The 129,669-nt window shown below is 29.9% G+C and overlaps 12 protein-coding genes, 1 long non-coding RNA gene and 4 pseudogenes across 18 annotated transcripts; 8 read left to right on the plus strand and 9 right to left on the minus strand.

Annotated features, from left to right (window-relative positions):
* Positions 1–2,698: 2,698 nt before the first annotated feature.
* LOC149893693 (uncharacterized) lies at positions 2,699–8,696 on the plus strand. 5 transcript variants are annotated; one of them, XM_090097904.1, is made up of 9 exons: positions 2,726–2,835; positions 3,251–3,356; positions 4,299–4,380; positions 4,753–4,865; positions 5,009–5,110; positions 6,981–7,071; positions 7,322–7,396; positions 8,109–8,272; positions 8,508–8,696. In XM_090097904.1, the coding sequence occupies exons 2-9, from the start codon at positions 3,342–3,344 to the stop codon at positions 8,595–8,597; spliced, it is 732 nt and encodes a 243-aa protein (XP_089954030.1). In that variant the 5' UTR covers positions 2,726–2,835; positions 3,251–3,341; the 3' UTR covers positions 8,598–8,696. The 5 variants fall into 5 exon arrangements, with proteins under 5 accessions (XP_089954042.1, XP_089954035.1, XP_089954030.1 ...); XM_090097916.1 differs by lacking the exon at positions 3,251–3,356 and having other exon boundaries at positions 2,699–2,835; positions 4,734–4,865; XM_090097909.1 differs by lacking the exon at positions 3,251–3,356 and having other exon boundaries at positions 2,699–2,835.
* A 4,307-nt stretch (positions 8,697–13,003) lies between these two features.
* On the plus strand, positions 13,004–16,970 carry LOC149893694 (uncharacterized; annotated as a pseudogene).
* Positions 16,971–26,874: 9,904 nt separating this feature from the next.
* On the plus strand, positions 26,875–29,568 carry LOC149893695 (uncharacterized). Its single transcript, XM_090070000.1, has 5 exons — positions 26,875–26,944; positions 27,200–27,526; positions 27,773–27,853; positions 27,986–28,066; positions 28,273–29,568. The coding sequence occupies exons 1-2, from the start codon at positions 26,875–26,877 to the stop codon at positions 27,367–27,369; spliced, it is 240 nt and encodes a 79-aa protein (XP_089926126.1). The 3' UTR covers positions 27,370–27,526; positions 27,773–27,853; positions 27,986–28,066; positions 28,273–29,568.
* Positions 29,046–30,493, minus strand: LOC149893696 (uncharacterized). The gene is made up of 2 exons (XR_016446119.1): positions 29,706–30,493; positions 29,046–29,252 (listed from the first exon to the last, which is right to left on the minus strand). It is a non-coding gene; the product is annotated as an uncharacterized LOC149893696 (long non-coding RNA).
* Positions 30,494–30,822: 329 nt separating this feature from the next.
* Positions 30,823–33,179, minus strand: LOC149893697 (uncharacterized; annotated as a pseudogene). The gene is made up of 8 exons (XR_016446117.1): positions 32,955–33,179; positions 32,643–32,739; positions 32,458–32,523; positions 32,168–32,310; positions 31,917–31,976; positions 31,559–31,760; positions 31,164–31,329; positions 30,823–31,093 (listed from the first exon to the last, which is right to left on the minus strand). The product of XR_016446117.1 is annotated as an uncharacterized LOC149893697 (transcript).
* Positions 33,180–33,375: 196 nt separating this feature from the next.
* LOC149893698 (uncharacterized) lies at positions 33,376–35,588 on the minus strand. The gene has a single exon (XM_090069986.1). The coding sequence runs from the start codon at positions 35,586–35,588 to the stop codon at positions 34,302–34,304; it is 1,287 nt and encodes a 428-aa protein (XP_089926112.1). The 3' UTR covers positions 33,376–34,301.
* A 162-nt stretch (positions 35,589–35,750) lies between these two features.
* On the minus strand, positions 35,751–36,392 carry LOC149893699 (uncharacterized). The gene has a single exon (XM_090069995.1). It carries the CDS (start codon positions 36,390–36,392, stop codon positions 35,751–35,753), a length of 642 nt encoding a protein of 213 aa, XP_089926121.1.
* Positions 36,393–44,528: 8,136 nt separating this feature from the next.
* LOC149893700 (E3 SUMO-protein ligase ZBED1-like) lies at positions 44,529–46,028 on the plus strand. Its single transcript, XM_090073106.1, has one exon. The coding sequence runs from the start codon at positions 44,529–44,531 to the stop codon at positions 46,026–46,028; it is 1,500 nt and encodes a 499-aa protein (XP_089929232.1).
* A 1,361-nt stretch (positions 46,029–47,389) lies between these two features.
* Positions 47,390–50,620, plus strand: LOC149893701 (uncharacterized). Its single transcript, XM_090094777.1, has one exon. The coding sequence runs from the start codon at positions 47,488–47,490 to the stop codon at positions 50,437–50,439; it is 2,952 nt and encodes a 983-aa protein (XP_089950903.1). The 5' UTR covers positions 47,390–47,487; the 3' UTR covers positions 50,440–50,620.
* Positions 50,621–50,655: 35 nt separating this feature from the next.
* Positions 50,656–57,696, plus strand: LOC149893702 (uncharacterized). Its single transcript, XM_090094763.1, has one exon. The coding sequence runs from the start codon at positions 50,656–50,658 to the stop codon at positions 56,968–56,970; it is 6,315 nt and encodes a 2,104-aa protein (XP_089950889.1). The 3' UTR covers positions 56,971–57,696.
* A 1,216-nt stretch (positions 57,697–58,912) lies between these two features.
* On the minus strand, positions 58,913–59,993 carry LOC149893703 (uncharacterized; annotated as a pseudogene).
* A 114-nt stretch (positions 59,994–60,107) lies between these two features.
* LOC149893704 (uncharacterized) lies at positions 60,108–61,519 on the minus strand (annotated as a pseudogene).
* Positions 61,520–62,711: 1,192 nt separating this feature from the next.
* LOC149893705 (uncharacterized) lies at positions 62,712–65,481 on the minus strand. The gene is made up of 5 exons (XM_090076741.1): positions 65,359–65,481; positions 64,325–65,209; positions 63,834–64,063; positions 63,604–63,763; positions 62,712–63,090 (listed from the first exon to the last, which is right to left on the minus strand). Exons 2-5 carry the CDS (start codon positions 64,881–64,883, stop codon positions 62,945–62,947), a joined length of 1,095 nt encoding a protein of 364 aa, XP_089932867.1. The 5' UTR covers positions 64,884–65,209; positions 65,359–65,481; the 3' UTR covers positions 62,712–62,944.
* An 8,217-nt stretch (positions 65,482–73,698) lies between these two features.
* On the minus strand, positions 73,699–93,664 carry LOC149893706 (uncharacterized). The gene is made up of 3 exons (XM_090068070.1): positions 93,445–93,664; positions 81,788–82,953; positions 73,699–73,998 (listed from the first exon to the last, which is right to left on the minus strand). Exons 2-3 carry the CDS (start codon positions 82,947–82,949, stop codon positions 73,925–73,927), a joined length of 1,236 nt encoding a protein of 411 aa, XP_089924196.1. The 5' UTR covers positions 82,950–82,953; positions 93,445–93,664; the 3' UTR covers positions 73,699–73,924.
* Positions 74,293–76,856, plus strand: LOC149893707 (uncharacterized). Its single transcript, XM_090066432.1, has 4 exons — positions 74,293–75,307; positions 75,633–75,867; positions 76,114–76,242; positions 76,501–76,856. The coding sequence occupies exons 2-4, from the start codon at positions 75,648–75,650 to the stop codon at positions 76,854–76,856; spliced, it is 705 nt and encodes a 234-aa protein (XP_089922558.1). The 5' UTR covers positions 74,293–75,307; positions 75,633–75,647.
* A 10,091-nt stretch (positions 93,665–103,755) lies between the features above and the next one.
* On the plus strand, positions 103,756–110,639 carry LOC149893708 (uncharacterized). The gene is made up of 3 exons (XM_090073412.1): positions 103,756–104,789; positions 105,020–105,746; positions 110,533–110,639. Exons 1-3 carry the CDS (start codon positions 103,929–103,931, stop codon positions 110,637–110,639), a joined length of 1,695 nt encoding a protein of 564 aa, XP_089929538.1. The 5' UTR covers positions 103,756–103,928.
* A 3,331-nt stretch (positions 110,640–113,970) lies between these two features.
* On the minus strand, positions 113,971–119,933 carry LOC149893709 (uncharacterized). The gene is made up of 8 exons (XM_090076904.1): positions 119,900–119,933; positions 118,262–118,343; positions 117,783–117,914; positions 117,537–117,638; positions 115,616–115,706; positions 115,288–115,362; positions 114,367–114,530; positions 113,971–114,151 (listed from the first exon to the last, which is right to left on the minus strand). Exons 2-8 carry the CDS (start codon positions 118,301–118,303, stop codon positions 114,062–114,064), a joined length of 696 nt encoding a protein of 231 aa, XP_089933030.1. The 5' UTR covers positions 118,304–118,343; positions 119,900–119,933; the 3' UTR covers positions 113,971–114,061.
* Positions 119,934–129,669: the final 9,736 nt, after the last annotated feature.

The raw sequence follows: 129,669 nt of genomic DNA on the forward strand, positions 1-129,669 counted from the left end.
CTCATAGATAGTATTGCAATACTGTGTAACTGCGGCTAAATGAATGGAGATATTTTTCTCAAGTGGCTGGAGAAATATTAGAAATATGTTCAAGTATCTCAAAATGATCCTGCTCTATTGATTTTAGATGAGCATGCATTACATAAAGAGTTACAGTTATTAAATATGCTAAAACTTGTTACATTCCTATGTTAAGCTGTCCTCCCCACACAACCAACAAATTATAACCACTTGACAGATCTTTTTTAAACTCTACTTTTAATGAAGCATTAGTTAAATGGATGCAAACGAATCCTGGAGCCAAAATAATGTATTAAAATATTGCTTTCTAGTTTCCAGTGCATATACAAAAGTTGCGCAATAGGAAATAGTTGAATATGGATAAAAAATGCACAGGCATATTTCTATTAGTTTGAAGCATTCTTACTGACCTTTGATTATTTACCATCTTTGACATCCAATACTCCAATGGAATTTAAGCCACCAGCAAAGAATGATCCATCAACAACACTCCTACTTGTATCAGTCAATAACATCTAATAACCTTCATGGCAATAATTTCTAACACCATAGCTGCTGCTATTACACCTACCTCAGCAATCTCAAAAAAGTATTGTTTTCAAAAGCATTAGTATTTTTTTTCAAAAACGTATTTATAATAGATCAAGAAAAGCTCAAAGGAAAAAATGACAAAAAATACAACTAAATTGAAAAAACAGACAAAACATGCTCCCTGTTTAAAATGTCAGAAAAGAAAACTAAATGTATTATGTGTGGAGAAAACTAATTGTAAAGATTATGCACAGAAAATTTGTGTAGAAACAGATTTCACATCAAATTTCTATTACATGACTACACAAATGTCAGTGCAGTGAAAAAGAAATTTTTAATGTAATGAGACATGTTTTGATTTATGTGTATGTCTGGGGCTACATTCAACTTTTAGTTGTTTTTGATTAATTGATGGATATTTTTTTTCTCTGTGTTCTTGTAAGGTATGTTGTTTTTCAAAAATGTTGTTTGTGCTTTGAGTGAAATATTTTAAAATTTATTTTCAATTAGTATATGGCAATGATATATTATATATACTAGATGTCTAACTTGCGGGATTTATTGGACAAAAAGTGAAGCCACTTTTGTGTTTACAGATTGAATCCGCCATTTGTAATAAGGGCAAAAGCTCTATCCGTCGTGCGAAATAAAAGTTAAAAATGAATGTTTTTGCCCGAATTAAAAATGGCTTGCACGGCTTCACTTTTCGGATCGAAGTTAGACATCTAGTATATATAATATATCATTGGTACATGACTAATATCTATAATTCTAAATGATGGAGGTTTCAAAATGGATGCATACCCAAATGATACCCTAACCTCCTAAAGCAAAGAACAGAATGGGAATTATTTGAAATGATAGAAAAAAGTTTAAGAACTGTTAAAAAAACATTTTTCTTTTAATTTTAGACAGATTAAATTGCCTTTGACAGAAATTAAACTTACTACCCGCCTCTTCTTAACCATGTATTTGTTTCAATGAAATGAAACATATTTTCGTTCATCAAGCACACATTGCTACATATTTGAGCAATTATTAAAACTTTTAAAAAAAATGTTGATCTTATATTGAAATTTAAGTTTTGCACTTCAATAAATTTTGACATTTTTTTTAGCTTTACAACTGATGTTTTGCTTGTTAAAATGTTCTTGTCAGTCTATGGTAATGCCATTTAAAAACACATTTACAACTCAAGCGCATGTCATTATGGTGTTTTTAACCCTAAATAAATGATTATTTTGTTGAAAGTTTAAGTTCAGAAAACTTTATCCGTTTGTATCTATCACTGTTGGCTGTATATTATGCAACAAACCACAAATAACCATATTTACCTTCTAAACTGACCTAATACTTAGGGAAAAATCTTTTCAGAAAAAGACTAACAATAAATTTCTTATGACAAATAGCTATTATCCTTTGACAATAAACACAATTTTTTTTATGTTAATGCGAAGTACTTATTTCTTTTAAAAACAAAAATATAATATAACCACAATAACTTTATATCTAAAAAAAAGAGAAATTAAAGTAATTGGAATGCACCGGGTTAACAAAAATTGTAACAAAACAAATGCAATGTCATAAGTTATTTTACGTACCTGGTGCTTTTTTTTTTAAATATATAAATTTATTGCTCTATTCATATTCATTTATTGGCTCATCCTCTACTATAGGCACAGGTATATGTGTACTGGTATAGGTCTCAAGCCGTTGAGTGATTTTCCACTTTTCAGCAGACTCAAAGTTGTAGCAAGAGAACCAATCATTGAATTTCTGCATGCTTTTCTCTTTTGGACCTCATGATCTTTTTTTTTATCTTTAAAACAAGATCACTACTTTTACTGATAGTAGCAAATATAATATCAACATCAAAATTTTCATGTCACACACCCCTTTCTTCGGAAACCCAAAACTATTGAATTCATAATTGATTATATCTCTATAGCTCTTTTCCACTTAGCTCTTCATATATTCCTTAATTTCAAAACCTAAAACTTTAATTCAAGTTTTTAATCATTAAAAAAAACTGTCTGATGAAAGAAAACGTGACAAATGCAACAATTAAAATTCAAACAAAAGTTACCATAATTTTTATTAACTTAAATTATGATAATTTTGGTCGCCACCGTAATAAAATCTTCAAGAGGTTCCATATAAGTCGGCAATTTCGATAGGAATTTTTTTTTACTCATTTTAGTCTTTCATATTCATGAAATTTCAAAAATCTCTTTAAATTTGACAATGAGAACAAAAACTAAATAATAGTTTGACTGAAAAATGGTAAGTCTAACATCAGTTTATATTTGTGTTTGATAAATAACTGATAGTTTAATTTAATTTAATGAATATTTAGTATAATTTATTTTTAAAACATTTTAAAAACTTTATGTTAGACATGTTGAAATCATTTTCGATCATATTTATCTGAAAAAGGGTGGTAAAGCAAAATATTACTTTACAGTATTCTATTTTTTTAAAAAACCTATTTTTCTTAAACAAAAGTAATATATGCATACAATATATGCATATTAAGATTGAAAATAGATGCATATATTACAGATTGCAATCCTGAAAAATCAGTTCAGTTAAAGTTTAATTATTACTTATAAATTTCTATTTATGCTGTTGATTTGAAGGTGATGGTGTTGATGATGATATTGATATATCTTCCTTTTGACATATTTAATCTTGTTAGGCGTATAGCTGTAACAACATTTTACTCAATGAGAGGTTGAAATATCCGATGCAAGGAACGGAACTCTATGATAATCTAATTCAGCATACACATGTTTTGCAAACAGGTTTATAAAATAAAGTTACTTCAATTTGGTGTTTATATAATTGTTCAAAAACTGCACAAAAATAATTTAAAATATTTTAAAATTTATATAAGTATATTTGTATGTGGGTCATTGCCTGCCAATTATCCATGGACTATTTCAGATTTTAGTAAATCCTGCTGCAATAATGGGTCTTTTGCATCAGAGACAATTTTTAGATATCTTCACAGGACACTTTTTCATGGTTTAAAACTTTTGTATAAATAACTCTAATCTGAATCTAAAACTCAATTTAAATACCTGTCCATGAGTTTATCAACATTCAATTTAATTGGTAGCACTTCAAAATCTTGTTTTTAAGAATGAGTTCATTGAAATCACAAAAGTTTTCAAATTAGCAAAAAAATAAAAAAATCAACTGCCCTCATGGAAATATGTAAAAAGTCAGGTTTTCAATATTTTGCTCTTCTGAAAATATTTACAGAGTATCAAAAGCTATTTTTTTGTGAATGAATGAGTTCTTGCTTAAAGGAGTACATCTCTTGCAAGATATAATGTCTATATTCTAGTTCTTTTAGTTATATTTTTAGTTGTTTTAGTGGTTTCTCAATAATGACATCATCTATTAGGGTAAAATGTTCAAAGTTTTTTTATCCCCAAGAGGTTTTATGATGTACTCTACCTTAAAAAATTTTATTTGGCCCTGAAGTGGTTCATGTTGAGCCTTGTATAAATTTGCTCAATTTGATACGGATTGATTCATATTTATATTTGCATTTAAAAATATTTGTTTTAAAATGGATAAATTTTCTACTTATTAAATTTTGCTTTTATTTTTATTTCAGGTTGTAAAAGGCAAGTATTCTAGTTTTTAGAAATCTGATTTAAATATTAAATAGTTATGAATAGTTTTCTTTTTTTTTAAATTTTTTTTCTCCTTTAAATAATGGATTTTAAATTTAGTTTGGACAGTTTATTAGATGGCGGAATATTTACTGGAGAAATGATAGAACTGTTTGGACCTCCTGCAGTTGGGAAAACTCAAGTATGTTAGTTGAGTTTTTCTTCTTGTACTGAAACTTTTAAATATGTTTTCTGCATCTTGCAAATCTCAACTCTCAATAACATTTTTTCCCACCTTTTTTAATACATCAAAGTTTGCTAATCAAAAACTTTTTATAGATCTGAGGCAATTGCTTATAAATTATCTATGTATTATTTTTAATTTTTTAGTTTTCTCATTAGAACTCTCAACCTGATTATTTACTCTAACAAATATAGTTAAATGTTTCAATGAGTGATAAAAAGTAAATATCCCTTCTTATATTCAGTTGAAAGACTGAATTCAAGTTTTTAGCAAAGAATTTATATAAAAAATTATCAACTTAATTCTTACAGTTTGCGCTTACTTTGACAGCTGCAACAATTGAGAACCAGCAAAATGTTATATACTTTGACTCAACATCCTCATTTGTTGCTGAAAGACTGCTGCAAATTTTGAGTTTGAGATCAAATTTACTAAGTAAACAGGTTACTTAATGATTTTTCTAAAAGTATTATTTTTTTTTCAATTATGAAAAAAGTTTTTTAATTTTCAGATATTATTTATAACTTGATAGATATCTTTAAAATTTAAATTTTATAACTTAAATATTTTTTAATGAACCTTTTAGGTAACCAGGCTTCTACTTTCAAATGTGCATTGCATACCAGTAGTTTTTGCTTGTGAATTAATTGATCAGTTAAAAAGTATAAAACATAAGTTAGAGCAAGAGGTAAATGCTTTTTTGTGCTTAATAGTTAAAGTTAGAAGTATATAACCTTTTTTTTGCTTGGGTTGCATTCAAAACATTTATAAGTCTCATTGGCCTCATTATTTAGATGTTTTAGACATTGGATGGGGCTGATAGTTGCACCTTTATAATAAAAAGTTAAAATTGTTCAGAATTAAAATTTTCTATATAAACAATATTAGGAGAAGTTGAGTAAACATTTTGACAGTTTTGTATTTTTCAGAGATTTCTAAAACTCAACTTATTCCTTTTCCTCTCTTTATGCATTAAAAATAACTTCCATGTATATAATATGTGTTTAGTTTTTCTTCAAAAGCAAATACTGTAGTTGCCTTCTGTGGAATAATTTTATTTTCACTGAGCTTATAAGTGTTTTGGTGATGTTGCTTAGAAAAACTGTAAGACCCCACCATCCAACATTTTCAAGCTCATTATAGTTTTTATTGTTTTGTTGTAAAAGTAAAAACAATTACATGCCTAAAAAACCAATCATTATGGCACTTTTTCTCTTTTTAAATGTTGTGCTGATGTATATAAAAAAACATCACTATAGTTATGTCATCTTAAAGACTTTTAAATTGGCTATGACTCAGTTCTCATGCTTAGACATAGTTAAGTATATAACATAGTTTTCATTACATTGTATATTACAGCAATTGATATACATGCTGCTAAGATTTCTTAACAAGTGATTCGCTAAAATGATGAGAGATTTTTAAAATTCTATTCCTTTTTTAATAGAGAAATGAAGCCCACCCATCATACACATTTCCTTTTCCTTTTAAATCAATTCTTTTTTAGATCATTTAAGTACACCCATCATACACAAAGCAATATTTTGATTTTATTTACTTCCTGAAAAGCAATATATAGAGATAGTCCTGGCCTCTGGTTTGATTTTTCATAGGAAGTTTTAAAGAATTGTTATGAATAGAATTCTCTTCAGTACATCTACAAAAGTAAATTTTCTGAAGAGAATTCAATACATCTAACACAGGTAGAATCGGAGAGCTGGATGTTTTTTTATTTGTGATATTGATTTTTAAAATAACATTTAAAGCACTGATGAAATATTCCTTCACTGCATCAGTAAATGGCTGCATATGTTTACCAAGGATATAACAAACTTCATATGATGTTGTTTCTTGTGAAATTGCCACTGAGATTTTGCTGTTTTTGCAATAACATTTGTAAGAAATTTAACTTTTCACATCTGAGTAAAGAACCATTCGGAAAAGTGTCATTAAGTGATTTGTCTTTAACAATGTCAAACAATAAACTACTTTTTTCAATATAGCATTTTCATATCAAATCACACATGTTGCCAAATTAAGTTTATTTGTAACAACAAAGTAATCTTCCCAATTGTCTTGAAAAAGTCTTTTTACATCAGATATTTTACATTTACATCACAAAAACCTCCTGCCATTTTTAAGTTCTCACATTCTAAATGCCTACTTATCTAGTGTTTTATGATTTTCAGTAAAATGCAGAACTAAAAACTGCAAACTGGTAAAGTACAATCTTTTTTTTGGACCAAAATATTACACTTTAAAAGTCATTCCAATTTACCAACAACTTTTTGATTTACTAAAAAGTGCTTTACTGTTGATAAATGTCTCCTGGGCCTAAAAAAAGCTTGGCAGGCTACATTTTGCCTGCAGGCAACAGGTTGTGCACCATTAATTTATGCATGTAATATTGTTTTGTGTGTGATTTTTTTATAATTTTGATAAAATTGTGAAAAGTGTAGTAAAATGATGTACTAATAATTTTGGTGACATCAAAATAGGAAGTTTCAATTTATTTGCCTTATATTCAAAATATTTTTGTCATCATCTGCTTTTTTTAGTATGATTCTTTCTATATCCAATTGAAACTGATCATTATTGACTCAATTGCATCTCTTATCACTCCAATCCTTGGAGGGCAGCAATTTCAGGGTATTTTTGAAATTCTCTTTATGTCTCTAATCAGTACAATTTAATGACTCTAGAACTTAAAATTTAATATATACTTTTTTAAAAAGTAAGAAAAAAGCAAAATTTTTAAATAAGATTTGTATTTCTTATTTTTCTAATAATAAATCTTAATCATAACTATTATTTGCACAATTTTATTACCATTATTTAAATGCATTACTTTTTTAAAGGTTTTTTTTTAACACAAGTTTGTTTTAATGGTCACTTATAGGTCATGCAATTATGTCAAAGATTGGTTTGTTGTTAAAACAAATATCGCACGAGTTTGGGATCGCTGTACTTCTGAGTAAGTTTGAAATTTATCATTAAAATCATTTTGTTTGTTTTTTATAATTGTTTTACATCAGTTCATACACTTTGGCTTTTATATTTGATTAACATCACAAAAGGAATCATTAAATTTAATGACTACTAGGTCATCAGCATTTTACTTAGACCTTAGTTTTGTATGGTAAAGTTTTTATAATATCTAAATTTTATTACTTTATATATTATTTGACTCTTTGTGAGTTAGGATTCTTTCTAGATTATAGAGATCAGTTCCATTCCTTTGTGAATACTTTTGGTTAGCCAAAGATTATTGTTTCAGTTTCTAAATTCAATGATGATAGTTAAATAAAATTTAAATGATATTTTTTTGAATATACTATTTAAACATTATAATTAAAGTCCATGCAGCATTTTTTTTGGTGATCTGGACCGGTCCAGATCACCAAATAGGGTCGACCCCATTAAGTTCTTAATTAGTATATTTTGCCATGATTAAAAATACTTTAAACGATTAGTTTCATTGTCTAAAATTTGTGCATAGTTCTCTTTTTTACTTCTTTTCATATGTAAAGTTGTCAGTCATCATGCTTACACTCAAAAGTTTACATTAAGTTTAAATTTTAAACTTAATGTAAATTTTTACTACTGTAACTTTGTTGTTAATATTCTTTGTTAAAGTCGTTTGTGTGTTTGTTTTTTTTATAGACTTTCACATTAACTTTTTATAGTAAACAACTCTGTCATGAATTACAACCAAGATTGTATAAATAGTCAATACCAGCCGGCACTTGGTCAAAGTTGGTCTTGCATACCTTCAATTCGATTACTATTAGATCATAGAAAAGAAAACAGCTCTCAGAAAACATGCTCCATTCAAAAACATACCAGACTGGTATGTTATATTTTCTTCTTGAGAGTTTTTTGTGTGCATCATTTTCTGTTGAGGTTACTTGGCTCGCATTTAGAAACAGGTTAAAAAATTGCAACGACAACTGCTGACATGAATTTTTTTGAACATATGAAGAAGAAACCGTGTGATAAAGTGCCTCTTAAAATTAAATCTGCTTCTTGTTTCTTAAAGAAAGTTCTTTTTTTGTACTTTAACTTCATGTTTTTATTTCTTTCAGCCGAGCAATCTATCGACTTGCGTAATAATTCAAACGGACGGTTTATGTAATTCACCGGACCTTCCCGTAGTGAATGCGAACGAAAATTAACGACTTAAAGGAATGTTCTTTTCATACTCGCACTATTTGTAATATTTGTGCTTGTTTTTTGTAAACGCTTTGCAATATTAAAAAATCTCTCATGACTCATCGAACGACTAAAATTTTGCTTTGATCTTCAAGTTTTTATATCTTGACTTAAAGTTATAAAACATTTTTCAATTTCCCTAAAAAAACATAAGTTTTTTTAGGGAAATTGAAAAAGGTTTTAAGGCAACTTATCTTTTAGGGGGTTCGTCTCAAATATTACAAACTCATGCTCACCCCATGTGTTTAGAGTTTCTGAAATGTTTGTATATTTTCAGAAATAGATTTGTCAATTTTACTTGTAAAATACTTTTAATAGTTTAATTTTGAAATTAAAAGTTAAAGGCGCGTTATTTTTTATTAGCTAATTTTTATTGAAATATAAATAAAGCCACATTTTAAAGCAACTTTCAAAGCAACCAACTTTTAAAACAACTTCAAAGCTTCCTTTAGACGCCACCTTTAATAAATTGAAATAGCTCCTCACACGCGTTGACATGCGAACTAAACACGTATTTTCAGTGATAGTTGCTTTTGATTTATATGGCCGATGTTTCTTGCCAATATTATCAATCCATTTCAAAAGTTTTTATTTTAAGTATTCATTTATGATATCGCATTACGCGAAAGAAGATGCTGTTTTTGCTTTTGCCGCTTTAGGATTTAAAACTATTGAATAATCGTTTTCAATATTTAAAGTAAAATTACAATTTTTTCAAAGTTTTCTTGAGGAAGTTTTATAAGGACAAGACTGTTTTATTCACTTAAAATTTTTTAATCAGAGGTGAAAACCCAAAAATGTTAAAAATAAAATGAGACCGAAAATATTGATAAGGTTATTTGGAAAGAAATAACTTCGTTTTTCCTGTAATAATTTGCTTCTTTCAGTATTGCAATATCAAGACCTACTTATGTAATTTCTAAAATATAAGATATAAGATTATCGTCACAATTATTACTGCTATTATTAACATCATTTTTATTGCTATTATTATTGTTATTGTTATTGTGGTTATTATTATTATTATTATTATTATTATTATTATTATTATTATTATTATTATTAATCGTAAAGCGATTTATTTAAACCTAAATAAAAAAGAAGACTACTGCAACCTTTTCAAAATTCTGAAAAAAGTATATTAAACGGATTAAATTGTTAAATTATTATATATATATATATATATATATATATATATATATATATATATATATATATATATATATATATATATATGTATATATGTACTAGTTAAAATGCATAGCATTTTCTCTAATTTTGTTTTAGTATTCATTGTCACATAAAAACTTAAAGTTTTTTTGATTATTAAACTTGCTTATTTTTAGTTCTTTCCTTTTTAAACGGATAAATTATTAATATTAAACCCTGACCTTGGGAGCGGTGGGACTGATCTTTACCTCATTACGCGACTACTACGAAAGTAATTCTAAATATATGCTAACATATGATGAACAGCAGATGAATAATGTGAGTTTTAGATTGGACAGGGAGTTTTGGGGTTAGACTCTGAGGGAGCCCAAACTCAGCACAGAGCCCTCGGCCAGGGTTTTTAGATCATCTGAGGTAGGTCTAGCCCACTGAGGTAGCTCTATGAGGTTATTCCAACCATGTGAGATTGTTATCAGGCGTCGACTCATCAAAATTTATTTTGAATTTCTATAGACTTCAAGACATTGTCTATAGAAACTTTATAGAGCTCAATTATTTTTATAGAACTTTAATTGAAATGAAATAGCTTTATAGAAAATTTATAAAAGTTTTTGTCCTGGATTCTAGAAATTTAGATCATGGAGATATTTTACAAAAGTACATGTGTCTTGAGAAAATAAAGACTATTAATTTTTATATTGTTAACTTTTATATAAAACACTTTTGTAACAATGTTACAATAATGTTTTATATAAATGATATTTTAATATATATACAAAAATAGGCTGATTTTATCTTTTCAAATAAATGATAGTGCAGCTGTATAATCCAAAATTTAGGAACATTTTCTTTTGATTTTTAGTTGTTCAGTCCCTATGGCCACTACATATAAATTATGTATGGCCATGGGGAGTATGTATGTATGTATGTATGTATGTATGTATGTATGTATGTATGTATGTATGTATGTATGTATGTATGTATGTATGTATGTATGTATGTATGTATGTATGTATGTATGTATGTATGTATGTATGTATGTATGTATGTATGTATGTATGTATGTATGTATGTATGTATGTATGTATGTATGTATGTATGTATGTATGTATGTATGTATGTATGTATGTATGTATGTATGTATGTATGTATGTATGTATGTATGTATGTATGTATGTATGTATGTATGTATGTATGTATGTAGTTAGGTAGGTAGGTAGGTAGTTAGGTAGGTAGGTATGTATGCATGGATGTACCTCCAACATATACCAAGTATATTACATAGAAAATGAATCATAAAAGTTAGAAAAGATTAAGTGAAACATTAAATTCATTTTCAAGTAAAAACCAAAAACAAAAAGATAAACATAGCAACAAGACAACTGGTTTAACATATTTTCTTGTAAAATTTTCAAACCAGAAAATGAATTTTGTTTTGCTTGAAACAGCTGCAAAATATTTAAAAATCTAAAATTTCATGTCAAATAAAATGTAAATTTGATCGCATGCTTTCTCCCGACAAAAAAAATCTTAATTACGCTTATCGACTTTATTGCTCTAAATGCCGTTAACAATGATTGCTCCTTTTATTCGAGTTAAGGGCAACGCCGGAAGTTTATAAAAAGCGTCAAATTTTCTAATCGTACCACAAATCGCTAGCTGTACAAGTGAATAATAACAATTATCGAAGTGTACTAGACTGAACATTACTGGAAAAGTTGTGCATAGAGGTCATTTTGTTTATTTTTAAAGATATTCTTCTTTTTCAGAAAAGAAAAAATCTGTCATAACCCACAACGTCGTAAAAAAATATTATTTTAATTTTTAACAACTTTTGCCTCGTAACGTTCATTTTAGTGATATGTTTGCCAAAAAAAGTTATGCTCAAAAGAAATGTTTAGTGGTGCAACCAAATACTCATAAAAGCAAGACATGCCTTAAATCACCCGAGAACAGGACCTTTAATCCAGTTCGTTCGACCAATTCACCAATTCAAATGAATCTAGTTATATTTTAGAAGATCCTTTTATTAAAATTTATGCATACATACATACATACATACATACATACATACATACATACATACATACATACATACATACATACATACATACATACATACATACATACATACATACATACATACATACATACATACATACATACATACATACATACATACATACATACATACATACATACATACACACATACATACATACATACATACATACATACATACATACATACATACATACACACATACATACATACATACATACATACATACATACATACATACATACATACATACATACATACACACATACATACATACATACATACATACACACATACATACATACATACATACATACATACATACATACATACATACATACATACATACATACATACATACATACATACATACATACATACATACATACATACATACATACATACATACATACATACATACATACATACATACATACATACATACATACATACATACATACATACATACATACATACATACATACATACATACATACATACATACATACATAGGTAGGTAGGTAGGTATGTATGCATGGATGTACCTCCAAAGGTTCCCCACCACCACTTTGTGCAATTTTTATGGTCCATGAGGTGAGGCTTCTTTTGAAGAAAAGACTGCTGAAGAAATCTGTTTACTGACTTTACGGTCTTTTGAAGCTAATGTCTCAATATTTTGTCTTAACCTAAACTTATTGGATTGATGAGATACCCCCTTCCAATTGAGGAGAGGCAATTTTAGCACCTCCTTTGGTCCTTAGATGGCATAAACTATTTTGAAAAATTAATTGGATACGTATGCAATCCTTTCGGGTGTCCAATTTTACAGATAAGGTAGTCACAGAGCTGCCCTCTTGTCTCTGGCCGAGGCATGACGGTTGAGAAATCAAAAATTGATAGCGACAGAGAATTTCTCGCCATTTTTCTTTTTTCTCAGAAGCAGTCTGCAAGAATTACTTAAAGAAATACTTTATTTTACAAAATATTTGAAAAGTAAACTTGCTCAATTTTTTAGCAAAAGCATATTTTTAAAATTGAAATTTCTTGCTCGGACGGTCATGAAGGATTTCAATTTTTTGATTTTTCCTATTAGGAATATACGTAGATTAATCTCTCAAAAAGGTTTTTTCAGGAAGCTATGGAAAAATTATTTCCAATTGTGGACAGGTTTGCATCTGTAGGTGAAAGTGTCGTCAATCTCGACTCAATGATTGAGATCATGGATGGTGCGGATGGTGCGGATGGTGCTATGGAAGGTACGCTCAAGATGGTTGGCAACTATAGTATAACCTCTCTCTGGACCTTTACTGCCAGATTCATTTTATGGATGTGATTCTTTTTCAATTAGATCAGTGATGTGTAAGGTTATCTCATTAGACCCATGAGGAGCCACAAAATACTTACCGTCTATATTTCTACAATCAGTCAGACTAGTTTCACTTGTACGCTAGTCTCACCAATAATGACCTCACAGTGCTTGCGGATACAACTATCGAAACATATATTACAGGCTTCCGGGCTTATGATGTCGGAAGCCTTTCTAATGTTCAAAATATGCGACCTTTAGGACGGTGCGTTTCGATGGACAAAAAAGTTTTTGCTGACTCAATTCGCGCTGTAACAAACAGATAGACCTAGTAAGGCAGCCACCGAATCGCCCATAATTAAAGCGTTGAGTTCTGCCTGAGGTACTTTTGATGACATGCCTGTGAGTCTCTCAACATCAGGCTTTTAACACTGGTACCGGTCTTTTTGTCGCCTGTGTCGGTCTTGATCGGTTTTTTATTCCCGTTGTCAGGTGTTTTCAGATCTATAGACCATTTTTACACCCCGTTGATGCCCGTCGTATAACCGAAAGCAGAGGGTGGTGCTTGGAGTAGCTTATTATTGTTTTCTCGCATTAAATCGGTTTTTAATTCCAGGTTGCTCGGAATCAGATAAAGTCTTCATCAATTGATTTATTCAACTCAATAACAATTTTATTCAAGTCTTTTAGTATGCCAGGGGTCAAGTATGGATATTTATCTTTAGTCGCTTCAATCCCAAGGGCGGTTTCTCACTATTTTTAATGACATTCCACTCATAGAATCAAATTTTTTCCTCACTTTATAAGGATCAACAAAGATTGAAGGGAAGTTCTCATATGCCTTTTTCTCAGCCTTAGAGAATTTATCATTATACTTTGATACTTCCAAGTTCCTCCATAATTCAATTATTCTATCATCTACCTTCGTGGCTGTAATTGTTGGTTCTGAAGGAACATCCTGCATTATGACAATAGCTTTGTCAACTTCTGTCTCTAGAGTATCAAGACCAGATTCATTCGCTAGTCTATCTAGATACTCTTATCCCCATTCAGTTATTTTAGATATGAGAGGGATTACCTCACCCCAATAGGGTTGAGCTTTTACCGAAAATTTACCGGTAAATCGGTAACATTGTTTTACCGATTTACCGGTAAAATGATGTCGGTAAATTTCGGCAAGTATTGTTTTTTTAATAACGTTGAAGGATGCTTGAAAATGTTTTAGAATGCTTGAAATGGCTCAACCAATAAATTAAAAATTTAATTAAAAATTTAATTTTCATTTTCCTGTCAACAAAGCTGTTGTTTCTTATGCTTGAAAAGTGATTTTGTTGGTTTAGTTTTGTCTAAACACTTTAAGAAAAACGTTTTTACTTTCTTGTGACATTTATCAATCAATGTATTTTGGAAAACGATATTACATCCACGGTCATTTACAAATAGTTATAAAACATAAAAATAGGGACAAAATCACAGAAAAAATAAAATTACACAACATTTAAACATAGAAATATATTTTAAAAAGTATATATTTTTGTTACATCTTCGACTTTTCGAATTTATAAAAACGTTTCATGTTTTTCTTAACTTTGTTTAGCGTTTAACTTCTTTTTTTTTTTTCATACATTTTAATTTAAAGATATCTTTTTGTTGTATTTAATTGACTTTTTTTTTTCTTTTTTTTTCTTTTGGCTTAATTTTGTTAATGCTTTCATTTATTCTTTAATATTTATATATATTTTTCTTTTTTACTTTTGATAGTTTTTGTTTTTTTCTAGATGATTTTTTTTTTCTTACTTTTTCACCGTTACAAAAAAGCGACCGCCATTTGCTATGTCATTGCAATGTCTTCATCATTCATATTTATTGTGGTCTTTATCACTAAATTTGATTTGCGTTTTGGCAAAATGTCGGACGCTTGGAAACACTACACCTTAAACAAAGGAAAAACATTTACTTGCAAAATTTGTGGAAATACAAGTCAATACACAAGTTCCACAACTGGAATGTGGTATCACTTAGACAAGAAACATGGAATCAAAAAGGAAACACAGGAAAAAGTGACACCAAAGCTGCATCACAATCAAAAAGGCCTAAGATTTCAACTTTTTTTCAAAAGCAATCAATTGAAGAAGTGATTTCAAGACTTACAGCACTGGATGGATTTAGTTTCAATGCCATTATTAACAGCTCTTTCATTCGATCTGCTATGTCTGAAAAAGGTTATGATTTCCCAAAAAATCACAAACAAGCAATTCAGTCAGTTAAAAAGTTTGCAACTGGCGTAAGGAATGACCTTAAAACACTTTCAATTCTTTAGTGACAATGGGAAAACGCTTTTCAATTACACTGGATGAGTACACTTCTTTGAAAAACCGAAGGTACATGAATATTAATATTCATCAAAAAAACCATCACTGGAATCTGGGCTTGACTCGAATTTCCGGATCTCTGCCGGCTGAAAAAGCTGCAGCTGTTGTCACTGAAAAAGTGGCAGAATTTGGGTTGAAACTAGGCGACAGCATTGTCTGCTCAGTTACTGACGGAGCTTCCATGATGGTTAAGTTCGGAAAACTGGTTCCAACCGAACATCAAACTTGTTATACCCACGGAATGCACTTGGCCGTTCAAGAAGTGCTGTACGAGAAGCCTTCTCAACAAATCCAACAAAACTCATTTGAAGAAACAAGCGACGACGACGAAGTCAGCAGTGACGAATCTGAATCTGACATCAAAGTCAGTTTTCTTGGTGCCGCCATGGATGAAAACATTCCCATTCTGAAAGTGAAAGTTCACTTGCAATCTGTCATCACGAAAGTCAGAAAAATTGTCAAGTTATTTCGAAAATCGCCCGTCAAAAATGACGTCCTTCAAGAAGAAATTAAGAAAGAGCACGGAAAAGAGGTTTCACTTATCCTTGACTGCAGAACAAAATGGAACAGTCTGCTATCAATGATTCAATAGTTCCTCAAAGTCAAACATTCAATCAGAAAAGTATTGAAGGAAATTTCTCCACATTTGATTTGCAGTGATGATGAAGAAGACATTTTATCCGACATTGTTGCTGCTCTTGAACCAGTGAAATTAGCAGCAGAAGCACTTTGCCGACAAAATGCAACTCTTCTTACTGCTGAAGGAGTTTTCAAGTTTCTTGTGAACAGGCTGAAACAACAAGATTCACCTCTTTGCATTGCAATGAAGAGTGCAATTTTGAGACGTTTTGAAGAGAGAAGGCAGAGCAATCATGTAAGCTTGTACAGATATCTTTCCAATCCGGAATGCTTGTCCGACATTGAAAAGCATAAAATTTTCAGTATGCCTCCGAAGTCTGTACTTCAAAAGACCGCCAAAAACTTGTTGTCTAGGCTTTTTCCAACAAATCCAGAAGACCTGGAGTTTATTCAAGAAGTGCATGGCTCAGAAACACTTGACGAAAATCCACTTTATCTTGAAGAGGAACTCGAGGAAGCAATTCAGCATTCGGCCAAAAACAGCGACACAATTCAAACGACGAATTCAAGGCCATTTCAAAAGAAATGTTGGTCTATGAAGCGACCGGAAAGAGAACTGCAAACCTTGAACTTTTGTTCAATGCACTAGAAACCATCCTACCAACAAGTGTCGAATCTGAGCGAGCCTTTTCTGCCGCTGGATTATTTGTGACAAAAATTCGATGCAGAATGAGTGACGACTTACTTGATACACTTTGTTTTCTCAAAGCTCATTTTTTATCCAAAAATAAATCTCAAACCTAACATTAATGTGTTTTATTTACTTATTACTGCATTTTATGGTCTTCTGTTTATGCCTTTTTATTTTTTACCGATTTTACCGATTTTACCGGTAAATTTTGATTTTTTTTACCGTTTAAGCGGTAAATTTAAAAGTCGATAAAAGCTCAACCTTAGTAGCAAATTACCGTTTACTAAAAACTATTGAAACAAAGAGGCCATATATAAAAACGGTCTGTGTTAAACAGACTTAACAAGACCCGGGTGCGGTCAGCTTGGTTTACAAATATGAAATTATGTCACGTTAAAAACTATGAACGTAACGTAATCTTTAAAAGCCAATTTAAAACGTTTTTGGTAGGTAAATGTGATAGAATATTAAAAAACCTATTTTAAGATTTTTTGGCTTATAAAATGGATTTAAGACTTTATTGAATGTGGGTTTCCTGTCAAACCGCAATAAATAACGATAAGAAGGCCAAATGGCCCAGACGGAATATGCGACATAAATATCAAATTTGTATTTTACTCATTCACAAAAAATGGAGTTAAGACAAGTTGGCTCTTATATCCAGATATGTCTACTTATCTATTACAATTTTTATTTTAGGTTTGCTATATGACTCATTAATGCAATATAAAAGATCAAAGTTTACATATTTTTTTAAATTTGTTATACACATGTTTGATTGTAAATTAACTTTTCTTTTTGTTTGAAACGTATTTGTACTCAATTGGTTACTTATTTTTAATAAATTTATTTAGTTGTGTGCATTTAACGCTTTAAAGACAATTTCCTTTTTTAAAGAAACATGTATCAAGGGGATACCAAAAAGTAATTAACTCATGTATAATTTACATTCGCTTATTAATTGAAGTTCATGTTATAAAAAATATAACAAGAATTTAGCTTTACTTTTTCGTCAATTTAAAGCATGATGAAATATTATTTTGTGTCAGTAACTAAAAACGTATTGCGTCCAACTTAGTAATGTCGAGGAAAATGGTTCTGACTTACACTGATATGACCTATGTCAGTTGTAAATTACTCATATAATGTTAAATAACTGGTAAATTATTTTACCTCCGCATACTTTTTATCTTAATTTTACAGATGGTTTAATTTTTTCAATTTAAAGGCGTTTTTCTAAAAGGGTATTAGTTAAGGTTTCGCAAATATAAATTGTGGAAAACAGCCACTATAAATTAACAGACCGACCGTAACACAGTGGGCCAGTAGGTGGACAAAATGGGAAAAATTTTAGTTGTCTAATCTTGAAAACCTATTTAATTTTAGTATCTACATATATTAGGAGATATTTATTGATAATTTATTTATATTAAATCCCTTAGTTACCAGGACTCTAAGCATTTGAATATTGAGATAAAAAAAAAAAAAAAAAAATTATAAATAAGTAATTAACGGTAACATCAACGTTATGTTATATTTCAATTACATCTACGTTTTTGAAACAAAAAATTAGTACATGTTATTCTAGAGTATTTAGAGATAAGAAAAACCAATGTGTGAGATAAAATTGTCATAGCATGTTATCTCAGTTATACTTTGAAAATCACAGATTAAAAAAAAAAATTCTTAAGAAACTTATTTTTTGCCGCACAATAACTAATAATTACCACAATTTGCCATGTGCTGTCTTATATTTATTTGAGCTATATGAAGCTTCAATCGAGTTTTAATTGATTGCTCGTCCCCTTAAATCCCCGTTCAGATTTTATGTATGTTTTAACTTGGTTGCTATGGTACTAAATTTTGCATAGCAACATCTCACTTTTGCATTAACGTTGTTTTAACAGTATTTTAATTGCGCTAAGTACAAAATATTGGGGGTATGTATTAAAATGAGATTCATAATTCTTATGAGGTTAATTTAACAGAGATTAAATTAACCTCTTAAGAGGTTAATTTAACAGAGTTCAAATATGGTTTTTATGGTCTTTCCAGTCTTCATGCATGGATTCGATTTTTTGAGATGGTATTGCACATTGCATATAAAAAAGAAACAAGAAAGTGGCAAGCCAGATCTAAAGAACACTGTTGCGCTAATCAAATCGTAAAACGTATCGTGTTTGGATTGGTTTATATTATAAACAATTATTTTCCCCTTATGAATATGTATAAATAGCGTGATCTTCGAAACCTCGCTCTCTTGAAGTAACAACAACGGACTCGAGCAACTCTTCTATCACTAGCTGTGATATACAAGCTCTTCTTTGTGTTTATCACATATTTGTATAACATTATTCTTATGATATTAATAAATTGAACTCGTTTTACAATACCACTCTTACGTAAAACAACAAACACAAAGAAAAGGCATCTGTAAACGAAAGATTCAGACTGATTTTATGAACAAAATGGGACTTAATGTTGGTTTCCCTAAAAGTGGTGGTTCTGGAACAAGCGATGATGTCAATAGCTCAAGGCGTGCTTTTGCAGCATATGAACAAACAGCTGAAATTCTGGGTATTGATCAAAACCTTATATTTAGATTTTGTATTATCTTAGTAACGCTCTCTTCAGGATATGAAATAGACTGTTTAAAATTCAAGGATTATTGTTTTGACACTTTTAGACTATATGTATCCCTTTATCCATGGTATTACATGGCTCAACCAGTTAACAAAGTATTGATACATGGACATGACATAATTAAAAGCCTTACATTACCCATCGGACTTATATCAGAGGAAGCTCAAGAGGCTAGAAATAAAGACTTCAAATCTTATCGCGAAAATTTCAGCCGAAAAACATCCAGAAAAGCAACAAATACTGATCTTATCAATAGACTCCTAGCTTCCAGTGATCCTGTTATTTCATCACTGCGTAAATCAACATCACACCAAACAAATCATAAAGCATTTCCTTCAGATGTTTTACAATTACTTAAACAATCTTCAAACGATATTATTGTTTTATAATTTTTTGATGTAATTTAAAATTGATAATGTTTTCTTGCACTATTTTTTGCTTTTATTATTCCTAAAACATTATTTACCTAAATACTCAATTGTTATTCAATATAGGTAGGTCAAAAATCCGATAAAATATTCAAATATCAATTTACCACTTTGTAACTAAGGAAAGTATCCGGTAACTAAGCAATATAAGTATCCATAACCACTAAATTAAGAAAATTATCACTTTTGTAAGAAGTGTGTTCTCATATTGGTACTCATGCCAAATTTAGTAAAGATATCACTTATAAAATATCTGCAGATAACAAAAGTAGGTTGTTGCTAAGCAAAATAAAGGTATCCATAGCAACGAAATAAAAAAATATTACCTTCATAAAAAGCGCAGACATCATATTAGTACTCATACTAATTTTAGTGAATATAGCTCTAATATTAAATTAGTTACGAATTTCGTCCAGTAAAACTGCATTCTGGCCCACTGTGCGTAACCCGTATTTCGGGTTGCTTTTTGCTAGTCATAATATAATTCCTACAGAAATGTTTAATGTTTAACGTCGTTTTGTCATTAGTTACTAGGCTTTGAATTAGTTACTAGGCTTTGAAATAGCGCGTTCTCTAAATGCACGCGGCCATTGAAGAAAGATCTCTTAAGCGAGTAAAACTTTTTTCCTTTTGGAATTTAATTATTAGTTTAGATATATTACATAAAGAATCATATTAAGATAAATAATCATCGTTAAGATCATATTATAATTGAAGTAAGTATATTAAATAGTTATACAATTTTATTAGATAAAGTAGAAAGTATTTAATTTTTTATTAGATAAAGTAGAAAGGATTTAAAGTAGAAAGGATTTTAATTTTTGAAATCGTTTTATTTTTATCGCTTTTGAAATCGTTTTATTTATATCGCTTATATTTTGTTTGTTTTATTTTTTTTTAGCAGTTTTCTTTTTATTGTTTTATTTTTTAGAAGGAAAATAGGGGTATGGATGTTATTCAAAGTTATACTAATGCAATTTCCATAAAATGGTTATTAATACATTGAAGTTTCTGTGATGCTATTAACTATTTTTGTTATTTTTTAGAAAATTTAGAAAAATAAATTAAAATTTTGTGCCAAGACTGACAACGCATGTCACATGTTATTGTATGTAAAGGTTAAATTTTGTTATGAGGATTACAGTTCTTATGAAAAAAAAAAAAAGAAGGTAAAGAGTATTGTTTGTAAATATATAATTTGTTTACTTTGAATCTTTTTGAATTTTCTTGCGTCATTTTTAAAATTTTTGTTTGCACACATTGTTTGCATATATGCTTTTTTGATATGTATGTGTATGTGGTAATAAGTGCTTTATAGTTGTTTTATCAATGTGTTTTTATAATAATGTAAAGTGTTTTTTTGTTGTTTGTGTATGTGTTAATATGTGTTATATAATTGTTTTAAAAATGTGTTTAAATATGTATATAAGGTATATATTTAACCTTACATACATATTTCAACACATTTATTGTGTTTTTACCCTGTGTTAAAGCCGATATCGGGCCGAGCTCGGGCCGAGCTAGTTACATCGGTTCAACATCGGCTACACTGTTTTCAACAAAACAAGATCGGCTGAACGTCGGTTATATGTCTGTTCGCCGACGATAGCCTAACAGACATTCAGCCGACGTTCAGCCGACGTTCAGCCGATGTCCAGCCAATTGGGTTCTATTTTTTATTTCAATGATACATTTTAATAAAAAACCGAACATGTTTCAATTAAATTTTAAAAATGGCAGCTTCAATGAATGGCGAAGTTCTGAATGGCAAAATTCTGAAATAACAACATTTTTTAATGCATAAAAAAGTTGATACTTTTACTTTGTAAATTAATTTTATTTAATAATATTAGTTAGTATTTAAAAGTAATAAATTTTTTTCTTTATTTATAAATAAATATTTAAATCAAAATTTATATACTATTAATTTAATGGTATATAAATCAAGATTATTATTAACACTCAAGATTATTGATAAATATTAATAATCTTGATTTTATTAACACTGTTAATCAGTGATATTTTCATTAACGTGAAGTAAAATTAGAAGTAAAAATAATTGATTTCGTTAATGTGAATAAAAATTTAAAATTAGGAATTATCTGAAGAACGAAAACTGAAATAGAATTGAATACAAGCATCAAAAAACGAAAATAGGAATAGAATTAGGAATTATTACCGAACGAAAATTATTGAATATTAAAAAAATTTTGATACACTAATTAGTTTTTTTTGACAATTAATTTACAAATTTTACATACTTGCTTTAAAATTGGCGCACATGTTTGACCATAACGATGATATTTGGAATGATTATAGAATGTATAAATGGACCACAAAACTGGTCACATGCTTGTCTACCGTTAAGTATAAATTCAATGCGTTCAATCTTTTGTTGTAAAATAAAATAAACATCTAAAGATTCTTAAGAGTTGCAAATCAATCAATAACAGAATAATGAGTTTATCAAGGTTGTTGGCTGGTAGGAAGCGTGACAGTCCTGTATGGAAATTCTTCGTTTACGATAAAAAAAACTGACAAATCCACGTGTCTAGTACAGGACATAAATAATGAGAGCGCGTGTGGTGCATCTCTTGCCGGAAAAAATTCCAGTAACTTGGTGGCGCACATTCAGAGATTACATAAAGACACACACAAATGTTACACGGATGAAAAGAAAAAACGAAATGCAGAAAAAATACTTTTGAAACGTAAAATTGATGACATCAATTCTACATCTTCCCGATATAGTGGAAAGACAAAAACTCAGACAATAAGAGAGTGATTTGAACACCGAATCACCACGTGGGCAACGGAATCAAGTGAATATCAAGTGCGTCAGGATAGCGTGATTGAAATGATTGTTAATACCAGCTATCCAATGGTATTGCTAGATCAGCCGTCGTTTCAAAAGATGATAAAAACGCTTGATCCAAAATTTAAATTGCCAGGTAATAATTAACACAATTAAATTTTTAAATTATTGTTTTAAATTCATTCAATGCTAAACAATTTTTAAATGTTTACCTGTAATTATAGTATCATTAATGTAACACTATAGAAACTAACAACACAAACTGATGTGCTTTAAATTTTAACTGATTTAAATTTTATATTGCAGGGTCTGCAACACTGAACAAGCGGACAAACTAGCGTTTTCTTCTACAATCTGCACAACTGAAAGACTTGATGAATCGTACACGCAAAGTAACAATTTGTCTTGATGGTTGGACGAAGAAGGGTCTCACAGCATCGTTCCTTAGAATATCTGCTTGTTTCTATGAGACCACCATTGATAAAACACAACATGCTTTCCTAAATTTGATGGAGCTCCAACATCCCCACACGGGTGAGATGCTTGCTGAATGTTTAAAGAAATGTCTTGACCAATGGGGTATTAAAGAATATCAAGTTATGTTGATTGTTTCAGACAACAGGTCTAATATGGTTAAAGCCATCAGGCTCTTACAGGAAGTGCATGCAGCTAAGAAATCTGACGAATCTGACTCTTGTGAGTTTGAATCTGACGAGTCTGAACATGAATGATGAGGAAGAGATCCAGTGTCTGTCAGAACAAACGTATTTATTTCTGCCAGATCATATTCCATATCATCGAATGCCCTGTATGGCTCACACATTCCAGCTTCTCATAAAACCAGTTTATGAACATTATAGTGCAACCATCTTAGAAACGAGACAAGTTGTATCAAGAATTAGGAAATCAAGTGTAGCAACTGAGAAACTTATTGACAAGTGTGGGAAGTCTGTGATAACTGACTGCACCTCAAGATGGAACAGTACATATCAGATGATTGACCGGCTGTTGAAAATAAAGACATCGGTGAATGAAGTTCTTACAGAAATTGGTACATATTATTTTATTATTTATGTTATTAGTGTATGTAAATTATTTTCTGAATTTTATTAAATCTACAAAGTTGTGTCTTACATTATTTAAACTAAAAAAAACGAAAATGGTAATAAATTGTAAGAAGTTCATTAGTCATTATCATTTAAAAACAAGACAGGGTATATAGTCTTTAAATTAGATTTACTAATTACACGGAAATACTTTATCCTCTTCCGCCTGTTGCATGTTTGTTAGATCCAACCGTTGCTGTCTTTATCCTCACACCGGAAATGGGCACCTTGCTCCATGCAGCAAAGATGTATATAATAAAAGTTTGTGGAGTAGAACAAGAATTACAAGCTGCTGCTGAGTCAAATGGATCTGAATGTGAATTTGCTGCCACAAAGCGCTTTAAGTTCTTGTCAAATAAAATTTTTACAAAAGAAGGAAAAATTTATAACCAAGACACTGTTGCAAGTCAGCTGTCAAGGTATTTGCTAGACATAAGCGGTGATGTAGCGCTGCCAAGTAAGGGCCTGCTCTTTTGGAAACAAAACAAAAGCAAGTATAGCAAGATTGCAATCTTGGCTGAAGAGTTACTGTCCGCCCCAGCATCACAGGCGTTTGAAGAAAGGATATTTTCACTTTGTGGAATTTTAACTGTTGGTCGCCGCAATCGAATGAAAAAATCATTAGAGATGAGAATTTTTATGAAACTGAACATTAATTTGTAATTATAATTCAACCAGATATTTTCTTTCAATTTCGAAAAAAAAATCTTATTATAACTCAATTGAATGACTATTTTATGACTATTTGTATGGTTATTTAGATGTTTATTACTAAGTCAAAAAATTGTTTAAATATTTTTCTTGAAACTTATGTATTACATTTCTTGAAATAATGATAGGGGAGACCGGGGATAGTTGTCAGCAAGGGTTAGTTGACGAATTGCGTTTATCTGCAGAGCTTTTTTATCAAAAAGTATTAGAAATCTCAGGGAACTTTCCTAATTGACCATTTCATCTTGGGTCCTATGAATAAAACTACTATAAATATTCCAGTCACAATTGATTTACTATTATCAGTCAGGTTGTTTTAGTAGTTGTCGTTTTTCAGGATCTTTAGGCAGCTTATTGAAAGGTTTTTGGGATTTATTGAAAGGCTTTTGGGGTTTGTAGGCAAAATTTTCACAGGGGGAAGCTGGAAAACAAAAATATCTTTATAAAATTAATTTTTTTTTTTTAATTTTTATTTCTAACAATATTTAAAAAATTTATTTTTACAAAAAAAATATTTTTGAACTTATTTTTTACAAAAATATTTTTTTAGGGGATTTTGTTACCAGGAACAATGGTGGGGTGTTGTTTTGGCTTCATATTCGAACTACTAACTGCTACTAACGGGTGATGCGGAAGTTATCGGACAAATCCTAATTTCATTATTTGAGCATAATAATTAGTTTTTGTGGTTTTATGCGAAGGCATAAACGTTCTATAAAATATAAACTTTATTATTTGAAACACAATTATTTAAAATGAGGTTAAATGCAGCTGAACGAGAATCTTTTCAAAAGCGACTAAAAATGTTTTTTGTAAATAAACCTAATATAAAAAAAAAAAAAAATGGTAAATCATTTTGAAAAGGAAGGATTTGCTCGAAGTACAATATATGATAACCTAAAAAGACTTGAAACTGTTCAATCGTTTTCTGATAGAAAGCACCTTGGTCGTCCGACATCCTGGACTAGAGAAAAGAAAGCTGAATTAACGAGACTTGTCAACAATCGAATAGGGGTCAGTTAGAGAAAAATAGGTATTAAATTTGGTGTAAATCAATTGACAATTGGTCGTCAGTTAAAAAAAAAAGAATATTAAATATAGAAAACGTGAAAAGACTCCAAAATACACTATAGAACAACAAATAAAGGCAAAGAAAAGAAGCAGGAAACTAGTTAACCAACTCTATAACACAAAATCGCTTCTAGTCATTGATGACGAAAAATACTTTTGTTTTGCAGGGGACAACATACCTGGAAATTCTGGATACTACACAAACAACAAAAAGACATGCCCAGAAAGTGTTCGTTTTATAGGAAAAGAGAAATTTCCAAAAAAATTATTAATGTGGATAGCAATATCTGACCGCGGTATGTCCAAGCCATTGTTTCGCACTTCCAAGGCTGTAGCGATCAATTCATAAACTTTTTACAGTCGCATATGAAAGGCGTCAGAGCAAAATTGAGATCAATTGCAGATGGTGGTGTTTTTTCATATAAAAAATAATATATTTTTTATTAAAAGATAAATGCTTTATTTTAAAAAAATATAATACTAGTTTGTTTTTTTATTTATAAATAAGTTATTGACGCTTTTATTTTGTCCGATAACTTCCGCATCACCCGTTAGCTCATAGAAATATTAAATGATTTTTATAAATTTTTACTCACTAATGCGTTAATAATCTTTTTTATAGTTTGTGCTAACTTACCCCGGGGTGGGGTAAGTTTTTTTTTTTTAAGGCCCCGGAAGGAGCCATAAGATTTTTTTTTTCAAAATGAATGCAACTAGTACAAGTTACCAATTCATACACTTTAAGACTACGCTTTAATTTTTTCAAAAAAATGTGCCGTTAGGACTACTAATTGCTGTAAAATTTGATAGAAGTAAAATATGAACTGATTTAGTAACTGAAATAAAAACTAAAATGATTAAAATCATAAGAACTGAACTGAAATTAATTTCATCAGAACTGATTCAAAAGAAGTAAAATTAAAATTAGAAATTAAATCAATGCTACATGAACGAAGTAAAAATGGAAATTGAAATTACATTTAGAACTTAAATATCACTGCTGTTAATATGTAGAATTGTTGTCAAAATAAATCTAAATATATTGATTTTATTATTTAATACTGTTAAATTTAAATGGTATTATTAAGTACCATTAAAATTTAACAGTATTAAATAATAATCTTGCTTAATATTCTTAAAGAACAGAGCGATAATAAATTAGTGAAACCACTTTTTTTTTCTTCGACAGTTTGTTTTGTAGCATTTTAATTTTAGCATAAGTTATTATATTTCTTAATTTGTACTTATTATATTTATATTTATATAAACTGGCTCTATGTTTTATTAATGGCATCAAATCGTTCTGATAGCCAAAGGGCAAGTTCGAAATTGTCATTGTTTTTTAGAACAATTCTTGGTAAATAATATTAAATAATTATTTAATAATATCAATAAAAATGGTAATAAAAATATAAATAATTTATCTATAAATAATCTGACACTTTGGTATAAAGATACAGAAAATCTAAGTTTTATATCGTTATAAGAAAGTTTGATATCATTTAAGGTTGATGATATAAAAGTATAATGTTGTAGCTTATCTAATCTTTTTGTAATTGTAACAGTTTACTTTATACTATATAGCTATAGTGTAATTTAGTATTTCATTTAGACAAAAATTGTAGTACACAAGTTGACAGTGATAACCTATTCCCTATCGATTTCTCTATATCTGATGTTTGTTTTGATAACAATGAAAATAATTTAAATCATTCAGATAGTGATTTGCATTTAAATGAAGAAGATTGCATGGATTCAGAAGTGGAAAAAATGGAAAGTTAAAAACTTCCAGTGAAGTTGGAGAAATTTCTAAAGGACTGTATTTGGACTAAATTTCTAAATGAAACTCGAAATGTTGTTGAGTTGCGCATCATACAATTTTTGCATAATGCTAAGGATGGTGGCAGAGCTGCTAGGTGAAATCTTAAAGATCCTAAAAGTATAAATATTTATGATATATTATTTTTACAATTGTTATTTAAAACCATTACTTCAAAAAAAAAAAAAGAAGCTATATAAACAGAGGGGGGTCTCTAAAAATAGCCCCGGGCTCTGAAAAGTCTTAATCTGCAACTTTCTCTGTATTTATGTATGTATGTATGAATCCTTGGTTAGAGTATTTCCAATGTTTTCTATAAATTGTGATGGGATGGGATTTAAAGATATATAAAACCAATTTATTTAGGTGCTTTTGAATGTGGTGGATCAAAACACACAACCATTGATAAAAAAGAGGCTACGCAACCTGATCCAAAACATTTAAAAAGTAATTCTTTTTTAGATAAATAATATTATTGATTTATATGTGTGTGTGTGTGTGTGTGTCTATATATATATATATATATATATGTATATATATATATATATATATATATATATATATATATAATTTTTATAGGGTCTGTTAAATGCAAGGAGTTAAGCAATGCCAAGGATGCAAGTGCTTATGACAGTGCACATTCTGATCCAAAATGCCAAGGTAACTTTATTTAATTAGTGATACATCTCTGTCTCTGTCTCTGTCTCTGTCTCTGTCTCTCTGTCTCTCTGTCTCTCTCTCTCTGTATATATATATATATATATATATATATATATATATATATATATATATATATATATATATATATATATATATATATATATATATATATATATATATATATATATATAAACAAATTTTTATAGGGGCTGTTGGATACAAGAAATTGAATAATGCTATGGATACAAATGATTGTGACAGTGCACATCCTGATCCAAAATGCTAAAGTAACTTTTTATTCAATTAGTAATTATATAAAAAGGTATACTCTTCCAGCTGGAAGTCTATATCGGCTGGAAGTGCATACACTTCATTAATTGCACCATCAACAACAATGTCACCTTTAATAAAAGTTGTTTATCAGTAACTTAACTACCCTATATCAGTAACTTAACTACCCTATATATACTGTATTGTAACCCAGCAAACTCGCCATGCTTGCTCCATGCGTGGCCCACCATCGGTGCCATGACTGGCCCACCATTGGCCGACAAGCATGGCCCAAGCCAAGTGTTGCTCACCGTTTAATGCATGGTCCATGCATGGCAGCCGTTTTTCGACCAGCGTTTAGCCGTTGCTTTACCAATGCTTATTTTGTTATTTTTAGTTCGTTTTTTTTAAAATTACTTTAAACCGGCGTTTATACGTTGCTTTGTCATTGCTCATTTTTATGTTATTTTTGCTTTATTATTATTAATTTGTTACTTTATTTTAAAACTAATACTTATCACATAAGAGAATTTAAATTAAGAGGAATTCCTCGTTCTTCCTTTGTTCTAAGACGTAAATAAATTGCCGGAGGAAAAATATGAAAATAACTCAATGTTTACTTGACTCAAAAAAGGTATACGCGAAAACATATAATTGATGAGATATTTCAAAATATTATAAAATGGAATGTAGAAAATTAAGTCCACCGTTTTTGCAATACGCTTTATATTGATAAATATTTTACATTTCAATAAAAGTTAGTTAAAATGCAATTCAAATTCATATAAAGGTTTAAGATTAGCAAAAGCTTAGCCATCATTTCTTCGGCCGCCATTTATTCGACCATATGGTGTTAACTATCGCTACTCTTCGACTTCACATTTTACTGCAATCTTTCTCGCATGTCAAACTGCTCCTGATAAATCAAAAATAATATAATTGATCGTTCGTAATATAAGACATTTATACTTAAAAAATTACATCTACACTTATTACTTTTTATACTACGTTACTTAACAAATCACTCGCTGACAATTTTACATCGTTGTCAACAATTAATCCAAACAAGTTTTTATTTATTTTTATAGACATAAAAACTCATATGTATATAAAAATAGATTAAAAAAAAAAAAAGATAAAAAACGATGACGATACACTTTGTTTTACATATGATTACAACCAAAAGCTGCTAAACAGCTGAAAGTGAAAAAAATGTTAAATAAGCTTCAAAACTGAAATAAAATGTAAGAAATGTAATCTCTAAGTAAAAAAAGTTTAAAATAACACATAAAACAAACTATAATAAAAATAACAAATAAAACAAATTCAATCAAATTCAAGACAAAAACAACAAGTTTTGTAAAACTACCATCTGTCAAGAGTTTGCGTTAACCAGCGTTTGATGCGCCATTCGACATCTGCTTCATATCCACCTTTCTCATGCTTTCAAAATGTGACTGTTAAATTGATAAAAAATTTATTTAAAAGCTATTCACTTAATTGTCACCAAAAAAATTGTACTTAGTGTCGATGATGACTGGAACTTTGAACTTTCCAAATAAAGGTTTAGTTTTATACATGTCATGCCACATTTATTTTTTTCAGTTGATCATCAACATCATTATTATCAAAAACTTGACTAGTTTCTAAAAAATAATTTGCGTCATTATGTAAATGAAAATAACTTCCAGTTGAATAAGTTGCCATATCTAAATTATTTATCGGGCTTTTTAATTCATTTAAATCATTTTATTAACAAATTCAATTAAAATAAAAGTTACATTACAAAAAGTCATAAAATAATAAATCATTATTTAAAAAACCCGAACAACCTACACACATTTGGAGTACATATGTTTCTCAATATTTCTTGTGATAGCCTAAATTAAAAAAGTTTGGTTACATAAATACTTAAAATGGGTAGGCATGTTCAACTATCTATTCAAATCTAAAAATTTTTACATATAAAGGAAAAAGTCAATGTTAACATCCACGATTTCATGGCAAATTTTGAACATTTGTATTGCACTTAAAAATAAAAATAAATTATTTAGTACAAGAAGTAAGCATTAACTATGAACTAACAATAATCAGAAAAAATTCTATTAAACTTTTATAAATGACTGGAATATACTATCTCTTTTGCTTATTTTCTATTTAAAGTATCTAATGATTACGTAGCTTTAATATAAAATCTAAATGGCAAAACAAAAAAATATTTAACAAAAAGTTTATTTCAATAAATATATATTTTAGATATAGTTTAAAATATAAATACATACAAATAAAATATAAATACATACACATAAAACATAAAAACATACAAATACACTGATCAAAAACTTAAACCAGTGGTTTCAAAGAAAAATATTTAAAAATGAAGAAAAACCTTTCACTAAAATCCCTGATAAAGCATTAACCAAAAAAATAAATTTCAAAACTCAAAATTTCTAAACAAATTAAGTCTAAACCTTAATCTGGCACTGGAAATATTTCTATTGTATATATGTATGTAGGAATAGTAAACTATAAAAATGAGTATTATACTATAAAAAAATCATACCGTAATGAAAGAAAACCATTGTAAAATATAAAATATAAAAAAAAGTTTTTACAATCTTTAAGAGTTCTGAGTTAAAGTTTTTAATGCACGATGTGCACGACCACCATTTCTATCAGGAGCTTGCATCAGCCATCTTTTAATGCACTTCTCAACATCTGCATTACTAGCACCTTTTTCATGCTTTTGAACTGCAACTATTAAATTTAAAACAAGATATATGTGATCCACTTAATTACCACAATAAATAAATATTATTTTGCTTACTGTTGACTATGCCAGGAATTTTTTTTAACTTTCCAAATGCATGTTTATTTTTATATTTATCCTTCCAATTCATTTTTAGTGCTAGTTCATGACATACTAGTTGGCTCATAACGTTGTATGTTATTGATTTCAAATTGCTCCCACCAATTACACCAAGCACCCTTGACTAATATAAAATTATAATATTTATATGATTACATATATATATATATATATATATATATATATATATATATATATATATATATATATATATATATATATATATATATATATATATATATATATATATATATATATATATATATATATACCTATATAAAATTTTTATTAAATATTCTTGATGCAAAAAAACTTTGGAAATGGATTATGGTTAACAAACTTTCCTAGCTTACCAAACCAACAGAAGAACTCATTTCATCTAATATTACTAAATCCTCCCAATTTTGAACAGCAATGTGACAGGTAAATCTGCAACTGGTGATTCATTTGTACAGCTTTCTAACTGCATAAGAATGGTTTTTAGCATCTTTTCATTGGATTTCTGCCTCTTTTCCATCACAACAAGCTTTTCCAAAATTTTATCCATCATTAAATCTGAAAAAAAATCATCATCATCATCATCATCATCATCATCATCATCATCATCATCATCATCATCATCATCATCATCATCATCATCATCATCATCATCATCATCATCATCATCATCATCATCATCATTATCATCATCACCATCATCAAAAATCTAACCTGTCCTATTAATTGGTGTTGAAATTTGACCGTTTTCAAAATATGAATTAGTGGCATTATCTAAATATAAAGAATTTTTATTTTTTACAACATGCCAATATATATATATATATATATATATATATATATATATATATATATATATATATATATACAAACACAAATAAAATGTATCGGATTTGTAAGATAAACTTTAATAAACTGAACTTATTATTTATTGATTATTAATTCGATTAAGTATAATAACTAACCTAAAGAACTATTTAATGAAACAGAACCTTTGTTAAATATTGAAAAAGGAATCGACTTCTCATTACTAAGAGAAAAAATTTTACACTCCACATTTGGTGCACAAGTGTTTCTAGAGCTACTTGATGTTCCTTGAAGTGACAATCTAGCCCATAAGATAACAATTATTAACAGCATTAACATTTATGCTAGGCTATGTAAATATATTATAGACTATGTATGTTCAATCATCTATTCAAACTCAACAATCATACTTATATTATTGATCATCTTAATATCTTAACAATCATACTTATTAGAAGAAAAATCAACATCAAGCTCGTCATTTTCATTGAGAATTTCAAATCTTTATATTTCCCTAAAAATTAGAAAAAAATTACATAGAAAAATAAATAAGGACTAAAAAATCAAATAACATGAACTTATAGTAAAAACAACATAAAACTTTGTTAAATTTTTAAAGATAATAATATATACTTTCTCTTTCTTTTTTTCCTTGTGGTTTCTGTATCAGTATTGAGATCTGAAGTATCTAACGCTAAAGTGGCTTTATCGCGCGCTATTTTGTAATCAGCTAAATAAAACAATATGTATGTATAAAAAACGTTATTTGTAAAATACAGTTAAAATGAATATTATAAATATGAATATATTGATAGTTATAATACTAAAACGTTAAAAATATAGCTAAAACTATAAATAATTTTCAAATAAATTTTATAAAAAAATATAAAATTTATCTTCAGAATTTGTAACCTCTATTCAAATACTTTTAAAGATTTAAATTACTTGTTTTCCACAAAGCAATGCCTGTTTATGTTTTCCAGTTGTCTTCTGGCGGGAACATCTTTAAAACATAATTATTAAATGTTTTTGAATCCATTTTTGTTGGAAAAAAACACTTCCCAGTTTCATAAGAGAACCATGTTTCTGGAACTACTTCCACTGAATCCTCTTCTGGAAATTTTACAACTAAGTAATGTGTCATGGTCTTTTAAAAAAATTATATATATACATATATATATATACATATATATATATACATACATATATATATATATATATATATATATATATAAATATATATATATATATATATATATATATATATATATATATATATATATATATATATATATATATATGTATATATATGTATATATATATATTGAAAAAAAATAAAATAATACAATTTTTCTTTTCTTGCAGAATAAAACTAAACCTTAAGTTGATAGAATCCCAACCCTAATGGGACATTAACTACTCTGAGCCTAACCTAACTCTGCCCCAACCCTCAGTCAATGTGAGCTGTCCCTAAATCATTCAATATATATACACTCTGCTTTGATCCTTAAATAAATAAAAAAGATTTAAAAAAAAAAAAATAAAATAATATAAAACAGTAAATTAGTTAAATAAAACTCATATAACATGAGTAACTTCTCATTAAAACTTGTGAATTTTAATCCAATTGGGAATTCTGCTGTATGTGTGGTGCCATTGGGTTGGCTAATGAGTGAGTGTGTTTGTATGTATGTATGTATGTATGTATGTATGTATGTATGTATGTATGTATGTATGTATGTATGTATGTATGTATGTATGTATGTATGTATGTATATATATATATACATTCATACATACATACATACTAATACATATATCAATGCAGCATTAAGTCGACGCATTGACGTCACACATTTTTGAGGGGAAGCCTGTTATCTTAGTACATACATCGACTGACCGTTAGGGAGAACATGCAAGGAGTAGTACATACATCGACTGAGAGTTAGTTTTGAGCAGGCAGTCTAATTTGATCGTTTTCTTCTTTGGTTTCATCAATTAAACAATTACCTGTCATGAATTAAGGTGCACAAAAAACATGTACAAAACGCATGTATATTTGACTTAATGCTGCATTTGTAGATATATATATATACAAAGATATTATAATTTATTATATATATATTATAATTTATTATATATATACTATACTTTATTATAATTTAATTGGTAATATTAAAACAAGTAAAAAAGGTAAATCAAGTAAATTACTTATTTTTATTACTGTAATACAAAGAAAATTTAATAGAATTGAAAGGGTCGTTTTAAAACAACAGGTTTATCAAGATGTAGTCAAATGTGTAAAATTGGATAAACAACATAAGATTCTTTTTTATATGGCAGCCGAACAAACTTCAATAATATTTCTGATACATCTGCTTTGTATAGGTTAGAGGAAAAATTAGAAACTCTAAAAATATTAATATCAGATGATGGCATTGGATACTTAAAAAAATCCTGAATTGTTCTATATTTTTTATATACAACAGTTACTTTGCCATCATGTTCCTCTACAATATTACACACTTTTGCAACATCTGAAGAAATTTTAATACAAGCATCTCTTTCTTTTGTTGCAACAGTAAGTCCATCTTTAACAATGATTGAAAACTGTTTTTTTGTTTTTAACTCTGGCAAAAGAGGCCCATTTTGGTGCTGTTTTTTTAATTGAAAATTATTGAAAGACTGAAAAGTGACATGACTTTCAGACTCATACCAACGATTGACAACTTGCTGAAGTACTTGATTTGGTTTTCTTACCATACCGCGTAAAGATTTTAAATAATTTTCAAAAACAAATACTGAAACATTGTCAAGGCAACCAAACCTCTCTGCATCATATGATAGATGACGTAAACTATGTACATTATGAACAACATTTTTCTTACCATATAATGATGTGTAGTGATCAACAAAAGCATTTAACAAATTTGAAGCTTGTAATAAATTGTTTTTAAACAAAGAAGGACTCAAAAAAATGGTCATTCCACATTGTAAAAGAAGAAAATTTTTGTAGTATTCTTCTGGTACTATATCAACAATAGCAACAGCGCCAACATATAACAGAAATAGCCTAAACTCTGTTGCCTTAAATCTATCTAAAAAAGAAAAAGATCTTGTTTTTCTAGCAAACTCTTTAGGTATGTAATTGTACATACTTTCTAATCGAGCCGTTATAAGAGATATTGAAACTGATCCAATGGTTGTCCGTCGATCTCCAAACCCATCTTTCCACATCTTCAAGAGTCTTCTGACAACACCTAAACAAACTAAATGCATGTAGTCAGCAGGGAAATCCTTAACCATATCTATTTTTAATTCTAAAAGGGGAGAACCTCCTGTGTGATGTTCAATATTAGCCTTTTTTCTAAATAAGTAATCACTCCTTAATTGATTATCACTGCCAGAAAAAGTCATTTTATTAAAATGTTCTCCTTTGATGTTACACATAAAACATGAATAATAACCACTGTGGCCTTTGGTGCACTTGATAAATGCTTTAGCTGGCGTATCACATACAACTGCATGTATTTTATTAACTATCTTTCTCTTTTCAATTATAAGCCCGTCTTCAAACATTTTACACTCTTTAACAAGCTTATCTAAAAAATTATTCACATTAGGTTTTCCATTTTTACAATAGGCAAGTCCAATAAGAAATGGTGATGTTTCAACCTCATGAAAAAATCCTAAAATTGGCCAAAACTCATCTGAACTTGATTTAAATAAAAATTAAATAATTTAAATAAGTCCATCAAAACTTAGCTGTAACAATAAAAAATTATTTGTCAGTCCAGCTTTAATTAACTCAACTACATGATCTTTAATGTGAAAATGGTAATACAAATTATCATTTCCAATATTGTCTATAAAATAAGGAACTTTTTTACCAAGTAGACCATTAATGCTTAAAGGTAAATCAGGATGAAATAATATAAGTCGACTTAATAAATCAGAAGTCGCAGCATCAGTTATGTTAAATTGAGTATGCCACTCACGGAGACTTGAAATAATATCAGGTATAGCTGATTCATTTTCAAAAAACATTTCTTCGTCATCCAGGTAAGAGCCACAATAGCTGCTTTCTTCATCAGATTGCAAATTTGATTCAGTTTCGAAAAAATGTTCTACTTTTTTATTTTTATCATCAAGTACACTTGTGAAGAAATTGTTGCACGGTGAACTAACATCTGGCAAACTCAAAGAAGTATTCTGATAGTTATTTAAACATAATTCACTTTCGTTTGTTTCTATAAATTGTTTCATTATATTATTCGTGGGATTCAACTGCTCGCGTATTTCATTCTTCACTATATTTATTTCAGCTAAAACTTTCCTTCTTTTTGTCCAGGTTGAACTTTCGCTTTTCCTTTTACAGCTCATCAAGAAAGAATAAAACAAAATCTAAATAATATAAAGTAATTGTTTTAAACTAATGTAGATATTATAACTTATATTATTAATATAGTACAAACTATGAAAATATATTATATAATACTATTAATAATAGTATTATATAATATATTTTATAATATATTATAATTTTAATACTATTAATAATAGTATTATAAAATAGTATTATTAATAATAGTATAAACCATGTCAGGTTGTAACATTATGCATTACATTACTCTATTACTTGCTGTTGTATTATAATATAACCTGTTATGAATTACAAAGTTTCTTATCATTTATTAATGAACTAAAATAAATTTATTACATATAGAAAATCAATACGTAAAAAGTAATAAGGAAACTGACGTGAAAAGTTAAAGATGGCAAAATTTACAAAATAGGACATGCGCAAACGCAAAATCTTTATTTTATCACAAACTTGGTTTTAGCCTGGCACAAGATCGGCAAGATCGGCAAAGTTGACCGATCGTAAAACAAGCGTGGCCAACCATTGGTTGATGACCGGCATCACTGGCGCGGTGATGCCCGCCATCAACCAATGAATCCCATGCATGGACCATGCATGGCAAGTTTACTGGGAATTATTGATATGTTAAAATTTAATTTTATACTATTTTTTAGATGCTGCACACATTGGTCTTCGTAATTCATATGAATTACAAAGACCAATGCCCAGAAAACATCGGATGTTTAGCCAATCCAATTTATTTGATGATTCGACAGATTCAAATTAATTTATTTTAAAAATATATTTAATTTTGATTTATATGTGTTTTGTATATATTTTAGTTGCCTAATCCATTTTTTCGTAAATATCTTTTACATGGTAACGTTTAACTTAGGCTAAACTTTCAACTTACATAAAACTGATTTCGGTTGCTTGCGTACGTCACTATTTATAAATAAAAAATTTACATATTACCTATTATAAAAAACAACTTTCAAATATTATTACTTGAGTAATATTTATAATAATATACTATAAAAATATACGTAATATTTATAGATAGTTACACTATTTATAAATAAAAATTTAACATATTACCTATTATAAAAAACAATTTCAAAATATTATTACTTAAGTAATAACATTTTAAAATTGATTTTTATAACAAAAACGCTTAAGCGACGCTGCTTTTCTGTTTTTACAACAGAAAACAACGGAAGTATTCATACTTAAGCAATAATATTTTACGTTACTAAATTTAGTAATATAAAATATTACTTAAGTATGGTATAAGCGGTATCGCGTCGGCTCAACATCGGGTAGCCTATGCATCGATATAGTTTGGGCGGCTAGCCGATGTTGGGCCGACATCGATCCGTACGGACAAAAACGATGGCGGTCCGATGTCGGGCCGAGCTCGGCTGTAACACAGGGCAGTTGGTACATATGTTTATATTATGCTGTTTTTGTATTTTCAAAGTGCTGTGACTTGGTAAATGTGTAGAGCAAGGTTTGTCAACTTTGCCAGCCAAGTGATATACTTTTAACAGAGGGTTACACGATAGTTTTTAGTGTCAAACTGTTACTGCCTTAGGTCTAGCTGTTTTCAAGCCTTTGTTATTAATTATTTTAAATATACATATTGTATTTTAATAACATTTTGTGTAATGTTGTTACTTATGTTTTGTTGTATATGAATGTTATCTTACTTAGGTTATATTATAAACATATTATATTAACTTATGATGTGTTCTATTGTTGTGTGCTGTTGCTGCAGGGTGGCCAGCGAACTGGAAATCAGGGCAATCAGGGAAAAGTCAGGGAAAAGCATTTGAGTCAGTGAAATCTGGGAAAAGTCAGGTATTTTCACTTTTATAGCCAAAAGTCAAGGAAAATTAAATTTTAGTTCAAATTTTTTATTTTAAACTTGTATAAATGAATTTACACCAACTCTTGAAAACATACAAAAATTTCAATGAAATCTATTAATTCTTTTTATTTATTCTGTTTCTTTTAACTATTATTTTTATTTAGTTTCTTTCATATTTACTTTTTTTATTTTCTTTTTTTATTTTCTTATTTTAGTTTCTTTTTTTTTATTTAGTTTTCACTTAGTTTCTCCGCGCAGCAGCCTTGTTCGTCAAGGTTCATGTTTTGGAGTTAAAGAGTTGAAAGAGGATTGTAACCACAATAAAAATAAATAAAATAAAAAGTAATACAAAGAAATGAGTAGCCTCCTTGACTGAAATGGCCCCCTTGGCCTTGGGGAGGTGAATAATAGAAGGAAAGAAAACATTAATTTATTTTAATATTTTTTTTGTTATTGTGGTTCCAACCCTCTTAAATTCTAATAAAAATAGTAAATGATTGGTATTATATTATTATCTAAAGTTTGAAACTTATCTTTAAAATAAATTATTTTTGTATTCAATTTATTTAACTGTGTGCTTCTATATGAATTATACATATTATATTTATATAATATATTTTATAACTGTATGTTTATATAGTGTAGATTTTTTCCAGGTAAATAATTAAAAAATAGTAACAATAATTTCTAAACTAACTTATTTTGACAATGACTGGATCAATCATGAATTCCATCCATCTTGGGGTTGGCTAAAGAGAACCGATGATAAAACAAAGGCTATGTGTAGTGTATGTGGAAAAACATTTTCTCTAAGTAATATGGGTATAATGGCAGTTAGAAGCCATGAAAAAAGTGGTAAGCATTTAAAAAACATATCTTTAAATAGTCAACCAAAAGTACTAGATTATTTTAATAGTAATATGTAACAGAAAAATACAGCATCACAAGCATTCATCAACTTCAGTAGTTACTGGTTGAAGTTGTAAAATTGAAGCAAAACCTAATAAATCATTTCCAGCGGTACTGGAAATGATTTATTAGGTTTTGCTTCAATTTTATGTTCATCTGCTCCATCTACAAAGTGCTGGATTTTTATATCTTGTTCATTACTGAAATCAGATAAAGGTTTATCCACACTAAATTTACACTCCTATATTTCATTAACAAGGTTTTTTAATTTTATTTATCTTCACTATGTACAAAGTTTCTTACTTATTCTTTTGAGCTATACTTTTCAATTAACAACTCTATTGCTTCTTCCATTAGCTCTGGAGCTTTTTTTCCTTTTGTTATTTTCTGTTCAAATACTAGTTTGTCAAAAGCCAAGCTGTGCAATTCTTGAATATTGATACTTTTAATACGACGAATTGGAGTCGGTTGTTTTGTATTTTTTATTAATAGTCGGGCTCTACTGTTTGCAGTATAACCTGTCTTTACTAATTCGGTTGCTCTTGCGTTTTCTTCATCTATCCAGTTATTAGTAATCATTTTTTGTTTCCTCATTTTCAATTAATATTGCGGCTAGAATTTTATTAATTTCCATTCTACGGTCCCTTACTTTGTAAGCTTTATTCATCTTTTGATCAAAGATTGTTATATATTCACTAGCGGCACGGCTAAATACACCACTAGATGGAATAACACAAGCCCCTTTGCTTTTTAAATAATCAGTAGTATCTTTTTCGTTAGTTCGATGTTCCTGTCCATCAGTTACTACAGTAATGATTTTTTTGCCTAACAGCTCAGCTCTTCTATAAGCATCAATGTAAGTAGAATATTGATCTCTTGCAGGTTTCAATGGCATTACGATTAAATGGTTTTTAGGGACTTCCCAATCGCTAGCCTGATGGTCGAATATAACTATATCTGCCTCAGGACGATCGGTTGGTACGCTATCAATAATTTCAAAAGACAAGTTGCCTGATTTATAGTATAACAGGGAAGTTCCTTGAGGGTCTTGGCAAATAATGAGAGGTTTTAACTCTAACTGTACCGAAGCAGATGCAAGATTAATTACAAGTGTACTTTTAGATTCCTGTCCCTCTTTCGGATTCCATATACTAACTAATTTAATTATTTTCATAATTATTATTTTATTACATTTAATAATGTATATATTTAATAATACATAAAGTCAATAGTAATTAAAATAAATTATTTATCAATTAAATAATAATTAAATTATTAAAATAAATAATACAACAACAGTATAACTAATTAGTTATTAAACTCAATAATTAATAATATATAAAAATATGTACATTATATAGTACAACAAAAGTGACCTATTACTGTACTAGCACAATAGAAAACAATAATCGAATTATTAATAGGAGGTATGAGTGTAAGTCTATTAAATTATAATATTCTATACACTCCGAAACTGCTTAAAAAAGCTGTGTAATAAATCGTAATAAATATATAATGGACACAAGAGACTACTTTTTGATTTAATAGACGTTATATTGGTGACAAAATTAGAGTTACAGATATTGAAAGCATTGTATAAAAAATTCAAGATCAAGCCCTATGTTTCTTTATTTTTGATCACGTATTGGTCTAGTTGATGAGCTGAAATTTATATAATCACACGTTTCTGGATAAAGTATGGTTGTGGATGCCATAGCCATATAGAAATAATGGCAAAAATATTTGAGGTGTGCGTACTGATCTTCTTCTGTGGGAGAGACGAAACGATGCTTTAGTTTCTTTTGAGCATGATAAGGATATTGAAGAGTTTTATTATTTTGGTCGTAATATAAAAATGCACCATTCTCAAGGCTAAGGACTATATTGTGGCGCAAGTGAGCGTCAATATCCTTGTAAACATCTTCTATCTCATTTTCAATCTTGTGATGCTGATCATATTTTTCGCAAATTAAAAGTGTAAAAATTTGATCATAATGGTTTGCCTTTGGGTCAAAGCTGGACATTCCCAAAGATCTATCCCGCTTAAGAATAGGTGGCGTTTTAATTTCTTGGAGCATGCGTTTTACCTTGGTAAGCTTTAGTAAAGCTTCTTTAAGAGGTTCCTTCTGAATTACCGATTTCATTTCACCGACTGCTACCACCGTTTCAACTGGAAAAAACCCAGAGGCAGTTATATCTAGAGGAGTTACGTCCGCATCATATGTAATAATATCACATTGATTGCTTATGCTACCGTTAGCATCAACAATAAAACCGCTATCTATAGCAAACTGTGGCGGCTTGCTTTCGAAATGAGAGTGGCTCGCTTTCATCGGTAAAAACGGGCTCAAATTAAATGATTTTATAAATTCACTGTGGCTCGATTTAATTGACACTGAAAATATCACGGCTCACTTTAAGTGATTTTATCTTTTACTCTCGCTCACATTATTTGACTCTATAAAGTTAATATCCATTTAATTAAATTACTCCTAATTTATAAATTTCTTTGCTAAATTCTGCATTTTTGTTGGTGTTAAGTTGGCCAAGTAGATAAGACTTTACTTCACTAGGTCTGCTATTTAATATTTCGCATAAAGCCTGTAAATTATAGCCATTACGTGCAAGCCTTGCTTCTATTCCATGTAAATCTGGAACAAGTACAGATTGAATAATTTCTGGTGAAATAGGCTTGGTATCAGACAAATAAGCTTGCTCCATTGCTATAGTTAAATAATGATTTATTTGTAAAGGTGTAACCAAACTATTAATTAGTAAGTTCATGGCTTCTGGCGTAATTATATCTGCAGGTTTTACATTTTTTTAACAACACTGTTTGAATAACTATGAACCATATTGTTCCTTATTTTCAACCCAGTGATTTAATTGAAAAAGTTGAGTACGAGCACCGATTTCTTCCATAATAGGACGTCTCAAGTCATTACCAAGTTTGGGATGTCCAGCAAGTATAACGGTTAAATTGCCACCACTAATATGTACAAGCTCAATTAGCCTTTTTAATGAAATAAGATTTTGGATTGCTAAGTCATGCGCTTCATCAATAAAAAGCACTATAGGTTTAACTTGTTTCTTACCGGTTCAAGTAATTTTCGTTCACGTTGTTCTGCCTGGTTAGGTATTTTAAAATTCTTATCTTTTACTAGATCAAAAAATAGGGTTCTGTCGCATATATTTGGGTTATGCAAATTTTCGTAGCAAACTAGGATTTCGGAAGTTATGCGGCCATTAACAATTTAAAGTTTTCGAAAATAGAAAGACTATTATTAGATCGGACTAATTGACCTTTTTGAATCATACGAATATTTTCAATACCGGTTATAGTAATTTTAGCTGAACGAAAACTCTTAAAACCAAGCATCGGTTTAGTTCGTTTCTTAATAAACCTATGGTCCTGCTCTACAATATCATTCAGATATTTCACCTGAAGTACTTCAATTTTCTTATCTTTAGCAAGCCCTTTGTTAATGGCATTAAGAGCAGAAATATTACTACCGCTTTTATAAATAACCACTTTTTTAGGATGATCATTATGCTTAAAAGCCTTACGAAAGAATGCCTTAGCCGCAACTGCATTTTTGCACTTTCTTAGCAAGAATTCTATAGTATTACCGGCTGAATCAACTGCTCTATATAAATAGATCTCGATAGCTTAATGAAAATCTACATTTCATATACACCAATAGCATTATTATCTCCGGTGATGAGCTGAATCCTTTGAAATATTTCAGTAATTTAGGTGATATACTAAACGGCATCTTTTCTAATTTTTATGCCTAATTTACCAGTTCTATTTATCTGTGGCAATATATGCGACAGAACCTTATTTTTTTTCATACTACTATGCTGCCTTTGGAATATCCTTAGTTGTTGTTGGATTAATAATAGCCTCTACTATCCCAGCTTGCTTCCTATATTCTAAGTCATATCTTTTGTTTGTATCGTATTTATCAGGTAATAATTTCCTTAAATCACTACTATCATGCCTGTTTATGTATGGTACTTGACTTAAGATATATTTCTAAATATTCCCTTGGATTAATATTATTGAACTTACAGGTTATTATTAAACTATAAAGTAGTGTTGTTATCGACTTCGACTAAATCGACTAAAAGTCGACTAGTCGAAAGTCGAAATTAGTCGACTTTGAAAAATCGAATAGTCGATTTAATCGACTATGGGTTTCCTACTAATCGACTAAAAGTCGATTTAGTCGGGTAATCATCTTAAAATCCTTGTTTCTATTTTTTCACTTGATATAACTTTATTAACCTTTAATTTTGTTATGATGCTGACCAATTAGTAAAAAGATATCTTTATTTGTAGTTTAACTTAAAAAAAGAAATTATTTATAAAAATAGAGCAATGCGTAAGAATATTATTCATAACGGTTTTGGCGGCCCAATCTCCACCTCGCTACGCCACTGTTTTTTTTAAATTAAACTGTTTATTAATTTGTTTTAATTGTTGCGAAAAATGATAGAGAGAGAATTTAAAAAAACTAACATTTCTTAAATTCTCACTGTATCATTTTTATATAAGATAATATATAAGATAAAATAATGTAAGAATACGGCTTATATAATTTCATTTGAATTTAAACAGAGAGAATTTTAAAAATTAACATTTTAAAAATTCAAATGAAATTACAAGTAGTATTCTTATATTTCATTAAATTCAATACACTACGTAATGATCGGTAGACAGTATTTCACAATGGACATTATCGACGATTGGTTTAACTCCCTTTAGACATTATTAAAGATTGGTATAGCTCCCTTTGGACTATTAATAATAATGATTGGTAAATAAATCCCTTCGGAGAATATTTCCGCACGAAGGAATTCCCCAACGAACGCACTTAAAAGCCGTGCGATTAAACTTAAGAGAGACGAAACGACAGAGAACGATTGAGAGATTTTATGCTATTCCTTTGACTTAATTTTATGATAAATTTTATTTACTTTTATTCTCTTTTTATGGTCGAAACAAAATGTTGAATAATAATTTTCATAAAAGTAAAGTCTGGAATTATTTTTTAAAAAACAATGACTCTACAATAACTTCGTGTAAATATAAAGATGCATTTACAAACGAAATTTGCAACAAAGAGCTAAAGTACAATAAAAATACCAGCTCAATGGCAAATCATTTGTATAGTAACTATCGAATTAACATTAAAGAGTCTAAACTTCTAAGTACAACTACTGGTCATCTATCTATCAAAGCTGCATTGCAAACTCTTACTCATATTGTTCAAGCTCGCAGAAATATAGAGATTTAGAAGAATCTATGTGTAACTTTATTCTTCAAACAGGCCAACCGCTGTCGATTGTTGACAACAAGCATTTTATCAAAATGCTAGATTTGTTTGATAGCAAGTACAAATTGCCGACTAGACAAAGGTTTTCGTATGAAATAGTGCCGCTTAAATTTGAATCATTTAAAATAAAGGTTATGCATCTTTTAAACGAAGCTGAATTTTGCCATCTAACAACAGATGGATGGACGTCACAAGCCTCGCACTCATACATCGGCGCCACTAAACATTTTGTTGATCAAAATTTTTGTTTGAAATCGATTCGCATTGCATTAAAGCACAGCCCAAAAGCTCATACTAGTCTATATTTAAAGGAGCAAATTGAATTAATTCTAAATGAATGGAAAATAAACGATAAAACACTTTCAACAAGTAGTGACACTGCTGCGAATATCAAACATTGTATAGAAGATCTAATGAATAAATTGTACATACCTTGTTTTTGTCACATATTAAATTTAGTTGTTAAAGATGTTCTTGTAAAAGAGAATGAGCAATCAACTGAAGAAAATGATTGCGTTTTCATAATTTTAAAGAAATGCAGGAAACTGGTTGGCTTATTTAAACATAGTAATAAACTTTCTGCTCAGCTAGTTAATTGTGTTAAATTAAGTAATATGAAAATTGACAATCCGGAAGATAAATGTTCAATTAAAAAATTAAAACAAGACGTACCTACTCGGTGGAATTCGACCTTTTTAATGCTGCAATCAATTTTTAAACTTAGTGACTCAATCAAAGACGTTTTAATTAAACCAGAGAACAAAGATAATAAAGAATTGTTGTTAAAAAGTTGGGAACTGGAAATCATTGGCGAGCTAATTGATTTATTAGAACCAATACATGATTTTACAAAAATTTTAAGCGGATCACAATATACCACTTGTTCAATTATATTACCAGCCGTTTATAAATTAACTGATTACTTTGCTAACTTTAAAAGTGAATCAAATAATCGTACAATTATGAATCTTGCCATTAAACTGAAAGAAAATTTTAATCGAAGATGTGAAGATTTTCTCAAAATTGAAAAGTTATACGCAGCTACATATTTAGATCCTCGATTTCGTACTTTTAAATTTATATCGAACAAAACAGCGAAAATTGCTTGTATTAAAAAAGCTCATTCTTTAGTTGTTCAATTGAGCCATGAATTACAGCTCACACCGACAAGTCTTCAGTTGTCTAGCCAAGAGTCGTCATCTAGTCAAGGAATTCCATCAAAAAAAAGAAAAATACTGTTATGCGATGAAACAGTGTCGTCAAAAGATTTGTTATCAGTGGACGGCGAAATCATCAATTATATAAATATGAATATAAAAGTATCGGAAAATTCATGTCCCCTTGCATTTTATAAAAATAATTTAGGTCAATTTCCCGTTTTGTCAAAGGTAGCGAAGATGCTTTTTTGCATAACTGCTTCATCAACGCCTTCAGAAGAGTTATTTTTAAGTGCTGCCGAAATCATCACAGAACGGCGAAATAGACTTAAACAAGATTTAGCTGAAAAATGTGTCTTGTTGAGCCAAGACATATAAAATGCCAATCTTTGTTTTTTTTTCTTCTTTACTTTGTGATTGTAATTTCCGTTTTATTTTGCTTGTTAACTCGATTTTAATTCATCTAGTAGATTAGAAGAATTAAAATCGAACAAAAAAATGCTTTTGTTATAACACCATGTATTATTATTGACAGTATTACATACCACCAAGGTTTTTTGTTTACTTTCTTAAAGTTCTATTTGTTTCATACCATCTAAAAAGTAAATTGTCAAGCAACATTTAAGTATATGAGTATAATAAAATTTTTTATTCAAGTATTTCGACTAAATCGACTTTTAGTCGACTAAGTCGATTTTAAAAATGTATTAGTCGATTTTAGTCGACTTTAAAAAATACAAAAATCAATTTAGTCGACAGTCGAATAATTTCAAAGTCGTAACAACACTACTATAAAGCGTTGCTAACTTATTGGCACTATTAACATTATCAGCAAACAACCAGTTTTTTCGGTTCTGTCGCATATATTGCCACAGATAAATAGAACTGGTAAATTAGGCATAAAAAGTAGAAAAGATGCCGTTTAGTATATCACCTAAATTACTGAAATATTTCAAAGGATTCAGCTCATCACCGGAGATAATAATGCTATTGGTGTATATGAAATGTAGATTTTCATTAAGCTATCGAGACTTGGAAGAGATGGCGAGCATTAGGGGAGCTAAAATAGATCATGCTAGACTACAAAGGTGGGTTATAAGGTTTGTACCTATTATCGATAAGGCAGTAAGGTAACGTAAAAAGCCGGTAGGTAATAGCTGGAGAATGGATTAAACTCATATTAAGCTCAATGGGTCTTGGATCTATTTATATAGAGCAGTTGATTTAGCCGGTAATACTATAGAATTCTTGCTAAGAAAGCGCAGAGATGCAGTTGCGGCTAAGGCATTCTTTCGTAAGGCTTTTAAGCATAATGATCATCCTAAAAAAGTGGTTATTGATAAAAGCGGTAGTAATATTTCTGCTCTTAATGCCATTAACAAAGGGCTTGCTAAAGATAAGAAAATTGAAGTACTTCAGGTGAAATATCTGAATGATATTGTAGAGCAGGACCATAGGTTTATTAAGAAACGAACTAAACCGATGCTTGGTTTTAAGAGTTTTCGTTCAGCTAAAATTACTATAACCGGTATTGAAAATATTCGTATGATCCAAAAAGGTCAATTAGTCCGATCTAATAATAGTCTTTCTATTTTCGAAAACTTTAAAATGTTAATGGCGTCCAAAATCCTAGTTTGCTACGAAAATTTGCATAACCCAAATATATGCGACAGAACCCTTTTAAGGAATAGCAAAATATGTTTACTATTATTGCTTAGTGCGTAACAGTTGTTACAATTGACAAGTTTTCTTTTTTATTAATTCAAAAGTTAAGCTCTTAATTAGTATTTTAATGCTAGTGTGTTTTAATATATTCATAACATAGAGGTTATAGATTATGTCTAAAACTGCAACAGTGCAATTGCAAGAAGATAAGGTTCGTATTTTGCTGAGCCAAGCTGCTAGCAGATATTTTGGACAGAAGATTGTAGATATACATTCTACCAAAACAGAATCTTTAAGGACAGAGGTAGAAATATTACGAGAAACTATTAAAGCAATTATCCCTGAGATTATTTTAACTAGAGAACCAGAACTGTTCTTAGTGTTTATGCTTGATTCTGAGAATGGATATGGCTATATGATTAGTTTCCAAAATAATTATTATCAGGCTAGGGATAAAAGCACCAGTCAACCGGAACATATTATAGGGCAAATGCTGGACTATTTTGATGGTACTATTATTTTAAAGGGTATAATTAGGCACAACTACATTACAAGCGAAGAAGAAAATAATAATGCAACGATTTTAGTCAAGAGTGAAGAAATCAATAAAGATTACTTTAGATTAGAAGAGTTAGGTTTTGATAAGGTTTTCGTTAAGAACTATAACTTACATAAAGAGCTATTACTAACTAGGACAGAGAAGCTTTCACTCATCAGGGACTTATTGCTCGAAATACAACCGAGTAGTATTAAAGATTTGGCTTCTTTAAAGCAATGGATTCATAAACAGCCTGTGACAACAACTCGTATTGGTAATCAAACAATAAGTACAAACTTTTCTGATGTTGTAGCTAAGATTCCTTCAAATTATATCCAAGGTGATAAAACTCTACTGCATATAGCATCTGAAAAAGCAGATGTTGAACTATTAACTTTATTGCTTAAATGTGGCGTAAATGTAAATCAGCAGCTTGATATAGATGGTATGAAGAAAACAGCATTACAGCTTGTTTACGAGAAAATAAGGGATATAGAATTGATTAGTAATCAACAACCTAGTTTAGAGCAAGATGTTATAAACAAACCTTTATATTATGAGGCAGCTGACTTACTTGTAGATTATGGTGCTAATTTAAGCGCAGTTAGTAAGTTTCAAAAATACTTAATGACAGATAAGCTCGTCATCAAAACAACAACAAATATTGCTGTTAATTATGCTAATTTAGTAGTCCAAGATATGACTAAAGGACTTATTTTAGAACAACAACGTATAGATCAACTAAAAGGTCGTTTGCAAGAGATTCCTAGCAGCTGGTGGAAATATTGGGAAGATGAAGCTGTAAATGATGGTATTTTTTCCAAAATGGCTCAACACCAAGCTGAAAGACTACTTAAGTTACGACAACCACAAAGTACTACCAAAACTGAAGATGAAGCATCTTTGGCACAAAATATTCTTCCGACTATAACTCAAATCTATGAAATATTTTGTAAATTTCTGCAAAGTCAGGTGAAAATCACTTTAGATGGGACTATAGCTGCTGCAAGCAATGTAATGGCTATAAATATACATTCTAAGCCACTATTGCATAGTGCAGTTACCCATATCCCATATGTAGGTAGTTTAGTAACAAGTTTGTTAGAAAATTTTGCAACAACACAGCAATTGATAACACTTAAAGAAAAAGCAAGTCATATTATTAATAATAAGCAGCAGGATAAAATAATAGCAGATTATTGCTGTCGTGTGACAGAATTTTGCCAACTTGAACTATTAGAATCATTATCAGATTCTAATAGTTCTGACTCAATCTTTATAAAGCTCAGTCAAATGGTACAAAAAGTAAAAGTTATATTGCACCATAAAAGAATTGACGAGCAGATTAAAGGTCATTGGGAAGCAATTGCAACTGAGTATGTAGTAAAGTTTATTGCTTATTTAAGAGATACTCAGTTGGATTATAATACTGCTAACAATATAGGGATAAAAGCAGCAAATGCAGTGATTCCTATGTGGTTCAGTAACAAAGTGTCAATGATAACAGAAGTGCAGATAGAACAAACTGAGACAAGAAATATAAATGCAACAAATGAAAAGCTAGATTTGTTTATGGCTGAAAAATTAGCCTATATTGCACATTTAACTTATGTAAAAACTTGCGAGAAGATTACATGGGTAATAGAGGAACTATACAATTATAATGAAAATGCCTATTATATAGTAGAAAATGAATCGAAGAATCTAAGAGTATTGTTAATCCAAGACGAACAAAAGCTTATAATCTCATTTCGTGGTACTGCTAATTTAGCTAATTGGCTTACTGACGCTAAAATAACTAAAGCAAAAATGAAGATACAAGATAAAACTCTTTATGTACATAGTGGATTTAAGGATGCAATTGATGAATTATGGAATGTACAAAGGAAGAGTAACAAGCAAGGCGGAAGGCAATTAACTAGTGAAGGAATTTTAACGACGATTATAAGAGAGTATTTGGATTCACATCCTGATTCTAAAATATATCTTACAGGTCATTCTTTAGGAGGAGCATTAGCTGCAGTTTATTACTTAAAATTAATTGCAATGGGAGTGATTATAGAATCAATGGATTTGCGGTCGATCTTCAGAAAGATTAGTCTTTATACATATGCAGCACCCAAATGGTGTAGCCACCAAAGTTTAGAGGTTGCAGGGCAATTTTTTAGTGATAATTATTATAGAATAACAAAAGTTACTGATATAGTACCAAGGATGCCGCAAGAGTCTTCTGGTTTTGCTCATCTAGGTTCGGAATATAATATAAAACTTCAAGAATCTATATTAAGTCAAACAACTTCTGGTCCTAATTATCCTTCCGTAGCACAGGTAGAAATAGTCTTAAATACTAATAGTAGTCAAGGTCTAAGTACTATATTAGTAGATAGTGTTTTCAACACAGCTAAGAATTTACCTAGATTATTAGTGATTTCTGGTACGAGCTGGATAAGTGAAGTGGTAGCTGATGGATTGTTAAAAGCTCATAGTATGGATTTGTATAGCAGAGAGCTTGCCTTATATCAAGCAGTGACAAAAGAGTCAACCTGGCATCCTAGCAATATCAATGAAACTATAATAACCTCTTAAGCAAGCGATGAAGATTTCATAGAGATCACTACAGAAGAAGAACATACCAAGGAACAACCATTAGTAGAGCCGCTCATTACTCAGCAAATAAATACTATCGATAATTTAAATAATGCAAAACATAGTGTGGAAGAAATAAACAAAATTATAGCAGATTTATTTTTAAAAGAAAAACAAGAAAGCAAGACTGCGGAAGTTACAGGCTTAAAGTCAGAAATGCCTGAAACTAAAGAACAAAAAAGTGAACAATTGCAAGTTAGCACCGATGTTTTAAAAAACCCTGATCTAGCTACAACTACCTCCCCAGCAAATGCAGTATCTGCTAAACCTATTAAAGAAACACCACCACCTAAAGATATATTTGAAGCTGCAAGGTTAGGAAATATTAAAGCTATATTAAAATTTTTAAAGAAAGGAACAGATATCAATAAAAAAGATACAGACTTCTATCAGCAGACTGCTCTACATCATGCAGTAGATAATAATAAAATTGAGGCTGCTAAACTATTAATTAGCAGAGGGGCAAATATCAGAAGTAGTTCTATTCATTTTCATAAGACTCCAGCATCTGTAGCAGCAGAAAGGGGTTATACAGACTTATTATTTATGCTTATAGAAAAAGGAATAGGCATAAATGAGGTGATAAACTGTGATGGTACGGCCCTGATGATAGCCGTAAGTAATAAAAATATTAAAATTATCGATGAATTAATTAGTAAAAAAGCAGACGTAAATATAGGTGATTCAAGTGGCGTTACAGCGTTACACTGTGCAGCAGCTCGTGGCCATAATGATATTATAGTAAAGTTAATTAAGGAAAAAGGTAATATAAACGCTAAAAATAAAGACAAGGAAACCCCTCTACATTATGCAACTGAAGCTGGTCACAATGACACAACTTTATTATTAATTAACAATAACGCTGATTTAAACGCAATAAACGATAAGGGCAAAACTCCTATGCATTACGCTTCAGCAAAGGCAAATGTTGAAGTCGTAGAAGCGTTAATTGATAAAGGAGCTAAGGTCAATGCACAAGATACATCTGGTAATACGCCTATTAGTTATGCAGCACTAAATCAAAAATTTGGGCATGATATAATTCAGCTACTTGTGAATAACCAGGCAGTTATAAGAGACACGGCCCTAATAAATGCAATTAAAGCAGGTAATACAGAAGCTGCATTATGTTTAATCAAAAATGGAGCAAATGTAAATGCAAAAGATAAATTAGGCAATACCGTATTAATATGGGCAACATGGGAAAGGAACGTACAAGTAGTTGAGGCTTTGTTAGTTAAATCAGCTGATGTAAATATTACAAACAAATATGGTGATACGGCATTATTGTGGGCAGAATATGCTAGGCATAAGGAAGTTATAGAAATGTTATCAGAAAAAACAGATAAAAAACTTGCTCAGGAACAATATATTACTAATTTCTCTAAAACAACAGCACTCAATTATGTATTATCTTTATTAGACATTAGAGATCAACTAGATCATCAACGGGATATTAGGTCTTTACAAGTTCACATGTTCTCCCCAGCTAGTTATCGAGATGGTAATTCAGCACTGCATATAGCTGCAGCCTTTGGTCATAAAGCTCAAGTAGAGTATTTATTATCTCAAGGCAGTGACCCAAACATAAAAAATGAGAGAAATATCTCGCCCATATGTTTTGCAGCTTTATTTGGTGAAAAAGAGATAGTGGAGTTATTTTTAGATCTAGGCTGTAATCCAGATGGAGAAGAAACTATATCTGCCTCTGGGCGAAGGAGAAATGCATCGGCGTTACATTTTTCCGTATTAGGTGTAAATCTAGAAATAGTTGAGCTATTGATCAACAGTGGAGCTAACCCAAATATTCATATCGGAATGTTTATTCCTACACCTCTTACTATTGCAGTAGATAGGGATGTACTCACTACTAGTAACTATTTTTATTTTTTACTAGGTCATATAGTAGATCGTGGTCAAAAAATTTTAAGCGCGGGATATGAAGGAAATTTAGAAATAGTCAAAGTATTACTTAAGTGTCCTAACATCGATATAAGCCAAGCATTGAATCAACTTAAATATTCTCGTAAAGAAATAAAAGAGTTACTGCATGCAAAGAGAGAGGGGAAAGATATAAGCAAGCTTATTGCTAAAGATAATACAACAATACAATTAAATGAATTTCTAAAAAAATCTTTATGGAATGAGTCTATTGAATTTTTGGATAAGTTGCTTCTTTCTGAGAAGGCAGAAGCAGTGAAAAAGTTTTTCGAAATATTGAAATTACTAGTTATCGTATCTTCAGATAATCATTTAGCTAATAACCAAGATAAATTCTTAGAGGTTAGTAAAGCGTTAGGCAACGTGAAGCTTGCTCCTGATGATAAATTAGCACCAATTATATCTTATATACAGGTTCTCTTACTAATAAAACTAGGAGAAGATATTGAAAGTTATAAATTATTGATAATGTTAGTAACACAGCATGGTTATTTGCTGGAACCGCATTTACGACTCGCTGAGTTACATTATAAAGCAGGTAAACTCTCTCAAGCTCAAAAAGAATTAGATTTGATAATACCTCAAGCATTTAAATTGGGTTACGAGGATAAATTAGCATTAGAGAAACTTAGAGAGGTTATAGATCCTGAGGTATATATAAGTACTGTTAAAGAGAAATTACTTAAATATTCTGATCTCCGAGAAGGACTCATCGAAGCTTTACAATTATTATTACCAACTAGCTCTATTGATGAGACCCAAGTGACCTTAGCGTTGAATCTGCCGTTCAAACTACAGGCTCAAGAGTTTAACGTAGCCTATCTGCTGCTTGATATTGAAGCATTAATACCAAATAAATATAGTATAGTGGGAGCAAAAAAAGTATCAGAGCGAACTACTTCTGTAAAAATGGCTAGTAAGAATATCACGTCTACTCATCAAATGTTTGCACCAATTAACTTAAAAATTAAAGAAGTAGAAGCTTTGACAAAAGATACACTTAGTGAATTAAGTCAGCTCTTAAAAACATTAAAAATGCACGCAGCAGAAAGCAAAAGTAGCTACGAAGGTAGTTACAAACACGTGCTCGCAATACTTCATAGTTTAGATAGTTCAAAACAACTAAAGCTGAGCTTTAGTGGAGTTAGTATATATAATATTAATACAGTCGAACATATGTTGAAGAAACTAGATAATGCAAGTCAAACAGAAGTCGCTTTAAGGGAAAATATATTAGATACGATCAAAGTCTTAGCACAGCAAGCAGCAATAATACAATATTACCAACAATATATTATTACTTTCTGTGAAAAATATGGGGATAATTATAAAAATAATGATCCTGAGTTTAGAGATAGAAGTTGGGGTCTGGATGAAACAAAATATATACTCAAAATAGCCCAAATAGTTGAAGCAAATCATCCTACTCCTAGAGTTAGTTCATTCGTGCCTACTCATGACCTTGTTGAGGTAATTGTAGAAGGTGAATCATATGAAGATAAATATTTGTGGGGATATGATGATGCACAGACTAGCATATATAAAAAATTATCCATTAATCCTCCTAAAAGTGAAGTGACTTTTGGTAAGCACCCAGTGATACTATATGGTAATGTTCATTATAAGTATTATCCATATGCTCCTGGCATTGAATTTGTTGTAAATAGCTTAAATAAAATATTGCTAGATGAGATATCTATGCCTACTAGATTAATAAAGTTAGTAGGCAGAAGCATGGGTAATTATGGGGAAGTTGCATATTATCAAGCGTCACCGACTATTATCGGGCAAAATCTGCATGATCTATTAACAAAGCCTTCTTATCTTAAATTCATTGACTTGAAAGCATTTTCAGCACTGTTTATTTCCTCGTTACTAACAGGTAGTGGTGATGCTAAGCCTGATAATTATATAGCAAGGTTTATAAAAAATGAAAGTGGCCAGATATTAAACATTAAACTTATGAGCATTGATAATGATATCAGCTTTTGTAAAGGTCGGTTAGGTTTTAAGATGCTTAGCAGTGGTAAAGGTAAACTTCATTCTGATATGCTAAACATCTTATTTTTCTTTCCCCAAATGGATATGCCAGTAGATAGTGAAATATTAAAACTGCTAACTGAGACGATATTTAAGCCAGAAACAATTATATCAGAATGGTTAAAAGAACTTTATGAACAAAATGAAAGATACAAAAAACTTGAAGAAATAGGATTTACTGCACATGATTTAATGGAATTAAAACTGCCAATCACTCTACCTAAAGGTAGTATTATAGAAATATATAATAGAATTACAAAAATTATAGAGTTATTAAATTCCGATCCGCTTGTGACACATAGCGCAATATTAAAGAAATTTTATCCAGCAATGAGTTTATATTATGAAGAAAAACGAGTTGAAAATTTCGTAGACTCAATAAAAAGCTTATATATGGATACAGTAGAAGATGAAATATTAAGGAGGCAGTTAGCGGACGATGATAAACAAACTAGTAGAGCAGCATGGAACACTGTTTCTACGTTTAAGATGCTAGATAAAGATAGTTTTAGTAATAAATTTAATTGCTCGCCAGAAGAGTTAGCTGAAGAATTTATAGCATCTATAGATTTTCAAAAGTTTAAGCGAGGGGAAAATACTATTTGTCGCATTTTGATTGAAAATCTAAGGTTTATAAAAATATGGAAATTACATAATCTGAATGAAGAACAGTTCGCAATAATACTTAGAGATAAAGACCAGAATAGTGAAATAAATATTGAATTATTTAAGAATAAAAAAATAATATTAATTAACCCGCTTCACAACTTAGAGAAGTTGGCATTATTTCAAAAAGCAGCCAAAGCAAGCATTGAAATATCAATCATAAAAGAAGTTATCACTATTATTGAAGAAGAACCCTTGCACCAAAACAAACTGATACAATTTCAGAGCTATGTGGGTGGAGCACCTAGCTTAATTCCGTTAGAGCCAAAAAAGGCTATAAAAGTTGTATTGGAGCTAATATCTGGACCTAAAGCACATAAGGATATCGTTGATATAGTAGGGGCAGTTAGACAAGTTGAACAAAATTTATCCATGGCAACGGTACAAGAGTTAGAACTAATTAAGCAGGATGAGACTTTAATTGAAAATTTTAGTAAAATATTACTGGATAGAAGGATTTTATCTGAAATAGCAACTATTTTGGTAAGGAAAAATATTCTACAGAATTTTGAAATATCTACTCTTACTAATGACACATTGTTACATTACTTACTAAATAATGAATATGCTGCAAGCTATTCTAGTTTAATAAAAGTCTTAATAGAACAAAACAAAGACAATCTACAAGTTGTAAATAGTCATCAGCATAATATATTGGATATAGCTTATAATTCTGCTAGGATTACTGGTAAATATGAGCTTATGACGCTACTAATCAATAAAGGAGGAAAGTTAACCAGTGTAGTAGATAGAGAAATAGAGTTAATCGGTGAAGCCTCTTTGAGATACGGTATAAAAGCAACAGCACAAGAATTATATGCAAGAAAATATGACCACACAAAGACTGATATGTATAAACATACTTTGCTTGAAAATATTGCTAAAGAGGGAAATGAATATCTATTCATTCAAGCTATTGATAGTATAGAACAACGAGATAACCCAGTAAGTTTATTAGATAGTTCATTATTAAATAAAGTCTGGGAACTAGCTCAAATTGGAAGGAACCCTTATATTCTTGAAGAGATAAGTACGCGGCTTAACTTGACACAAAAAATGTTACATGATATCAATAGAGTACATATTTTAGCATTGGAGACCCAGTCTCCTGAAGACCAACCAATTAAAGTTTTATCTCAGCTATATTATCTAGTAGGCTGGCCCATCAGCATCAAGGAGGCTATAAAAGGAGTTAATGTTAATAAAACCAACGCTTATGGTAATACCTTGCTCTATGAGCTAATCAAGTTAGATTCGTCTGCGTACTGGACAGCAGGCCTTGAAAAAGAAGAAGCTGTACGAAATTTATTAAATCAGCCTGATTTAAACCCTAATACGACAGCTAGAGAAAATTTGTGGACACCGCTGCATTTAGCTACCAGCTCAAATCAGCCTGGTATCGTTAAACTGTTAATTCAGCTACCTAAAACTGAGATTTTTATTAAAGATAAATTTAATAAAACGCCGCTTACAATAGTGATGGCAAATACAGAAAATAAAAGCACAGAGTTTATAGGCAATCCCTATCAAGACGATAGTTATAGGGAGATTAAGGAGGTATTCCGTAGTAGAGTATTTTGTAGTGAAGATCTAGATCAGTTTATTGAGATCGCAGTACAATATAAAGAAGCAAGGCAATATATTAAAGGCACAATATTAAAAGACAAACTCTCAGATAGCCGTGTAGCTCTAGATGAATTTGATGCTGATTCTATACTAAACATAGCTGTACAATCTGTACAAAACAGAGCTTTATTTAGTCTGAATTTATCTTTCAGCACTGACTCACAAATATTAGGGCATTCCGATGATGCAGCAACATAAAGTCCACCTAATGGAGCCTAAATGGAGACCATTCAAATTTGCTAAAAAATATGCCTAGCTTTTTTTAAAGTACATCTTAAAGATGTAAGCCCGATGATCTGGCGTAGATTTCTAGTTCAAAGCAATAGAACTCTCAAAGTTTTAGCACAATTAAAAATAGGTAATACATTAGTAATCTTTTCTATTGATCGATTAGGTCAAAGCTTAAAAGATTTAATAAGTATAATTAGTTACCTTCAAGAAAAGTTAGTAAATTTCTACAGCATTAAAGAACAAATGGATACAAACACAGATAGTGGCATGTTAATGTTTAATATGATGGGATCAATTGCAGAATTTGAAAGAAAATTAATTAACCGAAGAATTTATGATGGTACAACAAGAGCCAAGGAACTAGGAAAATATAAAGGACGCACATATTCTGTAGAAAAAGATATTCGCAAAGAGTACATCCAAATGATGCAAAGTGGTAAATACACCGTAGCATATCTCGCCAGAATGGCTAAAATTTCAAGACAAACACTCTATTATTGGAAAATGGATTTTGAGGCTGCAAATTGAAAATAAGAAAATTTGCCCCTGGTTTTGGATGGTCTCCTATCAATTACTATCAACTAGGGATGGCATTTTTACTTATTTTGATGTAAAAAAAAAAATTACTTTTAAAAAAAAATTACTTTACATAACTTCGATTAAATCATGAAATATATTTACATTTTAAAGTAATTCATTTTTTAAAAAATAACATTATATTACATATAAAATTACTTACATAAAGTTAATTTTAAAAATGCGTAACTTTTGAAAAACTTATTAAGAATGCGTTATTTTTTTATTGCAAGTAAAAGTAGTTTACATAAAAGAGTTATTTACTTTTTGTAAATTACTTTTAAAAGTGAGCCGCGTGAAAGTAATTTACTTTAAAAAGTAATTTAGATTTATACTTATACAAATAGTTTGTATCGAAATGTAATTTACTTTTTACATGTAAAAGTAAATTATTTTTGAAAGTGATCTTAAGTAAATGTAAGATTTAAAAAAAGTCATATTTACTTTAAAAAGTTAGAGAATTCTGCATCGTAATATGAAATTACTTTTATGCGTAAAAGTAACAAAAATTAATACAGGCAACTTAAATAAAAACTATTTGAAAGAAAATTTAGTTACCATTACAAGTAAATGTAAATTTTTATCATTGAAATACTATACTTTACTTAGTAAGTAAGTAAATAGTAATTTATTTTATTTACTTTTATCAAGTAACAAAGTCATTTTATGTTGTTTTAACATACTGATTGGTAAGAAAAACAGCGTATTAAGGAGAATTGCCTACTTCTGGGTACTTCTGGGTTATAATGTTAGGAATTATTCTGCATGTATGCGGGCCGTTTTCGTGGAGGGGTTTTGTAATTTGTAAATAAGTTTTTGTAATTTTTAAATTAGGGGCAAGTTTAATAAACACGGTGGGTTGCTTCCTATCCATGCCAATCCTTGACTACGTCACTTTTCCGACGGAGCGCACTTTTTCGAAAACTTCCTTTATATTGCGCTTTTTGATTAAACATTCTTTTTTATGGTGATATAACGCATCAGCGCTAATAATCCCTTCTGTTTGCAAATGCTAAAATGTTTAGGAACTACATAAATAATATATTAAAAAAAAACAAACAACTGATAGTTAAAAAAAACGCTATAATGTGTTAAAGTAATCGCACAATTTTTTTGCTTTGTCAAATCGCCGAACCCCGCATTGGCATTTTTAAAAGACATATTTCATAATAAAATGTATATAATTTCTTCCACAAAATCATTATATAAAAATATGAAATACAAACTACATAAGTGAAATATAAAAATTATGAAAAATATAAAATACAAACTATATAAGCGAATTACTTCCATTCTGAGTTACATTAAATATCAAGTTTTATAGTAAGTTTAATCATATCTTCTCTTTAAGGAGCATTGAATAACGTAAGTTTCTTGAGCTCATGTTACATCTTTCTTTTCGATGAATAAAGTTAGCAACACTGAATGAGGATTCTGGCCCTACCGAACTAGCAGGCGAAGTACAAACCACTCTTGCTTTAGAGGCTAACATTGGAATATCTTTTTCATATTTGTACCAAAATTCATCAAATTTCCAATTTTTTTGCTTTAAAGCGTAATTGAAAAAAGACAACTCTTCTTTGATATTTCGTTTTGATTGTGTTTTTTCTATGCATAGATTGACACCGCACAATGTTGCAAGTTTAGCGAATCCATTTTTGTGGTTCACAGACTGTTCAGGTGAATCTTGAAGTTCGAATCGAACATCTGAAACTGTCTCTTCTAAAAATGAAAATGAGTAATAATATTTGTCAATATGTAAATCTTTTTACAAAAGTACTTTAAAAAATTATTTACATAAGTTTAAATATATTTAAATTTAAAAACAAATAATATTTTATAACTAACCATTTCTCGGCTTATTTTGGTCATTTTGCAAACAAGTGTTTACAAACGTTGACCTTCGAGGATATTGTCATTGTATTCGAAAATGTTTTCAACAGTTTACTTTCTGCTTCCTGATATTCTTTTTCTGTAAGACACTCGTTAGTTCTCGGATCAAAGAAACATGCCAGTAAAGTTTGTAACTTTTGTTTTGGAGATATCTTTTCAATAAAGTATACCTTCATAAACTTGAGAAGACTGCTTCGTAACCTGTTTTCTCTCTTGATCAAAGAAGACGATAGCGATAGAAAACATTTAGCTGAAGATTCATTTTCAAGAAAGTTCATTAACGTATTTTGGTTAAATTTGGCCGACGAAAGTGTTGGAAAATTTCTAGTAGAGAGAGGTTTAGTTGCTTCAAAGAATGGCGCAAGATTATAGTGTAAAATTTCTAGGAACTTCCAATCTTCTGATAACAGATTTAGTTTCTTGAGTTTACTAACTTATTTTTCTGTTAACCCATTGACAGTACCAGGACCTATAGTAATTTTATTATAAACATTTTTAGCTTTAATTATCTTACTAATCATTAAAAAAGTTCCAACGTACATGAAAATCTGACGATAAGTTATTTATTTTTAGCCCCTCTTTCTTAACCTCATCAAAAACAAATGATTGCAATATTGAAGACCTTTTAACAAGAGCTAAAGTTTTTCTAAACCTAAATAAAATGATGGATGAAAGTTAAATAACTGATTAACAGTTTCATCTGTAGATGCTTCTTCCTCCTCGCTACTTTTATCATCATCCGAGCTCACGTTTTCCGTTTCAAAAGTACACGCATTTTCTACTTGTTTACATCGTGCATTTCAAGCTGTTCGTCCGACAATATATTTTTATTAGACTCGATATCGCTTTCATTGTAGTTATTGTAATAAATAAGGTCCTCTTCGATATCTGATGTGCCATCTAATAAGCTCTGTGATGGTTCGGCCCACAACTTTATTCCATGATTTAAAACGAGATTTAAGTTATGACAAATGCATGAAAGCCGTAAAGCTATAGATCCCATCGCCTTTTTAATGTCTTCAGCGTTGTCTGTTGTTATTGAAATAACTTTAGTATCAACTTCAAGTTTAGTGATTTCTTTTTGCGCGAATGCTGTAAGTCTACTACTTAATTTTCTTCCGTAAAATCTACGAAAGCAAACTATATTTGATTTGTATTTAAATTTCTTTGTTAAATAATGCGCTGTTGTGCAAAGCCAATAGGATCCAACCCTATTTTTCCACAAATCGGTTGCTAGAGCAATTGGGTAACTGACTTAAGTTTAGCTCTAAGATTGTTCTTGTATTGATAGTATTGCTTTCTCAATCGCTTTTCTATTGTCTTTCGATGAGGCGGTTTGTAAAGTGGGGCAAGAATGTTTAGAAGGCGTTGCATACCAGCTTTATGAAAATCGTTAAAAGGACGGCCATCTTGAATAATGCAATTTATTACGGCTTCATCTATTTCATCTTTTTTCTGCATCCCAACTAATTTATCTTGAACGAGTTATTTTTTTTGAGAATCGTAAAGGTACTCAGATTTTTTATGAACATGGAAAATATGTTTTCGCAGATTTGGTTCAGGCCCACACACAAGGTTTCCATTCTCCAGGCACATCAAACAAACATACTTATTTGTGTTGGCAACAAATGAAAATAGGGTCTTAATAGGCAATGCTTTTATTTTACAGACTGATTTTATAACTTGATCATCGTCGGTATCAGAGTTCGAACCTACAGCACAAGCAATAGTTTATAAAAATATATTTCAAGTATCAACGCAAATTAAAGACTGATACAAATACATGACTGTACAGCAAGTAATTATTCTGGGTCATTTAATTTCTTTGACCTTTCTGTTTTCATTCACAAGTTCATCTTAATATTTAAATAAAATTTACAAACATACCTGAATATGTAATATTGTCACCAGATAGACGTCTTGCTTCAACAGTTGGCGTGTTTGTTTCAGATAAAGACAAACATTTCTGGCGATGTATGTTGATAAAGTCTTGCATTCCAAATAAAGGTCTTTTAGATAATTTTCTTTTTTTTTTCTTTTTTTCCAGTCATTGTTGTCAAAAAAATTAAACAAAATTAATATGGTGCTTGCCTTGTTCACGAGAAGTCTCAGATTCATATCGTAAATAAAGACCCTGATAGTAATTTAATTTAATTAGTTTCCTCAATCATTTTTATGTCTTTGAAGTCCCATACAGAATAGTTGGATTTATGGAACATAAGGTAATTAAACGATCGAAAACGAGTTTGTAACATAATTAAAGAAAAAGTAGAACATGTGAAAAAATTTTGATATTTGAAGTTCGCCGAAACCGAATAAGTAAAAAGTTGTCAAAGCAGATGTTTTTCGCTCACTAAATTGGTTGTCAAAAAATTATTTTTTTCTACGCGCCAACAAAACATGATATATACATACATATATATATATATACCTTTACATAAAAAGTCTTCAACTTTATAATCGTAATTTCGTTACGGAAAGAGCACGAACGTTCAACGGCGTTACAGATTTAATAATTTCAATATCTTTTTACCTGTGAATATGATAAAAATGTTGAAGCGGTTTTTAATGACGATATTTGAGGGATATTTTTGGAAAACTATCCGGTATAAATGAACAAGAAAATTTGTAAAAGGAGATTTTTTGGAGAAAGAACTATTAAAATTTTGTCGATATGATAATAGTTATCTCTCCAAAAAATTTATTTATGTGGCGAGAAAGCTAAAATGCTGGCCAGTTTTAATGGCCTTATTATAATCTGTTTTTATATGCCCTTACTATATTTAGTGTCCCTCCTTAATTTTTGAATAATAAAAACATTTATACATAAAACCTTAAAAAAAACTACTTATAAATTTGCCTTTCAAAGAATCTCTTCTTCCTAAACGGGTGTCTCCCAGGGTAAATGCGTTTTCTCCTTACTACTACCCAGACAACACATAGGCATCGGGCCGATATCGGCGCGACGTCCACATTCGATCGGCTTAAGATGTAATTTTTATATCTTTTTGATGGGCGGCTGCTCATCGGCAGGACGTAAACAAAAATGTCAAAAAGGCATCGGCGCGACGTCCGTATTTGATTGACTAAAGATGTAATTTTTACATCTTTTTGACGGGCGGCTGCTCATCGGTAGAACGTAAACAAAAACGTGAAAATTACATCGGCACGACGTCTGCATTTTGGTTCATATGTAATTTTTACATATTTTGGATAAAATACAAAACGAAATAATAAAATTTAACAGTTTTTAGTAATATTTTTAGTAACATAATAACATCGAATAATAAAATAAAAATATAACTGACAATATAGTAAAACATTACCATAATTACGCGTCCAATAAAATAAAAAGTTAAGCAATAAAGAAGTTAAGTATGTACAAAAAAAAAAACGTATGCTTATAAACAAAACAAAAAAACTTTTTGAAAAACGAAATAATAAAATTATAACATTTTTTTAGTAACAATTGCTAAAAGGCTTCTGCATTAGTTTTGGCTTCGGCTCTTTTTTTACGACCTCCACCTCTATCCGATGAAACACGAAGCCACGTTTTTATAGCCGACTCAATTTCAGCATTTTTGGCATCTTTTGTCATGGTATTTGCACGAACGGAATCTGTACAATATACAAATTTATGCAAATATACTTTAATCACCTCATATTCAACACAAACAACATATACTACTAAAATCACTAATTAAACATATACTATTAAAATCACTAATCAAACATATACTACTAAAATCACACTGTGTTCAATCAAAATTTACTTTAATAATACTTAGCGCAATACAAAAACTCCTTTAAAAGATTAAGAATCGGTCACAAATCAGCATACGCCATTTGGCATATTGTGTATGCACAAAATGTGTGGAACTTTTGTTATGTATAGTATAATGCTTAACTCAATATAACCAAACAATTTCATGCAATGTTTCTAAAAAATATAACTGTTATGCAACAATGCATAATAGTTGAGGAAACTTCCACTTTTAGTAAATCATGTTTAATTTTATATCAATTTACACTATATGCAAACCAGTCTAACGTCAAAGATACTCTTTTACAAGCAGTAATAACAAAAAATATCAATTAACTCAAATAATAGGATTAGAAGTGTTTACTAACCACAAACAATGTCCTTAATATGAAGGGCTGAAAAGGCGTGTTTGTTTCCATGGCCCATGAAATTAAATTTGTTAGCCAATTCATCAGCCATGACCATTTTCATAACTCTTCTGACAGTTTCCTTCACTGTAGCACCTCCCTGAAGACCCAGATGTTGAGTCTAAAGAAATTATATAATTTAAACTTACACTAGAACTTTTAAAAGTTTGTCACTATATTACAAAACTTACTAATTGTAACTTGTCTAGTGCGGATAGTCTCAATTTTTTTTCAAAACTTTGCATTTGTTCGAATGTTTGCAATGGCAAATTTAAATTTTCGGGCAACTTTGAATTAACTCCCTGAACTTGTAAATCAAGATGCTTCAAAATCACATTTTGTTGCTGTGAAAGATATTGAATTTGAGCCTTTATATCATCATTCTGCTTTTTAACTTCCACAAGCAACTTAATTACATCACCTATAAATTATAACCATCAATTACAAATTATAGATTTTTATCATCCTAATAATGGTATTTTTTAAAATTAAATTTTATAGTCAAAAATATTTTAATTAACTAAATAACAAATTTAAATTTAATAAAACCAGATTTATTTCCTAACTACTTCTACTACTTAACTAATTTAATTGATCCTCGATATTTTATCACACATTATTATTTATTACAAGTGTTAATACAAGTTTTTTGAATAAACTTTATAAACAACATATAAATTACCATAAACTGCCTGTTCAGTGCGTGGTAGATAATTTGTAGTTTCCGATTGAGGTGTTCTAAAATCACTTGAAATTTTAGAAATAAAATCTTGTGGCTCTTTTTCATCATTATATGATTTCTGATTCACTATTTCGTGGCTATTGTAACTAGATTCCATAGAATTCAAATGCATAGTTGAGTTATGCATTATTTGTGTATCTGCAGAATGGAATCTTGCGGTATTAAAAGGTGGTTTATGTCGTAAAACAGGTTGTTCAGGTGCTAAAGTTGATGCCATACGAGATTCAAACTGACAATTGTTCTGATAAGATGACTGATCAGATGCATATCTAAGGGGTGGTTGAGGGGGCAGTAAAAGCTTTTTAGTATCGGGTTTATTTTTCAAAATACATTTATTAGACATCTGAAAATCAAAATTATCAAAATTATCTTTATTAGTCTTTGGTTTCTTTCTTGACGTTACTTGACCAACATCAATGCTTAAGCCTACGTTATTCATATTCATATATCGAGTATTTATATCAACATCATCTTCATTAGGAAAATCATCATGTGACATTAGCTGTGAATACACTATTTAATTGTAAATAACATTGCCACAAAATACTCACAACAGCTAAGTAGATGTAACAATGGCTTTTGCAATAAATTTAAATTGATAAAAAAAAGTAGACAAGTATACTAACCATATACTCCAAGACACTTGACAGTAAACTGTAACCAATCTGTTTCAGGTATTTGCAATGACTTGACTGCCTTTACAATCATATGAATAGGTGTAGATTTAGGAGGCCAAGCACAACATGTTCGGTCCTGTGAAAGCCAAAACAATGGCACAGCATCTACCTCTTCTCCGTTGCTTGTTTGAAAAACGACTACTGCATACTAATAAAATACATTTACATTACATCATTCTTCATATATTAAAATACATCAGTTAAAACTAAGAAAATACATCAAGTAATGACTAAAAAAAACTTAAAAAAATAAGAAATGATAAAATTAAAAAAAACAGAGGTATAAATTTAACAAACCTTAAACATTTTCCAGATGGCTTCAATAATAAATGGATGAACTAATGAAATTAATATTTATTTCAACCAAGGTCATAAACACAGTCTTGGTCAATTATAAAACTCACTTACTTTTTACTTACTAGTATGCAGCAAAAAAAAATTTGTAATGTAATTTATGCAAAACTAGTATATTTAAACACTACAAAAAAACAATTAATATAATCAGAAATAATTATAGCAGAGAAATGTAAAAGTTTGTAATACATGTGTACAAGTGAAATATTTTCAAAATATAAGTAAGATGGATAAAAAATAAAAATTTTTTTTAAATTATGCATTGTTATTGGTCATCAAAGTTGTTAATTCTTTTTAAAAACATGCCTTTAGGAACTCCAGAGCACCATAAAGGTGCTTTTAAGATCCAAAATGGTTGATTATGTCTTGGTTTAGATAAGGAAAATAATTCACAACATAATATAACAACCTCTAATTATGAACCAAAAGGAAAACATGCTAATATATTACATATTCATAAAAGTAAAGTGTATACACAAAAAAGTGTATACTTATACATTCATTTATATTTATAATAAAAAATTAAAATAAAATTGGTCAGACAGCATTAATGTTACATATACAAAAAAGTGTATTTTCTAATATTACAACTAAATTATCAGTTGTACAACCTTTTATGAGTCTAATAAAAAATTGTGTGTAAAAAAGGAATAATAACATATGAATTGTTTCCATAAGGCAAACATACACATTTTTGATAAAAATCATCACTGTTAATAGTTTCATAAGAACCACAAGGATTGGAAACATGTAAGACATTTAAAGTAGATGATGGCAAAGGTGATATATAGAAATCCTGACTAAGTTTGAAAAGTTCAACAATTACTTTATATTTAAACTGGTCCACACTCAATATGTTGCGTACCAAACATGGCTGTCCGTTTAACTTTAAAAAGCAATTGTTCCCTGGAGATGTTGACAAAACTAATCCATTTGGAAGACTGAGTTTACAATATTGTTTTAAACAACTTACACCAAAAGGCACTGGTCCAATATTGTGTTCTTTTTGTGGTGTATAAAGTTTTTTATTGACAGGCAACAAAGTTTTTTTACTATTTCGTCTCTCCTCTAAACGCCTCTCAACCTGTTTTAAAATAAATGATGGCTTGCGAACAAGTTTTTTTAGAGTACCTAGCTTATTTTCAAATGGAAAAGCAGAAAAGTTATCTAAAGGGCCAAAGTTCTTTACATCATCAGCCAAATGAATTAAACAATGAACATTGTATACAAGCATGCCTGTACCATATAAAACTTTCATATTTTCTACACATACAATAAGAAGTTGTTTTGCATAATCTAAATACTGCCTACAAAATTGTGGACTTGCTAGAATAGAAATTGCTACAGACAAAAATAAAAAATTTTCATACAAATTTGTTGGTAAAACGTCACACAGTACAACGGGACCAGTATAAAGAAGAAACTGTCTCAGTTCAGTTGCCTTCCACCTCATAAGTTCAGACACAGATCTAGGCTTTCTGGCAAACTCTGTAGGCATGTGAGCAGCACACCCCACCAATAAGGAAGAGAGTAATGTAATTTGCTGAGCTGAGCACCTAACACTTTTAGGACCCTTTAACCAACAAAGCAAAAGTCTTCGAACAACTCCTAGACACACTAAATGCATGTAATCAAGGGGAAAACCTGATACCATGCCAATCGGTAATGCACTCAGTGGTGAAAGCCCTAAATGATGATCTTCGTCTACTTGCCTGTCAAACTGATCATCAGTTCTCAATGGTGCATTTAATTCCTGAAATATAACCTTTCCATTCCATTTTCCTTCTACTCTGCATTTATCACACCCAAAGTATCCACTATGCGATTTTATACATTTGATCATAGCTCGAGCAGGGGCATCACATACAAAACTATGCAAAGCAATTTCATAATGTTCACCTGCAATTAACAATCCATGGCTGACTAACTTCTTACAGTCTATTACAAACTGTTCAAAATAATCAGTTAAATTTACTGGTTTGCTATTACCACTATATATGCCTACAACAAAAGGCTTCTTTTTTTCACTCTGTCTTACGATGCATAAAATAGGCCACAAACAAGAGCTACTACTCTTAAATAAAGGAAGACCATCAATACTAAATTGCAATTCAAGTTTGTTGCATTGTGTAAGTTCCCCACTTCTATATAAATCCTCAATTCCATATTGGATACCTAAATGCAAATACTCTCCTCCACTTCTAAGAGCAACAACAGAACTATTTCGTGGTGTGTGCAAAAGAGTACGAGCATCTAATGGCAATTCATTGTGATAATTGTTTAGCAGTTTTAACAGAGCAGTTAGAGCAATACTTTTAATGTCAAATAATACAGCCCAACTACTGAGTTGTTCAATTAATGAATGTTCAATATCATTAACTTCTTTAATAGTTTCTGCGTTACTGTCATTAACTACATTATAATAGGTATTATTATCACATATATCAAAATCAATGTCAAACTCCCTTGTCTTATATTCACCAATGTTTAAAAAATTACTATCATTATTATTATTAATATTGTCTGCAACACAGCAACTTTCATTAGAAATACTTATCGTATTTATTGTATTAGCAGATATACTATTTTTATCATCCATTGCAACAAATAAAATATTATTTGCAAGTTTTTTAACATGTCGAGCACGTGTCCAATAAGATTCAGTTTTTACTTTTTCCATTTTATATCTTCTTTTTTATTATATATTATATTAATATTGTATAAAAGAAAGAAATATTTCAAAATTATTGTTTATTTGTTTGACAATTACTTTATATATATATAAATATATATATATATATATATATATATATATATATATATATATATATATATATATATATATATATATATATATATATATATATATATATACAATAACAATAATAATAATAATATTATTATTATTATTATTATTATTATTAACAATAATAGTAACAATAATAATAAGTACAAAAAAACTTAATTGTGGATTTTATAACTTTTAGAAATTTTTAGAACTTTAAATCAAATTTAATCCAAAAATATAAAAACATGTTTAGTAAAAAATATACAAACGTGTTTTAAAATACGCAAAATCATTTTTTTTTAACAAACGATAAACAAATGTGTTTTGTTTAATGTAATTTATTTCAGCTAAAAATATACAAATGAATTTATTTCTGCTAAAATATACAAACGTGGGTTTAGAAAACCTCAAATATATGAAATGCGTCATTATGAGCGCACATGAGCATTGTTATGATCGTCATTAGTATCGTTAGGTTTGCGCACAGTAAACATTCAAATTGCAGATAATTTTACTATACTTTCGCAGACATCAAGCCGAAGTCTTTAAGCGACGGAACATTAGTAAATTTATTTTGCATATCGGGCGAACATCGGCCCGATGAAGTAAAACGATGCCGATCTACAGCTGATATAAAAGACATCGGCAAGACGTCGGGCCGATGTACGTGTGTTATCTGTGTATGTTTAGGCTATTTCTAAATTGGTTTAACAAAGAAACCCGAGAACCCCACCCAAATTTCTCCCCGACAAAAAATTCCCCTGGAAAAAATCCCCCCTCTCCCAAAAATAAAAGTAAAAGAAAAAAAAAATTCAAACTTTTGTTTAAATTAAAAGATTGCCTCCCCCAACTCCTAACCGTCAGTTGTTTTGTGTACTATTTCGTGCACGTTCTCCCTAACAATCAGTCGATGTATATGTACACTCCGCTGCACAAATTCCAAAAAAGTTTGTCGATAAAACAAAAATAAAAAAACAACAAATAAATTTAAAAATTTACACATTAAAAGCGGTATCAGGAAAAAAGCTCATACAAAGATAAAATGATAGTAAAGCGTATCTAAGTATATAAAAAAAAACTATTTAAGCATTTTTCCTGGGAGGCATTTTTTAGGAGGATATTTTTCTTGATACCGTCTGAATTCCATACGTTCCGTCATTGAAAATTTTCAAAAAGAGAACTGTTCCGGCCTAAGACTAGTAAAATATTTCCATGTTGGCCAGGAATTGAACTTTTTTTTTAACCAGGGTCTAACAATGGTTTCAAAGCAAATGCGAAATTGTTCCGGCGCTAGGAATGGTTTTAATTGCCAATATAATCATGGATCGGAGTCGGTTATTGATATTTTAAAGGTGCACAGGGAAAAAAAAGTCTAAATCTGTTTAGACCAGTTGTTGCCCCAAATTAAATTAACTATGCTTTACTGCAAGTTTTGTTTCACTGCATTTTACTCTCTCATAAAAAATCCTTTCAAAGAAAATGTTGACCAAAAGTAAATTTACTTACTTTTTAAGTATAGATTACTTTTAATTGTAACTAAAAGTTATTTAAAATGTAAGTTTAAGTAATCAAAACTAATTTTATATAATTTACTTTTAATAGCCATTTCATTTTAGTTATAAAATAACACATGTCTACTTAGGAAAACTAATTATATATGCAAATTTTATTTACATTTGATTGCATGTAACTTTTTTATAATGTATTTTAAAAATGCTTTTTTTTTTTACAATTACTGTAATATAATTTTTTTAAAAATAAATTCTTTTTAAATGTAAAAGTAAGTTACATTTCGAGGTAAAATTATATTATGTAATGCAGTTTTAAAAAAGTAATTAACTTTTAAATGTAAAAGTAAATTACTTTTCCATGTAACTCAATTTTAAATGTAAATGTAAATTACTTTTTTATATAATCTACTTACATATAACTTACATTTGAAAGTAAATTCACCTTTCTTTACAAAATAAAAATTGTTTTAGAAAAGTAAATTACTTTTAAAAGTAAATTTAAGTTTTTTTTGAACGCTTACAATTACATACGCAATTTACTTTTTCATAAAGGCTTACTTACTTGAGTAAGTAAAAAAAAAGTAAGTAAAAGTGCCATCCCTATTCCTTCTCGTTTGATGTTAAATCTAAATTAGGAAATACCCAAAAATAAACTATTATAAATTCTTGACAGTTATAGAGATTGGATGTAGAGAAATTGGTCAAGTTGTCCAATTATGATGAATAAAGCTATGCGATTGCAATATAGTCATACAATGTAGTTTAATTACCAATTCTGTTAAATTCAATATATAGAAAATCACGAGAGAAAAAGTTTGTAAATTATCACAAAAAATGGCTTACTAAGTTCAATCCTTTCAGGTTCTGTCGTAGTTGCGTTCGGAAAACTTTGTATTTTATTTGACGAAGACGGCACTGGATGGATATCTTTTTTCATGATCATATTTTACTATTTTCCACAATTCCTGTGCGTGCTGATACTGCTTTTGTTTTTCAAGTGTTGAATATGCTTTTTTATATAACTCAAGGAGTTGAAGATACTTTTTCTCGTTCCCAACAAATTCGTTCGACATCTTGGAAATAAGCAGTTTTTTTTTGTTGAAACGTATTCAGTTATTTGAATGGAAAGATAAAAGTTTTTGTTTATTTGGAAATAAACGATTTAATCATAAGATTCAGTGTCCTTAATAGTGATCGACCGGAACAGAGATTTTGCCGGAACCGGAACCAAACCGGTAATAGATTCTAAATATTCCTAACCGGAGCCGGAACCGAAAATAAATCCAAACCGGAACAGGAGCAGAAACCGGAACCGAAAACAACTAATATATTTTTAAAAAGTTAGTTCTAATTTAAACAAAAATTAATGTAGTAAAAATAACTAAAATTTCAAATTTTTTTAAGTTTTTCCGAAACCTAAGGCATAGAGAAGCAATTGGACAATCGAAAAAAATCCTTTAACACTTAAATGATTTTTTGGATTGTCAAATGCACATTACTCATTTTCCCCTGTTCGAAATAGCGCATTAATTTTTACAATTGTGAAATATATGGAATTTTTTTCATTGTTGTCAGACTTTGAGCTGCAGGAAAATTATCCATTTGGATCATGACAATATGTTTAAGAAAATGAGCTGGTAAGAAACAGAATGGCGTAAGTTCAGCTCAAATAATAGCGATAAAAACATTACAAGATATGAATATTAATTTAAAATTAATTTAAACAAGAAAATTAATTAGTTTCCAAACAAAGCCAAATTTTATTAACATTAATTCTCAAGCTTAACTACTAAATTTAAAAACTTTTTAATCATTTTTATCAAAATGATAATAACAATATTATGCTAAATAAAGCTTTCTAATATATATTTTCGGTAGCTTTTTGAACCGGAAATTCGGCCGGAACCGAAATCTTAAATATAACCGGAACAGGAACCGGAATTTCGGTTCCGGCCGTAATTATGGCCGGAAACCGGATCCGAACCGAATTCCGGTCGATCAATAGTCCTTAAAGAGAAGAACGTAAAAAAAAATAACCCGACTCAAATTAATTGCAGTCACATTTCGCAATGAAAGGTGTTGGTTTTTATTAGCATTAAAATTGTTGTTTTTAAAAATAATTGTTTTTTATAATCAGAAAAAATACATTTTAACTTTAATAATAATTTGAAGTAGTACATTGTTAATAAAAAGTTAATAATAAAATATTAATTTAAAATAATAAAAAATTAATTTATTGTAACGTTTTAATTGAAAAGATAAAAACCAGGTTGCGTAATTAAAAAAAAAAGATTTTTTACATTGAAAAAGTTAATTGCTTTTTGTACCGATCAAGTTTTAATAATATTTCCTAAGAAAGATAGTCAAACCGCGTACGTACTCGCTGTCTTGAACCCCCCCTCCCCTTGTACGCATTTGTACGTTTTTTGGTAACCCCCCCCCTCCCCCCATACCTGCGTACGTACTTTATGGATGCCCCCTAATCAAATGTCTGGAATTACATAATTACGCTTATAGCTTAACGAACGTCGTTTGAGCGCTTTAAAGAAGTTCTAAACATCTTTTAAACGTTTAAAAAACGCTATTTCTGGGCCAAATTTCTGCTGTTCTATCATGAACACTTTAGTACGCAAGTGAAACTTTTACGTCTCTATAGAACGTCTTTTGAACGTCCGAAAAAGACGTCTTTAAGCGTCTAATCTAGAATCAGTTTAGAACGCGTCCGAGACGTTCCGTCTGAACGTTCATTGTTTATTTTTTGTACGCCCCGTGTTTGCTGGGATGCTGTTTTAAAGTCTTATAAAAAACGTGACAAAAGCAGAAGCAATGCAACTTATTGGGACAATAATAAAACATTCTTCCAAACGATTGAAGAGAAATTCCTCTAATATTAATTGACAATGATTATATTCTAATCTAATTAAATGTTGCATTTTTTAAATTTATAATCCTTTATAAATTTGTAATTCTTTTATGTCTCTCTATGTCTCTCTATGACTAGATAGAATCATATCAAATTCGATTGCTATATGCAATTTGTTAAATAAAGGGCTTGGAAAAATATCAAAGACTTTCCCTTGAGAAAGTCTTTACGTCTATGCATCTTTACATAGATTCTTAGAATCTATGTAAAGGTGATAAGTAATCTTAGAGTCTGTACATCTATTAATAGATGTACAGACTCTACTTATAGATGTACATCTAATTAGATGTGCAGACGTAAAAAGACGTTTATAGGTCTTCAAGACGTCTGAAAAAGACGTCCTCAAGACTTTCACATGAGACCAAATAAGGACGTCTTACAGACGAGAAATCAACCGTCTTACAGACGTCCTTAGGACGTTATTGTGCACGCTGGGAAGTAATTCTATGTAATAAGGACTGTTTGGCGGGCTGAGGCATGTGCAACAGGTGGGCTTTAAAACTTTTTCATCTGCGAGTATCTTGATTTTCTTCCTCTACGTGAGTCTCTAAGTGACTCTGGACATCTGTCCGGAATTATTTTTACTGCTCCTAATCATGAGGCTTTTGCTATTTCTTCCCTGAGGCATTTACTGCTCGGTCTTGACCAATGTATGCAAATACATATTAAATTTTATCAAGTGATTTCAATAGGAGCTTAATAAAAATATCGTCATTTTCAAATTCATAGTCAAATTTTATTCTTGTATGAGAGTTCCTTTTTTCTTAATCCTAAATTTACTTTTGTTTTAGTGTTTCCGTTTTTCTCAATTAGTTTTTCCATTTCATCTATACTCCACATTAATATTCTGTTTTTTCTTTTAAATACTATTTTTCTTTTTTTTTCCACTCAGAATCACAAAATGCTCTCTTTTATTAATATAAGATTGTTATTTGTGGTGTCATAAACCAATAAGAATTATTGTACTTATTTTGTTCGTTAAAAGCTTGCATTACATTAAACTCATTTACTTTAAATTATTTTTGTTAATTATATTGCTAAAAATATTCAAGAAAAGAAAATTTATTTTGAAACTTTAAGTGCATTATGTGCATAGCTGTATTGATTAGCAAATATGTATTTTACAGTGCGAACTTTACGCAATTAAAAACTCTATTAACAGTAATTAAAGTGTTAATGCATTCAAAGGAAAAACTAGCAAAAGATGCAATGAACGATCCGTTGTCTTCAGAAGGTAAAAATTTTTAAATCTAAACAATAAAACACGTATAAGTGAAAACGATCATTCTACTCATCATCATTGGGGTCTTCCGTTGGGAGATCCTCATTTTCTTCATTAAGTAATCGATTAAAGAAATTATCTAAGGCACAATGTTATAAAAACTCTACAGCTGTAAACTACAGCCGAAACCATTTCGCCGTATTTAGAGCCGTAAGCCGGAATCCGGCTTACGGCTCTAGGAAAAAAATATACATGTTATAAAACTTTTTTTTTACACTGGAACATTTTCGGCCGAAGCAATGGAAATTTTGAGCCATAGAAATCTACAAATTTAAAAATAGAAACTAGAGAGCGGACAACCGCGATTTTCGATTATCGATTAATGACCAACCAAATTAAAAAATTAATGATTAATTCGATTAAAGTTGTGTGACCGTTTTAATCAGTTTCGAGTAAACTATTAATCATTTTAATCAAATTGTCTAACAATTAGTCATTTTATTCATTTTAAATCTAGTTAGATTTTTTAAATTTCTAATACTCCTTGTTCATAAAAAACTCGATAAAATATTTTTTTTTATTTTAAGAGAAATACATAAAATGAAAAACACAATGAAACACATTTTTGTTTTAACATTTATTGTACAAAAATCACGAACACATTAAAAGATGGCAAACAAAAAGTCTCTCAATTAGTTTAGCTATTTTTGTTGGTTTGTTTAAGAGGCAAGGCTTCAGATGATTTAGGAATTTTTCCTCTTTTTTGAAGGCTGTCGTGTTGGCTGCTCTGCCAAAGCATTATCTTCAAGTTCATTTAAATCTGAGCTTCTTCCAGGATTGGTTGAGTCAGAATTTGTGGCAGAAGAAGGTTCAGAGTCTAAAATATCATTCAAACTCTCAGCAGGGACATCCTCAAAAGTAAACTGAACAATAATTTAATCGAGTTATTGCAGCTACCTTAATTAAAAAAATCAAATCGATTAAAAATCAAATTTCATGAATATTAATCGTTTTAATCATTTAGACGCTCTATTGTCCCGCGATCGTTTATAGAAAACTCGCTCTAATTAACTTTTTAATCGTTTGGTTTTTTTTTTGATCATTAATCGAAATAATCGATATTAACGAATAAAATGATCACATAGGACGGTTGGCCAGTCTCTAATAGAAACCATTGGTTCTTTATGTAAACAAAAGAAAAGTTTAAAAAGCTAAAATAAAAAAGGAAGTAAAAGTTTGAGTTCAAATTGATCAAAATGGTGCAGATTACACTAGAACAGAAGGAAGACATTGCTGAGCTGATTAAGCTTAAGAAGGACCAAATTTTGTTGCCTTTTGACAAGGAAAAAGGCATTACCAAGAAGTCAAAAGCCCTAGCATGGAAGGATATCTAAAACCAGTGCTTGACAAAGGGAATCCCTCTTAAAAGTGAAGATCATCTGCGAACTGTAAGTATATTTTTGTGAAGAAATTGATTTTACCTTACATTAATTTTCATTTGCCATTTTGTGGCACTGTAATCACAGCAAGTACTTAACAAGCACAATTGAATAGATTTTAACAGATTAGAAGCCATAAATATGTAAACATGCAGGTACTGGGCAATGAAATGAAACCAAATTCTTATAGCGCATTTTAGGTATTTTTAGCCATATTAGCCATACTATTTGCCCATTTGGCTTAGATCTCACTCTTTGTTTAACACTCCAAAGAGTAATGCATACTCTAAGGTTCAATTAAGGTACTGCATTAATGGTACTAATCTGATTATAGAGTGTCTGGGATGGAATGCGGCGAACTGCAATCAACAAGTTGACTGCTGCTAGGCAGACTGGAGCTTCTGCGTTGTCCCTAACTCCTGTTGATAATATGGTCCTTGACATCATTGGAAGAGATTCAGCAGTTGTCAAAGGACTAAACCAGCCCAATGACCTCCCAGTGATGCCAAGTGCAGAGAATGATCCACCTCAACTTCCTGACTTGGACACCAGTACATTGAGTATCACAGGTAAAAAAATATTTCATGGGCAATTAGTTCTATTGTTTTCTCAAAAGTAACTGAACAAAAGGAACTATTTGAAGATTTTTAAACAGTAGTGCATTCATTTGCAATATTAGTAAATGCCAATTATATGTTCATAGCAATGCAGACATGTTTTTGTCTTTAATATCAACAACTTTGTGTAAAACAAGAATTTATTCACAGAAGCTAAACCTAGGAAACTAAAATACCTTTCCTTTTTACAACTTTTAGATAGTGTTTTTCGTGCTCCTCTCTTGCCAGTTGGAAACCGAAATGTTAGGTCATCATCACCAGTGCCCAGTGTCTCAAGAGCTTTCTTTGATCCTCAGGAACAGCCTTTTGAAGTTAACAGGACAGCAGGTAAAAGAACTTTAAATAAATCCATGTGATTTAGTCTAAAATAGATCAAACCTTCCTCATGAGTATGAATTTTAATGCTTCCAAATCTGACATAAAATCTAAAAAGAATGTCTAACATTTCTATTGTGTAGAACAATTTGTTACATTCATGATTTAAAGACAAAAGGAGAAAGTCTATATTTTATTTTAATAAGTAAAAGATTACAGTTCATCAAACTATCACAGGATCGGTGCAACTCAAAACTTTCTTATTTTCAGTGGGTCAGGATGAAAACCAACCTCAACGGAAGAAACAAAAGTCAGCTGGAAGCACTCCTCTTTGGTTTGAGAATGGCTACAAAGAAGTCAAACTGAAGAAAGCACAATATGAGCTTGAAGAAGGACCTGCCAGGCTTAGACTGATGAGAGCTGAAGCTGAACTCTATGAGGCAAAGGTGGAGCTCATCAAGGCTCAAGTGAATGAGGCCAACATGAGGGCTGAAGAAGCTACAGCAAGAGCTGAATTTTTTCGAAGAGCCACCTTTTCCCTTTCTGGAGATGTTGTCCTTCATGTTCAAGACAGAGGCTCAGGAGAAACAGTGAGTTTTTTAGTACTAAAATGGTTTGCATTTTAGTACTAAAAACACTCACTGTTTCTCCTGAGTCGAAGCAAATGTAATTTAAATTTAAAACAATTACAGATCTTCCTTCTTTACAACAACAAATCATGATATATTTTAGTGTTCATAGTTTTCTTTGTTTTGTACTCAACTGATGACACACCAAAATCATTTTTTGTAAAAAAATACCATACTGCTACATGGTTTCTTGCAATGGCAAGGACCAGGGTCCTCACATGGACATGTGTTCAAGGTCTAGTGCCTCACATTGGCCCTTTTAAATTTAAGCAAACAGCTCTATCTGGACCTTCATCTTACTAACTATACTCATTCTTCTTTGTGTCATTTTTTTTTTAATTTTTCAGCGAACATTGTTCAAGCTTTGATTCCCTCTAAGTTCTTCAGTTCCAGTCAGCTTCATTTCAACTTTAGAAAGAGTCAAAGAAACTAATTCCTAAACGAAATGCAAATATGTATTGTCATAGAAGAGTGAAACCTGCAAGCCAAGACTCAAGAGTTACTTAATTTCTCCAAGCAACTTTATAAATTCTTTTTTTTTAATCTAGTGAAGATTCTCATAAAGTGATGCATTAAACTGAACTATTTCTGTCAATCTAATTTTGAAATTGAAAATTTGTCAAATTTGCTGTATGTTCTTATGAAAGTATGAAATAAAACATAAAATATTACATTGAATTATCCATTAAATAGAGCACAGGTTCACAATCAGTGATCTACCATCCAAAGATGGGCTGCAGAGAGATTTTTGTTGGGCCCTATGAGATCAATGATTTACAATTTCAAATGTAAAAGCTTTCAAGTATTGACTTCCTAGGGGATTCATAATTTACCAATGAGAATTAATTGTTAAATTCTACTCCTAAATCAGAAAATAAAATTGTAAAATTTCTTTGCTAAACTTTATGTTGCAATAACTTTTACATGAGTCAAGATAGCATAAATGCTATTTTATACTTTTTTTTCAGTCTTAAAAAGCTCTTTCTTCGATATTTTATGCATTTTTGCTCTAAAGTTACAAATAAAATTGCAAATTCGAATTTTATTTTATTTTTACATAAAATGGTACAACTTTTTGGATGTATCAGCTTTAAAGTGCTGATATTTTATTTTTAAAAATTTGTTTATAAATAGAACTGTCCAACTTATTGGTACAAAAATGTTTTCTTGTCTTTGAGCAAAAATAACCCAAACTTCCAGATAATAAATGCAGATTTTCCCAAAATTTTTATACATAAAATTTAATTTTTGTCTAATAACAAATCCCCTAAGCTGTCAAAAACACTATTTCATTGTTGTTTCAATAATAATTTTGGATTTCTTGACTTCTTCCGAAGCATCTAACTTACGAAATGCCTTAGCCACCCATGTACTCCCATTTTGCCCTTCCAGATCAAGGGGAATTGAAGTTGAAGGGCAAAATTGCAGTTGCCAAGGCCCAGAGGGCCCAAATCGATCATTTTCTTACACAGTTGGCTGCACAAAAGACATGTATAGAGCTGGCGATATCTGTAAGAATGCTAGTAAACCCATGAATGACCGAGTTAGCCTTTTCCCACTTCTCACTGGTGGCAATCCATCTCTTTTGCTTCAAATTTCTGATAACTTTGCCGACCTCATTTCCCTCCATCTTCAAAAAGCTGTCCCATTTTGCTTTGATAAAATGACTGCTGTAAAACCTAACACCTGTCGTCTAGGGTGTGAAGCCCAAAATGTTTTCTCTGGCATGACTTTGGCTAGTGATTACACTGCACATGTGCATAAGGATAGACATGATGTTCATTATGGCTGTGTTGCCCTTGTAACTTTTCTAAAAGATCCTCTTACCACTCCCCAACTTCATGTACTACCCCAATACAGACTTAAGGGGTCTCATCATCAAGGAGTAGGGTTTTACTTGCCACATGGGAGCCTCCTAATTGAAAATTCAGGCCTAGAATACCACTCAAGTACACCTGTATTGTCCCCTAATGGTTTGGACCCCCAGAGACTTGCCCTCATTTTCTTCCTCCATAAATTATTGCAAAATAACAATCATGGTAGAGAAATTTACCTAGCAAGGTTGAGTAAACGTAAGAAAAAAGCAAAGAAAAAAGTTTAAAGGTTGAAGAAATGACTAATTGACCTTTGCCATTTTCAAAGTTAACCTCAGTCATTAAAATATGTCAGTTTTTTTGGATATTTTAGATGTTTTTCAAAACTAAAACTTTGTGAACTTTCAAATTATCTAAACTAATTCTGTCTTTCCATCAAAGAAAAGTTTTTGAAATAAAAAGTCATATTTTTTAAAAGCAATGTCTCCTTTATTTTAAAATGTGCAAAATACATTGAAAATTTTCTCCAATTTAGTACAAAAATGGATTTTTAAGTACCTTAACAAAAACTATTTTACATTATCATTTTGCTTTGCATGTTTACAAAATTTTGAATTTATATTAAAATCCTTTGTCTTCTGCTTAGTCTTAATTTTTTACAATTGGTATTAATCTATATATAAATGCTTTCAATAACTTCCGAATCAATTTGCTTATGAGAAAAAAGGGTGTCAAATAAATAAATAAACAAATATTTCAAAACCTATTGTCAGTCTTCTGCTTTCTGTACTATCCAAATATAGACTTGGTAGTTCTAAGTGTCATTTTGTAGGTTTTAACATAGCAGCTTCTTTACTTAAAACTCTGCCTATATCATTTTAGCAATGCAGTATTGGCATCAAATAGGAAAAATTTTACATGCACCACAAAGTCTAACATATCCTTTAGCATCATTAAAATGGGCGAAACAGAAACATCTTCTATTCATTAAAGAAGGTCAAAAGTTGCTCTCTTTTTCTAATACCAAGAATAGTTTTTTTGTCGGTGTATGTTTGGCTTTCATTCTCTTCTCTCAAGGTACCATCCAATGTTTGCTCTGCTGGAGGAATAACTGGGTGATTTCGCTTACATTTCCGGTGCTTCCTGGGTCGACGTGACGATTGCTGTTGAGGAGACAGGTCATCATCAAATTCACAAGAGTCACCAAACTGAATGGCTAAGTTGTGTAGAATAAAGGCTGCTATAATGAACTTTGGCACATCCTCCATGTTGTGCAATCGAAATCCATTACCCAGAGAGTAAAACCTTTTCTTCACAACACCAAAGGCTCTCTCTATCACATTCCTGGTGACACTGTGTGAATCATTGTACTTTTCTTTCGCACCATATGGAATTCCTGGGAAGGGGGTCATTAGCCATTCACGCAGTGGGTAGGCTGAATCTCCCAGGAGTACAGCACCTTTGAAGGGCCGTTGATCAAGAATGTCAAATGATCTCCAGAGAGAACTTTCACGGATAACTCTTGAATCATGACATCTGCCTGGGTGATTAGCATCGACATAATAGAAAGACAAATCTGGCCCACAGACTGCAAGTACATTAATGGAGTGTTCCCTGTAGCGATTCAGAAATGAGGCTTCATCAGCTCTGGGTGGTTCAACATTGATGTGGGTGCCATCCAGGGCACCAGCACAAAGAGGAAACTGGTTGAACTGGTAAAATTTCTCTGCTAGGTCACTGCAAACTTCAGGCCAACGAATGATTTCATTCTTCAGGGAGATGACAACATCAGCAACTCGATGGACTGTAGCATGAATGGTCTTGGTATCAACACCTCGAGCATCTCTTAACAAATGGTAAAAGGCATCAGTGCCCAGGAATTGACAAAAAAGCAAAATCTGGAAAAAGAGTATCCCATTAAAATGTGGTTCTTAACAAATAGCTTTGTTTTGATGATAAAACTTTGCAAGAGAATTTTACAATTAAAATACAGAATCCAACTTATGCAATTTTTGGTTCATATGGAGCACTTTGTAAAAATATTTAATTTCTCTGCTTAATCAAACATTGTTGTTATCTAAAAGACTTTGTTGTTTTTGATTACCTGTTGCCTTGAACTCAGTGGATGATTTCTGTTTGTAGGATGCTTAAGTTGATCTTCAATTTTATCTTCCAAATAGTCGACAGCTGCTCTTGGGATCCAATTTTGTTGTCTAAACACCACATCAGAGACTTCTTCAGTGAACCTTCGATCTTTGAACTAAATATTGTTTTTTTTTAATTAAAATATCCTTAAAATTATACAATGAGATACAGAGCCCACCAACTATTTTCAATCAAATTAACCTTACTTACTATACATAATCTACGTAACCTAAGGTACCTTGCCTTGTGCTGTCTTTGGTGAACTATAGAGTAAAATACTAATCCTAACCCAAAATAGTCCCTCAAGATCTAACTGGAAAGATCATCGAAACCATATGTCCTACTGTTTTAAAGTTTGTCTGAGTCTGCAAAGTCTGAATTTTGTTCTGCTCGAAACTACTAATCCCCAGGATATTATTTGGTTTAGTATATTAGGGTAGCTTAGTTTTTACCTGAATCTTTTAATAATGTTAAATAGGTGGTTTTATCAATGGTGCATGCAAAGCTAGATTACTTTTGCATTTAAATAAATATTTTACAAAAACAAAAATCTTTCAAACTTGTAGTTATCTTACCACTCTGGGCTTTCTCTTTTTTCCAAAATGAGTTGACAGGAAGTAGAGCTCCATATCTGAGCTGGAGCAATCAAGATCCAAGTCCATAATAGCTCGATACAAGATGTATTTTATAATTTTAAAAAAAGCTCTGTCTGTTCCAAAAAAACTTTGAAAATGTTTGCTTTCTAATTTTCATCCAAAGGATTAACTGGTTTAGCCAATTTGCTTTTGAAATACGACTGTAAGTCAAAAATTCAGATGGTCCTACAGCCGGAGTTTCTACAGCTGTAATTCCTACAGCTGTAGAGGTTTTACAGCCGAAAAAGTTTTATAACACTGAATTTCGATTCCGGCTGTAAATTTTCTACAGACGTTGGCATTTACAGCCGTAAAAAGTTTTTTAACATTGTGCCTAACTCTTTTGGGCCAATAAGAATTCCATTGACCAACTGTGGATTGTTCCTATCAATCCGGATACAACGGCCAGCGAACTGGCTGTATCTAATAAAACTTTTGGTTTCGTACAGAAAGGCGCAGACACGCACTTTTGGGTGGTCGAAGCCTTCTAGTAGCTTACCGCAAACAACTAGTAGCTGTATTTTTCCGGCTATGAAATCTCTTAGGTTTCCTTCTAATTTAATACCGTGATAAGGTTTAGCATTAATATTGCATTCTTTAAACCTCTGGATCCACTTTTTACAACAATATATGGATTGTGTCAAAGCCATAGCCTGGTGCATAAAAACTCCATCATTATTTTCCGGGTGTCCGTTTAAAAATTGGCTCAAAACGTCTTCAATTTCATTGGAGGAATCGATATTGCTAACAGATATCCACTCTAAACTTCTGATGACATTTCTCTCAACAGCAACAGACCTTGTAAATCTAAAAATCTCAGTAATGTCTGCAACTATATTATCATTATCCACCATATGAACATTTTCTCTGTATGGTGTCGCAGTTAGAAACAAGACATTTTTATCCCGGTAGTGAGCAATTATACGCTTCCAAGTATTAGAGGGATAATGGTGAGCTTCATCAACAATTACTAAATCAAAAGCATCTTCAGGAAAAAATTCTTCATTGAGAATTCCATCACGTAATGTCTTACATTTGTTTGAAAATTTTTGAGCATTAGCGATTATGATTTGCTGCGCATCGTTGAGGGCTAAATTTTTGTTTTCTTGAATGACAACGCCGGGTAGGTATTTATTCTTTTTTTTTTGGTCAACAATTCCTAATCGTTCATATATTGATTTCCGTTTATTTGTCCCGGTGCCATCCTCCAATAACTGTCGACTAATCACCTTTGAAGGTGTCACAACAAGCACCTTTTTTTTGACTCCCAAAAAGTAAGGAGCAAGTAACACTATTAAGGATTTTCCAGTTCCAGTTGGCATTACGACAAGACCATGGCGGGTTTCGTTTTTAAAGAAATCTTTAATTGAACGCAGTGCCTCAAGTTGGTGGGTCATGATCTGTATTTCCGAATGGCTTCTATCACTTTCTAACGCGTTTATGGTGTAATTCATGTATGTCTCAAATACAGAAGGATGTTCAGGAAATTTATCCATTTCGCTAAAGAAAAGAAGTTAAGAGATTAACCTTTTTATAAAACATTTACAAATACTGAAAACTCGACTCTAACGCAGAAACCTCGACTCTATCGCAGAAACCTCGACTCTATTGTAGAAACCTCGATTCTATCGCAGAAACCTCGACACTAAAACTAGGGATTAGTATCACGATTGAAAAGTAAAGAACTATTGTTTACTGTTAGTGTATTATCAGTCATCTTTGACTTAAAAATCGTTCTCTTTTGGTCTTAGTTAAGTAATTAAAACAAAATTATTTTTTAAAAACTGTATAGATTTTTTAATTAAATCTTAGTTGATTGTTTAAATCGTAATTGATGAACACTAAAGAATAATTTCATCTTTAGTCGTCACTAACGAAATTGGGCTTCTTAGCGAGCGAGCATCCATCCCTCATTGTTAAGACAACGTACATGTGCATATTTTCTAAAATTTAAAATTTCTTTGGGTGGAATGCAAGAACCATAGATTGGAATGCAAAAACACTGCGTTTTGCGTTTGCGTTCCAAAATAAAAACTCACACGCAAACTCAAACGCACTTGACGCAATTTATTGCGTTTACTAACCTTAACGTAAACGCAGTTAGCGCAAATAACTGTGATTACGCACGCATTTATGACGCAATTTACGCGTATAAATTCGTTTACAAACGTAACTATATATAACGTATATATATATATATATATATATATATATATATATATATATATATATATATATATATATATATATATATATATATATATATATATATATATATATATATATTTATATATATATATATATATATATATATATATATATATATATATATTAGGGTGATTTAGATTGTAATAGAAAAAAATAAAGTTCACAAATTGCATTCTCCTCAAGGTTGCCTGTGTTCCTTTATCACCTTGGATCATGTGTACCAAAAATTAGACTAAAAGAAGCAATTTTAGGGGTTGCCATGTTTTATAAGATAAATTAACCATTGGTAAAATTTGTGATTCTCTCAAATTTTGCAAATTTGTTTTATTTTAGATATATATATATATATATATATATATAACAATATATTTTGAATAGAAATTAATATGGCAACACTAGATCTTCTGCTGTGGTGTGGCTTGTTGGTAAACCTACATAAACTCTATCGACTGCCAGACTTCCTTCAAGAGGGGATGTTCTTCGGAGGTTGCTCTTCCATCATATAGAAGAGAAACAAGAAGTGAAAAAAAGTATTCGGGCAACAATTGAAGCAGTTCTTGTTATATTCTTGAATTCCAACTCAAAGAATTGACAATGCAGAAAGAAAGTTTAAAAAACTTTATGACAAATATCTGTTGCTGAAAAGTTACCGAAGATCAAAATTTGACAGATGTCAAATGAAAGAAGGACTTTTCCAAACTGACCTTGAAGAACTTTTTGATATATCAACCAAAAATGCATCAGAAGTTATGAAAAACAATGAAGATAAAGCATTTTTACATCAGCAGCAAGAAGATCCATTAAGTTGTAGCATGGCTGGAATTGATCGGAGTTTAACAGCTAGGGAGCCACGGAAACGAGTCCGAGAAACTAAAATGGAATTGAGGCGTCAAAGCAGTAAAGCAGAACTGATGGAAAAAACAGAACTCATTTCTTCTTCATCAGCAGTTGACATTGTGAGTGAAATAGCTCAAGTTCCTCGGATGATGATGAATATCAGACTCCTTCCGCTTCCAGCACACTGAGCACAAGTGGTTCAACGAAAAAGAAGATGAAAGTTCTAACAAATGATGTTGTATCGTCTCTTGATCGTGGTAATATTTCTGATCGCCGTGCACTCTTCGTGGTTGGAACAGTTGCTCAGGCTCTTGGTCACTCTCTAAAAGATTTATCATTGTCGTACTGCACAAACCGCAGAGAAAGGCGATCTGTTCGCGAAGCGCTGACTACAACTGACAAGGTTGATTTTTTCTTCTAATGATCAACTTCTTCTGCATTGGGATGGAAAGCTCTTACCTGATATCACTGGTGGTCAAAAAAAAGTGGATAGAATTACCACCCTTGTGGCTGGTGGTGGGGTGGAAAAATTGCTGGGCGTTCCAAAGATTGATCGAGGTGCAGGTGAGCAACAGGCTGATGCTTGCATGAAGGCTCTTAAAGATTGGAAATTGAAAGAACTTGTTCAGGGACTGGTTTTTGACACTACTTCATCCAACACTGGGTTTAAGATTGGTGCCTGCACAATAATAGAGCAGTATCTTGACCGTAATCTTATATGGATAGCATGCAGACACCATGTCTTTGAAGTCACGCTTTCCATCATTTTCATGACTGCATTTGGAAGCAGTGGAGGACCTGAAGTTGGAATTTTTAACCGTTTCCAGAAGCAATGGCCAGCAATCAACAAGGGGGTGTTCACTATAGGGAATGAAGAATTGTATAACTGTGATTTTTTTCTCAAACTCCGTGAAGAAATGGTAGTGTATTATAGTGAAGCAATTAAAGGTCAACAACCCAGGGATGATGACTTTGAACTCTTGAGTTTGTGCCTTATTTTTCTTGGAGGATCAACTGCAACATCGGAGTTGAATGTAAAGTTTCGGGCACCAGGGGCAACACACAATGCACATTGGATGGCAAAAGCTATATATTGTATGAAGATATATTTGTTTCAGGATCAATTTGTTATTACTGCAAAGGATAAGAAAGGTGTAACAGACATAAGTCTTTTTGTGGCATTTATTTAGGGACAGTTTTGGAATGACGCTCCGTTAGCTGAACAAGCACCATTCAATGATGCCAAGCTTCTTCAACGAATTCAAGAATATCCAAATTGTACAATTGCAATTAATCCAGCAAATGCTTTTCATCGCCATCTGTGGTATTTTTCTGAACATCTAATAGGATTGGCTTTCTTTGATTCCCGAGTCGACAACAACACCAAGAGAGACATGGCAAACAACCTGAAACAACAGCCAAAACAGATATTTCTCAAACGACTTGACGCTGCCAAATTCAATTGTCACAGTACATTGTCTTCCTTCGTTACACAACGCACCGCAGAACTTTTCGATCTAATTTTGAAGAATGGCAAAGAAAAAGCTGAATCGTTTTTGATGAAAGAACCTTCAGAGTGGGAAATGGATTCAACATATCTTGAAATAAAGCACAAAGTTCGTCAAATGAAGGTCGTCAACGATTGCGCGGAACGAGGCATAGCACTTATAACATCCTTCAACAAAAGCGTTACGAAAGATGAAAACCAAAAGCAGTTTCTTCTTCGATTGGTTGATCTTCACCGGAAGGAATTTCCAGTTGCATCAAAGTCTACCCTGATGAAGATGACTGTTGGATGATGAAAATAATTGATCTATTATTGCCTAGTGTAATCACATAGTAGTACAGTACTACATTATTGTTTGTTTAACATTAAACATCCGCAATCCACCACATAATAATAAGCTATAAACAAGTTATAAACAATTAAAAAAATAATTTTTTTTTTTACTTTTTTTAACCTCATTCCAAAATGTGACAAAACATGGCAACCCCTAAACATCATACGATTTGATTCAAATTTTGGAAAATAATTACTATTGTCATATAGAACTAGGGCAAGCTTGAGGACAACTAAAGTTTTGAACCTAAAAATTTTGCATCACCCTATTATATATATATATATATATATATATATATATATATATATATATATATATATATATATATATATATATATATATATATATATATATATCGTATGATTTAGTGTTGTATTAAAATAATACAAAGCTCTTGTTCGTTGAAAAGTGCTCGATGTTTAGGAAATTTATTTTGATTATACTTAAATTTCAAAACAGAGCGATTTATAATTATAATTAAAAACGATAAAGAAAAAAACTTTTATTATGGAACTTTAAGTTTCATGCCTAACGGCAATCATCAGCCATATATTACAAAATTAAACGTTAAAATTACATTTATAATTACGGTGGCGTGAGTTCTAAAGACTCCATGGAAACAAAATCTCAAAAGTATAATGTGACGTAAACGTAAAGTGAACCAACCAGGATCAATCTTCGGTATCAAATGAGGAAATAAGGAACTTATTCTTGTGACTACACTTCGAGACCATTTCACTCCTTGTATTAAGTAGGTTATCTCCTTTATACATCAAAATTTGAAACTTCTCGTTCAAACAAAGGTTACAAACTCTTGATGCTGGGTTGTATGGTTTGCATTTTTTAATAATTTTCCATCTAACAAAAGGTGTGAAGTTTTTTTCTTTTAATTTCCATACCTCCTTTGACAGCTCTGTATTGTTCTTGTACCTAACTGCATTAAAGGATTTTAAGTGGTTAGCATACCGAGCTTTGAAAGATGTTTCGCTAAGTCCTATATACACTTTTTCTTTATATTCCGGATTGTTCGAATATACGGTGGCCTGATAAACGATGTTGTTGGAAAGGCAACGGTTGTTCATTGAACATTTGGATTTTTCAGTGCAGTTGCATTTCATTTCATTAGTTTTTGCCTCATTTTGCAAAATGTTTTTGTTGTGAGAGTTAATAATAGACTTTATATTTGCCATGCAAGAATAACTAATTTTGATTGTGTTTCTATTAAATATTTTACAAAGCCTGTGGTTAACTGGGAAGTGGAGGTCAATGAGGTTCAAAAAACATTTACCTACTTTTGTAACAACATTTGCACTGAAAGGAGGATTATACCAAATTATCTTACGTTTATGGTTGCCGTTGTAATTATTAATATATATATATATATATATATATATATATATATATATATATATATATATATATATATATATATATATATATATATTCAAGTCTGGTTCAGACCAATCTTGAAACCAAACTTGCAAAAAAAAAAAAAAAATACAAACCGCCATTATCATTTTGCTGATGCGTACAAAACGTTATAATTACCATATAACTTATTAGAACCTTTGCAAATATAAAAATGAGTTTTTACCAAGCAAATGTGGCCACTTAAGCATATTAACGAATTTCATTTAGAAGGTAAAATTGTGCAACAATTTTGTTATAACTCGTAGTATTTGTTTCCGGCAAACTATCGTCCATTGTATGGCTTATCCTAAATGTTTAAAACTTTTGGCCAATCAAGATACAGTGTTCCAGGAAAAATAATTTGTAACACTTAAGCATCATCTGGACCATTGATTAAAGGAGAGTTCGTCGCATTAGAAAATTGTTTGGCTTTTGTAGGGTCAACTCTTGAAATGTCTAATATTTTTCTTTCAGTGATTCAATTGTTCTCATGGTGCCACAGTTTGTAAGATTCTTCAGTGTCATGCCAGTAAACAATGAATACCGCAAACAACGTTTGCAATTTTCACGTCACATGCGAAAACATATTGGACATTTTCAGTTTTGATAAGCTGAAGTGTGCTGACATTTTTATAATTTTCTTCAATGTCTTTAGCAATAGCAACCAAAATTTGTTTCTTCACTCCAGAATCCTTAAATCGTTTCGCAAACATCTGTCGCTTCTTTAAGGATTGGTCTAGATGATCTTTAGAATGGTCAACAATACAAAGACTGATTTATGGGAATGTTTCTCCTCCACCAATTCCAATAATCAAAGGGATTCTTGTGTAACAATTCTTTTAGAAAAAAGTTCTTCAAATTGTTCTTCTTGCAGTCAACATTTTGTTTGGAAACCTTTGAAGAATCTTGTTGTGTGAGATTTCAATTTGGGAGAGAATGTAAAACTCTGCTAGTGTTTTTTTCTCTTAAACAAAATTTAAAATTGAATTGGCCTCAACAGTTCTCCTTTTAGCAACATTGTTAATTGTTGATGTTAACTCTCGCATTCCTGAGTTTAACTAGTGCTCAACTAAATTTGTAGGAAGTTTTCTGTTGCAAGTTTATCATCTTTGGAAAAAAGACACCGTGTGCTAGATGGTCCCACAGTAAAAGGAAAGTTTCTTTCTTTATCCTGGCTCAATCTAATAGCTCTATGCAGTGATGCTTTTTAATTTGCAATAACTTATGATGCAATTTGTTCTGCTGCAACTCTGTCTTTTTCAGTCAACATTTTTAAGTTATCATAGCAAGTTTTCCCTGCGCACTGATGACTTATTCGTCTTACTTTTAAACTGTAACATCGGGAACATCTTTTCTCAGTTGTTTTGGTCTGTTTTTGAGTATTGTTAGATGTGATTCTGATGGTTGCGCTCTTGACAATTGGTGGACTACTTTCAATTTTAGTTTTCCAATTGAACACATTAGGCAATCACAGTCACTAGATCTTGTTTGTGGCTTCACCAGATTACTATTGTAAAAGTCAAAAAGCTGAGGAAGTGGAGGTTTGAGCTCACCTTGATCATATCTTCGCAGCACAGTTTTGTAATGAGATTAAATGCCTCTTGGTACTCTTTCATCATTGAAGTTTAGTTCAGACTTCAGCAGTTCTATTTATCATCAGTGAGTTCTCTGTCTGCTTTTCTCATGCACACTTTTACGACAGTCTTGATGTCACTTTGCTTTATTTGGTATTTTACACGACGTTTGGCCGCCACAAAGTTTTACAAGTTATTTTTTTTTTGCGTTAACTGACGAAATGAAAACAACTTTTCAAGTTGAAACATTAATTAGATTTACTTATTGATTTGAGTAAAAATATTGGTAGGACAGTCCTGCTTGCTTAATACATCAGTGTTACGTGCAAAAGTAAACTTAAAGAGAAAGTTTTGTAGTATTCAAAACTTAGAATACTTTGGATAATCTTTACTAAAGTCTATTAACAGAGATGTCAGTTGCTCATTGTAACCCAAAACTTTTCTTAGAACAGCCATTTTGTACAAAAATATTCATAAATGTTATGGGCAAAAATTCCTGAAAGTAGTGATATTTTAAAACATTAATATCTTGCTCGGATGTAATTAAAATATTTAAAAAAAAAAAGGTTTTTTGTAATCCCAAAGTGTGTACGTTAATGCCCTCAGAGGGCATTAATGTACACACTATGCAATTACAGAAAATTAATTGCTTTAGTGACAGCTGTCTATTTTCTTTCATGTAATTCTTTGCATTTACGAAGTAACTTATTACTTGCTTAAGTTATGATACTAAACGTTTGGCTCATATGTAAAGTCCTGGGTTAACAAGTTTTCTATAGCGTATATCGCATATGTAAGGGAAAAGTAGATCAGTTATATATATATTATATTATTATATATATATATATAATATATATATATATATATATATATATATATATATATATATATATATATATATATATTACTATGTTATGAATATATATTTATATATATTACTATGTTATGTATATATATATAACATAGTAATATGCATTTATATATTAACAAACTAAAGAATTAGTTATACTTAAATGTTTCAGCTTGATCGAAGATATTCCACGTAAGGATTTCTCATATACCTTCGCTTTTACACTTCTATATAAATTTCGAAAGTTCAGTGGAGCTGACCTTACTTTCATAAAGAAAAGACTTTTTATGTTTGTACTATCTTTGAATGTTTTCTAAGTAAGCCCGGTATAATTATCCCCTTTTCTTGTTGATGAGTTTTTGCATTACAAAAATAAATAAGGTTTTTTCTAAGGCATTTTTCATTTAGTGAGGATGAAGTGGTTTGTTTGCAATTGCATTATTGAACATTATAGTCAGTAGTATAAGATGATATTCTTTTGTTATGAGCAGTAACATATATCATATATGGTCACTTTTCAAAACTGATAAACAAAGAATGTTATGGGTCAATGAAGAGATTGTTCCTTAAAGAGGTGTATTGTCTATAAAACTGTACAACAAAACCCATAAAATGGGGGTTCAAGATTTATGCTTTATCAGAAGTTGATGGTCATGTGCTCAGTTTGGAAATTTATTGGATTGTCAGCTGAGCTAGACAATCCAATAAATCGGATACAATCTAAAATTCGGATACGGTCAAAGAAATAGTACCATAAACTTAACTGGCATTTCTCAGGTATTATAAATGACTAAGCTTGGATCATGTACGGCTATGATATGAAAAAAATTAATGCATTAAATATGAAAACTTATCAGTTATCATTCCAAATAAAAGAAGGTGATGACTTATTGAACGCTGGAAGAATTATGGTGAAAACCAAGAGGCAAGAAAACAAGAAAAACAAGATTCATTTAAACAGTTTACTCTAATTGTTGCAATAAAAAAAAGGCCTTGTTGCATTTGTCTATAATCTTTGAACTCAAGCTGACAGTATGTTTAGAAAAGGGCCATGCAAAAACCCTGGATGTGATTTCTAAGAAATATTGTGAAAAATATGAGGTACACTATGTATTGCATCAAAATCTATTTAATTTCTTATGTAACTGAAAAAAAAAACTATGTTTCGAAACTTTGTTTGTCCCAATTGCATAATTCTGCTTTGAATGAAACAAAACCTGTACTCCCCAATCATTAGCGTAATTTTAAATTTCTTTTTTTAAAAGGTTATCAGCACATAATAAGTTATTTATATCCAGGCAAAAAATGTAATCATTCGAATTTTTCTAAATTTAGGTTATCTAGGGCCATTAAGGGTAAAAAACTAATTTAGACTTATTGGAAAAAATGTAACTTGGAAACTAAGTATCTTTTAGTCTTTCGCTTAGTGTAGCGGGAATATGAAAACCTTGATTTGTTCATTACGGCAATTCACGAAGAAATGTCAGTAGAAACAATCCTTTTTTCGTAGTTATAAATGCTTTATAATAGAGCATCCCGCCATCGGAAATTGCGTAAATGCGTAAATTCCGATGTGAGAAATAGTTTATAAACGTGACTCCGATGTGATTTAATCTTTTTATTTTCCGATATTTTCTGATGGTTTGTGGTGGCTTGCAAAGTTTTGCTGTAATTTTGCGAAAACTTTATAATTATAGATAAATACATCGGAAATACCACAATATTACGAGTTTACACTTTAAATACGATTTATTGTGAAATTACGCAAAAATATCGTACGATAATGCGTAAATCTCGAAATATATCGGAGAGTGCGTGAAATTCTCCCCATCGACCTCGGACTACATCCGATGTGATGCCATGGTGAGGAATGGTATCACACCTCCGATGTGATACCATTCCTCACCATGGCATCACATCGGAGTCACCTTTATAAACTATTTCTCACATCGGAATTAATGCATTTACGCAATTTCCGATGGCGGGATGCTCTACTTTATAACACAGAATTTTCGTAGCTCGGACAAACGTTCATAGCACGGACAAATGTTCGTAGCACGTACAAATGTTCGTAGCACGGACAAATGTTTGCAATACTCGTACTATTAACATCGTTATTCATACAATTAGCATTACGAATGTGTAGTTTCGTAGAATTAGAAACTGCGTTGTTGCGAGAAGATACGATAATTCGTAATTTTTTTTGTAGTTAAAAATTACAAACTCAATTTTAATTTTCACCGTATTTTCTTCGTTAGATCACATTTAAATTCCTAAAAACTACAGGTTTTAAATTTATATTTTTCAGAAGTATTTTTCAACTTTGTATCTGCGTCTAGCCTTTTTTATCGTGAATTATTATTTATAAAACAGAAATACAATTTAAAAATACTGATTTCAAAAAATTTACCAATCCGATTAGCAATTAGTAAATTAACAAAAAGTTCACGAGCTGAGTAAGTAACAAGAGGAATTATTTTATTTTCTCAGGTAAATTTTTTGTTTGGTTGCTTTAAGTAATGTATTTTGGCAAAAAGATTAATTTCTGGCTGCTTTCATTTTCTCCGTAAACTCACCTAAATAAAAATCATACTCTTACATGTGAGTATAATGGGATTTAAAATTCATCACTTGAAGCTACTCTGAATGGTTTTTGAAGAGGTTTGAGTATATGAATATAAGTTCGGAAAACGTTCCTTTTAAACTTCTTTTCATAAAGTTTTTTTCCTTTTTATGTTTTATTCACCAAAACTGAAAAAGCAAAAATATATGCAACGCGTTCACCAAATCTCTTCACAAGATTTCAACATTTAATCAATGAACAATCACGCCACCATATTTTATAACCAACAACGCAATTATTTTTAAACACCTAAATTATTTTGAAGCCATTTAAAATACGAAAAGGTTTTTCCACGGCTTTTTGGCGAAGTTTTTGAAAACCGTTAAAAAGCGAACACTTTTCAAAACTTTTCTACTATTTCTTATAATCTATTTACTTTTTTCTATTTACTGTTTCTTTTTATCTATTTACTTTTATACTAACCTATATACTTTACTATTTATTTAAGCGGACCATAAAAAGTCTATAATTGCTTATGCTGAGGGTTTCAATGATCCTCTGTGACAGAAATATAATGAATGATAACGAATAAAATTTCGTCATTTTTTGTTACAAACGGAAAAAGGTAAACGTCGAAGTTAGTTATGCAATAACTAAATTAACAAAAACGTTTCAATATAAAGTTTATAAATTGATTTCTTGGCTTACCTCCTTTGTGGCAAATTGTCTGTTTCGTTCAGAATACCTTGTTTTACACGTTTTTTGCTTTTATAATATAATTCAATCCTCTCGTTTGATTAAGTCCTATTAATTGATAGACTTTATGTAAAACAAAAAAACTGATTCCTGTTTAAAGACAAGTAACAAATGAGTTGTTATTTGTTTTTTCTATTTAGCATTGAGGTTGAAGTGTAATTTTAAATTCTCTGATGTGCCGGTTTATAAAAGTTCAAGAGAAACTTAAAAAACAAAAACTGGTTTTGTCGATTAACCAGCTGTTCACATAAAGATCGCAGAAAAGAATATTTACAGTAAGAAAATTGAGATACTTGAGCACGAAATTAAACAGTACGTTATTTATTGCACGTCTTCTATTTTTAATCCACTTGTGTTGCTTGTTACCTAATTCTTCAACAATTTTAGTTTTACTGTTGGAAAAACCGGCGAAAAGAGAGGGAAAAATGATTTTTTAAAAGTAAATAAATAAGGCAGAGTAAAGCGAGTTTTCATAAGTAAAAACAAATTTTGTAACTGAAAGAACTTAATAACGAGAAACTTTACATCAGAAAAAAGTTTCTGAGAAAGCTTCTTTAATAATATTAGCTTCTTTAAAAACTGTTCATAAAGAGAAACTTAACATCAGAAAAAAATTGTCAGAGAAAGCTTCTCTAATAATTATAGCTTAATAGCTTATTTAAAAACTTGTTCCAAAAATAAAAGATGATATTCTTTAACTCTACTCATCTTATTTCGTACTGGCATTCCCAAAAAACTTTGATATTCCTTTTTAATTGGAGATTTGCAACATTAACTAGTCCTTAAGATTGTTCAATATGAACTCCGTCACATGTACATTTTAAAAGCTGAGGATTTTCTTTGGTACCCAACTTTTAAATAACAATATGTAATAAAACTAATGGTAAAGATAATGATAATGATAAGAATAGTTATAATAATAGAAATAATAATAATAATAATAATAATAATAATAATAATAATAATAATAATAGTAATAATAATAATAATAATAATAATATTAATAATAATAATAATAATAATAATAATAATAATAATAATAATAATAATAATAATAATAATAATAATAATAATAATAATAATAATAATAATAATAATAATAATAATAATAATAATAATAATGCTCAATCTTCTGAAAAGAAATCAGCAAAAAGAATTCAACTCAGAAGCGAACTGGAATGAAATAAGCAAAAATTTAAAGTAACTATTTTCTTGTTTTTGTAAAATCTTCAATTACGTTTCCTTCAGATTTTTTTTACCTCTCAATTCTAATCTTTTTTCCGTTAGGATATCATTTTAGATGGTGTACAAGTTGCAGTATCTCTTGAGATATATAGCAAATCTATTCTTCTCCACGTGGATTTTATTGTAAAAAGGTTTACTCGTTTGCAGAAGCGTGATTAAGTCTTAAAAAAGTTTTCTGTTAAAATCAAATTTATTCATTAAGAAACAAAATTTAGAATTGTGAAGCGGTTAAAATCACTAACAGACATGAAAAAAGTCGAGCTGAAAAATGAGTTTTAGTACGATAGCTTCGTCAAAATGCCTAACGCTCCTAAAGGAAAAGGATTTTGAAAAAGAATTTTAAAAGCAACTTTTAATTCCAATTATTTTTTGAAACTTTGATGGAAAACGGGAATCAACTGAAACCATCAACTGAAATACATTTTTTATAAATTACAATTTTATTATATTATTATAATATCATTTTACTATATTATAAATAACCATTATTATTTTTGCACATATCTATTCTTTAGAGGTAGACATAGCTTTAACAATGCACAATTTAAATATAGTTCGTAATTGCCTAAATTATTCTTTAAAAAGGTTGTTTTTTTTAAAAAAGAAAACCTTGATTCAGTAACTTATGAAGTTTCTGCCGAAAACTTCGTTTTTCAAGTTCAATTGTTTTACTAGTTCAATTATCACGCCACATTTTTTAGCAGGATTCCTACTTTGCTGTCTTAATTTTTAAATGTCTATGGAATAAACAGAGAAACTCATTGTTTATTAAAAAAACTACATTAAAAAGTTGAGAACGGTTTCGTATTCGATCTTGCAAATATTAAAATTCAGCAAAAGCAGAAGGAGTGTTTTTTTTTGAATTGATGAAACAGTTTTTGATTTGGAAAAGAGAGAATTGGATTAAATGTATAAAAACTCTTTTCATAAAATTTTCATTTGTCTTCATTTTTGAATATTGAAAAGATTGATGTTTTTTGCGAAATATTGGTCAAAATGTATCTATTATATATTTATAATTATGCAATGTGAAAAATTGATTATTAGTTACAAAGTTGTTGGGAATATATTCATGCATAACAACTTATCATATAGTCATTTTTGCATTTTTGAAATTGCCTAATTTATTGCTAATACTGGCAATAAATTAACGCCGAGTGCTCGTTGACATGTTTTGAACATTAGATTCTAATGAGCAAAAGTTTTGATATTGGAATTAAGTTTATCTGATGACCAAAACTACAGTGTTTGTTGAAAAACTTGTTAGTTGTGTATCAGTGTTAGTTGAAAATCATCCTCTACTGATACATAAAAACTAAGCATTAAACCGGCAAGTTAATGGTTATTAACGAAAGAAGTTTTGCATGCTGCTTCTGAAAACATCCTGAAGTTATATTAGCATTTTTTAGCATTTTTTAGAAGTTGCACCTCGTTGAGCAACGGGTATTAATAAAACTTTCTTTTCTTCAGCAATAGCAACCGAATTTCACTTCTTCACTTCAGAATCTTTAAATGGTTTCTCAAACATCAGTTGCTTCTTTTGGGATTAGTCCGGCTGATCATTAGAATGGTTAACAATACAAAGACTGATTCTGAGGAATGTTTCTCCTCCATCAAATCCAATTTTTAAAAAGTATTCTAGTGTAAAAATAAGTCTGGAAAAAAGTTCCTAAAATAGTTCTTCTTGCAGTAAACAACTTGTTGGGAAACCTTTGAAGAACCTTGTTTCAAAGGTTTCCAAACAAACTTCCCTCAAAGGGTTTTACTGGTCAACTTCATATGCTTTAATCTCAATTTTGACAGGGTGTGAGTGGTATAGCAAACCATGTGTAAACATCAGGGATGAAGTGTAAAAACTTTACAAAACTCTGTCACTTTTGTTAACAACACTCCACCCGTAATGTTTGCCTCATACCAATAGTTTAAGCCAATGCCACTTTTTACAATTATCCTTAAAACAGCGCTCTTTATATTAAATGAAAGTAACAAGTAATATAGACAATACATGCATATTGTTATTTCAATCTTAACATTTTATGTCAATTACAGGAATTAAAAATTAAAAAAAATTATGCTAATAAAATAATTTTTTAACTATCGGCAACAAAAACCAAGAGTTTTTCACATTAATGTTTATTGTGAAGCTACGAAATTTAGTTAAAAGCAGCGTCATTTTAATTGGGAAAATGGAGGAATTCGAAGGTGGATTAGAGTACTTCTTATTTATCAAAAATTAAAATGTATAACATTTTTTTTTATTGTTTCAGACTATGATTTTTTTGGATCAACAAAATAAAAAAAAAATAAAACAATAGAAGGGGTGCAAAATCAGACAAATGTCAAAATACCATGTCATTTCAATCAACAGTAGTTTTTTTTACTTTGCTTTTACAGCGGTCTGTTTTCTTTCATTTAATTCTTTGCACTTACGAAGTAACTTAAGAATGTTTGAAATAAAAAAAAAACATTCCTTTTTTTTTTGTCGAATCTGTTTAAGCAATATACATTGTGAAAGAAATCAATCTTAACTTAAAAGTGTTTTAAAACTTTTGTTGCTTTATCGAAACTTTACCTCAATTTTTTTTAAAAGTGCACGGTGTGGAAAAAATCAAGAACAGCGTTTAAAAACTTGGGGAATAACATCAGCTAGAAAATTTTGATCATTTATTAAAGTAAGTTTTTAATGCACTCATGGCGCATTGGTGTTGTTATATTCATTTTTTATTCATACGTGAAGCAATTTAAAGTGAAGAGGTTTAAAGTGACGAGCTGAAGAGATAAATAACTGAAATAAAAGCTCAAGTAGTGCTGCATTATGACATGTCTTTCTGAACGGTTAAAGAAGTCAGCAGTCGCTATTTTAGGGTAGTTGTGATGGTATATATGGCGAAGGATTTTCATGGTTGTATTATCAATAAGCAAAGGTTTTGTCATTCGTAAAATAAACAGCTAAAATTCAAAATAGTTTTCAAGAACACTTTAAAACTTCAAAAACATGCTTTGGGAGTTCGTGGTTTTGTGTTAGAAACAAGTACAGCTGCAATTCAAAACAAAGAACGTCTTTTTGGAATAACTATTAACATTATAAAATTTTTTTTTTACATTATTTCTTTTGAACTAGAATTGATAAAAACTGTTATACGGTTATAAATATTGAGCTTACAAATTACATAAAGAAAATTTATGTGTGATAAGTTATTGCAGACTCAGAATTGCAAAAAAAACTACAAACGGACTTGTTACAACTCTTGCTGATGTATTTTTATTAAAAGAAAATGATGCTTTACCACGGATTGTAGAAGATGCTGCATTGCATGTTATAAAGCATACTTGTAAACATGAATTGTATAAATATCTTCTCTAATACATAAGTTCATAAATGCATAAAGGTTTTTAAATATTAATTTTGTAATTGTGCCCTAAAATTATCTTTATTCATTAGCTAAACAGTGTCATAGATCTTTGCAATTCAATACCTAAGATAGTAAGCGATCTTGGATTTATTGATACAGAGGTTCGTACTGAGGCAAAGGTCTTGAGTGAGAAATTTGTCATTTTGTTCTGCGGATATGCAGCATGCTACAACTTTATGAATTCAAGTGAAATCATTAATAAGAATCCATTATCAGAATCAGGTGAAATTTTATTTTTAAAAAATATATTGTAATATAGAACTCTCATTTAAATTACTCTTGTTAGGGTTGTTGTAGTTATTCTTTTCTTTGTTTTCTACGTTCTTTTATTTATATACTTTTTTTGGCATTAGAATGAGCCATTGCAGAATTAATGAGTTACTTTTGTAAAACATCGCCAAATAAGTCAATGACGCCAAAAATGCATTTGTTGGAAAGTAATTGTGTTGATTTTATAAAAAATTGGGGTTTGGGTCTCGATATTTATGGAGAGCAAGGTTTAGAATAGTATGAACAGCACCTTTTGCCATATAAAAAGAGCACAGTAACTAAAAAGTATTCTTTCTGAATATTACATCAAAAACTCCCCAGAAGCTTTGAAAATCAGAACAACCATTTTATAACAGCAATTAATAATATAATAGAATATTTTATTTTATTACTTCAACATATTTATTTTTATTCTTTACGTTTTAGATTTTGTTCTGTACCTATAACAAAATGGAAGTTTTAGGGAAAAAAGGTATTTTTTTTTTAACGAAAAATATTCTAAAAATATATATAGAAAAAGAAAAGCGGTCCTTCAAAATTTGATAAACTCTTTAAGGTGGTACACCAGGAAGAAAATGACAAAAAAAAATATTTTTTTGATTTTTTTTTTTTTAATTTTATGAAAGATTGACCCTTTAAGTTGACTTTTAAAAAAAACTTTAGACATACTTGTTTAAATATATAGCTTAACTTTGACCTACTTGAGCTCCACTATCATATAAAACTCCCTAGCAACCTCATAGCAACAAGTTTTTAATTTGTTTTGGAAGTGATTTTGGACTTGTTTTTTCAATAGCAATTTTGAGATGAAAGCATAAAGTCATCAAGAAAGAATTGCTCTTGTTTTCCCGGTCTAAACTGCATTGATTGAAGTCACAAACGTTATTAAACAGAGCACAAATATTCTTGTTGCTTATTTGATTTTTTTTTTTGTTAAGATGTCAAGTAAAAAAAATTTATCTAGAAAAGTTAAAATAAAATGGAATCGATTTCATCCTAATAAAAATTATTCTACTGTTCAGCCTTTAATATCTCCATCTTCATCAGTTGTTCCAACTAGTCTCAGTGCTAAGAAACTAGTTACTGAAAATAGTATTGAAAGTTTTTTTTTTGAAACTATTTCGTTTTGATTAATTTTACCATATTAAAAAGTTTGATTTCAAAAACAGTTTGTCAGTGCTGTTATTCTCCTCTTTTAATTGAAGATAAATTAAGTCACACAATGGGTTTTTCTCATTTACTCAATATGAACTGCTCAGCTTGTGGCTGGTCTACGTGTACTTACACTTCACTAAGAGTTTTATCAAAAAATAAACCAAAAAAAAGTAAAAAAAAAAACTTTTGTGATCCATTACAATGATGGTGCAAATGGTGTCTTAAATTTACTAAAGTATTATGGTTTAATCGGCTCAGTAACTTGTAAAAAATCAATTATAGCAAATATTGCTCGTGTTAAACGAATGAATTTAAAATCGAATAATGAAGGAAAAAGTAGGAGAAAATATTTAAGATCAAATAAAATGGTTTACCGTGATGCTGAACAGGATAAGAAAAAAGAATTTTATGTACCTGGTGGTTTTTAGTAGTTTTTAACACTTCAAAATGATCTATTCTTTTTTATTTCTTGTTTTTTTTGCATAAATGTTTTTTTAGGGTTTTTTAAAATTCAAAACATGATAATTTAAGTGCAGTTTATGTTTATGAGCTGAAATTTTCAGTAAATGTTTATTTAATATTGATGCTCCGGTTGACCCATGGGTTTTTCTTGGATTTGGTTAGATAAAAAGTTATTGCTATAAATCTATAGAGGAAGTCAAAAATTTTCAATTTTTTTAGTAAATTCGTGATAAAAAGAGTAATTTTCAAAAAATTTAAAAATGCATGGGTTAAACGGTATATAATAAGTTGTTTTATAACTGTATCGATTTTTAATCCATAATCTTTTCACTAGATAAAGATATTATGTTTTGAAGTACAGCCTTTGTTGTTCTTTTTTCCGCCATTATGCATTTTTAATAATTTTTAAAACTTATCTTTTTAAATAAAAATAATTATAACACTTTATTAAAACAAGTTTTCATCAATAAGATACATTTTATATAATATTTCACAGTTTCATTTTTTCCCTGGTGTACCACCTTAAATACGTTAACTCTTTCTCTTAAAATTTCCAGATTTTTTCAAAAAATTTATTAAAGTTCTTATTTATGAAGAATTACTGACTTCCCTTAAACTTCATACCAAAAAAATAGGCAAAGTTCTAGATCTTATAAAAGTTTGACTAATTCTTTTGTTTAACATTTTTCTCCCTTGAATGCTAGTAATAATAAACACTTATTAAAAAAAAAAATCTTACATGCAATTGTTATAAAAAAATTTATTAAGTTATTAAAGCAAGGCTTTTCAAAGTCTTTTGCGTTTTGTCCGCTATTTAAAAAATCTAACCGAAAAAATTATTGCTTTTGCGCATGCCCACAATAAAGTTTCATTACGATATTGCCGCGTTTCATTTTCTCGTCTTCTAGAATTTCATTCTTTAGTTTTCAAGACTCATTTTCACGTTTTTGAGACTTTCAATTTCCTCCTATTCGGGTGATTTAAGGCCAGTCTGAGAAAATTTCGTTTTTTTTTCGTGTTATTTTTGTTTAAACGCTAGTGACGTGTTTCATCTCGCGGGATTGATCGCATTAAAAATTAGACGTTAAGTATACCGTTATTAAAGGCCGACATTGTTATTATAGAAACAGCCGATAATAGATAAAAATATACATCTATCAAATCTATACATTCATATTTAACAAAAATAGTACTTTATTATTATTGAATATAAATGATTATATTTACCTATTTAAAGCGTAAGTTCTTATTGAACTTGAAGTTCCAAAATATTACATCCTTTTTAAGAATACTGCTCAGAAATCCCTTTACAGGTTCAACCTAGTTTTTCTTAAGGAAAATATTGGACAATTTACTAGATCTTTCTTCGATACGAATGTGAAGAAACTGGCACTAAAAATCTTCATGCTTTTTTTTTTGAGAATGATGGATTTCTTTTAGGCCTTCTAAAGTTTTAGCTTTCACCTAAAAGCACTTATAGAGTTTAGCTATGTTCTTAGGTTTGAATTTAAATGTTCCAAACCTCTTCAACTTTGTACACTTTTTTTGTTTGTTGCGAAATTCGAAATTTGCACGGTAGATATAGAAAAAACGTAGTAAAATACCCCCTAAAAGTCTTTTGACTTTTTAAGGGGTATTTGTCACTCGCCTACAATACAAAAAGGCCAAAGGTCGACCCTGGTGTATATTTTTCCTGATAATTTTATTTTTTCACTTTTCATTACCCCAAGCACATTCTACATCTTAACATTTGACTCTAACAAATCAGGAGATAATAACTTACTTGAGCTTAGGAAATATAAACTTATAGATAAACATAAGGTTTTTAAATATTTTCTTTTTTAAACAAAATACACTTAAAGATTGACTTTTAAACTGCATTAAAATTAGGTTTACTGGCCCTGCCATCAGTCTGATCCACCATGTGCTTTACGTAACCTTGAATGGAGAAGCTGGATGAAAGAATGAAATTTAGCAAAACCCTATTGTGAGATTTAACACAATTGTTTAAAGTAATCAATTATTGGTATAAAGTATTAATTAGTATTTCATATTATATTTCTTACCTTTGCGACGAAACTATCTGCTTAACACTATGATCTCATTCCCATATATTGCATTTTGAAGAAAGCTTGATATTTACTTTTCATTGTCCTATGAGAAAGAAGGCTTAAAAATTGTCAATATTAATCCAGCACCATGTATTTTATACACATTATAATGTAGTTATCATATAATGAAAAAAGAAAATTTAATGGAATTCAAGGAAGAAAATTAAAAAACTTCTCTCTTATATTTGCATAGGTTTCATTTAGACCCACCACCAATTAATACTTCAAAGTTGACTAAAGACAAATAATTGATGAAAAACATTTGCGTTTTGTAACTTTTCCTTGTTCTTTCTAAACTTGTCTGTTTTTTTATTATTGTTAAATTTGCTGAAAAATAAAAATTTCCCAAAACTTGTAGTATTAATTGAAAAATAACCAATTATGTCAGATGTATGAATGCATGTATATATGTATTTATGTACACAGCATGCATGTATGAATTTTTGTATGTATGTATGTATGTATGTATGTATGTATGTATGTATGTATGTATGTATGTATGTATGTATGTATGTATGTATGTATGTATGCATGTATGTACCTCAAACATATGCCAAGTATATTACATAGAAAATGAATCATAAAAATAAGAAAAGATTAAGTGAAACATTAAATTCATTTTCAAGTAAAAACCAAAAACAAAAAGATAAACATAGAAACAAGACAACTCACAGTGGGCCATGGTGTGCCAAAAGTCAAAATTATTTTTTTTCAATTTTTGTATAAAAAACTACTATTCAATGAACGTAACATATTGATTTACATAAAAACATAAGGATTGTTAATCAAAAATTGTGCCTTCACTAAAATTTTTTAATTTTAAGTTGTCACCCTGAACAATATTTTAGGCGGTCAAGCGCTTTTCTTAAAAAGTTTAGAAAAATATTTTTTTTATATGCTTTGCCATTTAATGTTAGGTAATTTATATTACTACGAATTTGAATTGTAGTTTTAATACATATATTGGCTATCAATTGACATTTTTGTTTATCTTCTTGAACGTATCTGACTCATTTTATGATCAATCGAAGATTGTGTGTTTAATTGTTGAAATAATTGCGTTTTTTTTTACTTATACTATGCTTATAATTTTTCGGCCATGTTTGGCCAGGATTTTTATGGCTGATATTCACTGAAAAAAATATATTTAATGAGTTAAAAACAGTTTTGGTTGCAGATACTTGCAGATGTAGACTATGTAACTAAAACATTACACATGATTTTATACCGTGACAACTGTCAATAAAACATTTTTTTTTTATATTACTATATATTATTGATTATACAAAAACCCTATATAAATAGGTTGCGTAGATATTGTTAGAAAATTAATCGCCAACTATATTTAACTTATATAAAATTAGATTATGAAATATATATATATATATATATATATATATATATATATTCTATTTTTAGAATAAATAATAATATAAGAATAAAGTACCATTATATATACAACTGCATTAGATCCAATAATATGTCTATACAAGATCCAACAATTTATGATCAATTAGTTGTCAAGTTAGACTTAGATGATTTTGAAATTATAAGAAACAAATTAATTGCATTCTTAAAGAACTTGAAGTCTCGTTAGAATAATGTTAACCGCAAAGCTGCAGCATTTGAGAAAAAATATGCAAACTGGTTGGATTCTGACTTTATACCTTTTGCATATGTTCCACCTGCTACTCCAACAATTGTTACCACTCCTATTGGTAGGCCTACTTTAAATTTTGATGAGTCCTCTTTGAGATCTAAGTATAGAAAAGTTGCTGAAATGGATCAATACTCAGCTAACCAACTATTATTTGCAACTAAAGTCAAATTTGGGAAAAGTAATGAGCCTAAAAAAGCCAAACTAGCAAAAAAATTGTTAGTGGATACTATATCCCCGTCTTACATGTCTACTGATGAAGCTTTGGCCCTTATTTTAGATTGTAATTTGACAAAGGCATCATATCAACTGATGAAAAACAAAGCTGATGAAAAGGAATGCAATCTCTACCCAGCATATAATAATGTTAGAGTGGCAAAAGATCGATGCTATCCTAAAAACATTAGCGTAACTGACTATTCTGCTAGTGTTCCACTTCAAGATCTACTGGATCACACTACAACAAGGCTTTTAGAGACACAGACTGGTGTTTTAAATGCAAATGAGTGTAATATAGTTACTCTAATATACAAAGCTGGTTTTGATGGCTCAAGTGGGCATAGTATTTATAAACAAATATGTAATAATGATGAGTGTACTAGGAATCTGAAGAGTGAGCAGTCTCTGTTTATTACATGCTTTGTGCCTTTAGAGCTCTCATCTATTGTCAATGATAAAAAGATTATTTTTTGGAGAAATTCTAAACCATCATCTACTTTGTACTGTCGGCCTTTGCGATTTAAATTTGTAGAGGAAACTGCAGATCTTCTTCGTAGTGAGGAATTGACATTAAAAAATGAGATTAAACAGCTTACTAAAACAAGCTATATTCTACTTAATGGTAAGTCTATTGATGTTGACCATAAAATTAAAATTACTATGATTGATGGCAAAGCCCATACTGCATTATCAGATGTAACTGACTCATCACAGTGCTGCTCTCTATGTGGTGTTAGTCCAAAAGAAATGAATGATATTGATAAGGTATATAGAAAATATTTTGTACACAAGTACACCCTAATGTATATATATATATATATGAATATATATATATATATATATATATATATATATATATATATATATATATATATATATATATATATATATATATATATTCATATATATATATATATATATATATATACATTAGGGTGTACTTGTGTACAAAATATATTTTATTAGTTTTAAATGCAGTTTTTTATTTACTACAGGTGTTACTGAAGTTGTACACTCAAAATGGGTTACAATATGGGATTTCAATTCTACATGCATGGATACGAACATTCGAATGCTTAATCCATATTGCTTACAAATTACCAGTCAAGAAATGGTCATCAAGATTACCAGCTGACAAGCAACAAATTGAAATGCAAAAGAAAAAAATTCAACTTGCTTTTCAAGAGAAGATGGGACTGATTGTTGATAGGCCTAAGGCTAGCGGCTCAGGAACATCTAATGATGGCAACACCTCCAGAAGAGCTTTTCAGAATGAACAATTGTTTTCTGAAATCACAGGACTTAATTTCGAACTTATAAAAATGTTCCATGTTGTTTTGACTTGTATTTCATGTGGTTTTGAGCTTGATACAGATTTATTCAGGGAATACTGTACACATACAGCTAGGTTTTACGTGGAATGCTATCCATGGTACTATATGCCGCAGAGCATTCACAAAATGTTAATTCATGCTCCCAGTGTTGTTGATTACATGACATTACCAATTGGGCTCTTAAGTGAAGAAACTATAGAGGCCCGGAATAAAGATTTAAAAAAGTATCGTGAGCATTTTACACGCAAGTGTGACCGTATCAAATGTAATGAAGATTTGTTTAAGCGATTATTTTGTTCTAGTGATCCAGTCATTTCTTCACTAAGAACAATAGTTAGTACTAAGAAGAAGGTTTTGCCAGAGGGTGTCCTGCAAATGTTAAAAAACAGTGTTTAGATATTCTTATTATAGATTTTTACATGCCAAATTTTGGTTTCTTGCTTTGATTATTATTAAAATTAAAATTTATGCATTGCAAATTAAAATTGTCAGTATTCTATAATTAAGATAAATTAAAAAGTTCCCACGTACATTTATTTGGAACACCATAGCATTAAAAATCCTAATTTTTTAATAATTTGCAGTAAATAAGTCAAGAATTTGTATAAAATTGACTGTCACTATAAAAGGCTTGTTGCTATGCGTAATAAGGTATCCATAGCAACCAAACTTGATATCATAATATAAAATGCATACCTCGTATTAGTACTCTTACCAAATTTAGTGTATATGACACAAGTAGGTTAATGCTAAGCTAAAATAGGTATCCATAGCAACCAAATAAAAAAATAACACCTTCATAAGAAGCGCAGACCTTGCACAGGTGCTCGTGGCAAACTTAGTATGTATAGCACTCATAAAAAATCTATAACTACAAAAACTAGGTTGTTGCTATGCAAAAAAATAGGTATCCATAGCAACTAAATAAAAAATAACGCCTTCATAAGAAGCTCAAATCTTACGTTGGTACTTATACCAAATTTGGTGAATGTAGCACTAATATTAAATTAGTTATTAATTTTGTCTCAAAATTGGCCATTCTGGCCCACTGTGCAACTGGTTTAAAATATTTTCAAACTAGAAAATGATTTTTGTTTTGCTTAAAACAGCTGCAAAATATTTGAAAACCTAAAATTTCATGTCAAATAAAATGTAAATTTGATCACATGGTTTCACCCGACAAAAAAAGATCTTAAGTACTTTTATCGACTTTGTTGCTCACAGTGCAGTTAACGATGATTGCTTCTTTTAGTCGTCTTAGGGACGACATCGTAAATTTATAAAAACCGTCGGATTTTTTAGGCCAGTTTAAATCTCTTTGACACAGGTCATTAAGTAATCCTTAAAGATTGGATTTTATTACAACATTTTTGTTGTTTTGGAAGTTTGTCATGTAAAAAGTGGAGTAGGTATACATTATTAAGATAAGTGCAGTAATAAGGCACAAAAAGTCTTTTATTTTTTAAGATCCAAGATTGTTTACTCGTTACTGATATTTTTATTTACTTATCATTATATTTTTTTTTTTTTTACCAACGGCAGAAGAGACTCATTTCTTTTAGTTATTACCTCTTTATTAGCTTTTCAACATTTGTTATTTGATTACAACCTGGTGTTGTCAAGTTAAAATGTAAATTTCATCACATTGATTCACCCGATAAAAAAAACCTTAAATACGCTAATCGACTTTATAGCTGAAAGTTTTGTTAGCGATGTTCGCTCCTTTTAGTCGAGTTAAGGGCAACGCCGGAAGTTTATAAAAAGCGTCAAATTTTCTAATCGTACCACAAATCGCTAGCTGTACAAGTGAATAATAACAATTATCGAAGTGTACTAGACTAGACTAGTAAATATACTAGACTGAACATTACTGGAAAAGTTGTGCATAGAGGTCATTTTGTTTATTTTTAAAGATATTCTTCTTTTTCAGAAGCTACAAAATCCGTCATAACCCATAACTTCGTAAAAAATTAATATTTTAATTTTTAACAACTTTTGCCTGGTAACGTTCATTTTAGCGAATTATTTTCCGAAAAAAGTCTTGCTCAAAAGAAATGTTTAGTGGTGCAATCGAACACTCATAAAAGCGAGACATGCCTTAAATCACCCGAGTGAGGCCGATCTGAGCAACTACGCTGGAAAAAAATCTTTCTGGAGCTTGTGTTACCGAGTTAAGCACGTAATTAACGACAAATTTTAACGCAGTAGTTGTTTGCTTATTTTTTTACACGCGTTTTTGCTAATTTTATCATTTATATTTATTGGCTTTTTTTATTATTTATATTGTTATCATTAGTTTATTTTATTTTTATTTAAAGTTTTTTTTTAACTTAATACTTTAAATAACTTTAGATTACTTCAGATTAATTACTCATCAAAACTATAGGATTTAGGAAACTGCAAGTATTCCTCTTAATTTTATGTTTTTAAAAGATAATGGCAATGGTAATAGCTGTTTTATATGTTATTCATGTGTTACACTTAATATACGATTTAATGAATGCAGAACTAAGGTTTATAATTAACATATATATATATATATATATATATATATATATATATATATATAAATATTTATAACATAGTAATATGCATTAATATATTTACAAACTATAGAATTACTTATATTTAAATGTTTCGGCTTGATTGAAGATATTCCACGTAAGGATTTCACGTAAACCTTTGCTTTTACACTCCCATATAAATTTCGAAAGTTCAGTGGAGTTGCCTTATTTTCATAAAGAAAAGACTTTTTATGTTTGTACTATCTTTGAAAGTTTTCTTAGTAAGCCCAGTATAGAAATACCCCTTTTCTTGCTGATGAGTTTTAACAAATGAGGTTTTTTCTAAGGCATTTTTCATTTAGTAGGTATGAAGTGATTTGTTTGCAATTGCATGATTGACTATTATAGCCAGTAGTATACTTTGTATCTGCGTGGTCTTTTTTATCGAGAATTATTATTTATAAAACAGAATTACAATTTAAAAATACTGATTACAAAAAATTTAGCAATCCGATTAGCAATTAGTAAATTAGCAATAAGTTCAGGAGCTTAGTAAGTAGCAAGATTAATTATTGTAATAATTAGTTATCTTACTATTACTAACCACGGTCACACTGATCTTAGTTGGTTTCATCGCAGATCTTGTTTGGTAGCTTTTCATTCAACGAAACAAATTCAAGTTTTTTTATTGATTTGATGGGTTTTTGTTTTTTGTTTTTTAATGGTTTGAAGTTGCCTGGCTCATTTTATTTTTATTTAGCGTTAAGGTTAAAGTTTCAATTTTAAATTCTCTAAAATGCTGATTTATAAAAGTTTAAAGAGAACTTAAAAAACAAACACTGTTTTGTTTATTAACCAGCTGTTCACATAAAGATCGCAGAAAAGAATATTTATTGTAAGAAAGTTAATTAGTTTATTAATATTATTAATAATATAAATAAATAATTATTAAGTAATTATTATATCTCAGGGAAATTTTTTGTTTAGTTCCGTTAAGTAATGCATCTTAGCATTAAAGGTTAATTTCTGGCTTATTTCATTTTATCCGTTAATTTACTGAAAATCATGCTCTTATATGTGGGTATAATGAGATTTAAAAGATATCACTTGAAGCTACTCTGAACGGTTTTCGAAGAGGTTTGAGTATATGAATATAAGTTCGGAAAATGTTCCTTTTAAACTTCTTTTCATTAAACTTTTTTTTACTTTTTCTGTTTTTGTCACCTTCACTGAAAAAGCAAAAATAAATGCAACTCGTTCACCAAATCTCTTTACACAAGATTTCAACATTGCATCAACAAACAATCTAATATCACGCCACCATATTTTATAACCAACACCGTTATTATTTTTATACATTTCGTGTTTTCAATGACGTCATAATATTTTAACGCATAAAATTTTATGACGTCATTGAAATACGAAAAAGTTTTTCTGCAGCTTTTTGGCGAAGTTTTCAAAAACCATTGAAAAGTAAAGTTCAAAATGCTTTGCATTTTAAAAGTCTTCATTCTTCATTCTACTTAACTTTCTACTATTTCTTATAATCTATTTACTTACATACTAATTTTATTACATACCTATATACTTTACTGTCTATTTTAGCGGATCATAAAAACCCTGTAATTGCTGTTGCTTAGACGATAATTCGTCTGATTTTTTTTTCCTGTGAACTTTGGGAAGTCAGACGAGAAAACTTAGGTTATCTAAAAAAATGAATAATAGCGAAATATAACTACGTTTTTAAGGACGGGGGTAATAAACTTTTAAAAAATTAATTATTAAAAGTCAACTATTTTCAACCAATTATCAACCATTTGCTAAATTTAAACATATGTCAAAGATATTTTGTAAACCTGTATTTTGTACCTTCCAATTTTCAAGTTTTTAAATTAAATTTTGGCGCAAACTTTAATTAACTCCCCAAAACTTTACAATATTTCATTAAGATCAAAGAAAAGCCGCAGGAACATATTTGTTTCGGAAGATAATAAATTGCATTAGCGCAAAAAGCAAAGTTTTCTCGTCTGACTTCCCAAAGTTCACGGGAAAAAAATGTCAGACGAATTATCGTCTAGCTCTTGCTGAGTGTTTCAATGATCCTCTGTAACAGAAATGTAATGAATAATAATTAATAAAATTTCGTCATTTTTTGTAACAGTCGGAAAAAAGTAAACGTCGAAGTTAGCTAACTATGTAATAACTAAATAGATTTGAGACATTAACTAGTGCTCAATCTTCTGAAAAGATATCAGAGAAAGACTTATAACCGGCGTAAAATCATAAGTTACATATTTATAATATGCTCATTTTAAATTTTTTAGCAAACATTTGATAAACCCAGTAAGCCATGCCAACAACCATAGGAAGAAAAATTCTAAAACATTCCGAATTTTCCTATTAAATTACAAATGTATTTTTGTTCGGTAGTTTACTAAATCTCCAAAAACTCAGGTTATACTTAAATTCAACTCAGAAGCGAACAAATGGAATCAGCAAAAATTTGCAATAGTTATTTTCTTATTTTTGTAAAATCTTCATTTAGATTTTCTTCAGATTTTTTTTACCTGTCAATCCTAAAATCCTTCTCCGTTAAGTTGGGATACCAATTAAATAATAATATTAAATTATTATATTAATATAAAATAATAATATATTTCTTAATTTTAGATGGTGTACAAATTGCAGCATCTCTTAAGACATATAGCAAATCTATTCTTCTCATCGTGGATGTTACTGTAAAAAAATCTATTCGTTTGCTGAAGCGTGTTTGCTGAAGTCTTAACAAAGTTTTCCGTCAAAATAAAGCTTATTGATCTAGAAACAAAATTTATAATGAGAAGTGGTTAAAACCATTAACAGACATTATGAAAAAAGTCGAGTTGAAGAATGAGTTTTAGTACGATAGCTTCGGCAAAATGCCTAACGCTCCTAAAGGAAATGGATTTTGAAGAAGAATGTTAAAGACAACTTATAATTCCAATTATTTTTTGAAACTTTGATGGAAAAAGGGAATCAACTCTCACCATCAACTGAAATACATTTTTTATAAATTACAATTTTATTATACTATTATAATATCATTTTATTAAATTATTATAATTAACCATTATTTTTTTTATACATTTCGATTGTTAAGGGGTAGGCATAGATTTAACAATGCATAATTTAAATATAGTTTGTAATTGCCTTAATTATTCTCTAAATGGCTTTTTTTTAAAAAAAAAAAAACCCTTGATTTAGTAGTTTAAGAAGTTTCTGCCAAAAACTTTGTTTTACGAATTTTTACGAATTTACTTTGTTACTGCTTTAAACAAAACTTGAAAGTAAAATGAGAAAACATTGGGAAAAAGTGATTTTTAACTCCAGTTCATTAACCAAGATTAAAAAGAGGAAAAGAGGCATAAGGCATTCAGAAAAGTTTAATATATATATAAAGTTAGAAGATTAATGTTGTACCTGGAATATCCTTTGGTTTGAATAAAGATTGCGAGTGAGTACTACACTTTTCTTTGGTCAAACTGAATCCTTATTTTGAAAGAGTTTAATTACTTCTGGTAAATTTAGTAAACGAAGATTACAGGGGAAGACCCTCGATTGTCCGCTCGTTCTAATTTTGAGAAAATTGGAATTTCGCATTCGAAGATTTCAGTAATTTTTAACGTTAAAAACTCATGAATCTCAATAATCTTGATAGAATTTTTCATTAGAAAAAACAGGTAAGCAACTGGTGGTACCCGACGCAAAAGGACATAAATTCTATAATTGTGCGGTATATGTGTGAGTTGAAGCAGGTAACTTAAAAAAAAAAAGATTTTAAGTTTGATTACATATGATGTGATTCTAAGCTTGTTGAGAGGATTCCATACTATGAGGGGATGTCAAGAGTAGGATTGGCAGCAAATATATATATTTTTTTATTGGTATTACTTAATGTGCTCAATTCCATGTTTATAGAAGTGATAATTTCTTAACAGGAAAAGAAAAAACTGAAATACATAAAGAAGAGATTTTACTCTTTCCTACGGACAACCTCTGGATGGCTCATGCTGGCACATAATACTGATGCTGATGAGACCACAACAGAGATCATATTAATTATAAATAAACTTAAAACGTTTGCAAATTCTTGTTGAGGAAGTTTTTTTATCTACGCCTCTGTGCTTACGAACTCAGTGCGAGTGTCTTTTGCATACGCAAGGTTTTAGCCTGTGGTTGCAGTGAGGTTTGATTTGTATTTTACATTTGATGGTTTTTTGTTTTTTTTGTCAGTGGAATAAAATCTAGAAACTCCGGGAATATTAGAGCCTGACAATGCAAAGTAATTTTCATCATCAACAACTGTAAAAGTTTTGAAAACCATGATTTCTCGACGTAATTTCCGACACTTCCTCGGCATTTGTTCTTCTTGTTTTTTACTGCAATTTGGTGAACGTTGTCGCTTAAAGCATTTTAAACCAAGTTTCTTCAATTTTTTTTTATATACAAGCGTTTAAAGCGTTTAATGCCCCAATTAGACCCCAATCTTCTTTGGCTCATTTCATCACAATTTTTATCAAAAGTTTTCAATTTTAGTCTCTGTTTCTTGTCCAAATAAGCTGCGCGACCTTTTCTTGACTTTTCATAACATGGTAGACCACTTTTGAAACGTATTGTGCGATAAGTTGTTGATTGTGGAAAAAATTTTTTTAAGTTAGGTTCTATCATTCGTCCAAGTATAAAATAGATGTGTCGACTAACATCAGATTAATTTTCCACACAAGAACTTGTTCTGAAAAATGCTACATACATTTAAATTGAGATTAAAACTGTTTACAAATTTTTTAAAAAAGGTACTATGAATTCAAGTTTTAAAGTTTTTCTGACAAACCATTTGTTTCCAAAGCATTCCAACCACTAAAACTTTCTTTACATTTTATTTCAATTGTAGCCTGAAGATCCGACTACACTTTACTCTTTATTCAATTTTTGTGACCTGAAGAACAATTCTCTATACATTTTAATTGAACTGTTGCTAGAAGGGAAAGAAAATCATTTTTTTTGTAGATGACTTAAACAAAACATAGGAACAAAAACTAAACACAGGAACCATTTTATTGAGAACTCTTAACTATATATTTCTACTAAGAATGCATATCAAATTAAAACGTAGTTTTGAAATAAATTGAAAAAGTTCATCAGCTTCAGAACATAACAAAAGAATTTAATTTCTTTATCTTTTGTTAAATAGAAATTTTATGTTTAAACACTTTTCTTTATAGAAAAAGTATTTTTTATTTTTTATTCTAATACAATGTGCGCCTAACCCAACTGAGTATTTTGCAGAGCGTTTGTAGAGTTCAGTGAAGGATTGGGACAAACGTTAGTATGTTGATTCAAATAAAAGTTTCGAGATCAGAGATTTAGTTTCACAATCAATTGTAAGTATAATTCGCTCAATAGTCTTAGTTGTTTTAAGCAAGTTCGCTTTGCTCAGATTCCCAATATTATTTGACAATCTGAACACTGCAAAATGAGGAATTATGAATAGCGCAATCTTGTGGAGCAGCATTTATGCTAAGTTGGAGGTCGGGGCGGAAATAGGCAAGCTCCCTAAAATGCCTATTACCCTAATTTTTGCAAATCATCCTTATACAACAGCAATATCAATATATGAGTTATTGGAGTATATCTTATGCTTCGTAGTTATCAACTTTAAACAACAAAATTATTTAGCACTCCCCTGAAAAACGACATTTCTCCTCCAGTAAAAAAAATTGTTTTTTGGAATGAGAAATTGTTTTTTTTTTATGATAATCCATTTTAAGAGGATGTGTTGCAGGGTATTAGAGCATGGTTTCTATAAACGGTGCTTAGCAGACTTAGTTTCTTGTTTGAACTTTCTTTGAACTTTTGAGAGAACTTTTTATCGGGCTGGGAGTAGCTTTTAGTTAACTTTACTAAAATTTTAATTGTAAAAAAAAAAAAGCATTTAACACTGAAGTAAAAACATTTGCATCAATCTTTTTTTTTTTTTTTTGTATTTAACAAGTTAAACTTCTTGTTATAAAAATTTGATGATCAAAGCAAGTTTTTAATCATTCGATGGGTTTAGAGCAATGTTGTATATAAAGAGATTTTTAATATTGCAAAATGTTTACAGACAACAAGTGCATTTATTACAGAGTGAAAGCAATAGAAGACCGTTTATTTTAAGTCGTCACTTTTCTTTCGCGTTCATTACAGGAAAGTTCGGTGAATTACATAAACCCTCCACTTGAACCATAACGCAGGTCGATAGATTGCTCGGCTGAAAAAAACAAAAACATCAATTTAAAATTCAAAATAAAAACTTTCTACGTACTATTTAAATTTGTTCCTCTACCGCTTCTTATTTATATGTTCGAAGAAACTCAAGTGAGCAGTTGTCGTTGCAATGTTTTAACCCTTTTCAAAACGCGAGCCAAATAAACTCAAAATCAAATAATGCATACAAAAAACTCTCAAGAAGAAAATATCACATACCAGTCTGCTATGTTTTTGAATGGAGCAAGTTTTCTGAGAACTGTTTTCTTTTGTATGATCTAACAGCAAGCGAATTGATGGTATGCAAGACCAACTTTGACCAAGTGCCGGTTGGTATTGACTATTTATACAATCTTGCTTGTAATTCATGACAGAGTTGTTTACTAGAGAAAAGTTAATATGAAAGTGTATAGCAAAAAATTAAATACACACACATACAAAACAACTATACGTCATTCTGCCGCATGGAATCATGGTATTAGAATAATATAAGGAAACTTAATAACAAAATAATTTTAAAAACAAAATAATTTTAAACAAAAACTTAAAAACAAAATAAATTTAACAACTTAAGAGCATTTTAACTGGTAAAAATTTACATTATATATATGAAAAAAAATGAAAAGAGAAATATATGCAAACTTTAGAGAATAAAATTAAACGTTTAAAGTATACTACTTAATATACTAAATATACTACTTAAGAATTTAAAGGGCTTCAGATCATCAAAAAAATGGTGCATGGACCTTAATTGAAATTTTTAAATAGCTTATTAAAAAAAACATCATTTAAATTTTGTTCAGCTTTACATACAGCTTTCATTGTTGAATATGGAAACTGAAATAATAATCTTTGGCTAACCAAAAGTGTTCACAAAGGAACAGAACTGATCTCTATAATCTAGAAAGAATCCTAACTCATGAAGAGTCAAACAATATATGAATTAATAATATTTAGATATCATAATATATTTACTGAACAAAATTAAGGTCTAAGTGAAATTCTGATGACTTAGTAGTCATTAAATTTAAAGCTTTTGTGATGCTAATTAAGTATAAATACCAAAGTATTTATATGAACTGATGCCAAACAATTATAAAAAACTAACAAAATGATTATAATTATAAATTTCAAACTTACTCACAAGTACAGCAATCCCAAACTCATGTGATATTTGTTTTAACAACAAACCAATCTTTGACATAATTGCATGACCTATAAATGACCATTAAAACAAACTTGTGTTAAAAAAAAACCTTAAAAAAATTAATAATGCATTTAAATAGTGGCAATAAAATTGTGCAAAAATTAGTTATGATTAAGATTTATTACTAGAAAAATAAAAACAACTCTTATTTTAAAATTTCGCTTTTTTCTTACTTTTTAAAAAGGTATATAAAAAATTTTAAATACTAGAGTTATTAAATTGTAGACATATTTCGAGACATAAAAAGAGTTTCAAAAATACCTTTAAATTGCTGCCCTCCAAGGATTGGAGTGATAAGAGATGCAATTGAGTCAATAATGATCAGTTTCAATTGGATATAGAAAGAATCATACTAAAAAAAGCAGATGATGACACAAATATTTCATATGTAAGGCAAATAAATCTAAGTTTCCTCTTTTCTTGTCACCAAAATTATTAGTACATCATTTTACTACACTTTTCACAATTTTATCAAAAATCACAAATAAAACAAGATTCATTACAAACTTAAACTGGTGGTGCACAACCTGTTGCCTATGGGCAAAATGTGCCCTGCCAAGCTTTTTCGATTAGGCTGGGAGACATTTATCAACAGTAAAGCACTTTTTAGTAAATCAAAAAGTTGTTGGTAAAACAAGATGATTTTTAAAATGTATTATTTTGATTCACAGTAAAGTTAGAACTTTACCAGCTTGCAGTTTTTAGTTCTGCATTTTACTGAAAGTCGAAAAACACTAGATAAGGAGGCATTTAGAATGTGAGAATTTAAAATTTGCATGAGCTTTTTCCAAATTTAAATGTAAAATATTTGATGTAAAAAGACTGTTTCAAGACAATTGGGAAGAATACTTTGTTGTTGAAAATAAATTTAATTTGGCAACATGTGTGATTTGATATGAAAATGTTATATTAAAAAAAATTGTATACTGTTTGTCATTGTTAAAGACAAATCACTTAATGACACTTTTCCTAATCAGCCTTTACTCAGATGTGAAAAGTTAAATTTCTTAAAAATGCCAAAACAAATAAAAGGTTATCTCATTGGCAATTTTACAAGAAACAGCAATGAAAGAACATTATATGAAATTTGTTATATCCTTGGTAAACATATAAAGCCATTTACTGATGCAGAGTTGGTGGAGGAATATTTCCTCAGTGCTTTAAATGTTATAAAATCAATATCACAAATAAAAAACATCCAGCTCTCCGATTCTACCTGTGTTAGATGTATTGAATTCTTTTCAGAACATCTATCTTTGTAGATGTACTGAAAAGAATTCTGTTAAAGAGAATTCTATATATTGCTTTTCAGAAAGTAAATGACATTAAAATATTGCTTTGTGTATGATGGGCTTCATTTCTCTATTAAAAAAGAAATAGAATTTTTAAAAGCTCTCATCATTTCAGCGAATCACTTGTTAAGAAATCTTAGCAGCATGTATATCAATTGCTGTAATATATAATGTAATGAAAACTGTTATAAGTATAGTTAACTATATCTAAGCATGAGAACTGAATCATAGCCAATTAAAAAGTCTTTTAGAAGACATAGCTATAGTGATGCTCTTTTATATACATCAGTGCAACATTTAAACAGAGAAAAAGTGCCATAATGATTATTTTTTTAGGCATGTAATTGTTTTTTTTTTTACAACAAAACAATAACAACTATAATGAGCTTGAAAATGATGGATGGTGGAGTCTTAGTTATTCTAAGCAGCATAACCAAAACATTTATGAGCTCAGTGAAAATAAAATTATTCGACAGAAGGCAATTACAGTATTTGCTTTTGAAGAATAACTAAACACGTATTATAAACATTGGAAGCTGGAAATTATTTTTAATGAAAAAAGAAAGGGAAAAGAGCAAATTGAGTTTTGGAAATTAGTTTCTGAAATATACAAGACTGTCAAAATGTTTACTCAACTTCTCCTAATATTGTTTATATAGAAAATTTCAATTCTGAACCATCATAAGTTTTTATTATAAATGTGTAACTTCCAGCCCCATCCAATGGGGCTGGAAGTTACACATTTATAATAAGTTACACATTTATCCAATAAGTTACACATTTATCCTGGAAGTTGAGACCGATGAGACTTTGTTTTGAATGCAACCCAAGCAACAAAAAAATGACTTTATTTTTATTTTTACTGACTTTAACACAAAAAAAGCATTTACCTCTTGCTCTAACTTATGTTTTATACTTTTTAACTGATCAATTAATTCACAAGCAAAAACTACTGGTATGCAGTGCACATTTGAAAGTAGAAGCCTGGTTGCCTGAAAGGTTCGTTAATAAATATTCAATTTATAAAATTTAAAGTTTAAAGATATATATATCAAATTATAGATAATATCTGAATATTTAAAAACATTTTTCATGACTCAAAAAAGAAAATACTTTTAGAAAAATCATTAAGTAACCTGTTTACTCAGTAAATTTGATCTCAAACTCAAAATTTGCAGCAGTCTTTCAGCAACAAATGAGGATGTTGAGTCAAAGTATACAACATTTTGCTGGTTTTCAATTGTTGCAGCTGTCAATGTAAGCGCAAACTGTAAGAATTAAGTTGATAATTTTTTATATAAATTCTTTGCTAAAGACTTGAATTCAGTCTTTCAACTTAATATAAGAAGGGATGTTTACTTTTTATCAATCACTCATTGAAACTTTTAGCTATATTTGTTAAAGTAAATAATGAGGTTAAGAGTTCTAATGAGAAAACTAAAAAAATAAAAATAACACATAGATATTTAGATAACAATTGCCTCAGATCTATAGATTAGCAAACTTTATTGTGTTGAAAAAGGTGGAAAAAAATGTTATTGATAGTTGAGATTTCCATGTTGCAGAAAATATATTTAAAAGTTTCAGAACAAGGAGAAAAACTCAAACAATATACTTGAGTTTTTCCAACTGCAGGAGGTCCAAACAGCTCTATCATTTCTCCAGTAAATATTCCGCCATCTAATAAACTGTCCAAACTAAATTTAAAATCCATTATTTAAAGGAGAAAAAAAATAAAAAGAAAAAAGAAAACTATTCATAACTATTTAATATTTAAACTAGATTTCTAAAAACTAGAATACTTGCCTTTTACAACCTGAAATAAAAATAAAAGCAAAATTTAATAAGTAGAAAACTTATCCATTTTAAAACAAATATTTTTAAATGCAAATATAAATATGGATCAATTTATATCAAATCGAGCAAATTTGTACAAGGTTCCACATGGATCTTTTTCAGGGTCAAATAAAATTTTTTAAAGTAGAGTACGTCATAAAACCACTTGGGGATAAGAAAACCTTGAACAGCCAAATAGATGATGTCATTATTGAGAAACAACTAAAATATGGACTTTGGAAGAGATGTATTCCTTTAAGCAAGAACTCATTCATTCACAAAAAAATAATATTTTGGATACTCTGTAAACATTTTTAGAAGAGCAAAAAATTGAAAATCTGACTTTTTTAAGGCAGTTGATTTTTTTATTTTTTTGCTAATTAGAAAATTTGTGTGATTTCAATGAACTCATTTTTAAAAACGAGATTTTAAAGTGCTACCAATTAAATTGAATGATGATAAGCTCATGCTGGACAGCCATTTTAATTGAGTTTCTGATTCAGATAAGAGTTATTTATACAAAAGTTTTAAACCATCAAAAATTGTCCTGTCAAGATATTTAAAAATTGTCTCTGATACAAAAGACCCATTATTGCAGCAAGTTTTATTAAAATTCAAAATAGTCCATAGATAATTGGCAGGGAATGACCCACATACAAATATATTTATATAAATTTTAAAATACTTTAAAATACTTAAAATATTTTAAAATATTTTTGAAAAGATGTAAATACTAAATTGAATTAACTCTATTTTAAAAACCTGTTTGCAAAACATGTGTATGCTGAATTATATTATCATAGAGTTCGGTTCCTTGCATTGGATATTTCAACCACTCATTGAGTAAAGTGTTGTTACAGCTATATGCCTAACAAGATTAAATATGTCAAAAGGAAGATACATCAATATCATCATTAACACCATTACCATCACCTTCAAATTAACAGCATAAACAGAAATTTATAAATAATAAATAAACTTTAACTGAACTTATTTTTCAGGATTGCATCTATAATATATGCATCAATTTTCAATCTTAATATGCATATATTGTATGCATATATTACTTTTGTTTAAGAACAATAGGTTTTTTAAAAAAATAGAATATTGTAAAGTAATATTTTGGTTTACCACCCTTTTTCAGATAAATATGATCGAAAATGATTACAACATGTCCAACATAAAAGTTTTAAAAACCTTTTACAATGATTATTTTAGCAAGTAATCATTCAATTAAGTTAAGTTATCAGCTATTTATCAAACACAGTTATAAACTGATGTTAGACTTACCATTTTTTTGACAAACTGTTATTTGATTTTTGTTCTCATTGTCAAATTTAAAGAGATTTCTGAAATTTAATGAATTTGGAAAATAAAAATCAGTAAAAATAAAAAACTATCGAAATTTCCGACTTACATGGAACCTCTTGGAGATTTTCTTACGGTGCACAGTGGAGTATTTATACGAAAAAGTTGATCAAAAGTCAATTTTCAAAATTTTGTCAAAATCTGTTTTTATTGGTGCATTGGTAAAGCTTAATAAAGGTTACATTCCTAAATGGTCATTTCGGTTACCCATCTTCCTCCCACCTTATTGGGGCAGCTTTAAAAGTCGAGTTATTGTGGTAATGAATTCAATTGTTTTTCAACGTTCCTGTTGACGAGCATTATTACAAATCGTTTTTTGAGTTTGTGGTTAGTGACAAATTTTAAAAATCATAATGGATATTGAAAAAGAAGGTAAGCTCAATTTTTTTGTATATTTATTTTCTCTATTTTATATGTTACTGTCACATTTCTCATCAATTATATTTGATGTAAAAAATTTAACGTTTTTTTTATATACACGATATTAAAAAGTGTTTTTGAATATCAGTTAAGCCTTATTAAGCTACGAGCTTGTGCTTCACGTAAACCTTAGATATTCTATTTATCATTTTAAAAAAAAAAAGTTGCACATGTACGCTCCCTAAGATTTTTTTAAATTTTTCAGTCAATAAGGCAAATACATTTTTTTTGTGATTAAAACTTTTTTTTAATTTAATTCATATTTTTATTGTAGAATCTCAAGCTATCACATTAAAGATGACTAGACAATCACTTTATTAAGTCTTGGAGCAAAGTTCCGAGGAAAAAATTGACGACAAATTCGTGTTTTTATTAGAACACTTTAAAAACATAACTAAATGCCCTGCAAATGAAGAAAATGCACTAAAAACCATTTTTTCACCTTTTAAGTTCCAATTTAAACAAAAATGGGAAAACGCTAGCCGTATAAGAGAGCGTTTTTTAAAAAATAACAAACAATGGCTTAATACCGCCATAGCTCTACCAACTTGGACGGTAGCAAAACCCGGCCGACCGTCAAAAGAATTTTGTGAATCGAGTTCACCAACGAGAAGGCGAAAAACAAGGGTTTTAAGGGAACATATACCTTGTGAGCAGTTGATGTATGCTGCTCAAATGAGTCAACGTGCTGCAGGGAATAGCGGCGCGTCTAACGTTATAAAGGAAATTTTATTTATACAAACAAAAGCCAAACAATATAGAAAAAGTGACACAACTACTGAAGATATCATTAAAAAGCACACACCATCAGAAGCGTTGTCAATTTTTGTGGAAGCTGATATGACTAAAAAACAATATGAAATTATTCATGCAGCTAACAAGAATATCTATCCATGTTATTCACTTATAAAAAAAGCCAAAGAGGAAAGTTATCCACCAGAAGAATCGATAACAGTTACAGAAACTTGTTCAGAAATTAAATTACAAGATCTTCTGGATCACACGTCTAGGCGATTATGTTGTTATATGAATGAAATTATTGAAAATTTAAATGAAAAAGAAAGAAATAATTTAGAATTGATTTCGAAATGGGGTTGTGATGGCTTGCAACAACAAACGTTTAAACAAAAATTTCAAAACAGCGATGATAGCGGCGCTAACATATTTCAAAGTTCTTTTGTGCCCCTACGGCTCATATGCCATATTGGTAACCAAAAGAAGGTGCTTTGGCAAAACCCAGCACCATCATCTACAAGGTATTGCCGACCAATAAGAATCCGTTTTATTCGGGAGAGCAAAGACGTAACGAATGATGAAATCGAATACATAGAGAACCAAATAAAAGGCTTGAGAAAAAGTGAAATAATAAACGCTTTTGGTGGTAATTTGCAAATAAAGCATGTATTTCTTTCTACTATGATTGATGGAAAAGTTTGCAATGCTGCTACAAATACGACATCAACAATGAGATGCTATATATGTGGGCAAGCTTCAAAAGATTTTAATGACTTGAATAAAAAAACGACAGAAAGCCGTGAAACACTGAAATTTGGGCTATCAATACTGCACGCAAGAATCAGATTTTTTGAATCCTTGCTGCATATGTCGTATAAAATACCAATAAAAAAATGGCAAGCAAGAACAGAAGAAGATAAAAAATAGTAGCGGAAACAAAACAAAAAATTCAAAATGCCTTTAAAGATGAATTAGGGCTGTTGGTTGATATTCCTAAGGCTGGATTTGGGAACAGTAATGATGGGAATACATCAAGAAGATTTTTCGCCGATCCCTTAACCGCTTCCCGCATCACAGGGGTTGATATAACTCTTATAAAAAAATGTAATGTCATTTTGGAAGCAATTTCGAGTGGGCATCAAAATAATGTAAAAAAATTTGAAAATTTTGCAAATGAGACGGCTAAACTTTATGTTGATTTATATGCATGGCACCCAATGACGCCAACTATGCATAAAGTTTTAAGGCATGGCACCCCAATAATTGAACAGGCTATACTGCCTATTGGCCAGCTATCAGAAGAAGCAGCCGAAGCCAGAAACAAACATTTCCATCTTTATCGACAGAATTATGCGAGGAAGTCTTCGCGAGAAAACTGTAATAGAGATATTTTAAACAGACTTCTGCTAACTTCGGATCTTTGCTAAGCAGTATGAGAAAAAGGCCCCAGACAAAAAGAAAACCGTTCTCCAGTGAGACAATAGGACTCTTGATGCCGGAAACATTAGAAGACTCACAAGCGATGACGATTGACGACATATCAGATATTGATTCTGATTGAAAATGATTGCATTGACATGTACAAAAATATTTTATTTTATTTTGGATTAAATATAGGGCTATAATAATAAATTTAGATTGTTAATTTCAAACTGTTTGGTTGTCAAATCATTAGCCCCTTGTAGCGGATTAACCATAGGATTTAATCCTTTAACGAAAAATAATAATTAACAACAGGTATAAGCTAAGGATTAAGTTCAGTGATTGAGTAACCCAGTATAGGTTTAGATGCATCTTTCAAGTGTGATTATCCTTTTTAGTATTATAAATTTAGTTATTTGTCATTATGTTAAATAGTTGTAAAATTGTAGATATTTATAAAGTATGTAAGATGTATAAAAATATGTATTTTTTGTTTTAATATATAAATTTTTTACATTTCATGTGCGACCAATCGTTTTTAATACAATATAATGACCCTAAACTTCTTTTTACTACATATTACATAGATATAAAAAATTTAAAATAATTTTGTTCAACTTTTCAAGTGAAATACTCCACTGTGCGGTGGCGACCAAAATTATGTTAATTTAAGTTACGGAACTTTAGTATTTTAATTGTTGCATTTATCACGTTTTCTTTTATCAGACAGTTTATTTTAATGATTAAAAACTTGCATTAAAGTTTTAGGTTTTGAAATTAAGGAATATATGAAGAGCTCAGTGGAAAAAAATCTTAAGTTTAATTTTTTCAAAAATGAGTTAAGAGCTGTAGAGATATAATCAATTATGAATTCAATAGTTTTGGGTTTTTTTGTTTTGTTTTAAAAGGAAATAAACACTTCGCATTAACATAATAAAACGTGTGTTTATTGTCAAAGGATAATAGCTATTTTTCATTAGAAATTTATTTTTATTCTTTTTCTAAAAAGATTTTTCCCTAAGTATTAGGTCAGTTTAGAAGGCAAATATGACTGGTATATGTGGTTTGTTGCATGATATACAGCCTACAGTGATAGATACAAACGGATAAAGTTGTCTGAACTTAAACTTTCAACAAAATAATCATTTATTTATGATTTAAAATAGCATAACAACATGCACTTGAATTGTAAATGTGTTTTAAATGGCATTACCATAGACTGACAAGAACATTTTAACTAACAAAACATAAGCTGTAAAGCTAAAAAAAATGTCAAAATTTAAAATTCAGATCTAAAAGTGCTGAAGTGCAAAACTTAAACTTCACTACAAGATCAACATTTTTTTTTTAAAGTTTTATTAATTGCTCAAATATGTAGCAATGTGTGCTTGATGATAGAAAATATGTTTCAGTTCATTGAAACAAATACATGGTAGGGAAGAGGCGGGTAGAAAGTTTAATTTTTGTCAAAGGCAATGTAATATTTCTAAAATTAAAAGAATAATGTATTTTTGACAGTTCTTAAACTTTTTTTCTTTCTTTTTAAAAAATTCCTAATCTGTTTTTTGCTTTAGGAGGTTAGGGTATCATTTGGGTATGCATCCATTTTGAAACCGCCATCATTTAGAATTATAGATATTAGCCATATACTAATTGAAAATAAATTTAAAACTATTTCACTCAAAGCACGAACAACATTTTTGAAAAACAACATACTTTACAAAAACACAGAGAAAAAAATATCCATCAATAAATCAAAAACAACTAAAAGTTGAATGTAGCCATAGGCATACACATAAATCCTTTACTTAGGAAAACATGCTTCATTACATTAGAAATTTCTTTTTCACTACACTGACATTTGTGTAGTTATGTTATAAAAATCAGATGTGAAATCTTCTTCTAGACAAATTTTCTGTGCCCAATCTTTACAATTAAAACTCTGAATTCAGTATTCATCAAAGTTTTTTCCACACATAATACATTTAGTTTTCTTTATATTTAATAACATTTTTAATAACAATAGCTCTTTATGTAATACATGCTCATCTAAAATCAATAGAGCAGGATTATTTTGAGATACTTGAATATATTTCTGATATTGCTCCAGCCACTTGAGAAAAATGTCTCCATTCATTTAGTCGCTGCTACACAGTACTGCAATATCATCTATGAGTCCACCTATCATCAGGAAACCTAAAGAGTGGAGGAATGAAATGTCCAGTTTTATTCATAGAAAACATAAGTGTTATGTTTCTGCCTTTTTCTCCCGATGTCAATATACCAACTTTTTTTGTATGCATGAAGCAATAGTTTCCAAACCAACCACTCTCATTTTACTTGTAGATTGTGGTGTTCTAAAAATCTGGGTGTCTGTGATTGAAATCCATTAAAAAAATTATTTGTATGAACCAATGTTCCATTTTCAAATCCTCCACTAAATCATATACAAGTCTCGAAAACTCATAATTCTCTAAGTCTTTTATATGTTCTACAAGTTTGATTTCAAACTTATTATTGAAAGTATTTAAAATGTCCTAATTTGGGGCATAACTTTATTTAAACCTGTCATGAAGTGTATTTTGTGGTATCTGATATTTTTCAAAAGCAATAAGCAACTTTTCTTCTGTTCATACGCTTATTACTTTCTTCAGATTTTGTTCTGTCTCCTATTTTTTATTTGCTTTTTTGGCATTGCGGAAAAATAAAGAGAAATCTGTTAAAAATATCAGTTTTTAACTCTTCAATTACATTGCACATCACTTTCTACCTTATAATATATAGGAAAAGGTGATGTAATTACAATCAGAATAGATGCATACCTACATACATGCATACAATTAGCTAATAATTGGTTGCACATTGTATAATTTTCATATTTTTTGCTAACTTTGCTATAAAAGTTAGCAAAAGTTAAAAAAGTTTCAAAACTACTTTTTAATTTAATATGCATTCTCAGTAGAAATATTTACTTAAGAGTTCTCAAAAATGGTTCCTGTGTTTAGTTTTTGTTCCTAAGTTTTGTTTAAGTCATCTACAAAAAAAAAACGATTTTCTTTTCCTTCTAGCAACTGTTCAATTAAAATGTATAGAGAATTGTTCTTCAGACAACAATTGAAATAAAATGTAAAGAAAGTTTTAGTGGTCGGAATAATTTGGAAACAAATGGTTTGTCAGAAAAACTTTAAAACTTAAATTCAAAATAACTTTATTAAAAAATTTGTAAACAGTTTTAATCTCAATTTAGATGTATGTAGCATTTTTCAAGGACAAATTCTTGTGTGGAAAATAAATCTGATGATCGACACATCTATTTTATACTTGGACGAATGAAAGAATCTAACATTAAAAAATATTTTCCACAATCAATATCTTATCGCGCAATACGTTTCAATAGTGGTCTTCTACGTTATGAAAAGTCATGAAAAGGTCGCGCAGCTTATTTTGACAAGAAACAGAAACTAAAATTGAAAACTTTTGCTAAAAACTGTGATGAAATGAGCCAAAGAAGATTGGGGTCTAATTGGGACATTAAACGCTTTAAACGCTTGTATATAAAAAAAATGAAGAAACTTCGTTTAAAATGCTTCAAGAGACAACGTTCACCAAACTACAGTAAAAAACAAGAAGAACAAATACCGAGGAAGTGTCGGAAATTACGTCGAGAAATCATGGTTTCCGAAACCTTTATAGTTTTTGATGATGAAAATTACTTTGCATTGTCAGGCTCTAATATTCCCTGAGTTTCTAGATTTTATTCCTTTGACAAAAAAAAAACAAGAAACCATCAAACGTAAAATACAAATCAAAGCGAAGTTTGAAAAATTGGGGAATAATAAAGTCATTTCCTGTAAAAAAGATAAACAATTAGAAAGATTTACTTCAGCTTCAGAGTAGGGCATTCTTTGTTACAATTCTTTTCGCGGTAAATGCAGTAGGAAAAATAACTTCTTGATTTGTGGTGGTTCTTAGAGTGCAGTTCAAAGACTCGGTACACAAGGAACAGTCAAGAGACCTCATGTGTCAGGTTGGACGACATCTGATAGTTTTCTATTTACAATAAAAACTTTATTACATAAAAAAAAATGCACAAATGAGCACCCGGTCTTATATTTATGAACATTCATGAGTCATATCTTTCGATTAATAAGATTTATCTAGCAAAAGAAAAAGGTATTGCCATGCTGAAATTGCCACCTCACTGCAACCACAGGCTACAACTTTTTGATAGAATTGTCTATGAACCATTTTAATCTTTCTATAATTTCGCTTCAAATGCTTTTTTAGTAAAATATCCCGGTAAAAACCCATAATAGTTTATGAAATTTCAAGCTTGGTTGAAAACTTTGATGGTAACTTTGAATCTTTTTTATAATGCTGAGGTCAACAGATCTTGTTGTCTTTCGCGTCACTAATTTCAATCACAGTTACTGCAAACTTTTGACCTTTCAAAGAATATTTTATTTGTTCACCAGTTCATTGGTATGTATTCCATCTGTTTTTTTAAAATTTTCTTTTAAAAACAGAAAGATCTCTTTCGCAAGGTAAAAATGAACGACATTAAATAGGGTATTAATGGATTCACAGATTCTTTTTAGCCAATACAAGGCTGATACCTTCCAACTAAAGTATAATTGCTATTTTGTGCCCTATATTCGTTGGAAATAAAAAAGGTTTTTTTTGAAGATAATTGGTCCAATAAGAAGACTTTATAATGTTCATTTGTTACAATTACTTCATGGCAGGCAAATATATGTCCATCTTTGATCTTAAGTTTGCGTATGCAGAAGACAGTCGCACTGAGGCGTAGATAAAAAACTTCCTGAACAAGTTTTAAGTTTACTTATAATTAATATGATCGCTGTTGTGGTCTGATCAGTATCAGTACTATGTGCCAGCATGAATCAACCAGAGGTTGTCCCTAGGAAAGAGTAAAATCTCTTCTTAAAATGTTTTTTTTTCCGTTAACAAATAATCGTTTCAATAAACTTGGACTTGAGCACATTAAGTAATATCAATAAAAGAAAAATCTTTGCTGGCAATCCTACTCTTGACATAGAATCTCTTCATGGCATGGGATCCCCTCAACAAGCTTAGAACCATATCATATGTAATCAAACTTGAAATTAAGTTTGTTTTTTTAAGTTTAGTTTTTTTTCAATTAAATTAAGCATGTGAAGCAATGCTTGATTTAAACGTTTCAGTTAGCTTTGTATATTAAATTATCTATATAAATTAACTATGAATAAATATACAATAACTTCTAGAAACTTGCACTTGAGTTTCATACTAAAAAAGCTGTACATCTTTTTGAACTTTGATACAACAATAATGATTTGATCTTTCATAAACGCATCAGCATATAAGTTGTTTGCTTCAACTCAAACATATAACGCACACTTTTCGAATTTGTGTCCTTTTGTGTCGTGTACGACCAGTTGCTTACCTATTTTTTCTAATGAAAAATTAATTAGTATTTAATGTAACAAAATATTTACAAGCAACTCATGAAAAATCTTGTCAGGAACTATCAAGATTGATGAACTTTTAACGTTGAAGATTACTGAAATCTTCAAATGCAAATTTCCAATTTTCTCAAAATTAGAAAGAGAGGACAATTGGGGCTCTTCCCCCGTAATCTTCGTTTACTAGATTTACCAGAAGTAATTAAACTCTTTCAAAATAAGGACTCAATTTGACCATAGACAAAAGTGGTAATCACTTGCAATCTTTATTCAAACTAAAGGAAAGTGCAAGTACAACATTATTCTTCTAATTTACTTGCTCTGTTCTTTTTCAATGAGTTTTTTCAATGGAATTTTCTTATACTTTTCTGAATTCCTTATGCCTCTTTTCCTTTTTTTATTCCAGGTTAATAAACTGGTGTTAGAAACCACTTTGTCCCAACGTTTTCTCGTTTTACTTTCAAGTTTTGTTTAAACCAGTAACAATGTAAAATCTTAAAAACTCGTAAAATAAAGTTTTCGGCAGAAACATCATAAGTAACTGAATTAAAGGTTACTTTTTTTTTTAAAAAAAAAAAAAAAAGCTTTTTAGAGAATAATATCTCTAACTGTATTTAAATTGTGTATTGTTAAAGCTATGTCTACCTCTAAAGAATCGATATGTGCAAAAATGGTTTTAACCGCTTCTCAATTATAAATTTTGTTTCTAAATCAATAAATTTATTTTAACAAAAAACTTAGTTAAAACTTAATGATAGCATTGAACTTTGTTATAAAAGCGAAAAACGTGTAAAACAAGGTATTATGAACGAAACAGACAATTTGCCACAAAGGAGGTAAGCCAAGAAATCAATTTATAAACTTTATATTGAAACGTTTTTGTTAATTTAGATATAACATAGTTAACTAACTTTGACGTTTGATTTTTTCCGTTTGTGACAAAAAATGACGAAATTTTATTCGTCATTATTCATTATATTTCTGTCGCAGAGGATTCAGTAACAACAATTATAGGGTTTTTATGGTTCGCTAAAATAAAGAGAAAAGTATATAGGTTAGTATATAAGTAAATAGATAATAAGAAATAGTACAATTTAAATAGTACAAAAATCTCAATTATAAATTTTGTTTCTAGATCAATAAATTTTATTTTTATGGAAAACTTTGTTAAGACTTCAGCAAACACGCTTCAGCAAACGAATAGATTTTTTTACGGTAACATCCACGAGGAGAAGAATAGATTTGCTATATGTCTTAAGAGATGCTGCAATTTGTACACCATCTAAATAGATATCCTAACTTAACAGGAAAAAGATAGATTTTAGGATTGAGAGGTAAAAAAAATCTGAAGAAAACCTTTTCTTACTGGATTGAAGATTTTACAAAAATAAGAAAATAACTATTGCAAATTTTTGCTGATTCCATTTGTTCGCTTCTGAGTTGAGTTTAAGTATAACCTGAGTTTTTGGAGATTTAGTAAACTACCAAACATAAATACATTTGTAATTTAACAGGAAAATTTGGAACGTTTTAGAATTTTTCTTCCTATGTTTGTTGGCGTGGCTTACTGGGTTTATCAAATGTTTGCTATAAACTTTAAAATGAACATATTATAAATATGTGACTTATGATCGTTTATGCCGGTTTTAAGATCTTCTCTGATATCTTTTCAGAAGTTTGAGTACTAGTTAATGTTACGAATCTCCAATTAAAACGGAATATCAGTGTTTTTTGGGAATGCTTGTACGCAATAAGATGAGTAGATTTATGGAATATC

This window comes from Hydra viridissima, unplaced genomic scaffold, assembly GCF_058129835.1.
Source record: "Hydra viridissima isolate aposymbiotic clone 2 unplaced genomic scaffold, HvirCarnegie_v1 scaffold_1, whole genome shotgun sequence".
NCBI lineage: Eukaryota > Metazoa > Cnidaria > Hydrozoa > Anthoathecata > Hydridae > Hydra > Hydra viridissima.

Excerpts from the sequence above, each read along its gene's own strand:
- LOC149893698 (XM_090069986.1), bottom strand. The coding sequence starts at position 35,588 with ATGTTTGAAGACGGGCTTATAATTGAAAAGAGAAAGATAGTTAATAAA.
- LOC149893706 (XM_090068070.1), bottom strand. The coding sequence starts at position 82,949 with ATGGATAAATTTCCTGAACATCCTTCTGTATTTGAGACATACATGAAT. Across the intron at positions 73,999-81,787 it reads TATTGGCCCAAAAGAGTTAG|ATAATTTCTTTAATCGATTA; the intron begins GCACAATGTTAA and ends ATTGTGCCTTAG.
- LOC149893705 (XM_090076741.1), bottom strand. The coding sequence starts at position 64,883 with ATGTCACATGATGATTTTCCTAATGAAGATGATGTTGATATAAATACT. Across the intron at positions 64,064-64,324 it reads CACTGAACAGGCAGTTTATG|GTGATGTAATTAAGTTGCTT; the intron begins GTAATTTATATG and ends TATAATTTATAG. Across the intron at positions 63,091-63,603 it reads TATTAAGGACATTGTTTGTG|ATTCCGTTCGTGCAAATACC; the intron begins GTTAGTAAACAC and ends TATATTGTACAG.
- LOC149893700 (XM_090073106.1), top strand. The coding sequence starts at position 44,529 with ATGCTAGATTTGTTTGATAGCAAGTACAAATTGCCGACTAGACAAAGG.
- LOC149893701 (XM_090094777.1), top strand. The coding sequence starts at position 47,488 with ATGTCTAAAACTGCAACAGTGCAATTGCAAGAAGATAAGGTTCGTATT.
- LOC149893702 (XM_090094763.1), top strand. The coding sequence starts at position 50,656 with ATGCCTGAAACTAAAGAACAAAAAAGTGAACAATTGCAAGTTAGCACC.
- LOC149893708 (XM_090073412.1), top strand. The coding sequence starts at position 103,929 with ATGGATCAATACTCAGCTAACCAACTATTATTTGCAACTAAAGTCAAA. Across the intron at positions 104,790-105,019 it reads AAATGAATGATATTGATAAG|GTGTTACTGAAGTTGTACAC; the intron begins GTATATAGAAAA and ends TATTTACTACAG. Across the intron at positions 105,747-110,532 it reads CCTGCAAATGTTAAAAAACA|ATGGTGTACAAATTGCAGCA; the intron begins GTGTTTAGATAT and ends TCTTAATTTTAG.
- LOC149893709 (XM_090076904.1), bottom strand. The coding sequence starts at position 118,303 with ATGATAGAGCTGTTTGGACCTCCTGCAGTTGGAAAAACTCAA. Across the intron at positions 117,639-117,782 it reads CAAATTTACTGAGTAAACAG|GCAACCAGGCTTCTACTTTC; the intron begins GTTACTTAATGA and ends CGAACCTTTCAG. Across the intron at positions 114,531-115,287 it reads TGGGATTGCTGTACTTGTGA|TAAACAACTCTGTCATGAAT; the intron begins GTAAGTTTGAAA and ends ACTTTTCTCTAG.
- LOC149893699 (XM_090069995.1), bottom strand. The coding sequence starts at position 36,392 with ATGAGCTGTAAAAGGAAAAGCGAAAGTTCAACCTGGACAAAAAGAAGG.
- LOC149893707 (XM_090066432.1), top strand. The coding sequence starts at position 75,648 with ATGCGGCGAACTGCAATCAACAAGTTGACTGCTGCTAGGCAGACTGGA. Across the intron at positions 75,868-76,113 it reads CAGTACATTGAGTATCACAG|ATAGTGTTTTTCGTGCTCCT; the intron begins GTAAAAAAATAT and ends TACAACTTTTAG. Across the intron at positions 76,243-76,500 it reads TGAAGTTAACAGGACAGCAG|TGGGTCAGGATGAAAACCAA; the intron begins GTAAAAGAACTT and ends TCTTATTTTCAG.
- LOC149893695 (XM_090070000.1), top strand. The coding sequence starts at position 26,875 with ATGGCATCAAATCGTTCTGATAGCCAAAGGGCAAGTTCGAAATTGTCA. Across the intron at positions 26,945-27,199 it reads GTTTTTTAGAACAATTCTTG|ACAAAAATTGTAGTACACAA; the intron begins GTAAATAATATT and ends TATTTCATTTAG.
- LOC149893693 (XM_090097904.1), top strand. Across the intron at positions 4,381-4,752 it reads CTGCAGTTGGGAAAACTCAA|CTGCAACAATTGAGAACCAG; the intron begins GTATGTTAGTTG and ends TTACTTTGACAG. Across the intron at positions 4,866-5,008 it reads CAAATTTACTAAGTAAACAG|GTAACCAGGCTTCTACTTTC; the intron begins GTTACTTAATGA and ends TGAACCTTTTAG.